The sequence below is a fragment of the Ambystoma mexicanum genome, chromosome 6p, assembly GCF_040938575.1.
Source record: "Ambystoma mexicanum isolate Mex_15411 chromosome 6p, UKY_AmexF1_1, whole genome shotgun sequence".
In the NCBI taxonomy this organism is placed as follows: Eukaryota; Metazoa; Chordata; class Amphibia; order Caudata; family Ambystomatidae; genus Ambystoma; species Ambystoma mexicanum.
In genome coordinates, this window is record NC_090935.1 from 98,518,387 (window position 1) to 98,662,565 (window position 144,179).

Here is a 144,179-nt window from a genome sequence, read left to right on the forward strand (position 1 = left end):
ACCACTAGACGTCCTGGAAGGGAAGAAAAAGCAAGGGACTGGTTGTTCCCACCAGTCAAAGGGAAGAAGTCTCTCCAGCAGGGAGATCTCCTCTGTCGTTGGGAAGTGGTGAGTCGGTTTAGCAGGGCTCCACCGGAGGTGTCGTCGTTGCAGGTCAGCTCAGCTTCTCCCTCGTCGGATTCTTAGGTCCTGTGGCGACTTCTGAAGTTCCAGTCCCCAAAGCTCTGCTTTTATGCAGAAAACCCCCATTCATTCAGCCTAGCTGTCAATCAAACATGCTAAGTGGTGAGCGGGGCGGCTCACCACTTGGGCCAATCACACCAGAGTGCGACTTGAGTTGGCAAGGCAACTCAGTCCAGGGTGCCTAAACCCCCTCCCACACCCTCTGTGGTACCCAGACAGAATGGCACCACTCTGGAGGGCTTCTGTGCAGAAGCCCGCCAAAAGTGGAACAAAGGGCTCAACCTTTGGTTTGGAGTTACAGAGGCGAACACATACGCCATTTTAAAAACCGAGTTCTGGCAGAAAATACCAACCGGTGAATTTATTTTAATTTAATAAACCGGCGGTATGACCAAGGCTACAAGAAAAAGTATTAGCCCCGAACAATAGGAATATATTCGCGGTCGAATATAAAAAGTAGTATCCACTTCCACCAGCCAAAACTCGACGAGGGGGGATGGGACAGTGCCCCCTCGAACAACAGACCCAGGGGTAATCGAATTACCCCTACCAGTACGTCCACAATAGGATGGTTTGTACTGGTTCTGTTAGGAAATTTAGGTCTAGTAAAGCCAATGGTGACTTTACATGCCCTGGGAGATAGTAGTCAGTCCCAAGGTATGGAGTCTATGGTGGGGGTCACCTAGGACACCCCAGTGTTACGGCACAGACGGTGCTGTGTAACACACATAGCAAAACACATGAGACCCTACGGAGTAAAAGACCCCATAGCCCATAGAACGCATTAACATTCAAAGAAATACCACAAATCATGTCCAAGAGTGGGAGAAAAAGAGTCTCACTCTTGGCAGGATGAAAAAAACAAACTCCAGAAATCCAGCAAAGCTGCTGGGGGACTAAACAGAGAATTCTCCCTAACACTCGCCCTCTCCAGACTAAGGGACAGGAGGATTTAATCCACTCCTGGATGAATCTCATACCTCTAGTCGATGACATACATCCTAGAGAGACCATGAGCATTTTGGTGGTGACACCCTGACCTGTGCTCAATGGTGAAATCAAACCCTTGCAGGCAGATTGACCATCTCAGTAGTTTTGGGTTTTCCCCTTTCATTTACATCAACCATCTCAAGGGTTGGTGGTCAGTCTGAATGACAAAAGTAGAACCATACAAGTATGGCCTAAACTTCTTCAGAGCCCACACAATAGCAAAGCACTCTCTTTCGATTGTTGCCCACCTTGTTTCAGGATCCTTCAGCTTGGGGCTGATGAAGCAAACGGGGTGCTCCCTACCATTCCCATCCAGTTGACTGAGTACTGCACCTATTCCTACATTTGAAGCATCTGTCTGCACAATGAAAGCTTGGTGGTAATCAGGAGCTCTGAGTACTGGGGCTTGGCAAAGAGCCTTTTTCAGGTTTTCAAAGGCCTGATTGCACTCCTCATTCCATCTAACCTTCTTAGGGAATTTTGGAGAGGGGATGGTATTCAGAGGAGAAGCTATGGTTCCATAGTTCTCAATGAAATTCCTGTAATACCCGGTGAGACCTAAGAAGGCTCTCACCTGGGTCTGAGTAGTAGGTGTTGTCCAATTTTGCACAGCTTCAATCTTACTGAGCAAAGGCCTTATTTCTCCACCTCCTACCTCATGTCCAAGATAGACTACCTTACTCTGTCCAATTTGGCATTTACTCGCCTTTAGGGTCAGATTGGCTCGTCCAAGAGCCTGCAAAGCATATCTTAGGTGGTCTACATGATCTTCCCAGGAATTGCTGAACACAGCTATGTCATCCAAGTATGCCATGCAGAAGTCCTCCATCCCATTCAGAACCTGGTTTACCATCCGTTGAAATGTAGCAGGTGCATTTTTCAATCCAAAAGGCATTACCTGAAACTGGTATAAGCCAAATGGGGTAGAAAATGCAGTTTTCTCCTTGGCATGGTCTGTCAGGGCTATTTGCCAATAGCCTGACGTCAAGTCAAATGTGCTGAGGAACTTGGCTGAACCAAGTCTATCCACCAACTCATCTGTTCTTGGCAAAGGGTGGGCATCAGTCTTGGTGACTGCATTAAGAGCTGTATAGTCCACACAGAATCTACGTTCTTTAGATCCTGCCTTTGGTACTAACACAACTGGGCTAGACCCTGGACTAGTAGAGGGCTCTATTACCCCGAGATCAAGCATCTTGCTGACCTCACCTTTGATGTGGGTTCTTACATTTTCTGACATTCTGTATCCTCTGCTTTTGACTGGCAGACAGTCACCAGTGAGTATGTCATGCTGGCCCCAAGGGGTCAAGCCTGGTGAAAGTGAGAACAGAGAGGCAAACTGATTCAACATAGATTTGCACTCTTCTTGTTGCTCAGGTGTCAGATTTGAAGAGAAATTTACTCCTTCAATCTTTTCGTCTAAAGGTAAGCCTCTGAGGAGATCAGGAAGAGCTTCACTCTCTTCTTCTTCCTCTGATGATGCTAGAAGCAACGCTCCTACATCAGGTCTCGAGACATACGCTTTGAGTCTGTTGGTGTGGAAGACTGTTGGAGCCTCCTTGAGATTGCCCAAGTCCACCAGATAGTTGCCCTCTCCACGTTTACCCACAACTCTGAAGGGTCCCATCCATTTGTCTTGCAAGGCTCTCGCCTTGTTGGGATCATAACGAGAACTAGCTGGTCTTGAGTGAACTCAACCATGTTAGCCTTTTGATCATGCCAGTGCTTGACCAATGCTTGTCCAGCTTTCAAGTTATCACTTGCTTCTGCCATCATGTGTGACATTCTCCTCCGGAGACCTATCACGTAGTCAGTCACTCTGACTGGCTTGGGGGAAGGAGCACTCTCCAACCCCTCCTTAATCAGGGCCAATGGACCTCTGACGGGATGACCATAGAGAAGCTCAAAGGGAGAATAACCTACTCCCTCCTGAGGGACTTCTCTAAGCAAAGAGAAGGCATGGCAGTAGAAGATCCCACTTTCGTTTAATGGGTCCTCTAAAGCACCTATCATGCTCTTCATGGTTCGGTTGACCCTTTCAACATACCCATTGGTTTGTGGGTGCTAAGCTGTTGAGAACATGTAAGTAATTCCACAGGTTTTCCACATGACTTTCATGTAGTGGGACATAAAGTTTGACCCCTGGTCAGAGATTACTTCCTTCGGAAACCCAACCCGGGTAAAAATACCAAGGAGGGCCTTAGCCACAGCCGGAGCTGTAACAGTCCTCATAGGAATGGCCTCAGGATACAAGTATAAACCTGTTGCCTGAGGAGGTTGGAGGATCAGGGGGACCAACAATGTCAATCCCTACTCTCTCAAATGGGACTCCCACAACTGGGAGAGGCACTAAAGGTGCCACATTCTTGGAGCCAACCTTACCAGAGGTCTGGCAGGTGTGGCAGCTCCTGCAGTGTTTTTCTACTTCGGCCCCCATCTTTGGCCAATAAAAGTAGAGAGAGAGCCTTTCCTTAGTCTTCTTGAAACTCAAGTGACCAGCCAAAGGAATCTCGTGGGCTAACTGCAAGAACTGTTGTCTGTTGTCTTGGGGTACTACAAGCCATTTGTAGTCTCCAGGTTCAGTCTCTGTCGGTTCACTGTAGAAGAGGCCATCTTCCCAGTGCAACCTGTATTTCCCAGGCTCTTGCCCTTCAGCCTGAGCTTCTGTCTGGTGGCGAAGACCTTCCAGCGTTGGACATTCTCTCTGTCCCTTACTGAAGTCTGCCCTGTTGGGTCCACCTTCTGCCAGTAAAGACTGCAGCTCAGGATGGTCAACAGGATCCAGATCTCCAATGAGTTCCTGGCCTTCCATTAGCTCTTCCTCAGAGTCTAATTCTACCACACAGGGTTGTACCACCCTCTCAGCCTCAGCTGGAGGGGGGAGTTACTGGTGTAACTTTGGACAACCGAGGGGAAGTCCTTGTTGGCTGCACTCAAGTGCTGGCTGCTGGTTTCTGTTTAGAAGTTTTAGGTTTCCCTTTCGCTTCTGATTTCCTTGAGACAGCAGCTGACAAATCCAGTGGAGCAGGAGTGATATCCTTCTCCATCATCTCCTTGGGAGTACCTCTCATGGTCCTCTCCCTTGCAGGTCTGGTTAGCTCCTGTAACCGTTTACTAGGAGGTCTTGGGGTATGAGACAAAACTCCAAGAGTTTTTAAATCGTTACCCAACAGAACCCGTCCTGGTACCTCACTTTGTATGCTGACAGGTATCTTCACAGTCATGTCGTTACACTGGATGAGAACTGGTAATTGGGGAAGCATCTGCACAGGCCCTCCAGCTAACTTGGTGAGGCGTTTGGGTGCCTTAGCAACATCCTCAGCCTGAAAAAAGATGTATCCACCACGGTTATGCTGGCCCCAATGTCCCTAATGGCAGGAGTCTCCTGACCATTCACCTGGACACTGTCCTTATAATACTCTTTAGTATTATCTGGGATAGAATTATAGACATCTAAATTCTGTTGTTCCCACAAACCCAGAGACACTAAAGAAACACTGGCTGAGACTCCAATGGGTTTATCAGCCAGCAGTAGAAAGTTTCCACTTGCCATTGGGACTTCCTCCTCTGGAGCGAAGGCTAGGGAGACAAGCTGAACCCCTGAAGGTTTACCCTTGCATCTGGGATCTCCTTTCACATGGTCAGTAGAGCCACAAACAAAGCATTTACGAAATGCTTTCTGGAATGGCGGCTTGTTCTGGCCTCCCTCTGGTTTGGCACCAGAAGGTACGCTATTTGCTGTGGTTTTCCTTGTGGCTTACCCTTATGGTTTTGTTCGGGGCCCTCTTTGGAATTTGAGTTATTAGAATTTTCTTTTGAGTCCTTCTTAGGCTGTTTTCCCTCATCCTTTTTCTGAGTTGCCCCAGAATCCTTTTGAGTAGCCCTGTTGGCAACCCACAAGTCAGCAGCCTTAGCTGGCTTCCTGGAATCCAATTCCCTTGAATCAGCCAAGTGCTGTCTGAGCTCAGGAGAACAGGCATCATAAATAGACTCCAACATAAAAAGATTCTTCATACCCTCATAAGTGTTCACCTTGTAACCCTTAATCCATCCCTCTAAGTTTTTCAACCCTTCACTCACCCAGGTAGCCCAAGGGGTACCATGATGCTTTTTGAGGGATCTAAACCTCTTAAGATACTGGGAAGGGGTCTTCCCAAATCTAGCTATCAGAGCTAGTTTCACACTTTCATACTCTCTCCTATCCTCCTCCCCCAACTCCATTACCGCATCAGTTGCAACAGGGGGGAGCCTAGTGAACAACCAGGTAAGTAGCTCATTACCTGTGATGTTCTGGAGCCCATGATTATACTCAAACAAACTCAGCCAATCCAACACATCCAACTTTGGTTCATACATACCAATTAATTCCTTAGGCATCCGGGGTCTTTTGGGACTGGAACTTCTAGAGGAGCCAGAGACAGAAGCAGTTTCAACAGACAATTTTGTCATTTCTAACTCATGCTTGAGCTCCATTTCTCTGAGCCTAAGAATTTGTTGCATTTCTTGGTGTTTCTGTTCAGTTTGAGCAGTAATCCTTCTGAATTCCAAGTCTATTTTCATTTTTTCTAGTTCAAGGACTTGAGGACTTAGTGTGGGACCTGCTATAGGCCCAGTAGGTACAGCTGGTAAGGCAGACAGAGGGGTAGGGGAGACAGTTTCATTAGCCTCTCCTTCCTCTTCAGCCTCTTCATCACTATCATCAGAACTTTGATTTAGATCAACACCATTACTGTTATCTACATTTGCTGGAGAAGTTGGTTCCTCTGAACCAGTACCCAGACTTTAGTTTTCCAGCAATCTTGCTATCAGTTCTATTTTCTTGCCCTTTACAGACAGATTCTCTTGTCTACAGAGAGCTCTCAAACTCTCAGTATTTTTACCTGACAAGGACTCTTGACTGTAAACTTCCATAGTAGACATGTTTTTTGAAATTTGCTTTTTAGTGCTAAGCGTTGTGGTTAGTTGTCCTAAAGTGTTGAAAAGCACTCTAAACTGTATACTCGATACAAATCCCACCGCTGTACACCAGTGTTAGGCAGAAACCTGTGCAGTTCCCTCTGGGACCACTGCAAAAAGTTTAAGACAACAGGAGTTAGCAGTAAACCCAATTGGTAGCAGTCTGCACCACCCGGATTTACCTGGTAGCTGTGGCTGAGCAGTCAGACTTCTCTCAAGACGAGTTAGGCAGTATATAGAGTATACAAGATAGGGCAATTTACACAGTAGAACAAGCAGTCACGGATCAGAGCTTGGGTGTAAAGATATATAATTATTTATTTAAAAACACATCTATGAAAAACACACTGGCACTAATATGGCAAACAACTTCAATCACAGTTACTATAAGTATATATCAATCCCATAACAATATTTCGACAAGTCTAGGTTCAAAGACACCACTTATTTGCAGACATAGGTGAGTGCTTAACCTAAATGGCACTCTAGTATTCGTTAGAAAGGGAGAGAAAAAGGAAGGGTATGAAACCAACTCAGTACCAACACTTTTACGAAGCAAATGCAAGGCAAGCAAGGCAGGGTCTACTGTAGATCACAAAGTTCAGAGGCCAGGCCCACTCGGAGAGAGGCAAGGCGGTATGTCCCAAAAGTATCACAGTGGAAATGCACTTCAAGTCTTTGTAGCAAAATGTCACAGAAAGGTTGGACCAGTTTTAGAACAAAAGTTAAGAAGGTCTGGAGGCGACCCAGTGGAAAGGTAAAGATTTAAGACACCTCACGCTAACCGTCACAAGGGAAGCCAGGCGGGCACAGTACCTTGAAAGTGGAGAGACAGCTCCGGCGGGGGCAGTTGTTCCTGGTAGTGGATGCAAGTCGGGGCTTTGCCAGAAGAAGAGATGATCTCGTCATAGAGGAAAGTTGAAGATCGTTGCACCACCAGGGAAGAGACCAGCCGCGGATTGCTCAGCCACAAGGCACCACCTTTTGGTTGCGACATAGTGGTTAGTGGCTATCCGGTTGCCGGGGTGCTCAGCACGGGCAATTCAACCACTAGACGTCCTGGAAGCGAAGAAAAAGCAAGGGACTGGTTGTTCCCACCAATCAAAGGGAAGAAGACTCTCCAGCAGGGAGATCTCCTCTGTTGTTGGGAAGTGGTGAGTCAGTTCAGCAGGGCTCCACCGGAGGTGTCGTCGTTGCAGGTCGGCTCAGCTTCTCCCTCATCGGATTCTTAGGTCCTGTGGCGACTTCTGAAGTTCCAGTCCCCAAAGCTCTGCTTTTATGCAGAAAACCCCCATTCATTCAGCCTAGCTGTCAATCAAACATGCTAAGTGGTGAGCGGGGCGGCTCACCACTTGGGCCAATCACACCAGAGTGCGACTTGAGTTGGCAAGGCAACTCAGTCCAGGGTGCCTAAACCCCCTCCCACACCCTCTGTGGTACCCAGACAGAATGGCACCACTTTGGAGGGCTTCTGTGCAGAAGCCCCCCAGAAGTGGAACAAAGAGCTCAACCTCTGGTTTGGAGTTACAGAGGCGAACACATACGCCATTTTAAAAACCGAGTTCTGGCAGAAAATACCAACCGGTGAATTTATTTTAATTTATTAAACCGGCGGTATGACCGAGGCTACATAGAAAAAGTATTAGCCTCGAACAATGGGAAAATCCCATAGGAATATATTTGCGGTCGAATATAAAAAGTAGTATCCACTGCCACCAGCCAAAACTCGACGAGGGGGGACGGGACAGTGCCCCCTCGAACAACAGACCCAGGGGTAATCAAATTACCCCTACCAGAACGTTCACAATAGGATGGTTTGTACTGGTTCTGTTAGTAAATTTAGGTCTAGTAAAGCCAATGGTGACTTTACATGCCCTGGGAGATAGTAGTCAGTCCCAAGGAATGGAGTGTATGGTGGGGGTCACCTAGGACACCCCAGTGTTACGGCACTGAGGGTGCTGTGTAACACACATAGCAAAACACATGAGACCCTACGGAGTAAAAGACCCCATTGCCCATAGAACACATTAACATTCAAAGAAATACCGCAAATCATGTCCATGAGTGGGAGGAAAAGAGTCTCACTCTTGGCAGGATGAAGAAAACAAACTCCAGAAATCCAGCAAAGCTGCTAGGGGAATCACTAGGTTAGGAAATTCAGCCTAAACAGAGAATTCTCCCTAACACGTACCCTGTTCCAATCGCGTGTGAAACATCACGCGAACACCAGTTATACACGTATCCCACTCGCACAGGCCCTTTCGCGTGTGACACTTCACGCGAACCCCAGTAATACACGTTCCCCGCTTGGCGTTTGCTGTTTGGTAGTCCTGTAAACTGGTCCAGGGTTAGCGCAGCACTTTGCGCTGGATTGGGGATTTTGATGGCTTTTCCTTGAACGAGGGCGTTCTTGGGGGCGTAACTGGTGCTGCTGCAGGGTCGCTGCGCCACTCTGTGCCATGGGTGGTTATGGATGTCGAAATCCATGAATACGCTGTGCGCCTAAATGTGATTTGGCGCATGCGGCTGGCGGAGACTGCCGCACGCGCACATTGTGCTCCAGCCGCGTGCACCACTTGTGCGCTGGTTTATATGAATCGGCCCCTATGTCTTTTGACATTATGTTTTCGAGTTATTTTCTGCCTACCTTGTATTATGTATGGACATTCAGTAAAAATTGTAATTGTTGGCATAATAGGGCAGTTATTGGTGAGAAGGATTTTTTCTTTACCCGTTAGCATTCCCCTGCTGTACTGTTTAGCAATAAGTGTGTTTGCGTTCATGGTGATCTGGCGAAATGGGTTACGGGATCATTTGAGGTAGCAGCCTGGTATATTAAGATGCTGCTTAGCCATTTTAATATAGTCTGTTTTGTTTAGAATCACATATTCATCCCTGGCTTAGCCCCTTATTTTAAAATAATGCTACTACTCTGTACTGGAGTCCGACATTGGAAATACAAGGGTGTAGTCACAAAGTCTGCTGCTAGAGGTCCCTCGAAGCGGACTCCAGCATTAGAAATTCAAAAGTGCAGTCACAGAGACTGCTGCTAGAGGTCCTTCAAAGCGGACTACAGCATTGGAAATTAAATGGTGCAGTCAGAGAGTCTGCTACTAGAGATCCCTTGAAGCGGACTCCAGCATTGGAAATTCAATGGTGCAGTCACAGAGTCTGCTACTAGAGGACTCCTGCATTGGCAATTCAAGGGTGCAGTTCCAGAGTCTGCTGCTAGAGGTCCATGTAAGAGGACTCCGGGATTGGCAATTCAAGGCTGCAGTACCAGAGGCTGCTACTAGAGGTCCCTGTAAGCAGACTCCAGCATTGGAAATTCAATGGTGCAGTCACAGAGTCTGCTACTAGAGATCCCTTGAAGCGGACTCCAGCATTGGAAATTCAATGGTGCAGTCACAGAGTCTGCTACTAGAGGACTCCTGCATTGGCAATTCAAGGGTGCAGTTCCAGAGTCTGCTGCTAGAGGTCCATGTAGGAGGACTCCGGCATTGGCAATTCAAGGCTGCAGTACCAGAGGCTGCTACTAGAGGTCCCTCGAAGCGGACACAAGCATTAGAAATTCAATGGTGAGCCACGTAGTCTGCTGCTAGAGGTCCCTGTAAGCCAGTTGTCTTCAAACTTTTTATGCCAAGGGCCCCCTGAGCAAAAAACAAATTGTTCGGGGCCCCCCCTGCCCCACCTCTTTGTGTTGGTGTTATTTCTTTTTATAGAGATGGTTGCAGAATGCTTGGTGCCATAATTTTGAAGGGATATGTTGTTGGGGAGACATTCCAAAACAGTAGGACAATCACTTCCAATCCAAACATAGAAACAGTGCAAGTAAACAGAAAATTCTCCAGTAGGGCTTTTATTTTCTCAAAATACATTCCTATTAGTATATTCAGCAGAAGGCAATTTGATTTTACAGAGCAAGTACTAATGGGAAGGGTGGGCCTGTCTCTCTGCAGAAAGTGTGTCAATGTGTGGCTTTATTTTTTAGACTGACACTCTGAGGTTGTCCTCCACTTCCAGCCTTGTGCAGTATTTCGTTTTCAGTACAGCCAATGCTGAAAAGTAGGAAGACACAAAGGCTAAGAGAGACTGTATAGCAGACCTTGCCAATGTAGCATACTCCAGGATTACCTTCAGCCAAATGTTACCCACTGAAATGTTTATAAATTAACATTGCAGAGTGGTGTCCGACTGAACCTCAATCAGCTCCTCCTGGACATCAAATGGAGGCTGCACCACCTCCTCTGCCAGAAAAGGCTGCATCACCCAGTCATTAATGCTAGCATTTTCTTCAGGAAAGTCTTAATCAAAGCTGGACCTTAATGTTGTTAGGTGACTTGATCAGCAATCAGTGAGTAAATTAACCTTTTAAAAATAAAATGCAGCTTTGTATAAAATTAAAGAGAATTTTGGGATTATCAGCACAGTGAAGGCCCCTCATATGAAATGTTTGAAATGCCCTGGTGCCTCTCATTTGAAAAGGATGAAATGCCCAGGTGCCTTCCCTGGCCACTGCTGCAGGAAAAATGAGGGCCATGGGGTCTTTGTTCTATTCACTTGCACAGAGTCCCATGTCTCCCCCGCTTAGAGTGGAACTAGTCTGCGGCACACAGCTTGTAATTCAAAGCGCACATTTCTGAGATAAATTAATTCTGACTGGCAACATCGGGGCAGTTGCCCCTCCCACCACCCTCTCCCATCTGAAAGTAGGGCAGTATGTCACTAATGAGCCATCATAGTGATTTTCCTGATCTGCATTCAGATGGGAGGGACTGGTCATCCCTGCAAAAGAAGGTGTGTGCTGTAATAAGGGCAGTTTCTAGCCAACTTGGTGCCCAGGGCGAATCATCAGAGACATCAGAATGCACCCCCCACTGACTGGCACACGTCACGCCCAAACTACAACTCTGTGTGTGACAAAACCCCTCCTCAATATGAATAAATAATTGCTATATAAATGAAGCTGGTTTCATTACATTGTAATTCAAGTACTTTACAGAAAAATGTGTATGTGAAAACACAACTGTTGCTGCCGAAGTAAATGGTTTTTCTGTCGCCATTTCTTAAGATATGCCTTGCCTGAATGCAGTTTCAAACTGTCCTTACTGGCACACTGCGGTGTGAACAGCCTATCGGGATCTGAGGGCCCACTGAGGGGGCCCTGAGTTGCAGGTGTTCTGTAAGTACCACCTCACTTGTATTTCGTAAGGGGCAATACTAGACTAACCATATGAACTATTTTCTGATAGAAGGTTATCATTCCAAGATGGACAGTCTGGTACACTCTTATTGTACTCTTTCAAAATACCTCTCTGAGAGTGGGAAAGGGAACAAATAGCACCAATGAGAATTCCTGTATACTTTGCATTAACAGAGGATTTCAGGACTATAACAGTGATCAGAGATCTCTCCATTTGATAAACAAGTCTGTGATAAAAGGATTGTATGTGTGAATCTCTAAATGCATAACTGATCCATGGCTTGGCGCTCACATCATGGTGCACAATACTCATCCTAACATTAAAATGTTTGTAACCATGAACCATCCATGCTCATTTGGACAGCTTACGTTTTTGGATGCGAGTATAAAATGGCTGCCACATCAGCCACTCAAATAAGGTACAAGGGCTCTTTTGTTTCTTGTTTCTGAAGAATTGTTGAGGAGGAAGGGCTGGGTCTCAGTGTGGGCATGCCCAACCCCAATACAGAAACATCTTTAGGGAATTATATATACAGACGGGGCAGGATACCAGCACAAGAGAGACCCAATAAACAATGCACAGAAAGGCTAAACAGAAAGGATTGTACCTCTTTCAAACGTTAGCCTGCCCAGTAATAAGCTGATAAAGCGTTTTAAACAAACCCGGCTTCTGGTGCATGGTAAAGGGCTCACAGTTCCTCAGCCACTACCTCCTCACCATTGCGCAGGCCTCAGTGGTTAATTCGGCAAAAAAGAGCAGGCCCATGCTTTATCTAACTAGCTGGCATTAGCATCTCTTGTTAGTGCTGGCCTGCAGCTAGTGAAAATCATAGTGTGGCAGTGTAGACAGGGTGTTTGGCCGCGTGGATTTACAATTTGAGGCAACTTCTTTGATTGCTTTATGTGTTTAAGTGTGGGCACAGTATGGCATGCTCGTCAGAGTCACATACACAATATAGTCCAGTGTGCTATTGTATGGATATTGGGCACATCAGACAAAAACAGGTATATGTGCTGTTACATAAGGGAGCACCACATAGACACCATTAACCAACAGGGTGGTGACTTGTGCAGCGCACAAATCATTGCTGCACACTTCACTGCATTGATTGGCCATGGACTACTGTCTGTATGGTGACACACAAGGCACTCCACTTTCCTAATCAAGGTGCAAAGTGGCATTGAGTTGCCTTCTGGTGTGCTCGCTAGGCAGTGGCTTGATTCTGAGAGGATGCATTTAGTCCATGAGCCAAAGCAGCCACTAGAAAACTTAAGCAAGTAAATGACAGTTAACCTTTCCAGGGATGCGCCATATGTAACTAAAAAGTAATATAAAAAAAAAAGTTTTGGTATGTCAAATAAAGAGACACGAAAATAAAGAAAAAAGTTTTAAACTTTTCTGTGTGCCACGCTAATTCGCATAGGTTTCATCAGCTCACTGATACTTGTGCTGGCCTGGTGAATACAAATGACCCATGTTTAGTTCTTAACACTGAAATGTTAAGCATATACTGTATAAAAACAATAGCTTGTAAGCCATCACTTATAAATTGCCCCACTTGAAAGGCTGTCAACACAAATAATGAGGGGCGCAGGTTGGTTGGCTCCAGAGCATCTCACACGCTGTGTTTGGAATATGCATTGCTTTGTTTGCATATTCTGAACGCTTTGCAGTGGGCAGAGAGCAGCAACCACACATGACACAGGAGCACTCACCGGCACAGCAGGATGCTTAATCTGTTGTCCAGAAGCTTTTCAGGCTGTGGATGCACGTCCCTCTGGGCATGAGGCTGTGGACCACCAGAGGGGCGCGCCACACATTTTGAATACAGCTGCTGTAAGCAGAATCAGTCCCTCAAAGCAGACTCGAGCATTGGACATTCAATGCTGCAGTCCCAGAACTGCTGCTAGAGGTCGCTGGAAGCAGACTCCAGCATTGGAAATGCAATGGTTCAGTCCCAGAGTCTGCTGCTGGAGGTCCCTGTAAGAAATTCAATGGTGGAGGCACAGATTCAGCAGCTAGAGGTCCCTGTAAGCGACATTGGAAATTCAAGGTTGCAGTGGCACAGTCTGCTGCTAGAGGTCCCTGTAAACTGACTGCGGCATTGGCAATTCTAGGCTGCAGTACCAGAGTCTGCTCCTAGAGGTCCCTCAGGCTCCAGCATTGGCAATTCTAGGCTGCAGTACCAGAGTCTGCTACTAGAGGACCCTGTAAGGACTCCAGCATTGGCAATTCTAGGCTGCAGTACCAGAGGCTGCTACTAGAGGTCCCTGTAAGGACTCCAGCATTGGCAATTCTAGGCTGCAGTACCAGAGTCTGCTACTAGAGGTCCCTGTAAGGACTCCAGCATTGGCAATTCTAGGCTGCAGTACCAGAGCCTGCTACTAGAGGTCCCTGTAAGGACTCCAGCATTGGCAATTCTAGGCTGCAGTACCAGAGGCTGCTACTAAAGGTCCCTGTAAGTGGACTCCAGCATTGGAAATTCTAGGCTGCAGTACCAGAGGTTGCTACTAGAGGTCCATTGAAACGGAATCCAGCAGAAAGGATAGACGGCGCTCAGGCTCACGGGTAAAGGGACTCAGGCTAATGCAGCCAATCAGCGGAACGAACATAGCGGAGACCAGGCGTAGTGGAACGGTACCGGCCGCAAAGCCCACCCCAACGATTTAGAAAAAAAGGCCGCTCAAGTGAAACCGGCCATTCTTTATCGCCGTGAAAACCAGACAAACTCTTTCGAACGGTATCCACTGAAGCCCCTCCGAGGGCTGGTAGAGGGTCACGTGTAGGTCTGTACGCACTGGTGTGACCGGAAGCCGCTCCTAGGGCTCGTGGAGGGTCACGTGGTAGGTCTGTACGCACTGGTGTGACCGGAAGCCGCTCCTAGGGCTCGTGGAGGGTCACGTGGTAGGTCTGTACGCACTGGTGTGACCGGAAGCCCCTCATAGGGCTCGTGGAGGGTCACGTGGTAGGTCTGTACGCACTGGTGTGACCGGAAGCCCCTCCTAGGGCTCGTGGAGGGTCACGTGGTAGGTTTGTACCCACTGGTGTGACCGGGAGCCCCTCCTAGGGCTCGTGGAGGGTCACGTGGTAAGCCTTCCAATTTCCCGTGAGCGGGTATAACACTTGTATTACTATACTAGATCTTTCTTTTTACCGAGTTAGTCGGCCTCAGACATGTCATCATGTGTCAGGACCTTCAAAAATTATGCTAATAACCAGCAATCACAGCCACACGAAGTGCTGTAAACTGCCGGCAATTGACAGCAGAGAATTTATCAATACACTGTTCAGTTCACTGCAAAGGTTATCTTGAGCGACTGTAACCTCTAACACATAGGACGACTTTTGTACTTTATGATTTAATTTGAAAAACTACTTCAATCGTCTTGTATGAAAAGGGAGTTCATTCATTTACTATTTAAAAAACAAAGATTCTATCTTTGAGTAACATATTGTAATTATGCAGATTTTTGCTATGGATTGTGGGTTTTAGGATATCCTGATTGGTGAGCCTCTTGGCATCCTCTCCTTAGAGGAGCCTGACTCTCTTACTCTGTATTTCCAGGATCTCACAACAGGTAACAGAGAACAGGGCTCCAGACTTTATTATTAAGATATCTGAGTAAAATCCAGTGTGCTCAGATCGTAGCCAGGGTTTGGTAAACTGCTTTATTTAAGACTAGTAATACCACCATCACCAGGGATCTAGAATCACAAACTTTGCCTCAAATAGTTGCATTTAAAGATCTACAGTAATAATGTCATATAGAGTTTTGCCTCAAATAGTTGCATTTCAAGATCTACAGTAATAATGTCATATAGAGTTTTTACTTACAAAAAAACAAATTGAATAATAAATCCACACGACAGCATGCAAATTCTTATAGCAACATGTTAAGCAAAATGAATACAAATGTGGCTTTAATTTTCAAATCCTAAATGGTAAACTATAAGTCCCAGAATGCAAGATAATGCCAACAGGAAAAATCTAATTAACCCCACTGTACTTGTGATTTAAGACTTGTAATAAAAGAAGTTGTGTAATAAACAAAGATAGATATGCAGATTCTTTGACCAAACTTTCAGCTTGTTGTTATTCATGATGACTTCATTTTTTTCAGGTCAAGATACTAGTCATCATGGATATAAATAAATCTTTAAATGGGTGCTTTGTGTTGATCACAGATTTGCAAGGTAACCGGTGCATTGTGGCGTCTTTGAGTTGGACATCTTCAACCATGCATATGAAAGGCTCTGCCACTGATAAAACAAATTTGTTTGCAACCTGCGCACCTAAATGACCTGCATAGCCCCGGATGCTGTGTGTGTGTGTCTGCATAGCTGAGACTGGGGAAACTGGCATTGCTTCAATGTCCGGCCTGAGCCGATTCAATATTTGGCTCGGGATCATCCAGGACATGTTTCTTGAGCCTTTGAAATAAAGGTACGCTCTGTAAAAATTAAAAGTACTAGTGATATGGCGTACGCATGTTTGTATTACACTTCCATCTGAGGCAGCCCTTTGTAGAGATCAACACCCTCTACCCCATGGGGGAGAGAGTGCTGATCTCTGCATCTATTACCTAAAAGGATGCCTTGCGAGGGCCAGCAGCCACATGCTTTCAGCTTTAATGGTGCGGCTGCCCCTCATCAAGCATTCCTTTTGATCGCTGCATCTCTTAGCTAAGGGGATGCCTAACAAGGGGCAGCAGCACCATTAAGGCTGAAAAGATGATGCCACTCTGAAGCTGAGGCTATTTTTCCTAAAGCTTGAAGCTCACACAAAGGAACAGGAGCTTCAGGCTTTAGAAAAACATCCTTGGCTTCCAACGGCCGCACCTTTTCTTCAATAATGGTGGAACCGGCTCATGGGCATCTCTTGAATAAAGGGATGCCTCGCAGGTGCTAGCACCATCAACGAGAAAAATAATTTTTTTCTTAAGCCTGAAGCTCTCGCACATGAGCTAGCCCTGGCCCACTCAAAGCCCACTTAAAGCCCTGGCCTCGAGCCTCTGGGGGGCTCCCAGCAACTGTAACCATGTTGCTTATCAGCAGACATATACCACAGCAATATACTCTTTATTTTCACTTTATCTGCGACTCCTCATCACCCTGCACTTCTTTGGATTCCTTTACTTTTATAACTGCGGAGAAGAAGGCATAAGCCCTCTTCTGTGCTGAGCTATAGTATATATGCAGTGGCTACACAGTTAAAAAGCCTTCTGCCGATCCTACCTGCCCGTTAAACTATTGCCGATCTCTTTCACTCCTTTCCTAGGTAAACTCCTGGAAAATCTGGATCTATGTGATCACTGCGCCGCTCATAATGTCGGCTTTCATTTTGCCGACTCCCATCATGGCGTGGCGCAGTGTTCACGTAGATCACTGTGGCTGGCATTACCCTACTGGCCCCCCTTCCCACTTAGTGTGTCTATCCCGTATCTCTGCAGCGTCAGTTCTCACCCACTAACGTGGGTCAAAACCAGCGATCCAGAGTCTGTTTTGTTTTGAAATTTTCTTTTTTTAATTGTCCCCCACTTCCATCTGATAGAAGCGGGGGACACCCTCACAACCCTTGACCACCATTACACCGACTAAGGTGAGTGGGGGACACCCCCGCAATCCCCACTCCCCCTAGTCGCATTGATGGGGGCTCAGGATTAGCACAGTTTTAGTACTGGGTGATATTTTTTAATCGCCGTAATTGTACTATCCTGAAAATCTGGCGATCTCCCATCTTAATCTCCGCACCAAATCTGTTGGATGTCTTCATTACCATCAGTCTGGATTCAGAGCAGCTAGAGGCACGCAAACTGCTCTCCTGAATATCGTGATGATCTACTTGGGTCCGCTAAAGGGATTATCCAACGTTCCATACAGCTCTTCCATATCGTTTGCCCATGCAAGGTCACTGAGCCAGACTTGCACCGAGGGGGCACCAGGCTGCTTCCAGCTGAACAAAATCAACCTCTTAGCCAATAAGAGTTCAAGATTAAGAAACCTGCGCCTCTCCTCTGCCGGCTCGTGATTCCCAACCATATAGAAACTTGAGAAAGTGGCTTGGGATGGCCTGTCACTACCAACTGTGTATTGCAAACCCTGTACCAGTAGGTTCACAGATGGGGGCAGGCATAGAACATATGAAATTGATTGACCCCCTCGTCTGTACACCTGGGTACCTGCCAGAGCTGTTGCCCCCAAACTGCTCAATCCTAGCAGGGGAGTAATGTGGGCTATTCAGGACCATGAATTGAATCAGGAGGAATTTAGAGTTATATGGCATTTTCCTAGTTAACACACATATCGCAGCCTACTGTTCGTCTGTAAATTCAGTACATAAATCCTGCTCCCATTTCTTTATCACGCCTGGGCCCCTATGTGACAGTGTACTCAGCAGTCGGTCATACAACACTGGCACCCGCTATGTGGAATCCCCGACCGTAGTGCTGTAACTGTACCATTCCCGCAGGTTTATCTCAGGTTCACATGGATACTCCGGCCACCTCAACCTAAACACAGTTCTGATCCACAAGTAGGGTAGCCTCTGTATGTGGGAATCATCTACGTAGTTTATGAATTCTTCCAAATCTATACAATTACCATGCACATACATGCATCCCATAGTGACAATGCCAGCGGCCATCCAGCTGGTACATATGGAACATTCGAATGTTGGAGTCATCCATGTATGACTCCATAAAGGAGCCCGTCTATCATAAGGATATTCCCAGCCTAACATACGCCGCAGTTTCCCCCATGCCAGACATGCAGCAGCCAGTGAATCTAGAGGTCCCTGAGATACACATACAGAACCGGACAATAAAGGGCGCAGCTTGACTGCAACTGCCACGGCCCTTTCGAGTGCTACGTGGCGGTGGGGTTTATGGTGATCTTCCCAGTAGGAGGCGAAGTGTGCTTGCGCTGCCAAATAATAAAGTTAAAAATTGTGAGAACGGAGGCCTCCTTCCTCCCAGGGCCTGGTCATGGCCTTCAAACACATGCTGACCCCTCTGTTCCCCCACACAAAAGATGTGCACATTGAATACAGCTCTCGAGAAAAAGCCTGGTCAGTCAAATCAGAATATTATTAAACAAGTATAAAAGCTTTGCAAGCATCAGCATTTTAACTATCATGCGGCACTCCAACAAGGACATCGGCACCTTGCTCCAGCGTTCCATTTTAGGCTCCAGATGTTGCATGTACGCCATATAATTTAAGGCTATTGTCTTCTTTGCTGATGTATGAACCTTAATGCCTAGGTATCTACAGGAATCTGTCACCACAGTAGCCCATGTCCTTCTCACTGCCTCTGTCCAAACCTAGCCAATGGAAAAATCTCATATTTATCCCTGCTAAGGCATAGCCCGAGTATCTACCAAAATCCTCCACCGTGTGGAGGATCACACCTGCTTCTTTCGCTGGGTCTTTCATGTAGAGGCGAATCGTTCCCCACTCTTAGCATGCCGAGTCCGGACTAAGTCAGCAAGGGGTTCTATAACAAGTGCCTACAAAAGAGGTGATAACGGACAGCATTTGCGGGTGCCGCGCACAATTCTATGGGCAGAGATACCGTCCCATTAGTGAGAACTCTCGCTATTGGGTCCCTATACAACAGACGGACCCATGATATGAAACAGGCCCCAAACCCAGCATTTCCCAGAACTGCAAATAGATAAGGCCAATGCACCGTATCAAATGCCTTCTGCATATCTAAGGAAATGGCTACCGCATCAAAGTCTGGGGGCACCCGTGCCATCACATTGCAGAATCGACATTTAATGCCATGGCCGTGCTGGGGATAAACTCTGACTGGTCGTTAGGAATCAGGTAAGGCCTCAGAGGTTGCAGGCGATTTGCTATCAGTTTAGTGAATATCTTGGCATCAACGTTGATTAGCGACAGGCTACACGTGACATACACGTGCCAGCGTCTTTGCCTGGCTTCAACATAACCGTGATCATGGCTTCACACACTATTTCTGGGAGGATTCCTCCATCCAAGGCCTCTGCTCACATCCGAAGTAAATGCGGGACCAGGATATCCTGGAACTCCTTGTAGAACTCTGCAAACAGCCCATTGAGGCCAGGTGTTTTGTCGAGGGGAGTTTCTTGATTGCTTGTTCTACTTCCTCAGCAGTCAGGGGAACTTCAAGGGCCACTGAAGCCTCTGCAGATAACAAAAAAGTGGGAATCGTGCTAAGGTAGACCCTAATTTCGGTGTCAGATGCCTCACCTTTGGGGCAGTACAGAGTTTCATAGAAGGAACAAAATGCCTTGTTTATACCCCTTTCCAATCATACCCTGATTTTATCATCAGTGTGTATATAAGTAATCAGTCCTCTTGCCGCCTCCCTTTGGATTAACTGGGCCAGGAAACGTCCAGGTCTATCCACTTCCCTGTATCGACGCGCAATCCTGGGCCTATCCAAGAATCTTAGCTCCCTTTGAGAAAGGTCTCGAAATGTTTCTAACTCAGCATTACACTCAGAACACAGCAGAAGTGCGATTGTCCGTGTAACTAATTGGGATTGTGGGATCGCTCTATTGTGTGTACGCTAGTTTCACTCTTAAATGGTTAAATGAAAAGGTTGGCAGCGAGTGATACCATTCCCTCAAACTTCCCACAAAGTTTGAAAATAATCAACAGAGAGATTATGGTTCGGGAAGATATCTCCTGCTCAAACCACAAAAAATCAGTAGAATTTCCTGATACAAGTCCAATGTCACTCAATATTGGTAAAAAGAAATTCGGTATCACTCCAAAAGATCAATTTCAGTGATGATTCACAAAAAATAATTTTAATTTCTCAATTTATGAACAGCCGACAAGTGTTTCGACCACCGGTCGTTTTCAAGGCTGTACAAAATAAAAGTGCCACAAAATCCAGGTAATGCACAGATAAATGCATATACGTCCATTAAGATTAAGAAAACAACATCATAAATGATTACATATTCAAAAACCATACCGTGTTGTGTCACATGTCAGGTCAGGACGGAGGGATAAATTCACGCAATAGTCAATTGATAGAGAAAATGATTGGATGAAAAATATAATGCAAAGCCACGTATTAGAGATTTAGTCAATATTGCTGAATTATTGTGCTCATGTATTAAAACCCTGTTAAAAGGTCAATATTTGTGTTAAATAAAGTTGTCTTCATGCATATCCTGGTCAATGAGGACCCCTGGTGCATATAACCCTCTACTGATCATTACACACACATCTACATCAAAAGACACCTTGTGAAACCATCGTAGCCAGTCCAAAATGTTAGTATTCCAAAGAAATATAGATATAAATCCCTACTTCCATATCAGTGTTGTCATCAGTAGCATGCAATGCCAATAGAATGGGCTTACCCCATACGTAGTTCTCTATTCCCTCTCAATTTGAGATTGGGTTGTGCAAAGTTGTCACACGATTTCTCACCACTCTGAGTCACCATATATTAGGGCTCAATCCCTTCTGAGAAGGAAGGGATTGAGCCCTAATATATGGCCATGTAACATATGCACTATGAGCTTTGGGGGGTTGATTGATTTCTATCCTGTTTAGAAGGGAGGGGGGCTGTGTTTTCAGTTTCAGTGAGATAGCAGTGTGTTACAGTTTGAAAACGTTATTTGTAAACAAAGGTGATAAATATTAAAATATGATTTATGGGATGGGGGAATCATTTTCTATTGTGCTTTTTTGATTAGTTAGGCCATTCTTGGAAACGATTAGTCTCTCAGATAAGTGCTTTTTTTATATCAAGAGTGCTTTTCTACATATCTCAGAGTAAGGGTATCTTATTATTGTATGGGTTACGCTTGACATTTGGAGCTTGAATCTCAATTTATCAAGACTTTGGGTCATTCAACAAATCTTATTCTCAAACAAAGACTGTAATATCAGAATACTCCTTACAGGTGGGTTATATGCCCGATCATGACTTAATTTGGGCTTTTTAGTTTTTTTAAGAGATTGTAGACTATTATGGGGTTTTTCCATTTAGGAGTGGACACAGTAGTATTTAGTGACTCAGAGTGGTGAGAAATCGTGTGACAACTTTGCACAACCCAATCTCAAATTGAGAGGGTATAGAGAACTACGTATGGGGTAAGCCCATTCTATTGGCATTGCATGCTACTGATGACAACACTGATATGGAAGTAGGGATTTATATCTATATTTCTTTGGAATACTAACATTTTGGACTGGCTACGATGGTTTCACAAGGTGTCTTTTGATGTAGATGTGTGTGTAATGATCAGTAGAGGGTTATATGCACCAGGGGTCCTCATTGACCAGGATATGCATGAAGACTACTTTATTTAACACAAATATTGACCTTTTAACAGGGTTTTAATACATGAGCACAATAATTCAGCAATATTTACTAAATCTCTAATACGTGGCTTTGCATTATATTTTTCCTCCAATCATTTTCTCTATCAATTGACTATGGCGTGAATTTATCCCTCCGTCCTGACCTGACATGTGACACAACACGGTATGGTTTTTGAATATGTAATCATTTATGATGTTGTTTTCTTTTTTTTTTTTTTTTTTTACTTTATTTTTAGATTTCTGCATAACAACAAACAATCATGCACCAATTGGGTGCATCAATACCCCTTGCGCCATTCGGCCCGCCCTCTCCTTCCTCCCTCCCTTGTGTCGCTGTTGAGTCCTCGTATTCTATGGTCATTGGCTCCCCTTTTTGGATAGTTCGTAAATAGCAGCGTTGTGGGATAGTTTCTGTTTTGCCCATTATTTCATTCGGTTTGTTCTTCTGAATCAAAGTCTTTTGCTGCTGTAAGCAGGTACGTGACATATGGTCCCCATATGTCTGGTGGGCGTGCATGTAATGAGAGTGTTCGTAGATATTCAGGGGTCGATTCATGGAGCAAACGTGCACTGAAAATCCAAGCGCAAGCAGGCGCAAGTTGGCGCAAGCGTGATAAACCCAGCGCACGCGCACACGTGCGATTCAAGGAAGATGCTGCGCGTGTTTCCCGCTGTCCGTGCGCCCAATCCTGCCATGGCGCACGCGGGCACACACGGCGTGCGCTAAGTGCACAGCAAAAGCGCACATAGCGCGGCGCACACAACCAAAGTGTGCGGAACAGTGGGCGTAACACGCGGAATGGGGAATAACGCATGCAAAAGAAGGCGTAACTGGGGAAGTACTGCAGGGAACTACACGGAACGCCCACACGCACGCGAACAACCCGTATTCATGGATTCGAATACGGGAAACCCGCGCACGGCAAAAGACGCACACAGGCGTCAACGCGTCCGCCACACAAAGGCAGGCGGAAGCGTCCCTGCGCACAGTATAAAAGTGCGCGCAAACAGCAAACACGTATATACAGCTACGATGAATGCCTCATTTGTCACAGCACTGATCGCGGGACACCGCAGGAGGAGGAGAATAGCCAGGGCATGCATTTTCGCACCACAGACAAGCCTTTTTGGGATGCCTGACGACCAGGTCTACGGCAGGTATAGGTTTCCACCCCATATCATCCTAGACCTGGTCAGGGAGTGGGAAGATGACCTTACATCCCCCACCCTTTGCTCCCAAGCATTGAGCCCCTTGGAGAAGGTGCTCAATGTCCTGCATTTTTTGGCCACTGGGTCATTTCAGCGGACTACTGCCATAGTGGGGGGGGTCTCACAGGCCACGCAGTCACACTGCCTACACCAGGTCCTGGCAATCATGACAGCGCGCCCCTCAGTCCGCAGGCACATATACATGCCCAGAACGCCCGCAGAAAGGCAGGCCGTTGTCCTGGATTTATTCAGGGTGGCACACTTCCCCAAAGTGCTCGGTGCCATAGATTGCACCCATGTGGCCCTACGTCCACCTAGGGCCACTGAGCACATCTACCGAAACCGCAAGCACTGGCATTCCATCAATGTACAGGTGGTATGCGATGCAAAGGGAATCATCACCTCTGTCTATGCAAACTACCCTGGCTCCACCCATGACAGTTTCATATACAGAATGTCCGCCCTGAGCCGGGCCCTGGAAGCTGGCCAGCATGGCGACACCTGGCAACTAGGTGAGTACAAATGCCCTTGCACATGCATGCATGTCACACACACACAAACAAATAAACAAACCCCAATAATCACAACCATTTACACCTCCCCAGGGGACAGTGCCTACCCTCTGAGCAACCACATGATGACGCCAATCCGGAACCCCACCACACCACCCCAGGTAAGATACAACGCCGCCCATATTGCAACCAGGGCCATAGTGGAGCGCACATTCGGAGTGCTCAAGTCACGTTTTCGCTCCCTTGAACGCTCTGGCGGGCAGCTACTCTATGCACCCCCAGTAGTGTGCAGGATCATTGTGGCAGCATGTGTCCTGCACAATATTGCAACACGGCAGGGCGTACCGGTGGACATGGTGGTGCCCCCACACCCCCAACCACAGGCACAGGCGCTGCCCATGGGAGGGGACAGGGCACGTGGCGAGGAAGCCCGGACCCAGCTTGCACCCTGCAGAGTGCACACAGGCCTGGCACATACCAGGTGACAATCGATGATGACAAAGAGACAGTCAACTGTCACAACCCTACCACCCTGAGATAGTTGCCATGGAAGTGCCACATTGTCTGCATCCCTAGCTACTTAAACACAAGCTATCCTGTGTGACCAAAAGGCACACATATGACATGATATGGCCTATACACAAGTATTTCAAGGTGCGATGAGGCAGGGAGGGGGGAACAAGGGAAGACAGACAACGATACTACTAGGCCAGGTGTCATTTAGATTGTGCAAGTGCAGGGGTAGGGGTAAGGGAAAACTGCAAGGGGAAGGGGAGGGGGGAGTGCAGTACAGGGTAAGTAGACTAAAAAACAAATAAATAGGCCAGCTGGTGGCAACTGCAAAGGTAAGTGCAGACAAGTGCTGGGAAGGGGGGGCTGTAGGGATAGAGAGACAGTCCCGCAGTGCAGGGGTTGCCAGGGAGGCAGTGCAAGTGGAGAGTGGCTGGGCCAGGGACTGAGGTCGGGGAGAGTGGCCCAGTTGCAGATCCAGTGCAGTTCCAGTGAAGAATTTTGCAAGGGAGAGGCAGAGAGAAAGCAGAAGCAAAGAGGAAGGTCTTGAGGTGCTTCCGGATCCAGAGATGGTTCTCCTCAAGTTCCAGTGAGGCAGGAAGGCTGTTCCAGAGGGAGGCCCCTGCCGCGGAGAGAGATCTACCCCCAGCTAGTTGCTTTGAGAAGCGGATGACCCTGACATGCAAGGTGTGAATCACACACACCTGCAAAACAGGCCATGGCCATCACTGTTATGTCACTCAAACCCTCCCAAACAACAACATGACATGGCAAACAATACCCATACACCAACACAGTAACAATAAGGAACACATTGCCATGTCAAAAATGTACAGTGGCATCAGACAATGATACCTGACATGGAATCAGATGAAATGACAGACCAACAACCTCCCACCCAAAATAAGTCATTTCCAAATGCATCACAAGAGTTGTAGACGTAACATAACAATGAATGCCTGTCTACATGCACATTGTGCATTGCAAAATCAACACTGCAGCTTCTGTGTGCTGTGTCCAACTCCTGCAACACACTGCTCAGCGCACAGCACAGTGAACAGCCATTTTGTGTGATGCACACCCTGAGCATCACATCTAAGCGACAGACCACATCAAAAAGCAAATTAGGCATGTACAGGATCCATAATTTGTCACAGAACATGTGCTGCAGGGACACAGTGGGCACCAGAAGGCAAACAGTGTACACGTGGATATGCAAGGGTGGTTGTACATGTAGTGGATCATAGTGCAAGTGTGTGGGTCAGTAAGGACATGCACTGAACATATGCATGTGCAATCAAGTGACCATCTGTGTCCTCTACACATCACATGTGAACATTCACCATGTGTACACCCCAGCATGTCAAACCACAACTATCCCCTCACACCTGAAAGGTAAACACAACACATGAACAGGCATTGATCAGCAGAACACAACATGTACATAGAATACCACCATTACAATGTCAGGGTTCCCATCACACTGCAGGGCAAGGCAACTATCAACAACAACCCCCCGCTCACAAATGACCATGACCCACTGAACAACTGCACCTGGGCCCTGGAGCCTTCAACCCTCAATTTCACCTGGCCACAGGATCACCTTTCCCCTTCGTCACCATCTCCCACCTTGTGTGTAAAAAGGTGCCTGCACCCTCAGAGTCCACCCTCATTTGCAAAATCACAAAATCCAAGGCAGAACAATGAACCAGAACAGCCTCCAGTAGATGACTTGACGTAGCAGTACCTCACAAAGGCCAAGTACTACCACAATGATGTAACAACCAAGGTAGCACAGTAAAACAATGTCACAACAGGATGTGAACCATGTGTGGTACATAACATAGAATGATGCACCATGAACGGATGTGTACTGTCACAGGTCCCGTGTACAGGCGCGGGAGTGGCACGAACCAACCACCCCCACCGTGTCCTGGGTGCCTGCAAGGTCAAACTCACACAAGCCTCTGAGACCCTGGTGGGGAAGGAGGGTCAGGGATATGCAGTCGGGACAGGTGTTGGCACACTGGATAACTGGAATGAGTGGCAGGAGAGGGGAGGAGGAATGACACATGAAAGTAGGGAATGCATGAAAATGTACTACCTGCATGAACACATACACAATCCAAACAAACTTGGACATCATTGTCATGGCCTTCTGTAGTCCAGGCTTCGGAGTGGCACGAACCAACCATCCCCTCTAGGGTTTTGGCGCCTGCAAGTTTGGGGCTTACACAGGCATACGCAACCCCAGTGGGGAAAGAGGGTTAGGGAACGTTGCTTGGATAGGTACGGGAAGCAGGAACACCGGGTAGAGGGTACAGGGTTTAAAATTGGATAGGACTCCGGGTGATTAGGGGAAAAAAAACATACCAAATTGAATTACACATTCATCCATGCATTAGTGCACCCCCCAGCAAGCCTATGCAGAGCAGTTTGAAAGAAAAACAACAAGACACTTAGCTCTGGTTTTGAGTGCTGGCCTCCTGCCTGCACACTCTCAGGTCCGGTTACAGGAGCACTGCAATGCTGCAAAGAGAGCCACAGTCAATAATCTGTACGTGCCCATTACACAAAAACATACCACCAAACATGCCCCATAGCAACAAACTACTCTACAAACAGACAATCTGGTGTAGATGCTTCGTACCCATATATAACATTACCCCTGTGATGGGTCATACACAGTCAATGCAGTAAGTCAGCCGCCGGTGGGTGCGTGGCAAATGCAACACCAATGTGTCACAATTCACACAACATGCAATGTTCCCTGGGTAAGCAGACAGACCGATATAGCAAGGCGTGACTTCAGAACAAGTCGTGTTCCACCATGACCAAAACAAAGTTGGCAGTGCATGTATCAAAATGTACATGGAAATGAAATGCACTGCACCCGAGTATGTCCCTTGCTGTATGTCCCTGTGAGCTGCCCCTTTCCATGTCTCGGAAAGCTACATGGTTGAAGCAAGTGCCTCAATGGACCTTGGTGTACCGGAGGGTATGTGCCACTGCCCCTGCAGGTGTCCCAGACAACCTTACAATCAACAGCCATCAGTCCACCAACACATCTGAGCTGCATTGTGTGCTTCAACACCAATATTCGTCCAAGCTCACCCTCAGTGCTGTGACTAAGCCTGCATGTGCAACTCGCCTGGTGCAAGCTTTGCTGTGTTGTGGCCCCCCTGTGCTGCTCACCTTGCCTGGAGTTCCTTGGAACACGTCAGCAGTTCTAGGATGTAGGTCTGCAATCGCTGTGCCTCTGCTTGTGCACACATGTGCATGTGGGAACCAACAAACGTGTCCAGAATTCAGACGTCCAATGGGCCATGTCTGCTGGCAAAGGTGCTCTGGAGGCTCATCCCCCTGCAGAAAGGGCATGAAACACATGATTAATGCTTTAAAGCCATCTGTGTGTGTCTCTTCAGGCATCTCATTACTTGACCATGTCAGAGATTTACATCAGAAATCACACCATGAGTCCGTCTTTCACATCCAAAGTGTGGAACACACTATCTACGGCATGAATTGCAACAAGCACGTGTACAGTAAAGATAAGAAACATACTACACAAGTCATAGCAATGAATGTACACATTAATTATGAAACACCCCATCTAGCAAAGCTGAACAGTGGACAATAACACCGCAATCATCCCCACTAGGGGTGTCAACACAAGTCACACAGCACCAGACATGCCACAGATATGACAGTCCAAAGCCCTTGTGTAATAGGTTGTCACACCGAACCATCCTTGCGAGCCCATGGATAAGGGAGGCAGGAGTGGCATATGTGAGTCAAGGACCCCAAGCAGCAAACACATACACAAGACAAGCCTGAAGGGCCCAGCTGGAACAGACAGCGGATGCCTTCAAAAGCCACAAAGCACCGCAATGTCACATGAAAGCACAATAGACAAGCAATTTTAAACTATATTAACTAATTACACTAACTCTGGAAAACCTACAATACCTAATTAAACTAACTATCAAACAGAAACTTAACTAACTAAACTAAAATAAAAATCAAAAATGGCCACATACGACTCGGGGGGGGAGGGGAGGCACCCAGGAGGGGGGAGGTACAGGGTGCTGCTCAACACCCACATGCGATGATGCTGAGCCAAAAAAAAAAACCTCCATGGGCTCAACGCCTGCACAGCCCGACCTATGTGGGAGATAGATGGTCATCCGAGTCTGGCTCATCCTGGAAAGGAGGACGTGGCACAGTAGCCTGGCCATGCCTAGCTGCAGCTTGCCCCTCATCGGTAGCAAGTCTGCCGGACGGGTGAGCCTGGTTCTGTGTGGCGATGTGACGTAGGTCTGCATGCAGAACCTCACGTGATACACGTGCTTCCTCTTGCAAGGTAGCACGTGTAACACAGAGTTCCTCCTGCAAGGCCAGTCTGGACAACCGCTGCACCTCCCGGCAAGCCTGTAGCCCAGCCGAGATGGTACGCTCAAGCTGTGCAAACCTCTTCTCTGCCCGCTGCCTCTGGGACATCATAAGGACACCCAGAGTGGATTTGAGGGAAGCATACCTCCTCCTTCAGGGCATCCATGTGCGCCTCTGCGTGAGCAGCAATTGCTTGACGCAGAGACGACATTTCAGCCTGGCGTGCCCTGTCTGAGGCCGCCATGCCCAGCCTGAGCGAGCGGGCTGTGGACAGTGCCGCCTGCTGCTGGAGAAGCACCTGCCTAGCAGGGGGGAGCACAGATCGGGCCACATGCTCCATGCTCTCAGCGATGTTCTCCATTGCTGCCCACTGCCGTTCTGAATTGACAGTCATGTCTTGCTCCCACTCAGTATACTGTGGTTGCACGCGGCGACCGCGTTGCTGGGCTTGGCCCCTGCGGGACCCAAGGACCGGTGGTCCTCGCTGTGTTGGCACCACCCGCGGCTGCACGACTACATGCCCCCGTCGACATGATGTCCCAGGCACATCAGTGACTGGTGTGGAGGGTGACCCTGCGTCCCGATTCACCACGGGCGGAGGAACCAAGACTGTCTGATCCCTCAGTGCAGGTGTCGCAGACAGAGGAGTGTCCACATCAGAATCACTCACCCCTGACACATGGACTTAGACAAGATGGACTGTAGCACTTGGGGGGTTTTGTGGCCTACCACCCCACGATCCCCACCTGTGCCGGGTTGATGTAGTGGTAACAACCCTGTGTCTGGCATGACAACACCATCCTCTGCCTCCATTGCGTCATCATCTGAAAAATAGAGAGAAAAAAGGTCACTACACATGTCAGAAGCACACAACACACATACACACCGACAACAAACGCATCAGGCAGACATGTGACACACAACATATAACTTGGCATGCATGCTGGGTCAACTTTGAATTGCTTCTGTGATCAGACCTGTTGTAAGGTGGCAGTTTCCATGGAAGTGGGTCTATGCAGTGCAGAAAATGTGTACGCCACTCACTACCTACATGTACAAGGACTCCATGGTGTGTGCCAGGAAATGTGAAGGCAGTGCAAGGTCAAATTCAGGCATCACATGCATTGTGCATTCAATGTGTACCATATCTAGAAGCCAAGCACCCCTCCACCCCAGTACCAAAGCAGGGATGCCTAGCATGGTATCAAAAGGCTGACCATACACCTGTGTATTGACAGGCAGTGTTGACTGGCATCAACAGCTTAATGTGATTCAAGTGACAACACTGCAAATGATGATGGGACAGTAAGCAGGACACATGATGAAAACTCTGGAGGCCGCCCACGTGTGAATAAGACACAACAACAGTTGGACAGAGTCATTGGCCATTGAACAGGCTGAGGCCTGTGAGCCACACAGATTGTCAGACCCTAAACATGTGTGCAACGCAGTACTGAGCCACAGTTGACATGGGAAGGCTGATGAGATGCCATGCAATGTATGTCACCCAGGACTTGTATTACAGTGATCATCCAGTCAAGGACACATAGGGGCATGCGTGCAATGCACATGGAGCATGAATGGGCACTCAAGTCCCTGCGGGACATCTGACCTATGCACAGTACAAGTGAGATACCCTGCATCAAGTACTAAGGCTGTACCACACCTCATATGTCTGGCAGATTCTACGCTGGAAGTTAGCATCTACACAGGACGCATGAACAGGAAAGTACACATTGGTAAGATTGAAGCAGACCAGTGCAAAGGTGGAACTGGGGTGCAGAGTGGCGAAGGAGGGGCAAGGGAGCATGCCTACATGGAGTCCCCGCATGCAGGCAGAGGAGACATGCATCACGGAAGCATTGCATTACTTACACATGAGAACCATGTACACGTCACATGTAGTGCCAATCATGCACAACACATCCCACAAGTGAAACACACACGTCCTCATCCTCAACCAACACACATCAACACTCACTGGACTGGGCATCAAAGTCCAGCATCTCTCCCACTCCTTCGACCAATTCAGGTGGTATGAACTCCGCAACGAGTGCCTCATGCGGAGTGAGCTCTTCCTCCTCTGGTGCAGGCCCACCGCCAGTCACCAGAGTCAAGTTGTAATTAGAGGCATGCTTAGCCTTAGTGCTGCGTTTGATGTAATTCCAACGCTTTTTGGACTCTTGCGCCATGCGCACCTCATGGCCGAATGAACTGACATGTTCTGCAACATGCTTCCAGTGGGTGTCACGTTGGGCAGCCGTAGTCTGACTATTGGCACCCACTAGCATGTCACGGCTGTGGCCCCGCATGTAGCCCACGAGGAAGTCCAGTTCCTGCTTGCAGAAAGGCTTCTTCCTCGACGTGCAGGAGGTCGTGGCTGTGTGTGGGGTCCCAGCCTGTGCTGCAGGTGCAACCTTCCTCCTCTTGGACTGTGGCGCAGACCCTGGCTGGCTAATGCCGCCCTGACTAGTATTGCAAGTGGGTTCGGTGGATTGAGCCAAGGGAGTGGCAGGTGGAGGGACGACCAAAGGCCTGACTTGTGTCAGTGGCAGCTGGGTGCCCTCTACTGGACCCTGCGCAGCAACCTCAGCTGTGGCAGGGACATTGACCGCAACGTTCCTGGTTGGCAGACTCACAACTGGATGTTGTTGGGTGCATCTGCCCCTGCACTTGCCAACACCCGGCTGTTCGGGGCAGCAGATGACATAACTGCCCCAGGGACACGTGTCTTGGTCTGAGCAGCCTGGCCTGCCCCTATGGTTTCCCTCCTGGCCTGTTGGAAATCTACCAAGGGCTCCTCAAGTGCCAACGCAGCCTGCGCTGGCAGACCCTGAGCCTGGGTGGCGGTGTCCACAGCTGCACCTGCAGCTACCACTACCCTTGGGCCCATGGCAGTCGATGGAACGGACTGCCGGGTCACACGGGCGCCAGTGCCAGATGCAGAAGCTGCATCCCCCGCTACCACAGGGGGTGGTGGCATGACTGCACCGACACATGGCACAACATTGTGCTCAAGTGGCGCACCCCTGCCTCTTCCCCCTCTGTGGCTGCCCTGGACACCCTGGAGTCCCCCTACTCCCTGGTCACCACGGCCACGTCCCTGACCACGCCCACCACGAGGAGGATGCCCAGCTGAGGCGCCCCTCACCTTTGGTGTCCTCCCAACCATGGCACAGATGTAGTAGTGCCGGCACAGATGGAGTAGTGCCAATGGGAGGTGTACACCACAATGCCTAGGCAATTGGGGTTAACAGCCCCCCTGCACCTGCAAGCCTGTATGTGATCCCGGTGATGTAGTGACGGGTCACGCAATGCTCAGGTACCCCAAAACTGCAGTAAACCCGTGCACGCAACCCTGCAGCCTACGTGCGTGGATTCAACCTCCCGCAGTACACGGTGGCACCCAGTAACACGAATAACGCATACGCGTGGGACACGCAGGCTACTATGACATTGAAAATGGGTGCGATACACAGGGGCACCCGCAGTGGGAAAAAGAGCGTGTGCGACTCACCGTCTGACTAGCACGATGCAGAAAAACACGCGTAGCCAATACCCCCACCAAAAGAAGAGATACGTCCTTGATAGCTGTGAAGTTGTGATGGCGCGCGAAACAACAGGAAGCAGCAACACACGTCGGTCTCCACGAAAGGCACGTACAGCGAACTGCTGGCCCCGCTCACATTTAACCCGTGCTGAGGGAAACTCCCGCGCGCGTCACGTCACTTACGCGCATGGGCCCTTTCCTCGGAGTACACGCAGACGTGCAGTTTTTTACGTGTGCTGAAACGCCCATGCAAGCCTGCGCGCGTCACGTCACAGAGGCGCTTGCCCTTGAAGGGCCTTCTGTCCAATGAAATTGCGTATGCGTGCAGACGCGCTTACACGCTAAGGGCCTTTCCTCGAATTACACGCTGACGTGCAGAATTTTCATGTGCCAAATCACTCTGTATCAAGCTGGCCACGCGTAAGCACACGGAAGACCACGCTCCTGCCCAGAATGCCGAATTACTGCCCCCCAGAGCCCCGAGCACGCTCCCACCTGCCATCTGCTGCTGCCTGACTGCCTGCTGCCCACGTGCCCTGCCATTTGCTGCCTGCACATCAGCCAGGGGTGCTGTTGCTGTGACCAGCCCTGCTGGAACCGAAGACTCCCGACTGGGATTCCATCGCTCCACAGCCCAGCCCCAGGACCCAGTTGTCCACCCACTCCTGCCTCTGGGGTTGTCATGTCGGGCACTGCAACATCTGGCACCACTGACAACCCCCGGCCAGAGAGGCAGAGGGGCACCAGCTTCAGTGCCAGGGAAGTTGGTGTCCTGGTGGAGTAAGTCCTGGGGCAGTATGATGCCCTCTTCGGAAGTGTGCGCGCCGACATGGAAGGACGGACTCGGATCTGGACGGACATCGTGACTGCCATCAACGCGGAGGGGGTGGCAGTCCGCGACTTCCAACATGTCAAGAAGCGCTGGGAGGACTTCAGGTCCAGGACCCTCAACAAGGCCCGGTGTCTCTTGAAGGCAGCGGATGATAAGAGGCGCCGGGGCCACTTGTCGGAAGATCAGATGAGGGTCCTGGAACACATATCCCCAGCGCTCCACATCCAAGTCCTTGAGAGGCAGACCCGTCTGGAGTCGAGCAGTAAGTGTACATGCATCCTGATTGTAAGCTGTGCGTGTGGTGATGTTTCAGTATTGTGCAGGTTGCACATCTGTTTGTATGGGGCCGAGTATGGGTGGGGGTGTACAGGGCCGTAAGGCTAACACATGCGAGGGCTGTCATGTGTGAGACATGGATGGTGCTTGTGTGTGTAGGCTTGCATGCCAAATGCAGTTGTGTGGGTACACATGTTTGGGTGAATGTGTAAGTAAGTAGGCATGTTTGTGATGTCACACATGTATGTTGTTTTCAGCTGCATGTATCAGCACTGTGTACATGTGCATGTGTGTGTATTTGACAAGGGTGCAACAGTGATGCAACATGGATGCATGTGACAGCGGGATGTGGAAGCCTGATTGGCAGATGTGACATGGATGCCCATCTGAACACTGCGACAGTTGGCAGAGCTGTACACATGCATGCAAGTGTGGTGGTGTGTGTACATGTGTAGTGCACTCCCTGTGTTGCATGTGATGTCTGGCTCACCTTTGCCTGCTCATGCTGTTGTATGTGTATGGATGGTGCTGGCAGTTGCGATATGGCTGTGGTATGGCTCATGTGTGCAAGTTGAAATGACATGTGTGTTGGGGATTGTGATGGCATGTCTGAGGTTTGCCAATGCCACTCATGTACAACTGTCATGTGTGTATGTGTCCATTGTACAGTGCCCTGATGCCTGTGTTTTATTTCTCCCTGTCTGCAGCGTCAACTGATGAAGAGGGCGGAGAAGGTGCTGTGGAGCACAGCGGCGGGGATCCCACCGCCAGCCGGAGACGCAAGGCCCGGCTCCCCTCCCAGGTTGTGATCTCGTCGGGGAGTGAGGAGGCCGGTGCCGCGTCCCAGGCCGCAGCTGCCGGGGGGAGGTCCAAGAGGCGGAGGTTGGAGTTGGACTCCTCGGCAGCAGAAGGGGCAGCTGGGACCCCACAGGGCCCAACGGGGGAAGATGGCACGGAGTCATCCAGGTTGGTGGGGGGTTTGGTGGAGGAGGAGGCCGTGCAAGCAACAGAGACGGGGTCTGGAGGTGGGGATTCCACTGGTGCTGGTGGTGCAGTGCAGGACCAGGGACAGGAGGCAGCACAGGTCGCCGGGGAGGTGCCTGTGTGCAATCCTGTCCCTGATCCTGTCACTGCATCATCTTGCACCAGCAGGGATGCCTACGTCCAGACCCATTTTCAGGCAGGGGCTGAGCTCACGACAACTGGCCTTCCTCTGCCTGCGGACGTGGCTATCCGGGTCCGGGTTGAGCCTGTCCTGAATGGTGTGGCGTTGCGTCAACGGGCCATGCGAGGTGACCTGCAGTCTTTTCATGAGGAGACTGCACGTCATCTCGAATGGCTCGTTGACCGCGTCGGCCTACTGGGACAGGTCACCCAGGCCGGATTCCTCCGTTTGATGGGGCTTGCTACGACCCCCTCCTCAACTGAACCCCCTATGCGCCAGTCGTCCTCCGTGCCATCTTCCCACCCATCAGTCAACTGGGTGCCCTGTGGAGCTGCCTCTGACGGTGCGGCCAGGCTGGTGGTGGAGGCATCCCTGCCACAGTCAGGAGTCGGACGTCCAGCAGGGGTGGCCACATCAACGACTGCACCCCAGCCAGCGGAGGATGTGCAGGCAGCAGGAGGCAGTGCACGGGCAGAGGCGCAGCAGCATCAGCAACGTGGTGGGAGCCATGATGGCTCGGGGCCTTCGACATCGGAGGGGCAGGCATCGGCCAGAGGGCAGGAGGACCCAGGACGGGAAGTGTCTTCCGTGTGGCAGCGGTTGGGCCACGCCATAGATGCGGAGCGGCAGCGGGCGGAAGAGGCACGGCTCTCGATGGTCAGGGCGGAGAACTCCATGCGGAGGGCCCTGAGGCGGGCTGAGGCATCGAGGCAATCCGCAGGGGGTTGGGGGTGGACACGGCGACGGCCCTGCGGACCCTCGGGGCCATGGAGGAGGACCGCCTCCGGGACATTGAGCAGGAGTTCGATGATGCCCTGGCCCGGGACATCCAAAAGTGAGCCGTCGGACTAGCCCGCTGCCCTTGATAATAGTTCTGTACTTAGTGTTAGGTTTCCTTTGGTTTTGCATTTTTTTTGGACCTTTTGGACAATGGGCCACATTTTTGTATATAGTTTTTTTTATTAGGTAGTGTTATTAGATTTCATTTCTTCTGTTGGGATCATGGACCCTGGATTGTTTATCTGTATATAGTTGACTGTTGGATTTTCATTTTTTTTTACAATTTACCCATGGAGCATTTTCCATTGGATTTACTTTTGTGGACTGTGACTTTGGACACCTTTCCTTTGGATTATGATTTGTGGTTTTGCATTATTTCACAGACATGCTGGTTTTTATTATTTTTGAATTCCCATTTTTGTTTGTTAATTTTTGGTTCAATTTATGTTTCTTTTAATACATATTTTTCGTTCAAACTTCAATGTGTAGTATCATCTCATTGGTTTCATGCATATCATGATATGGGTTTTGAGATTCAGTGACACCCATTGGGTGTATGGTATGTGAGGAACATGTGTTCATTTCCAAACTTGCAATTGGGGTTCTATCATGTTATTGCCATTTCTAAGTCGGTGGATTCAATACTCGGGTGGGTGTTTGGCATTTGGAGGCTGAACATAAGGGCCAGGGATCTAGATTGTGATGACATGTTGGCTGGGGGACATGTGTGGGGGCCTGGTGGAGGGTGCCCCACAGTGCTGGGGGGGTGGTGGTGCAGGGGGACATGAGTTGGACATGAGTGGGGGCCTGCTGGCAGGTGCCCCACAGTGCTGGGGGGTGGGGGTGCAGGGGGACATGAGTTGGGGGCCTGGTGGAGGGTGCCCCACAGTGCACGGGGGTGGGGGTGCAGGGGGACATGAGTTGGGGGCCTGGTGGAGGGTGCCCCACAGTGCTGGGGGGTGGGGGTGCAGGGGGACATGAGTTGGACATGAGTGGGGGCCTGCTGGCAGGTGCCCCACAGTGCTGGGGGGTGGGGGTGCAGGGGGACATGAGTTGGGGGCCTGGTGCAGGGTGCCCCACAGTGCAGGGGGGTGAGGGTGCAGGGGGACATGAGTTTGAGGCCTGGTGGAGGGTGCCCCACAGTGCTGGGGGGTGGGGGTGCAGGGGGACATGAGTTGGACATGAGTGGGGGCCTGCTGGCAGGTGCCCCACAGTGCTGGGGGTGGGGGTGCAGGGGGACATGAGTTGGGGGCCTGGTGGAGGGTGCCCCACAATGCAGGGGGTGAGGGTGCAGGGGGACGTGAGTTGGGGGCCTGGTGGAGGGTGCCCCGCAGTGGTGGGGGGTGGGGGTTCAGGGGGACATGAGTTGGACATGAGTGGGGGCCTGCTGGCAGGTGCCCCACAATGCTGGGGGGTGGGGGTGCAGGGGGACATGAGTTGGGGGCCTGCTGGCAGGTGCCCCACAGTGCTGGGGTGTGGGTGTGCAGGGGGACATGAGTTGGGGGCCTGGTGGAGGGTGCCCCACAGTGCAGGGGGGTGGGGGTGCAGGGGGACATGAGTTGGACATGAGTGGGGGCCTGCTGGCAGGTGCCCCACAGTGCTGGGGGTGGGGGTGCAGGGGGACATGAGTTGGGGGCCTGGTGGAGGGTGCCCCACAATGCAGGGGGTGAGGGTGCAGGGGGACGTGAGTTGGGGGCCTGGTGGAGGGTGCCCCGCAGTGCTGGGGGGTGGGGGTTCAGGGGGACATGAGTTGGACATGAGTGGGGGCCTGCTGGCAGGTGCCCCACAATGCTGGGGGGTGGGGGTGCAGGGGGACATGAGTTGGGGGCCTGCTGGCAGGTGCCCCACAGTGCTGGGGTGTGGGTGTGCAGGGGGACATGAGTTGGGGGCCTGGTGGAGGGTGCCCCACAGTGCAGGGGGGTGGGGATGCAGGGGGACATGATTTGGGGGCCTGGTGGAGGGTGCCCCACAGTGCTGGGGGGTGGGGGTGCAGGGGGACATGAGTTGGACATGAGTGGGGGCCTGCTGGCAGGTGCCCCACAGTGCTGGGGGGTGGGGGTGTAGGGGGACATGAGTTGGACATGAGTGGGGGCCTGCTGACAGGTGCCCCACAGTGCTGGGGGGTGGGGGTGCAGGGGGACATGAGTTGGGGGCCTGGTGGAGGGTTCCCCACAGTGCTGGGGGGTGGGGGTGCAGGGGGACATGAGTTGGGGGCCTGGTGTAGGGTGCCCCACAGTGCAGGGGGGTGGGTGTGCAGGGGGACATGAGTTGGGGGCCTGGTGGAGGGTTCCCCACAGTGCTGGGGGGTGGGGGTGCTGGGGGACATGAGTGGGGGTGCAGGGTAGTCCCCCGTGGTGTGGGCTGCCTGCAGGGGCCGTGGAGGTTGTGGAGCGAACACCTAGGAGGACCCACACGGCCAATTCACGTGTAGTACTCCATGGAACCCCTGAAATACACGTACCCTGCTGATATCGCGTGTGAAACTTCCCGCGCACCCCAAAATACACGTACCCAGGACATTCGCGTGTGGGACTTCCAGCACACCCCTGGAATACACGTACCCAGCTGAAATCGCGTGTGAAACTTCCCGTGCACCCCAGTAATACACATACCACGCTCGCACAGGGCCAATCGCGTGTGAAACTTCCCGCGCACCCATGAAATACACGTACCCTATTGAATTCACGTGTGTAACTTTCCGCGCACCCTGAAATACACGTACCCAGGACATTCGCGTGTGGAACTTCCAGCGCACCCCTGATATACACATATCCTGATGGAATCGAGTGTAGAACTTTCCGCGCACCCCTGAAATACACGTACCCTGCTGAATTCACGTGTGTAACCTCCCGCGCACCCCAAAATACACGTACCCAGGATATTCGCGTGTGGAACTTCGAACGCACACCTGGAATACACATACCCAGCTGAAATCGCATGTGAAACTTCCCGCGCCTCCCAGTAATACACGTACCCAGCAGAAATTGCGTGTGAAACTTCCCGCGCACCCCAGTAATACATGTACCACGCTCGCACAGCGCCAATCGCATGTGAAACATCCCACGCACCCCTGAAATACACGTACCCTGCTGAATTCACGTGTGTAACTTCCCGCGCACCCCAAAATACACGTACCCAGGACATTCGCATGTGGAACTTCCAGCGCACCCCTGATATACACGTACCCAGCTGAAATCGCGTGTGAAACTTCCCGCGCACGCCTGAAATAAACGTACCCTGCAGAATTCACGTGTGAAACTTCCTGCGCACCCCTGATGTACACGTACCCTGATGGAATCGCGTGTGGAACTTCCTGCGCACCCCTGAAATACACGTACCCAGCTGAAATAACGTGAGGAACTTCCCGCGCACCCCAGTGATACACGTACCCCGCTTGCCGTGCTGGTACAGGGTTAGCGCAGCCCTTTGCGCTGGATTGGGGATTTTGATGGCTTTTCCCTGCGCAAGCGGCGTTCTTGGGGGCGTAACTGGCGCTGCTGCAGGGTCGCTGCGCCACTGTGCGCCACGGCTGGTTTTGGTGGCTGGAATCCATGAATACGCTGTGCGCGGAAATGTATTTTGGCGAACGCGGCTGGCGCAGGGATTCGCACGCGCACACTGTGCGCCAGCCGCGTGCGCCACTTGTGCGCTGAATTCTATGAATTACCCCCTCAGTGTCTATATCCCGGCAATATAGGATATCTTTTTTCCACGACTCTATTGAAGGGGTTGGGCCTCGGCCCCATGCCATGGCTATTCTCCTGCGTGCCAACACCAGGAGAAGGGCTGTCAGTTTCCTTATTGAGGGGTGTAAGTATTTGGTTAGACTGAGGAGGGACACCATGGCGAGTGGTGTCAGATCCTCGCCTATTATTGCTGCCACTGTTTGTAGCACTTGAGACCAGAACTGGGAGACCACGGGGCAGCCCCAGGCTAGGTGGAAAAAGTCAGCCGACTGGGCGTTGCAATGCTCACACTGTGCCGAGGAATCTTGGTGTTGTCTGTGCTTTTTGGCCGTTGTGAAGTAAGTTTGGTGTATAAAGTTGAATTGAATTTGTATGAGGCGTGTGTTTATTGCCACTTTCTGTGTTTGCCGCAGGATGTACGTCCAGTCCTCATCTGGTATCCTGTTTTGAGTGTCTTTTTCCCAGCGTTCCTTCGTTCGGGCGTCTATGGCTACTGTGTCCGTCAGTAGGGATTTATATATTAGTGAGGTTAGCCTCCCTTTGCCTTGCGCCTGGATCGTGTTGTGTAAGAGATTCCATGTATCTGGTTGTTTGAGAAATGAAGGGAATATTGACTGCAGGGTGTACCGTAGCCTGAAGTACATTAATATGTCAAGTGACAAGTCACCCCTTCTCTCCCTGGCCAGCTGGGGGGTAATAAACATGCCTTCAGGGAATAGATCGCCAAGTGACTGAACATTGACTCTACGGAGCCACTGGTGGAACGTCTTCTCGGCTGTCAGGGGGATGGCTGGGATGTGTTTAATCAGAAGCAGGGGGGAGAATCTGACTTGTACTTCGTGCTAGTTTCTTCCAGATTGCGTATGTTGAAAGGACTTATAACAACTGCCCTCAGTAGGTTGGGTGAAGCTAGGGCTCTTTCATTCTGTACGTGGGGACGGATGAAATGTGTAGTATACCAGTGGCTCAAGAATTGTGCTTGGGCTGCCCAGAAGTATCTCTCCATGTCGGGGAGTGCGAGACCGCCTTGGGATGTTGGTAAAATTAGGGTTGTGTAGGCCACTCTTGCTGGTTTTCCTGCCCATAGTAGCTCTAGAATAAGGCTCTTAATTCTCTTAAAAAAGGTGTGTGGAAGGAGTAGCGGTATGTTCGTGATTAGATAAAGAAGCTTGGGGAGAATCATCATTTTGATTAGGGAGGCTCAACCCCAGAGTGTTAGTGGGAGTGATTTCCATCTCTGTATGCGTTCTTGAAGTGTTCTCAGTGTCGGTTCATAGTTGTCGTTATCGATATCTTTGTGATTGAGGGACATATAGATGCCTAGGTACCGGACCCGGGAGTCTTCCCATTTGAACCCGTGGTCGTCCTCAAATTTTGTGGTTTGTTGTGTTAGGGGGAAAATCACTGATTTGGAGTGGTTGGTTTTGAGGCCTGAGACATTACTGAATTTAATCACTTCGTGCATAATTGGGTTGAGGTTGGCTTCGGGGTCTTGCACGAATAGAACTACGTCATCCGCATATAGTGAGACGACTAGTTTGTGGGGTCCAAAGGTTATCCATCTGTGTAGTTGTTGTGTGCGCAGTTGCGAGGCTAAGGGTTCCATTATTAAGGCGAAAATAAGTGCTGATAGAGGGCAGCCTTGTCTGGTACCGCGTTCTAGTTTTATGCTGGCTGACGTGTTGCCCAGAGAGATGAAGGAGCGGGAGTCAGTATGAAGTAGTGAGACTAGCTTGATGAAGAAATTGCCAAGTCCCATACGTGTCAAAACCGCAAACATGAATGGCCATTCGACGGAGTCGAACGCTTTTTCGGCATCGAGAAGGAGTGCTATTGCTTGTTGCGATGGATCTAGTGCTTCTATGACACCGAACAGCCTTCTGATACCGTATGTTGTGCTGCGACCTGGGATGAACCCTTAGAATGTAAACATTTTTTATCTCCTGAAGAAGACGTCACTATAATAAAGTATACACGTCGAAACCGGTAGAAAGAAACTTGTGATGAGGTTGTGGTTGAAGATTCTTGGGACCCATCTCAACCTTTTGGCCACCTTTATTATCTATTGTGGCCATGTATATTGATTTCACATTCTTTCTATAAACAATCTATTTGATGAATTATATGTCATGATTTTTATAGATTTTACATTTTATACTCATTGGTGTTTTGGATGAGTGAATTGATGATTGACAGATGCTTGTGGATGAATGGATGCACGTTTGAATAGTATGAATTTTATTTTATAGATGTGTTCTTAAAGGTTTTTTCCTGCTATGTAAATTTTCGCAGTAAGTGCAGATTAAATCATGATTCAAGTCATATTAAAAATGTATCAGGTCTAATAAACTCCTTTGATACTCATTTTCAAATTGTACCTTTTGGACATTTCTTCCGCAAACAATTTTTATATTAATACCCTAATTCAGAGCGTGGGGTTCCCTGTGTCTTTCCAAAACATGGCGTTTAGCCTAGAACATCCTGCTTGATCTAGGAAGTCGTTTGCTTCTTCTGGCGTCTGGAAAAAATTGACCTTTCCCTCATGTTGGATTCTGAGGCGCGCTGGGAACAGCATTGAGTACGTAATTTGGTTGTCTTTGAGTCTCTGCCTGGTGGAGGTGAATGATCTCCTTTGGGATTGGACTGTTGGCGAGAAGTCTGGATAAAAGTGGATTCTGTCCCCGTCATAGTGGATCTCTCCTTTCTCCGTGGCCAGTCGGAGGATGGTGTCACGATCTTTGTAATTTAGTAATTTGGCAATTATTGGCCTGGCAGGGCCACCTGAGATAGGTTTGGAGGAAGGGATCCTGTGTGCTCTCTCTACAATGAACAGGTTGGAAAGGGCTTCACGGCTGAAGAAGGTGGGGCATAGTGTTTCAACGAAGTCCTCCATCTTCGCTCCGGATTGTTGTTCTCTCACCGCGATGATCCTGATGTTATTCCTTCGGGAGCGACCTTCTAAATCTTCGCATCTGGCGGTGGTCGTTTTCATTTGGGATTCGAGCTGGGTGACTCTTACTCCCAAAGTTGATGCCCCGTCGTCTAGATTGGACACACTTTGTTCGACGTCATTGAGGCGTTCAGTATGTGTGTCCATTCGATGTTGGAGAAGATCCACTTTCGATGCAAGGCCATCCATTTTATTATTTAAACTCCCTATGCCCGCTTTCAAGTCTAGTAGGAGCCCTTTGATGTCTGGGGAGGAGGTTCCTTCCTCCATTTGGGCTCCGCTGACACTGGGGGTCTCACGCTCCTCTTGTATTCTAGGGGTTTTACGGACTGTTCCGGTTTCAAAGTTTAGATTTTTTTGTGACTTATCCGTCTTCCCCATTGAACCTGCGCTGTTTGGGGTTGATTCGTATTAGTCTTGAAACTTGTATGCAATTTTGGGACGTAGGTTGTCCCCTTTCAATGAGTTATGATGTGCGTTTTGCGGCGGGGGTTAAGGGTAGCAGCGTGTTCCGATGGGTCTGTGGAGCACGGGCACAGCGCTTAGTTCAGTTTCCAAGTACTGATTTTTTAAAAATCTCAGCAGGGCTTGGTGGTCCAATATTGGATGAATAGGGAGCTTTGTTGCCTGCACGGTAAGGTTTTACACGCAATCTATTCCTCGGGGTATTACGGGGGGGGTGGTAGTTAGTTCCCCTTGTTGTTTTTGATGGAATAGAAGGTCTTGGTGTGCAGTTCCCTTAGGCCACGTAATGAGGACTGGAGGGGGTCGCGCTGGCCCAGCGGGGTTGGCAGCTTGAAGGCAAAGGCAGCCTGAGCGTGCAGGGAGGGGCTCGGACGGGACTTAGAGTATTTTAATCAGTGTTTCCCCCTGCATGCTCCGTACCTGAGAGTGGTGCCCGCAGCTCGACGTCTGCTCCAGGTCCTCTGGTTGCTCAGCTGGACCCGCGAGGGCCGTTCTCACTCAGGCGGGGAGGGAGGAGAGAGTTGGCGTCTGCGTTCCGGATTCTCCGTCCCGCATCCGAATTCAGGAGGATTGGGCAGGATTAATCACGGGCCGTGTGGGAGCTCACTAGAAAGCGGCCATCTTGTTTGGCCCTCTAGCGCCCTCTTGTTGTTGTTGTTTTCTTGATCTTAATGGAATGTATATGCATTTATCTGTGCATTACCTGTATTTTGTGGCACTTTTATTTTGTACAGCCTTGAAAACGACCGGTGGTCGAAACACATGTCGGCTGATCATAAATTGAGAAATTAAAATTATTTTTTGTGAATCATCACTGAAATGGATCTTTTGGAGTGACACCGAATTTGTTTTTACCAATATTGAGTGAAATTGGACTTGTATCAGGAAATGCTACTGATTTTTTGTGGTTTGTGGTAGATATCTTCCCTAACCATAATCTCTCTGTCCATGTAACTATCTTGGAGGTCTTTCAATCCCTTCTCGACCACAGCCATATCGTGCCTGAGCTGCCTCAGGACCCCAAGTTCATTCGACATTACCACCTTCACACATATGATATGATATGATATTTTATTTGTATCACGCTTATACACACCTGTTTCAGAGCGTGACGAGGCAAGAGAGGGAAATAAGGGAGGACAAAACAACGATCTAACTAGATCCAGTGACATTGAGAACGCGCAAGTGCAGGGGAGAAGGAAGGGTAAAGTGCAAGGGAGTGGGGAAAGGTGGAAAGTGCTGAGCAAGGGATAAGGACAACAACTGGTAGTGCCGCCAGCAGGATGGCAAGTGCAAGGTTTAAAGCGCAGACAAGGGGTGTCTGATAAGTGCAGGTAAGGGGACTGTAGGGTTACAGATACAGACCCAAGTGCAAGGGTTGCCAAGAGGCAGTACGGGTGTGTGGCTGGGTGGACAGGGACCTGGGTCCAAAGACAGAGGGTTGCCAGGTGCACAGAGCCGAAGCAGACAGATCAGCAGGGAAAAGGAAGAGCGAAGGCAAAAGCAAGGAGGAGGTGCTTCCAGAACTGGAGATGGTTCTCCTCAAGTTACAGAGTGGCAGGGAGGCTGTTCCAGAAGGAGGCCCCAGCCGAGGAAAGAGATCTACCCCCAACTCGTTGCTTGGAGAAGCGACTGACCCTGAGGGAGTTGGAGGTGAAGGAGCGAAGAGCTCGAGTGGGAAGGTGTTTACAGAGGGAGAGTTGAAGGTATTTTGGACCCAGGTCACAGAAGGCCTTGTGGACAATGCAGAGGGTCTTGAACTTAATCCTTGCAGCCACTGGGAGCCAATGCAGAGATTTCAGTGCTGGAGAGATATGATCCCTGGGCTTGAGGTCAATGACAAGTCTCGCAGTCCCGTTCTGGATGAGTTTCATGGGGCTGAGAGTAGAAGCAGGCAGATTTAGAAAGAGGCTGTCGCAGTAGTCCAGCCTAGAGAGAACCAGAGCTCTAGAGACAGTAAGCTTCTGGGGGAAGGAGAAGAAAATAAGAATACCTCTGAGGAGGTGCAGTTGATAGTTTGACTTCTTAAAGACGTCAGAGATGTGAGAAGAAAAGGAGAGTGTGGAGTCAAAGAACATTGAACGCCTGCCATAACACCGCCAGTGTAGTGACCGACCCCACATTTTGTGAAAAATACACATCAATACCCTTTAGTAATCCCTGCATGAAGGTAAGGTTCCTTAGTGCCTCAGGTTTAAAGCCCCATCAGAGTTTAGGGCGACTCTCAGTAGACCACGTTACAACCAAAATCAACACGCAGTGATCTGAGAATGTTCTTGGATACATTACACAGTCAGACAGCTTAGGGAGGAGATCATCAGAGAGAGACCACATTTCTATATGGGAGTGCATATTATGTACCGCAGAGTAATAAGTGAATCCACGTTCAGTTCCCTGACTGAGTCGGCAGACATCCACAATATTCAGATCCTGCACCCCAGACCAAAGAACCCGTTCTGCCTTTGTCAGGTCCCGTGGACCAGAAGTGGACTTGTCCACCGCCACATCCATAATGGTGTTAAAATCACATACCCATATGAGGCCACTCTCGAGAATCCCTGCAGGAGATTTATCACCTGTGTGTAGAAATCTGGATCATCTATGTTTGGGACATAAAAGTTTAAGAGGAACACTTCTCTCTTGCAAAGCAATCCATGTACCAACACGTACCTGCCTCTTTCCTCCACAACCAGATAATGACACATGACTGGAAGTGTTTTGTGAATTGATGTCATCACTCCCCACACCCTGGTGGAGTACAACGTGTAATACCGCTGTCCACCCCAAGACTGGCCACCCTGTTGAGTGACTGAGTCCACCACATGAGTTTCTTGTAAGAATTGTATATTGGCGCCCAATCTATTAGCCTGTGCTATGATTTTCTGAGTTTTAACACATTTAACCAGCCTGCGGACATCCCAGCACAATGATTTAATCTGGATCGAGGCCTGCATCATCCCAACTACCATCTGACATGAATTTCATGGTTACTCGAGATACAGAACACAAAACATCTCTGTGCTGTGTACTACACTGCACACATATTATACGACACCAAAACATTTGAATTTTCACCCTCCACACCCTCACTGCCTCCCCTCAACCAGCAGTGTAAACTATGCCCTCCCATTCATCACTAACCTACAACTGTGCAGCCTAACTTCCAGGCTGTTTCCCACAGAAACAACCTAAGTGCTATGTCAACAGGGGCATTCCGTCGTCACTCCGGGCACTCATTTCAGGTTTCTAACAGGATACATCCAGCACAATAGTAATAACTTGTAAACTCAATTTCCACATGCACTTAAGGAGTGCCTTTCCTTAGGGGCAACAAGTTATCATGGACTCATGTCTTACGCAATCCCTCCTGGGACTTGCCAAGCGGGCGCTGAACTGGTATTTTGGCCTCGATGAACTTTACCGCCTCTTCCGGGACTGTGAAAAAATATAGTTTGTCCTGAAATTGAAAGTCCAGTCGAACCAGAAAAATCATCGAATATTGGACATAGCGCTCCCTCAGCATCTTTTTGACTCCCAAGAATTGTCGCTGCTACTGTTGTACTGACAAAGAAAAATCAGGAAAGATCCGGCTCACCTGAGATCCCATTTGGAGCTCTTTCTTATCTCTCGCGAGCTTCAGAAGCAAGTCTCGGTCGCAGTAGCTCAATATCTTGGCTGGTAAAGGTCTTGGAAAATCACCCAGCTTTGGCTTTTGGGTCATGGCCCTTTGGCTCTTTTGACTGCAAAAAAATGCGATCGCTGTGGCTCCCCTAACAGCTCTCTAAGCAACTGCTCCACCACTTGTTCAATTTTTCCTCCGGAACTCTGACTTTTCTGACATTGTTCCTCCGGAAGCGGGATTCAAGATCATTGCATTTGGACTTCACGTACCTCATATCCTTTACCAGAGTAATCACAGTCAATTGCAAGTCGTGCACCGTATCCTCCGAGGCCCGATCGTTCTTCTGCTTCATTTATCCGTAGGACCTCCTTAGCAAGTTGCACTCTGATGGTGGTGATAATGATCGTGATATCGTCCAGCTTCTTGATCACAGCAGCAAACCCCTTTGTCATGGTTTCTAGCATTTGCTGTAATTCGGAGGGGAGGAAGCGCCCAGCTTGTTCAGGGGCATCTCCCTGTCTTCGGGGGGTAGATTTTGTGTATTTATCCATAGCTTCCTTGCCCATGGCTATACCCCTGGTCATGACTTGCAGCAGGCTGAATATACCAGCAGAAGACAATGCAGCTAGTTATTGCAGCCCCTGGGTGAGTTCCAGCTTTGGCCTTTCAAAACACACGCTTGCACTGTATTGTGGATGTGCCTCATAAAGTGTCTGCTTATAAATTGCACATCTTAGATCACTCCTTTCTCTTTATATTGTGGGAAATGTACATCTGAGAAATGGCCTATCACCAAAGGTCCGTTTCTCAGATGGGATCTAGTATCAACCCAACTCGTTTTGGCACAGCGAGTGGGGGAGAGAAGCAACTGCAACTGCTCATATCGTACATGGGTATTTGTAAAGAAATGATCGGTGATGTGCCAATCATTTACAAAGGGGGAAATATTTGTGTCTTCCTCTTGAACGAACGTACGCGTGAGAATACGAGCCCGGCAGCCGGAGTTCAAGCGCGGGGCAGTGCCACAAACAGATGCACCGTGGCGCTCCTCCTGAACTAGTGGCAAAGCCAGGCTTGCCTCTTCACCACGGTTTGCAAGCGTTGGAACTGGAATCATTAAAGGTAGTGAAGTAACTACCTGTTGTATATAGTTAAATGTGAAGCCTGCTGAATAAAGCAATAAATCAGACTGTGTGGAGTCATAGATTAAGCCACAACACAATTCGCAATGAGGAGTCAGCTACAGACTGACCACAACCACGATGCAAGGAGTGACGCCACCACCAGCATTTCTGCAGTCCCCAGGTAAGCCCGCCATACCATGGCCCCAGTGGGAACCTCTGTTCGTCACATATTTAGATGCACATGGTGGAGCGGACTATGCCCTAGCCAGTGGTCCCCCTCCATGCCACTCTCCAGCTACCCCATACTCAACCCCCCCACAATGCAAACACCATACCTTCCTTGTCTCCACTGCACCCTACACTGTTGTGTTTACAGTACTATTAAGACAGACGAGAACACAACAAAAGAAAATGCAGCATTTAAATAACCATTAGTTGGTCATTGTCCCCCACAGCATGCAGCTTAAAGCAACCTCCCTCTTCAATCCCCCGTCATTCCCATCTCTTAAGGGACACGCGTAGGACTATAGCCACACACCCCTGCCCATTACATGTATAGACACTTTGTCTGCAGCAATCCATGTTTAATTGCAGAAGACACATATCAGTACCGAGAACAGGGCCTTGTGACTACTTGACAATGAGCGTTATGTCCCAGGCAATCTATACAAAGGAACAACAGCAACCCAGCAACTGCAAGATAGCTCAGCAGGGTGTACAACTGGAGTGTGACCGAGGTTCAAATCTCCAGTAGGGAAGAAGTTACTAAAGACATAAATAAAGGTGTCCATCACTGCTGTCCTGGAACGGTGCGCCGGGTTAAATAAAGTAAGGGAACGGTCACTGATTTCCTAAAAAAGTAAGGGAACGTTGTACACTTTAGTTCCCCCCTACTTTGACCTCTGGCCCCAGAAAGGAAGAAAGCCATGTTACTCAATGCCATGGGGTGGAAGGTCAAAGGATCTACGCTGGTCTGAGAACGGAAATAGTTGAATACAAAGAGGCCATAAGGAGAATAGTCAAGCGGTTATCGAATAAAGGAAATGCAGTGCTACATAGGATAACATGTTACTGCAGGAAGCAGGACAATTCTGAATCAGTCGACGATTATGTCACCAGAATGTGGGAAATGGCTGCACTATGTGACTGGCGAAAACACAGAGAACATGATTTGCGACATGCAGAAAAGTCCAGGATAAGTTTATTTTGGCAAAGAAACCGGTCTTGGGCAAGGCGATTCAGTTTGCCAGAGCCGTCAAGGAAACCTTGTGCAGGCATAAGGAATTGGCGGGAAGAGCACAAGCTGCAGAAGTGCATACCATCCAACACAAAGGTGGCAAGGAAAAACACCGGAATGATGGCAGAGATGAAAGAGGGGGAAAAGAGAACCATTAAAGTACCATAGGCGCACCAGCACCCGCCATCTGGCAAACGACAAGGAGTGTCCCACCAGAAGCAAAATATGTTCAAACTGTAGGGGGTTTAGTCACATTGCGATTGCAAGCAGGTCATGAGGAAAGAAAGTGTCGCTGATCGAGGTAGTGGGTGACACGAGGCACCAAGTCGTCTGAAGAAGGCAGACCAACCATTATTATGGTGAATAGCTTGACTGCGAGGAAGACAAAAACCACACTGCATTATCCAGGTGGATGGAAATGAGACCAGAGTGCTGGCCGATTTGGGGTCAGATTTAACAATACTGCCCATTCGCACCTACAAAGACAGGGTGGGTAGAACCACGGTTGAGGTACAAGAAAAAAGCACAGGGCCACAGTGTTCGGTGGTTCCTCAGTTCGCCTGCTGGGCTATATCAATGGCACTGTCGAGTTTAAAGGCAGGAATACTGAAATCAGACTGTACTTTTCAGAGGAGGGTCCTGCAGTATTGGGGTGGGACGACCAAGCGAAGTTGGACATCAGGTTTGACCCCAGCACACAGGACCAATTACTATGTCAGAATAGGAGGAGTGTCAGTGTCAAGAAACAAGTTCCTGTGGTTATTTTCGGAAGAACCAGGGAAGATAAAGAACTAGGTACACAAGATCAGATTGAGACCGAATGCCATTCCCATCAAACATAAGGTGAGACCTGTCCCAGCGTTGGCAAGAAGTGCATTACAGATGGAACGAGAAAAGATGGTGAAAGAGGGCACTATAGAGACGGTAGAATCATCCGAATGGTTGAGTTCAGTGGTGCTGATATGATAAAGAAACTGTTCACAAATGACCTTAGAGTATGCATAGTCTTACGTAGCTCCAGTTTAGAAGTGATAACGGACAGTCATTCCCTTCCCAGTATAAACTAATTAATCCTCATGATGAAAGAGGCAAAGTACTTTTCCAAACTCGACATGAGGGATGCATATCATCCGATCAGTTTGCATAAAGAATCGAGACCACTGACAGCATTCATCACTCCTTTCAGGCCATTTCAGTTTGCCAGATTGCCATTTGGGTTGTCATCGGCAGCTTCGGCATTTCAGAGAATGATGGACTCCTTGTTACGTAACATTGGAATGTTTCTTACTTTTGGACGACATCTTCATATACGCTGAAGACATTGACACCCATGATGTAGTGTTGAGGAAAGTACTCAACAAGCTGCAAGAAGTAGGGGTAAGACGACGGTATGAAAAATGTGTGATTCGAGCAAATGTAGTATAATATCTTGGAATAAAGATATCGAGCAAAGGAATCAGGCACAAAGAAAACCTACTGCAGGCAATAGTGAAAGCCCCGGCCTCATCCAGTAAAGAACTAAGATCCTTTGTGAAAAAGAAATGTGTGCCTCGATTTTCAGAAACGACAGCACCATTAAGAGAATTGCTGAAGAAGGGAGCTGAATATAAATGGTACCGAGAACCAAGGGAAGTCTTTGAGGAAGTTAAGAATTGGATAATGGGTGCCCCATGGCTAAGGCCCTTCAATCCACTATGAAAAACCTTTATTACCATGGATGCCAGCGCGTATGGGTTGGGAGCAACACTGACCCAGAAGAAGGGAGACACGGAAACACATAGTGACATTCACGTCCAAAGTGCTGTCAGAAGCTGAAAACAACCACTCTACCGTTGTGAAAGAAATGCTAGCATGCGCATGGGCGGTAGAGTATTTTAGAACATGTGTGGGGCACAAATTTCCATTTGGTTACCAACCACAAACCCTTAATACACATGCTGAGCCCAGGCGGGACGAAGCGTATAGCCCCAAATTAGCAAGAAAAATGGCAGAATTGCAAGAATACACCTATGAAATATTGCACACAGCATGATGGAAGAACATGCAAGCCAATTACATGTCACGATTGCCTGAACAAAGGAAGTCAACCACCACATTCTTGAAAGATGCGTGTGATGACTTCAATATGCGACCTAAGTAGCCAAGCGTTCCTAGAAATGAGCAAAGGCCATAGGAGGGAAAAAGCAACTAAAGATGCCACAATCATGAAGTTAACTAAATGGTTTAAGAAAGGATGGCGTAGTGAGAGGGCAATATCTGAAGGATTGAGGCCATGCTGGAAAGTTGCAGAAGAAATATTCGAATCAGAGGGATTGCTAAACTGAGGCAATCAGGTCATCCCGCTTCTGGGGATGAGGAAACTAATTCTGTGCAGGGCTTACTCGGTGCACCTTGGAAGTAACATGACAAGACTTTGAGTGAGGGAGTCCTACTGGTGACCGGGCATTGAGCACGATATCAGAGTCATGATGGAGAGCTGCCATGAGTGCATCAATAGCAACAAACGTTGGACAGTGAGAGAAGCACCCCTAATACCTACTGAGATCCCGGAAAGGCGTATGGTGCAAACTGGGGTTAGAGTTCATTGGGCCCTTAGAAGCCATGTCACATGAACCCTGGTACGGCTTGGTCATGATCCATTACCTATCCAAATGGGTTGAAGCAGAGTGTGTACCCGACATCACCAGCGCAACTCTTATTGATGTGCTCACAGCGGTGTTCCAGCGAGAGGGTGTGCCGAAAGAGATTGTAATGAACAATGGGGTTCAATTGGTCTCCCGCAAAATAGAAACATTTCTGTGCGACAACAATGTCAAACAGATCAAAGTTTCTTTATAGCATCCACAGGCCAATGTGCTGGTTGAAGTAACTAACTGTTTCATCAAAGTGGCCCTGCAACAACATAAGACCGTAAAAGAAGTTGTAGCTGCTCACTGTCTCACCCCAAATGGGGCAACAAATGTGTCATCCTTACACATGCTAAGAGGATGAAGAGCAACGTCCACACTAGTACCTCCATGGTTAACAAAAGTAAGGGAGGATGATGCCGTAAACATGGAGGATGTAGTGTGGAGAAAAAGAAAGAATATGGAAGAAATAAAAAGGTGCAATGACGGGGAAGGTCAGCCCAAAGAATAGATGTGCGTGAAGGGGACTTGCCCCAGAAGGATCACATCACGGGATCCAGGTTCAGTAGACCTATCCAAGTAGTGCAAACATGTACCAATCATATATGCACTCAGGATGGCAAGCTTTGGATCCTGGACAGAGTTGCCATGTATGAAAGAAGGTCAATTGAAGTTAAAAATCCATGGCAAGACAACAGATTTCCCGCAGTGAAGGCACTGCTGAAGAGACGGAAATCCCATGTGAAGATAACTCATCTGAACACATTTGTCACATGTGAAGATAACTCATCTGAACACGTATGTCAGACTAACGATGTGAGAACCAGCATCAGAGAAGAGAAAGTTCTGCAAAGTGAAGGGGACATCTTCAAGTCAAAGAGTAGTGGGGAAGAAAAACCAGGAACAGCATCACCCAGTGGAGTGAGGGGAAGTTGTCGTCCCAAGAGCGAGTGACGTAACCCAGCAAGGTATGCAGACTTTGTGATGGAATAGGACTAAGCTGCTCAATCTCGCGAGATGCAGCAACACCGCAAGACTCCACCATGCACGTGCGAATATGAGCGTGGCAGCCGGAGGCGGAGTGCTGCAAACGGATGCACCCCAGCGCTCCTCCTGAACCAGAGGCAAAGCACGGTGAGTGTGGGAGAGAAACAACTGCTCACATGGTACATGAGCATTTGTAAAGAAATGATCTGCGATTTATTTAATTATACGTGTCATTCATTTACATGGAGTTTTGGACGAAGTCAAAAGGGGAAATGTTAGTGTTTTCCATGTGAAGGCAGCATTTTGTGGGAAAACAATAGCATTTTATCGTAGTCTTGCAGTGATTGAATCTCACTGGACGCTGACTCTGCTGCAACACCGCAAACCTCCACGGCGCACGGCAGCCAGAGTGAGAGTGCTGGCGGTGCTGCAAACGGATGCACCCTGGTGCTCCTCCTGAACTAGAGGCAAAGCCAGGCCTACCTCTCCACCACGGCACAAAGGTTACATGAACATTAAAGGTAGTGATGTAACTACCTATTGTATATAGGTCAATGTGATGCCTAGAGACTAAGGGGCCGATTCATGGAACAAACGTGTGCCGAAAATCTTCGCGCAAGCAGGCGCAAGCAGGCGCAAGCGGAAAAAAACATCCATGGAAGTCCCTGCGCGTGTTTACCTCTGGATGTGCGCCAAACCCGTGCATGGCGCACACGTCACTGCAACATCCCGAAAGACGTGCGCGACGCGCACAGTGAAAGCGCACAACCTCGGCGCATACACTAGAAAGTGGGCGGAACACGGGGCGTAACGCGCGTAATGGGGAACAACTCGCGAAAACAAGGGCGTAACTGGGGATGTACTGCAGGGAAGCAGACGGAACGCCCACACGCACCCGAACCACACGTATTCATGGAATCGAATAGGGCAAAGCCACGCACAGCGAAAGACACGCACAAGCCGATACACGTCCGCCACACGAAGGCAGGCGGTAGCGTCCCTGCGCATTACAAAAGTGGCAACATACAGCAATTGTGCGAGCGGGGCACGTGTATTTCGGGGTTGCGCGGGAAGTTACACACGCGATTGAGCGGGGTACGTGTATTCCGGGGGTTCGCGAGAAGTCACACACGCGATCTGACCTGGGGGAGCGGGCTACGTGTATTTCAGGGGTTCGCGTGGACTTCTTCACGCGATCGGGCCTGGGGGAGCGGGCTACGTGGATTTCAGGGGTTCGCGTGAACATTTCCACGCGATCGGGCCTGGGGGAGCGGGCTACGTGTATTTCAGGGGTTCGCGTGAACTTCTTCACGCGATCGGGCCTGGGGGAGCGGGCTACGTGTATTTCAGGGGTTCTTCTTCACGCGATCGGGCCTGGGGGAGCGGGCTACGTGTATTTCAGGGGTTCGCGTGAACTCCTTCACGCGATCGGGCCTGGGGGAGCGGGCTACGTGTATTTCAGGGGTTCGCGTGAACATTTACACGCGATCAGGCCTGGGGGAGCGGGGTACGTGTATTTTGGGGGCGCGCGGGAAGTGACACACGTGATTGAGTGGGGTACGTGTATTTCGGGGGTGCGCGGGAAGTTACACACGCGATTGAGCGGGGTACGTGTATTTCGGGGGTGCGCGGGAAGTTACACACGCGATTGAGCGGGGTACGTGTATATCGGGGGTGCGCGGGTAGTTACACACCCGATTGAGCGGGGTACGTGTATTACAGGTGTGCGCGGGTAGTTACACACGCGATTGAGCGGGGTACGTGTATTCCAGGGGTGCGCGGGAAGTTCCACACGCAATTCCATCAGGGTACTTGTATTACAGGTGTGCGCGATATCAACAGGGTACGTGTATTACAGGGGTGCGCGGGGAGCAGCCCACGTGAATTGCACGTGTGGGTCCTCCCAGGTGTTCCCTCTACACCCTCCACGGCCCCTGCAGGTGGCTCACACCACAGGGGCCTACCCAGCACATGTCATGCAGGCCCCCCACCCACCATGGCCATGCCCACCAGCCAACCCACATGTCAACTTGCTCTACTCCCCCCCAACGCATGTCCTCCTGCACCCGCAGCCACCAGGGGCAGCCTCCACCAGGCACCCACCCATGTCTCACACCACCCCCACCCCCCCCAGCAGTGCAGGGGCACCCACCACCAGGCCCCCACCCATGTCTCACACCACCCCCACCCCCCAGCCACCAGGGGCAGCCTCCACCAGGCCCCCACCCATGTCTCACACCACCCCCACCCCCCAGCCACCAGGGGCAGCCTCCACCAGGCCCCCCCCATGTCTCCCACCACCCCCACCCCCCAGCAGTGCAGGGGCAGCCTCCACCAGGCCCCCCCCCATGTCTCCCACCACCTCCACCCCCCAGCAGTGCAGGGGCAGCCTCCACCAGGCCCCCACCCATGTCTGACACCATCCCCACTCCCCAGCCACCAGGGGCAGCCTCCACCAGGCACCCACCCATGTCTCACACCACCCCAACCCCCCCAGCAGTGCAGGGGCACCCACCACCAGGCCCCCACCCATGTCTCCCACCACCCCCACCCCCCAGCAGTGCAGGGGCAGCCTCCACCAGGCCCCCCCATGTCTCCCACCACCCCCACCCCCCAGCAGTGCAGGGGCAGCCTCCACCAGGCCCCCACCCATGTCTCCCACCACCTACACCCCCAGCACTGTGGGGCACCTGCCAGCAGGCCCCCACCCATGTCCAACTCATGTTCCCCACCACCCCCACCCCCAGCACTGTGGGGCACCTGCCAGCAGGCCTCCACCCATGTGCAACACATGTTCCCCAGCCAACATGTCATCACAATCTAGATCCCTGGTCCCTATGGTCAGCCTCCAAATGCAAAACACCCACCCGAGTATTGCATCCACCCACTCATAATTTGCAATTACATCACAGAACACCGATTGCAAGTTCCGAAACAAACACATTTCCCTCACATACACCCAATGGGTGTCAGTGAATCTCAAAACACATATCATGAAATGCATGAAACCAATGAGATACCACACATTGAAGTTCACCAAAAATAATATGTATTAAAGGAAACATCAATAGAATAAAAAAAGAAGAAACAGAAACGTGAATGTACAAAAATGAAAAGAAGCATGTCCGTCAAAAAAAGCAAAACCAAAAATAAAAATCCAAAGTAATGTCCAAAGTCGATGTCCACAAAACAAAATCCAATGGGAAATGAAAAAGAAAGCCATTGCTCCATGGTCAAAAATAGAAAAATAAAATACAATCCAACTGTCAACTATGTGCATGGGAACAATCCAGGGTCCATTATCCCAACAAAATAAAGGAAACCTATCTGACTACACTAACTAATAAAAAAAACTATATACAAAAATGTGGCCAATGTCCGAAAGGTCCAAATAAAATAAAAACAAAAATGAAACCTAACACTACCTAGAAACTATGTACAAGGGCAGCGGGCTAGTTTCACGGCTCACTTGTGGATGTTACGGGCCAGGGCATCATCGAACTCCTCCTCAATGTCCCGGAGGCGGTCCTCCTCCATGGCCCCGAGCGTCCGCAGGGCCGTCGCCGTGTCCACCTCCAAACCCCTGCGGATTGCCTCGAGGCACTCGGCCCGCCTCAGGGCCCTCCGCATGGAGTTCTCCGCCCTGACCATTGTGAGCTGTGCCTCTTCCGCCCGCTGCCGCTCCGCATCTATGGCGTGGCCCAACAGCTGCCACACAGAAGACACTCTCTGTCCTGGGTCCTCCTGCCCTCCGGCGGATGCCTGCCCCTCCGATGTCGAAGGCCCCGAGCCTTCATGGCTCCCACCATGTTGCTGCTGCTGCTCTGCCTCTGCCCGTGCACTGCCTCCTGCTGCCTGCACATCCTTCGCCGGCTGGGGTGCAGTCGTAGATGTGGCCACCCCTGCTGGACGTCCGACTCCCGACTGTGGCAGGGATGCCTCCTCCACCAGCCTGGCCGCACCGTCAGAGGCAGCACCACAGGGCACCCAGGTGACTGATGGGTGGGAAGATGGCACAGAGGACGACTGGCGCGTAGGGGGTCCAGTTGAGGAGGGGGTCGGAGCAAGCCCCATCAGACGGAGGAATCCGGCCTGGGTGACCTGTCCCAGCAGGCTGACGTGGTCAACGAGCCATTCGAGATGACGTGCAGTCTCTCCATGAAAAGACTGCAGGTCACCTCGCATGGCCCGTTGACGCAACGCCACACCAGCCAGGACAGCTCAACCCGGACCTGGATAGCCACGTCCGCAGGCAGAGGAAGGCCAGTTGACGTGAGCTCATCCCCTGCCTGAAAACGGGTCTGGACGTAGGCATCCCTGCTGGTGCAAGATGATGCAGGGACAGGATCGGGGACAGGATTGCACACAGGCAACTCCGCGGCGGCCTGTGCTGCCTCCTGTCCCTGGTCCTGCACTGCACCACTAGCACCAGTGGGATCCCCACCTCCAGACCCTGTCTGTGGTGCTTGCACGGCCTCCTCCTCCACCAAACCCCCCACCAACCTGGATGACTCCGTGCCATCTTCCCCTGTTGGGCCCTGTGGGGTCCCAGCTGCCCCTTCTGCTGCCGAGGAGTCCAACTCCAACCTCCACCTCTTGGACCTCCCCCCGGCAGCTGCGGCCTGGGACGCGGCACCGGACTCCTCACTCCCCGACGAGATGACAACCTGGGAGGGGAGCCGGGCCTTGCGTCCCCGGCTGGCGGTCGGATCCCCGCCGCTGTGCTCCTTAGCACCTTCTCCGCCCTCTTCATCAGTTGACGCTGCAGACAGAGAGAAACAAAACACAGGCATCAGGGCACTGTACAATGGACACATACACACATGACAGTTGTACATGAGTGGCATTGGCAAACCTCAGACAAGTCATCACAATCCCCAACACACATGTCATTACAACTTGCACACATTAGCCATACCACAGCCATATCGCAACTGCCAGCACCATCCATACACATACAACAGCATGAGCAGGCAAAGGTGAGCCAGACATCACATGCAACACAGGAAGTGCACCACACATGTACACACACCACCACACCTGCATGCATGTGTACACCTCTGCCAAGTGTCGCACTGTTCAGACGGGCATCCATGTCACATCTGCCAATCAGGCTTCCACATACCGCTGTCACATGCATCCATGTTGCATCACTGTTGCACCCTTGTCAAATACACACACATGCACATGTACACAGTGCTGATACATGCCGCCGAAAACAACATACATGCGTGACATCACGGACATGTCTACTTACATACACATTCATCCAAACATGTGTGCCCACACAACTGCATTTGGCATGCAAGCCTACACACACAAGCACCATCAATGTCTCACACATCACAGCCCTCGCATGTGTCAGCCCCACGGCCCTGTACACCCCCACCCATACTCGACCCCATACAAACAGATGTGCAACCTGCACAATACTGAATAATCACCACACGCACTGCTCACAATCAGGATGCATGTACACTCACTGCTCGACTCCAGACGGGTCTGCTTCTCTAGGACCTGGACGTGGAGCGCTGGGGATATGCGTTCCAGGACCCTCATCTGTTCTTCCGACAAGTGGCCCCGGCGCCCCTTGGCATCCGCTGCCTTCAAGAGGCGCTGGGCCTTGTTCAGGGTCCTGGACCTGAAGTCCTCCCAGCGCTTCCTGACATGTTGTAAGTCGCGGACTGCCACCCCCTCCGCGTTGATGGCAGTCACGATGTCAGTCCAGATCCGAGTCCGTACTTCCTTGTCGGCGCGGGAACTTCCGAAGAGGGCATCATACTGCCCCAGGACTTGCTCCACCAGGACACCAACTTCGGTGGCACTGAAGCTGGTGCCCCTCTGCCTCTCTGGCCGGGGGTTGTCAGTGGTCACAGATGGTGTTTGCCCCGACATGACAACCCCAGAGGCAGGAGTGGGTGGGCAACTGGGTTCTGAGGCTGGGCTGTGGAGCGATGGAATCCCAGTCGGGAGTCTTCGGTTCCAGCAGGGGTGGTCACAGCAACAGCACCCCTGGCTGATGTGCAGGCAGCAAATGGCAGTGCGCGTGGGCAGCAGGCAGTCAGGCAGCAGCAGATGGCAGGTGGGAGCGTGCTCGGGGCTCTGGGGGGCAGTAGTTCAGCCTTCTGGGCAAGAGCGTGGTCTTCCGTGTGCATACGCGTGGCCAGCTTGATACGGAGTGATTTGGCACGTGAAAAATCTGCACGTCAGCGTGTAATTCGAGGAAAGGCCCTTAGCGCGTAAGCGCGTCTGCACGCATACGCATTTTCATTGGACAGAAGGCCCTTCAAGCGCAAGCGCCCCTGTGACGTGATGCGTACAGACGTGCATGCGCATTTCAGGGCGCGTGAAAAACTGCACGTCCACGTGTAATACGAGGAAAGGGCCATGCGCGTAAGCGCGCGTGGTAACTGCACGTCCGCGTGTAATACGAGGAAAGGGCCTATGCGCGTCTGTGACGTGACGCGCGCAGGTGTTTCCCTCATTGCACGTGATGACAGAACACACGTGGATTTCCACCAATCGCGTGTGAAAGTTCCCGGCACCCCGGAACACACGTACCCAGGCTAATCGCGTGTGTAACTTCCCATGCACCCTGAAATACAAGTACCCTGCTGATATCGCGTGGAACTTCACGCGCACCCCGAAATACACGTACCCTGATGGAATCGCGTGTGGAACTTCCCGCGCACCCCTGAGATACGCGTACCCTGCTCGCACGGGCCCAAACGCGTGTGGAAATTCCCGCGCACCCCTGAAATACACGAACCCTGCTGGAATCGCGTGTGTAACTTCCCCTGCACCCTGAAATACACGTACCCTGCTGATATCGCGTGTGGAACTTCACGCGCACCCCTGAAATACACGTTCCCTGCGGAAATCGCGTGTGTAACTTCCCATGCACCCTGAAATACACGTACCCTGCTGATATTGCGTGTGGAACTTCACGCGCACCCCGAAATACAGGTACCCTGATGGAATCGCGTGTGGAACTTCCCGCGCACCCCTGAGATACACGTACCCTGCTCACACGGGCCCAATCGCGTGTGGAAATTCCCGCGCACCCCTGAAATACACGTACCATGATGAAATCGCGTGTGGAATTTCCAGCGCACCCCTGAAATACGCGTACCCTGCTCGCATGGGGCCAATCGCGTGAGGTACTTCCCGCGCACCCCAGTTATACACGTAGCCCGCTTGCTTTGCTGGTACAGGGTTAGCGCAGCCCTTTGCGCTGGATTGGGTATATTGATGGCTTTTCCCTGCGCGTGAGGCGTTCTTGGGGGCGTAACTGGCGCTGCTGCAGGGTTGCTGCGCCACTGTGCACCACGGCTGGTTTTGGTGGCTGGAATCCATGAATACACTGTGCGCGGAAATGGATTTTAGCGCACGCGGCTGGCGCAGGGATTCGCACGCGCACACTGTGCACCAGCCGCGTGCGCCACTTGTGTGCTGAATTCTATGAATCACCCCCTAAAGCAGTTATCAACCAGATCGTATGGAGTCATATATTAAGCCAAAACAAGTCTGTTTTGGAACAGTTGCTCATAATATATACATGAAAGCAGTATTTGTCAAGAAATAAGCAGGATTTAATTTATTTAACTGCAGTTTTGGAAGCAGGCGAAGGAGAAACTGTTAGTGCCTTCCTTTTTTGATGCCCGTTTTCCCTACTTAAGCAGCCCTCCAGCCTCTTTACCTTTGCAGTTGGTGAGCAGGGGCAAGTGAATCTAGGTCACGTGGCCTAAGTGCCGCCCACCTGTCAATCAATCACTGCTAAACTGTTGATGTCTTCCTGTTTTGCACCCTTTTTCTCTACTTAAGCAGCCCTCCAGCCTCTTTTCCTTTGCAGTTGGTGAGCCTGTGCATGTGGATGTAGGTTACGTGGCTTATGCCCCACCCACCTTCTTAGCCCTGCCTCTTCCCTTCTGCTCTTAACAATTAGATCAAGGGCGTCCAAAGTGAAGTTCAGACATAGAAAAGGGCAGACGAAGAAAAGGATAATTCCTATTTGGACCTGTAGGGCAGAAGAAGAAATGGGCAATTCCTGTTTGGACCTCTTCGGACCGGGAAGATCCAGGGCAAAAACCCCTGGCCAGACAACAGGTAAGCATGCGCAGACATGTATTTTCTCCCTCCTTCCCCACAGGCCATCCCACCATCAGCAGTCAACATCAACGACATTGACCCACCTCTAAGGCATGGACTCCACAATGCAGGAAGCTCACCCACATCGGCCTCAAGCCCATCAGCAACCCGTCACTATCCACAACACGGAGGTAGAGTCTCACCAACGTCCGCTCAGCTGTCACCCATGCAGAAGCCATCAACAACATCATCACTACACACAACCTTGATGCCATATCCATCGCCAAGACATGACCAACACCCACCTCCACCCACGTCCTAGACGTCTTTGTGCCCGACGGCTACAGCATCCAACACAGAGACCAGCTGAACAAGACAGGCGGCGGTCTCGCAGTCATACAATACGATCTCATGGACCTGCACCAGACTTGACGTCAACAACATTGGCTCCTTTGAAGTCCGCTCCTGCCACTTCCCACTCTCCCCGATGGACACAGTCACCTTAGATCTCCTCTACACACCACCCAAACCCAACACCACCTTCATCAGAGACTTAACCGACCTGGTCACCACCATGTCCCTCAGGCACACCAACATATTCCTAGGCGTCTTCAACCTCCCAGGCAACAAGGCCACTAAACTGATGAAGAAAGCTCTGCTCGGCTTTCTCAACACCCTCAGCCTCACACAGCACATGAAATACCCAATGCATGAGAAAGGTAACATCCTTGACCTAATCATCACTGCAATGCCTTCCCTAGACTACAGCACTTTTCTCCCGCTTGACTGGTCTGACCACCTGGCCGTGCCTTTCAACATTCTGCACACGGTATGACGTCCTTTCATCACGAGATGTTTTTTCGCAGGGTTTTTTACCGCGATTTTTTAGAAAATGAGGGGTTCGGGGGGGAACCCCTCAAAAAGAATGTACAAAAAATGTGATGGGTTTTTTCGTTAAAAAAAATCACGGTAAAAAACCCCATGAAAAAACATCCCGCAATGAAATGACATGGAACCCTGAACACCACCCCAGTCAAGCACTCCCAGCAGAAACCCATCAGACAAACCTTCACGTCCGTCAAAAACTTCCCGGTGGAAGGCTTTGCCAACCTCCACCTGACATGGACCGAAAAACCCCAACCAAACTGCGGGTCTCTACTGGAAGCACTGAACACCACCATTTTAGCATCCATCGACTGACACGCACATCCGAAACAATGCACCTGCAAACCAAATCGATCAGCACCCTGGTACACGCAAGAATTCAACCTCAGCAAAAGAGTCATCTGGAAACAAGAGAAAACCTGGTGCCACTCCAGGACCGCATCCGACCTGGCGCACCTCAATGAACTCTGAGTAACCTGCTGACAATTAGTTAACACAGCCAAGGCCTCCTACTATCAGAACACCATAGCAGAAGCCGACAACAAAAGAAGAGCCCTCTTCAAAGAGGTCAAGCACTGCACCAACCCGCTACCCGATCCTGCAATACAACACTCCATCGAAAAAAAACACTGCCATCAACTCCTTTTTAATCAACAATATTCACCAGCACATAGACACCAGCTCTGCATCCACAGACCCACCTCTCATCCCTCCTCGCAAAATCTTCACACCCTGGACAACATTCAAGACACTGTCTACAGAGGACCCGATCGAAGCCCTGGTCGCCCTGAAAGCCACATTGTATACAGCATCCATCCTCAAGACCCTCCCTGCGGAAGCTATTCCTTTCCTACTTGGAGATCATCAACAGCTCCCTAACTCACGGCACCTTCCCATCAAGCCTAAAGACATGCCAAATCCTCCCTCTACTAAAGAATCCCACTCTGGATCCAACAACCTAGGTAACTATCGGCCCATCACCCATCTTCCCTTCCTAGGTAAGTACATCGAGAAAGTAGTAGCCACGCAACTGCAGCAACACATGTGTTAGGGAGAAATCTCATTCTATGGCTAATTTCCCTTACCTATAGAGTCCCCCAGCAGCTTTGCTGGATTTGAAGGGTTTGTTTTTTTTCTCCTGCTAAGAGTGAGACTCTTTTTCCCACTCTTAGGCATTTTTGCTATGTGTGTTCCTGGCTATTTTTGTGTTTAATGTCTATGGGGGTTTTCTCACCTCCATAGGAACCATCTTTATTCACATGTGTTACACAGCACCCTCCGTGCAGTGACACAGGGTTGTCTTAGCGACCCCCAAACATAGACTCCATACCCTGGGACTGACTATTGTCTCCCAGGGCATGTAAAGTCCTAATTGACTTTACTTGTCAATTTTTATGAACTAAACCAGTACAACCCATCTTACTATGGAGGTACTGGAAAGGGTTAATAGTTTTCCCCTTATGTTAATATTCGAGAGGGTACCGTACAGTCCCTCTCTCAAAGGTTTCTGGCTGGTGGCAGTGGTTACTATCGTAAATATTCAACCGCAAATATTTTCCTATGGGATTTTCCCATTGCTCGAGGCTCCCACATTTTCTGACAGCCTCTAACATACCGCCGGTGTATTTTTATATTAACTTTACTCCGGTAGGTTTTATTTGCCAGAACTTTAATATAACTTCTTTCTCGTGTCTTTCTCTAAACTCCTAACCCAGGTAGGGGATCCTTTGTTTGTCCTTTTGGCGGGCTTCTGCCAAGAAGCCCTCCTTTCGGCGCCACTGAGTCTGGGGTGGGTCCATTGTGTGGGAGGGGGAGTAGGACCTCTGGACAGGGTTGCCTCAGCAACCGATGTCGCACTCTATCCTGATAGGCTGGAGGGTCTCCCGCCAAGATGACCACTCCACTGTGTGAGTGACAGGCTGTATGAATGGGGATCTTTTTGCATAAAAGCAGGGTCCTGAGGACTGGAAGAGAAAGACGTCGCCACTGGAACTAAGAAGCCGAAGAGGAGAGAAGCCAAAGACATCTGCAACGACTGAACCACCAGTGAAGCCCTGCTGCAGCGTCTCACCACTTTTCTCCACACAACGAGAGAAGATCTTCATCTGAAAGAGCCTTCTTCCCTTGAGCTGGTGGGGCCAACCAGTTTGCCAATCGCCTTCCCGGACCTGCCTTGGTCGAATCGCCAGTACCCTGTACTCAGAGGCCGGATAGCCAGGCACCAGTCCACCCGGACCGTGATTTAAAGGAGCGTACCTTTTATTCATCGGGCAGCACGCGGCTGGTTTCATCCCTGGGTAGTGCAGTAACTCGAACCTTCCTCCACAACAAGAGCCTCTCGTCCTCTGCTGGATCCCCCAAACTGCAGGAACTACCAGGAACAACCACCACCACAGGAGCCACTTCTTCATTTTAAAGGTACATTGTTCCGCCAGGCCGCCCTTTCTTTGCGGTAGAGCTAAAGGTGTTTTATTTCCTTTACCTACCTGTTGGGTTGGCCGCTCCTCTCTCTTAACATTGTCTTTCACCTTCTGCATCCACCTTTTCAAAATCGTTACTCAAAGACTTGACTGCAGCTACGAGAACATTTTGCTCCTGGGCCCTTGCCCTGTACCACTGACTCTGGCACAGTCCTACTGACTCTGGCTAAATTTGTTAGAACTGCCTTCTCTAGATTGCTACTCAACTAGAACTGTGTTGGTGCACCTACTTCTAATAACCACCCTTTCCTCCCCACTTTTAAACCTTGTGAAATGCCATTTTGCTCAGTTTTCAATTAAGTATATTCTATACTGATGCACTGCCTTGCTTAAACTGGTTCACAAACTTATGGGAAGTGTTGTTAGGGTATGTAAAGAGATATTTCTGTACAACCTGTGCTTTACCTCCCTTGTGAGAAATTGCTAGAGTGACATTTGTGTTTGGTTTTCACTGTGCCGTTTTGCACAGTTTTCACTCTTGCGCAAACTTGTCTACCATTTAACTAGGGAGTTGTGTATACTTTCTTTGACCGAATTTAACTTGCTTTAAGAACTGTGATAGATGTGTCTAACTAGAAGTGTATAAAATAAATATATATATTCTTTTTACTACAAAGCTTTGGTCAGTGTTTCCTTGTTCCATAGTACTGAAGGCCTATTGTGTAAACCCTGAATACTGCTCATCTCCCTCTTGAGATAAGTCTGACTGCTCAGCCACAGCTACCAACTAAATCTTTGTGGTACAGACTGATAACAAAGGGGATTTATTGCTCTCACCTGTAGTCTTAATCTTCTGTAGTGCTCCCTAAGGGAACTGCACAGGATTCTGCCCAACAACATCGACACTAACAATCTCCTCCAAACCTACCAATCTGGGTTCAGACCCAGATGGAGCATGGAGACGGAAACCATGCAGGCTGCCGACGGCCTCAACATCCTTGACGACGGCCAAACCTGCTGCCTGTACAGTACTACTTAACCTCTCGGCTGCTTTCGACACAGTAAACCACCAGGTTCCCACAGACACCCTACATTGGCACATGAGGATCAGTGACATTTTCTCACGCTGGTTCAAGTCCTACCTCGCCAGCTGCCTGCAGTTTATTTAAATGGACTCCTCTAGATCGCCAATACTACCCGTCACCTGTGGAGTCCTACAGTGTTCCACCCTCTCCCCCGTGATCTTCAATCTATACATGGAGCTACAGAGAGCCCTCCTACCCAGAAACAACATGCATATCCACCAATACACTGAAGACACACAGATGTACCTCAAGATCAACTTCATCAAGGAGATCCACAGGCTCAAAACCTGCCTCTCTATGCTCCAGTGTTGTATGTCCAGTGCATACTTGCAGCTCAACCCTTCCAAGACCGATTTTCTACTCCTCATTAAACAACAAGAACACCCATATAGCCAGACCTGCCTATCAGCCATCAAACCTGAGGGCTTCACACCTGAGTCATCTCCTGCATTAAGTCCTTTGGGTTCCTCATTGACAAACACCTCTCCTTCAAAGAAAACTCAGACAGCTTAGTATCAGCTCTCCCTCATGCGGAAAATCAAGCCCTTCTTCCTTCGGAACAGCTTTAGATCCACTGTTCAAGCATTGGCCCTATACCACCTGGTTGGGAGCAATTCCCTCCTCGAAGGCTTCCTGTGGTCTTCCGTCATGCCCCTGAGCAGCGTCCTACACACGGCCATCCACCTCATCAAGGGCCTACGTAGATACACCACATCCCGGCCCTCATCAACCTTCACTGGCTCCCACTGCATGGAAGAATCACCTTCTTGCTGCATAATATAACGCAGTTGCTCACAAGTCACTCAGCTACTTCGCAGAGAAACTCAGCATCTCTGGCGCACCACCAGAAGCCAGGACACGTGCAGACTTGAAATCCACTGCTGTAAAAAGGTAAGGACCGTAAAACTAGCCTTCTCTGCCTACACCCCAAGACTATGGAACCTCCTCCCGTCAGCACCAGACTCAACACCATGCTCCTACAATTCAGAAAAGAACTCAATCCCCACCTCTTCCAGCAGTCTCTCCTCGACAGGTAGGCCATCACTTCGCCCCCCGCGTCGCCTGACTCACTAGATGCCGTCCGCCCCTATCCCCCTGCCACCCTGTATAGCTGTACCCCTCCTCTGTGCCCCTCAGTATCGTATCCCCTGCTCTATATCTGTCCCGCTGTTAAAATCGTTCTGTTATCCATCCGTACTGTTGTATACCTATGTTAAGCACTCTGTTGTGCATCTGTATTTTTGTATACCTCTGTAAAGTGCTCAGCTGATTTCCGCATTAAAGCAGCATTATGCATGGGAACAATTGCCTTTTGTCATAGCTTGCTGGCAACCATTTAATGTGCAGTTTTCGAGAAGAAAAGTTGAATGTGTGTTCCACTGAAAACTCATTAGTTTTGTCTATCAGGTGGCGTCACAACACCTTTTTTCAGTTGAAACTAATGATATGATATGATATGGCATTCATAATGCGCCTATACACATGTGTTTCGAGGTGCAACGAGGCAAGGGAGGGGGAACAGGGGGAAGACAGACAACGATCTTACTAGGCCAGGTGTCATTCAGATCGCGCAAGTGCATGGGAAGGGGGAAAGGGAAAAATGCGTGGGGGAAGGGAGGGGGGAAAGTGCAGTACATGGGATAGTAGAACAATAAGATAATAAAATGGCCAGATGGTGGCAAGTGCAAGGTAAGAGCCGACATAAGTGCTGGTAGGGGGGCTGTAGGAACAGGGACGTCATTTCACCAAAATGCCTGGGATAGCGGAAGTGACATCACATGACCCTTGACCCCCGAGGACATCACAAGAAGTGATGTCATTTGACCCCACCCTGAAGCGATGGAACACGACCTTTCACCCATTGACAAAACAGGAAGTGGCATCACATAGCATTGTACACTATGAAAAATATGGTTACGATATCACTATAATGTGATGTACATTTCATACAAGAATGGATTGCCATATGTATCGTTACCAAATTACTGTGAATGCAAGCAGACGTCCATGACCATATGATAATGATGTGTTATTATATAGCACTTACGCTTAAGCGCTTTATATAGAAAAAATATACACCCAATATCACCCAACCTGTGTTGGTACTCATTTATCGACCTCAGAAGGATGAAAGGCTGAGTTGAGGCATTTACGAACAGACTAAATCAATGACTCACCCCCTGAAGTGTGCCTGAAATAAACCTTTAATGGGTCTTTGGTATTCCTATTCTTTCTTATTTAGGGTCAGTGCTGACTTGTGTTAGACAAGTGTTAGACTTGTGGCACTCCTGTTCTTAGTTTTCTTCTTTTTTTAAGGGGCCTGAACAAGAAAGCCAGCCACTCCAGAAGTAAAAAGCCACATGGTGCTGGCCTCAGCCCAGGAGCTTGCATTAAAAAAACAAAAAAAAAATGAAAACAAAAGTTTCTTTTTTTTTTTTAGAGGTCGCAAGTGTAACGCTCACCTGAATCCCTCGGAGGCGCAGGTCTGGGCTGGGGGTTCTCGGAGTCTTCTAGGGTCACACGCAGGCCTCGAATGCCACCCTGGAAAGGCCCTTTCCTCACTGAGATCTTGATCTGAAGGGTGAGGTGTCTGCAATTATGAGAGCAAGGGGTTAATAAGGATATATAAGCCTGACTGGGCAAGCTGACTCCCCTTCCTGGTACTCCCCAAGTAGTTCGTAGGCTAAATGTGCTCACCTTATGTAGGTGAAAGCGGAGCTCTCCATCCTGCGTCTGTGCAGGGGCGCCGAAGCCAGTTACTTCACTGGTTAATTGTCCAGCCTCTTGGTTGCAGAGGATGACGATTTGGAGCTAGGCCGTCGTTAGCAGCATGAACGGCGGTTGCTTGAATATGGAGGTCCGGAGAGCGATGGAATGGCGAAGGTATCGCAGGCAAGTAAGTAGAAAATGTCAATTCGAAGTTTAAAAGCACTTCTTAATGTCTCTTTTCCTTTTTCAGGTTGCAGAAGCAGCTGGGTAGAAAAATAGATGTCGAGGAATGCGCCGAGGAGTGAGAAAGATGAGAGCTGCCCAAAACACGTGCGTATAGATGGAGTTTTGTATTTCTTAATGATGTCCTTTTGTTTTGCAGATGCGAGTAGCAGCGTCGGCGGAGGCGAGAAGAATGCAGCGCAGGTAAGGAAAGTTTCACGGAGGTTTACTAACCAATGTCCTTGCTTCCACAGGGTGCCTAAAAATGGAAAGCTGCAGCCCGTGGCTTGAGATGCACCGATGGACTGGGTAAGTGCTGCGCTGGTTTTTTATCTCGTGCTAACCTGGTGTTCTTTTCCCTTCCCAGATGCTGCAGAAGACGAAGATGGTATTTCAGAAGGTAAGATTACAGATTTCTCTTCCCTAGATGCAGAAGTTGAAGATTCTCTGGAGCTGACACGGTGAGCGTCCTGCTGCTATTGCAGAATAACGCGAAGCACGTTGCTCTGATCGGGCGTGGTTTAAATAGCCTACTGGAGTGCTTAGGTGTCTCCTTCCACAGCAGCCTCGCCCAGGTAAGAAGTCCCAGCTTCCAGAATAGTTCCAGTATCCAGTCCCAGGGAGTGGTGCTGGCCACACCAAGAAGGTAAAGTAGTTCCAGCCATGGATGGATGAGGATTTCATCCTGCAGGTGAGTGAGCAGCATGGTCTGCAGCAGGTAGGTCCACCCAAGCACCATTCCCTACATCATGAGCTCGGCACGTCCTGTGCCGGGACTGGGTCCCCTTATGAGCCTGGCGCCACTGGCGCCAGGACAAGGTCCATAAGGCCCCTATGGGAGCCGATGGGTGCCTGGAAATGAGGTTGTGACCCAGCTTCCGAGGCAGTTGGGCTAAACCTGACTCCTTGGAGGCTGCGGTCATGACAGCACCCCCCCTCAAGGCCCCTCCCAAGCTTGTCTTTTCCGGAGGTTTTGGCTTGCTGGGAAAAGCCCGATGAAATTTTCGGACTAGACGCGGTGCATGTACATATTTTGAGGGTTCCCAAGATCTCTCCTAGGGTCCATATCCCTTCCAATCAATCAGGTAGTATAGTTTTGATTTGGAAATTTTGGAGTCCAAGATGTCTCGAATTTCAAATTCGGATTCTCCGTCAACTTGGATTGGCTCAGGAGGTTTAGTCAAACGGGTTCCGGGTTGCACAGGTTTCAGGAGAGAAACATGGAAGACAGGATGTATCTTCATTCGAGTAGGTAATTCTAGTTTGACAGCCACTGGGTTAATCACGGCCGTGATCGAGTAGGGTCCTAAATATCTTGGGTTGAAGGTGCGTGGCCCTTTTAAAGATAAATGTTTAGTGGACAGCCAGACTTGATCTCCTTTTTGATATTGAGGAGCCTCTTTTCGATGTTGGTCTGCTCCTTTTTTGTATGATTCTTTAGCTCGTTGAAGATGAGCTGTGGCTTCTTTAAATGCTTGAGTTATCTTCGAATGCAGATGGTCAACAGCAGGTGTTCCGAGAGCTTGAGGTGGGTCCAGATTTGAGGTTCGAGGATGACTTCCATACAGCAGGAAAAAAGGGGTTTTTCCCGTCCCAGAATGGATTGAATTATTGTAAGCGTATTCAGCAATCCAAAGGACATCCTTCCAAGTACCCTCGGATTGATGCAACATGCAGCGCAGATATTGTTCTAGAGTTTGGTTAGTTCTCTCAGTCTGCCCATCGGTTTGAGGATGATGGCTGGTGGAAAGTCGTACATCAATTTGTGCTAAACGACAACAACTTTGCCAAAAATGGGAAATAAATTGGCTCCCTCGGTCAGAGATTAGTACTGAAGGGAAACCGTGCAACCGGACAATGTTTTCAAGAAATTCTCGGGCTAGAATGGAAGCTGTAGGTAAACCCTTCAGTGGGATAAAATGAGCCATTTTTGAAAAAAGGTCCACGATCACTAGAATTGTGTTGTATCCGGAGCAAGGGGGTAAATCCGTGATAAAATCCATCGAGAGCGTGTGCCAAGGGCCTGGTGGAATGTCTATTGGACGTAATAATCCTGCTGGTTTTTCCTTCTGACTCTTGTTTTGTGCGCAGATACCACAAGAAGCCACACACTCCTTAACATCTTTCCTCCAAAATGGCCACCAAAATGCCTTTTAATTTTCTCTGAGGTTTTGGCAACTCCAGGATGTCCTTCCATTAGAGAATCATGGTAGCAGGTGATGACCTGTTTTTGTAAGTCAGCGCATGGTAAGAATAGTCTTCCTTGGAAATACAATAGGTTCTGATCTATTGTAAAATCCTTTCCTTTCAATTGCCAATTCGATGAATCTTTGGGAGTTATGAGTTGATTGACCCTTGCTTTAATCTCTTCGAGGGATAATGTGTTGATTACTCCTAGTATCTTTTGTTCAGGAATTATTGGCACCGGCTCCGGATTAGCTGTAAGTTCGTCTACCCCTATCCGGGAAAGGGCGTCTGCTTTTCCGTTCCTAACGCCTGGTCGAAATGTGATTACAAAATCGAATTCTGCGAAGAATAAAGCCCAGCGTAGTTGCCTCGAAGATTGAGCTTTAGCTGACTTCAGGTACTGGAGGTTACGGTGATCCGTGATTACAGTTGCTGTGTGCCGGGCTCCCAAAAGATAATGCCGCCAGGCCTTAAAGGCGGACTTAATTGCCAAGAGTTCTTTGTCCGTAATAGTGTAGTTGATCTCAGGAGCCGAAAATCTGCAAGACCAAAAGGCTACAGGGTGTAACTGGTGCGTTTCGGGGTCTCTTTGTGACAGCACCGCCCCCATTGCAAGACTGGAAGCGTCTGTCTCGACGATGTAGGGAAGTTCTGGACGGGGATGCCTTAAGACTGGAGCAGAGATAAATTTGGCTTTTAATTCTTGGAAGGCTTGTTCAGCTTCTGGAGTCCACTCGAATTTTTTATTCTTTTTCAGAAGAGCCGTGATAGGTTGGACTACCCGAGAGAATTCAGGAATGAACCTTCGGTAAAAATTAGCGAAGCCCAGCCTGCTCTGCACACCTTTCACGGAAGTTGGGGAAGGTCATTTGGTGATAGCATCCACTTTTCTTGAGTCCATGTGAACTCCGTTGGGTGATAAGATGAACCCTAAAAATTCCACTTCCTTTGCGTGAAAGGTGCACTTCTCCAGTTTAGCAAACAAGCGGTGTTGGCGAAGTCTCTGTAAAACCGCTGTGACGTGTCTACAATGATCAGTTTCTGAGGCTGAGTATACCAGGATGTCGTCAATATAAACGACTACGCACACATCAATAAGTTCTCTGAGGACATCATTCATGAAAAACTGGAAAGCGGCCGGTGCGTTACATAGTCCGAAGGGCATTACTTGATACTCAAATAATCCATATTTAGTGCGAAAGGCCGTCTTCCATTCGTCGCCCTCCTTAATGCGTACCAAATGGTAAGCTCCTCTGAGGTCTAACTTTGTGTATATGCAGGCGCCTTTTACCTGGTCCAATAATTCAGGAATCAAGGGCAACGGGTATCGGTTTTTGACTGTAATCTGGTTCAGGGCGCGATAATCGATACACGTTCTTAGGTCACCTTCCTTTTTCGGGACGAAGAACAAAGCTGAGGAAGCCGGGGATTTCGAGGGGCGGATGAATCCGTTAGCCAAGTACTGGTCCAAGTATTGCCTGAGATGGAGGTTTTCTGGTTCAGTAAGGGCATATATTCTACTGCACGGAGGGGTGGACCCAGGTATCAGGTCTATCTGGCAGTCGTATGACCGATGCGGAGGCAGGGTGTTGGCTTGATCTTTCTGAAAGACGTTGCTGAACTCTTGGTATTCCAGAGGTAATCGGGGGTCCTCGGAAGTGATGGCTGCTAGCTTGATTTCGGGCTGAGGATAACAGGTTGAAGCGCATTCTGGAAACCGAATTACCTTGGCTCGCCAGTTTATCTGAGGATTGTGCTTTTCCAACCAAGGCATTCCCAGAATCACCTGAAACTGCGGGGCCTTGATTACATCAAACACGATCTTCTCCCGATGTCCGCCTTGACATAACACGTTACCTCCATGGTGGTATGAGAAACTGGTCCGGAAGCTATTTCAGTACCATCCACTGTAGTGATTACGTCCTTTACCATCTTGGGACGTAGGGGAAGATCCATCCTGGTAGCCATGTCGTGGTCCACATAATTACCGATTGCTCCGCTATCAATGTATACTTTGATAGCATGCATGCGATCTGGTCTATTGGGACTTATGAGGACCATAGGCATTACCAAATGCGAGGTCAAGGAACTGGTTTTAACGTTCGGCAAGCGGACCTCTACGCTTGTCGGGCGAGGTCGTTTCCCGATTCCAGTTTCTCAGCATTTTTATCAGAAGCTCCTACGGTCTTCTTGACCGGTTTCACTGAGCAATCACGAAGGAAATGTCCAGAATTCCCACAGTATAGGCACAGCTGTAATTGCCTTCTTCTTTCCCGTTCTTTCTGAGTTAATGGTCCTTTTACTACTCCTATTTGCATTGGTTCCACGGAGTCATTCCCTTTAGCGGAGCTCTGAGGTCTTGAAAGTACCCGGGTTTCAAATCTGGATCGATCGGTCTTCCTGTTCTGTAGCCGATGATCTAATTGGACCACTAGGTCGATATAATCTGAACAGTCTTGCGGTGGATTAACCACCTGTGCTAAAACGTCTTTAAGTTCCCCACGTAGACCTCTGTAGAAGAGCGTGATTCTCTTATCTTCAGGCCACCTGGTCTCAACCACCAGTCTATTAAAGGACGCTATGTAAGCCAGGAGATCCTGATTACCTTGTCTGAGTGACAGGAGTTCATTGTCCAAGGCCTGCCCCTGTGAATGTCTTGCGAACAACTTTTCCATACTGGTCTGAAAGTCTTGAAAGTTATAGAGGAGCGGGTCATCCTGTGTCACAAGAGGAATTGACCAATCTGCAGCACTACCGCTAAGATAGGAAAGTACAAACGCTACCTTGGCTTGGTCCGTTGGGAATGCAGCGGGTCTACACAGAAAGTGCAAGCGGCATTGATTGATGAATACTGCATATCGCTTTGGATCACCGGAAAAACGTTCGGGCGGGGCCAAAGGCACATTCCCTGGCAGATTAATTTGCACCGGATTACTTGAGGTTGTAGGAGTGCCGCCCCCTCCATAGGGAGGCAGTGGCGTCTGTCCCGCTTGGGCGTGTAGCAACTGTCTGGCCAGATCATCCGTCCGTTCCTTGGCAATGATCAACTCCCTTCGTAAAGCGTTTGTTTCTTGGCGAGATGCGTGTACTTCTGCCCTTAGTTCCCCAAGCAATTGAGCCAGTTGATCTGTGTCCGAGGTTTCCATTGTGCCTGGGTGGGAATATTGCGGTAGGCTTCGCGTTCTGTAACGCTCACCTGAATCCCTCGGAGGCGCAGGTCTGGGCTGGGGGTTCTCGGAGTCTTCTAGGGTCACGGGCAGGCCTCGAATGCCACCCTGGAAAGGCCCTTTCCTCACTGAGATCTTGATCTGAAGGGTGAGGTGTCTGCAATTATGAGAGCAAGGGGTTAATAAGGATATATAAGCCTGACTGGGCAAGCTGACTCTCCTTCCTGGTACTCCCCAAGTAGTTCGTAGGCTAAATGTGCTCACCTTATGTAGGTGAAAGCGGAGCTCTCCATCCTGCGTCTGTGCAGGGGCGCCGAAGCCAGTTACTTCACTGGTTAATTGTCCAGCCTCTTGGATGCAGAGGATGAAGATTTGGAGCTAGGCCGTCGTTAGCAGCACAAACGGCGGTTGCTTGAATATGGAGGTCCGGAGAGCGATGGAATGGCGAAGGTATCGCAGGCAAGTAAGTAGAAAATGTCAATTCGAAGTTTAAAAGCACTTCTTAATGTCTCTTTTCCTTTTTCAGGTTGCAGAAGCAGCTGGGTAGAAAAATAGATGTCAAGGAGTGAGAAAGATGAGAGCTGCCCAAAACACGTGCGTATAGATGGAGTTTTGTATTTCTTAATGATGTCCTTTTGTTTTGCAGATGCGAGTAGCAGCGTCGGCGGAGGCGAGAAGAATGCAGCCTGGGTAAGGAAAGTTACACGGAGGTTTACTAACCAATGTCCTTGCTTCCACAGGGTGCCGAAAAAAGGAAAGCTGCAGCCCGTGGCTTGAGATGCACCGATGGACTGGGTAAGTGCTGCGCTGGTTTTTTATCTCGTGCTAACCTGGTGTTCTTTTCCCTTCCCAGATGCTGCAGAAGACGAAGATGGTATTTCAGAAGGTAAGATTACAGATTTCACTTCCCTAGATGCAGAAGTTGAAGATTCTCTGGAGCTGACACGGTGAGCATCCTGCTGCTATTGCAGAATAACGCGAAGCACGTTGCTCTGATCGGGCGTGGTTTAAATAGCCTACTGGAGTGCTTAGGTGTCTCCTTCCACAGCAGCCTCGCCCAGGTAAGAAGTCCCAGCTTCCAGAATAGTTCCAGTATCCAGTCCCAGGGAGTGGTGCTGGCCACACCCAGAAGGTAAAGTAGTTCCAGCCATGGATGGATGAGGATTTCATCCTGCAGGTGAGTGAGCAGCATGGTCTGCAGCAGGTAGGTCCACCCAAGCACCATTCCTTACATCATGAGCCCGGCACGTCCTGTGCCGGGACTGGGTCCCCTTATGAGCCTGGCGCCACTGGCGCCAGGACAAGGTCCATTAGGCCCCTATGGGAGCCGATGGGTGCCTGGAAATGAGGTTGTGACCCAGCTTCCGAGGCAGTTGGGCTAAACCTGACTCCTTGGAGGCTGCGGTCATGACAGCAAGGGAGACCACTGAGGTCGCAAGGGAGACTTCAGAGGTCGCAGTTGCAACCTCTGGTGACCCCTAAATGACGTCCCTTTGTAGGGATACAGAATAACAGTATCCCTTGCCAGGGAGGCAGTGCAGGTGTGCAATTGGCTGGGCCTGGGCCTGAGATCAGAAAGGGTGGCCAGGTAACCAGTGCAGTTTCAGCCAGGAATTCAAGAGGGCAGAGGGGGAGAGAAGGTAGAAGCAAAGAGGAAGGTTTTGAGGTGCTGGCGGAACTGGAGATGGTTCTCCTCAAGTTTCAGGGAGGCTGGAAAGCTGTTCCAGAAGGAGGCCCCTGCTGAAGAGAGAGATCTACCACCAACTCGTTGCTTGGAGAAGCGACTGACCCTGAGGGAGTTGGAGGAGGATGAACAAAGAGCTTGAGAAGGAAGATATTTGGGAAGAGAGGGTTGAAGGTAATGAGGTCCCAGGCCCCAGAAGGCCTTGTGGACAATGCAGAGGGTTTTGAACTTAATCCTCGCAGCCACTGGGAGCCAGTGCAGAGATTTTAGTAATGGAGAGATACGATCCCTGCGCTTGAGGCCAAGGACAAGTCTCACAGTCCTGTTCTGGATAAGTGGAAGAGGGTGGAGCGTAGAGGCAGGTAGATTTAGATAGAGGCTGTTACAATAGTCCAGCCTAGAGAGAACCAGGGCTCTGGAGACGGTGAGCTTCTGAGGGAAGGAGAGGAAAGGAAGAATACCTCTGGGGAGGTGAAGCTGGTAGTGTGACTTCTTAGAGACATCGAAGATGTGAGGAGAGAAGGGGAGTTTGGAGGTCGAAGGTGACCCCGAGGTTTTTAGCCTTGCAGGTGAGAGCAGGAAGAGGGCCAAGGGAGGCTGGCCAGAGAGCTGCAGGGAAGGAGGGAGTGGGTGTGCCAATGAGTAAAATCTCAGTCTTACTGGCATTAAGGCAGAGGTCATTGGCGGCACACCACTCCTGGACCACTCCTGGATAGCTGGATAGCAGACAGACAGTCAGAGATGAAGGAAGGCGAGGAGAAGGCTGAGGGTAGCCTGAAAATAAGCTGGGTATCATCCGCATAGCACTGAAAATTGGGGCAGAGAGCGGCAATGCGGTGGGCAAGGAGTGCCAGGTATTGGTTGAACAGCCAGGGAGAGAGGTTAGATCCCTGGGGGACACCACAGATAGAGAAAAAGATATCAGATAGGAAGGACCCAAGTTGGACCTGGGAGGGTCGGTCAGAGAGGAAAGAGGTCACCCATGCCAGAGCCTGACCAGTGATACCCAGGTTCTCACGGAGACGGTTGAACAGGATGGCATGGTGGACAGTATCAAAGGCAGAAGGGAAATCAAGCAAGATGAGGACACAAGGGGTGTTGGAGTCAAGGTTGAAGAGCAGGTCTTCGCGGATGTTCAGGAGAGCAGTTTCCGTGCTTCTGGCAGCTCTGAAGCCAGACTGATGGTCATGAAGACAACCAACAGATTCAGTGTGGAGATTGAGCTGGGAGATGGCCAGTTTCTCCAGGAGCTTGCCCAGGAAGGAAGTGATGGAGATTGGGCGATAGTTGGCCGGGCAGGAGGGGTCGGCAGAGGGTTTCTTAAGAAGAGGGTGCACAAGGGTTTGCTTCAGGGGGGATGGGAAGACTCCAGTGGCGAAGGAGTGATTACAGAAATTAGCCAGGACAGGAGCCAGGGAGTCGATGTGGTCCTTGATAGTTTTGGAGGAAGAGGGGTGAACCTGTTTCGACAAGACTTTCATAGATCGGACTTGTCTAGAAACCTCGGCAGCAGAGAAAAGGGGAAAGGCAGAGAAGGAGGGAGGGGGGGTGACTGCAGAAGGACCACAGGAAGAGCAGGGAATGGAGGGAGGGAGGCAATAGGAGGAGAGTGAGGACAGGATGTCCTGGGTTTTTGAGATGAAGTGAGAAGCCAGTGCCATGCAAAGGGCCTGGGAAGGTACAGGAGATGTAGAGACTGTGGCAGGATTGGCTAGTCCTTGCAGATTTTAAAGAGTTCAGCCGAGTTGTTAGATGCCGCAGAGATGCGGGCTTGGATATAAGCTCTCTTCTTGGTGAGGACGGAGAGCCGGTATTGCCTTTGAAGCAGGCGGCAGGCCAGTTTGTCAGAGGATGAACATGAAGCACGCCATTTCCTCTCGGCCACCCTGCACTTGCGTTTAAGGGTGACGAGTTCTGAGTCATACCAGGAGTTGCACTTGGCTTTGGGCTTCAGGCGGATTCTCATGACAGGGGCAAGGATAACAAGAGTATCAGATTTAGAGGAGTGGAGGATGGAGAGGGCTGTCTCAGGGTGAGAGTCAGCCAAAGGGGGAGGAGGGGGTGAGAAGGTGGTGGCAAAAGCTTCAACTGACACGGGCTTCATTGGTCGGATGACCGAGAAGGTGGGTGGCAGTGATGGAGGTGGCTTGGCCTGAGGGGTAGGGAGGGTGAGGTGGGAGGATAGGAGAAAGTGATCACTCCAGGAGAGAGGAGTGGAGAGGGGAAGATCAGAGGAGATCAGAACATCGAGAGTGTGCCCTGCAGAATGAGTCGGGCCAGAGGGGAGAATGGTGAGTGAGAGAGAGTCGCAGAGGTCGCGAAAGAGACCAGAGGGGGGACAGGAGGCATCCAGGTGGATGTTGAAGTCTCCACGAAGGAGGAGTTGAGTGGTTGAGGCCAGGAGTGAAGAGGAGAGGTCCGCCTAACTTAGAGAGGAAGGAAGAAATCTGACCAGGTGGCCGATAAATAGTAGGCACAGTAAGGGAATGGCTAGGGAGGAGAGAGAGCCGGCAGATGAGGCATTCAAAAGAGGAGTAAGTCTGCGTAGGAATGACAGAGGCAGGAATCCACTCAGGGAAGATAAGGGCTACACCCCCACCGGGTCGGTTGGGCCTGGGCGCAGACAGAGCTGGCCGTGAACCATGTCTCAGTGAGACTGAGGACATCAAGGTCAAGTTCTTCAAGAAGGCGTCAGATATCAGAGGAATGTTTGACAGCAGAGCGAGAGTTAAGAGTGGCAATGTGGAGAAGGTTGCCATGCTTGAAAGACTTCCGGGGAGGGTACAGATCAGAGGTACATCCTGCAGAGGTGTAGAAGGAGCCCTGGAGGGGCAGAGAGGGAGGGGGAGGGCAAGGTAGCTCAGGAAAGGGGAGGGGGGACAGCAGGAGAAGAAAGGAAGTTGATTAGGCGCGGGAAGCATCTATCAAAGAGGTTAAGGTTGGCCTGAGGGACTTGGACCAAGATGGTCCCATTAGAGTAGACATTAATGATGACCTTATAGGAGTCGAAGGAGGCCAGGAGGACGTTCCAACGGGTTCCACCATTAATGGGAGAGGAGGAGAAAGGAGAGAGCACAGAGACCATATGAAGGGTACATAGGTCAGGTAAAGGCACGACAAAGAGTATGTCAGTGAGAGTTTCCTTGGAGGAGGCACTGGTGTAGGTGTCAGCGATAGGGAGGCCTGGGTTGGAGGTCAGGATGTCCTTTTTAAACTTCTTCCTACCAGATGTAGTGAGGAGAGCAGGATAGTCGATAGAGAAGCAGTTAGAAAAGATAGGAGAGATAGAGAGCACCATAGAGTAGGTGGGAGAGGGGGAGAACTGGCGAGAGTAGGCAGGGAAGATAGCGCGCAGCTAATCAAGTTGCACAATAGGACAGAGTGTCAGGGTTTAAAAGCTCAAAATGCTAACTTTAGAACCAGTGAGAAGCCACCTAAGTTTGAGAATCCTGAAAGGGGAGAAAGGCCTAGTTTTTCCCAGCACAAAAATTATTTAAATATAAAGACAGTGCGTATTAGAGCAACATGTGGAGAAGCCACCTAAGTTTGAGAATCCTGAAAGGGAGAAAAGGCCTAGTGTTTCACAGCGCAAAAATTATTTAAATACAAAGACAGTGTGTATTAGAGCAACATGTGGAGAAGCCACCTAAGTTTCAGAATCCTGAAAGGGGAGAAAAGGCCTAGTTTGTCACAGCACAAAACTTATTTAAATACAGAGACAGTGCGTATTAGAGCATCATGTGGAGAAGCCACCTAAGTTTGAGAATCCTGAAAGGGGAGGAAAGGCCTAGTGTTTCACAGCACATAAAATTATTTAAATACAGAGATAGTGCGTATTACAGCAACACAGGGGTCCGCACAGCCGTGTTTCAGAATCTGAAGGTGGGGAGGCTACTGGGACTGACCAGGGAGACTGACTGGCAACTGGCGTACCCTGCGGACACCTGCAGACACCACAGCAGCCGCAACCGTGGGAGCTGCCCTTTGCCTAAGGGGCCCTTAGCCGTGGGGCTGCCGGGCAGGGGCTGCCCTGGTAGCACCTGTAAAAGGAGGGGGAGGGGAGGTCTGTGGAGGAGGGGATGTGAAGCAACCAATCAGGGAGAGCAGGGAGGGGTGGGAGGTGGGAGGGAGGGGACAACCTGCGAACACCACGGTAGGGGAGAGGAGCCAGGGGGGCACACAATTGAGGCTAAAAGGAACAAGACAAGCCTTCACAAAATAAAAAGGCCCACGGAGGGGCTGAATACCTTAGTATGGAGCCTGCAGTTCACCCGCTCAGCCCAGGATGTAAGTGGCGAGCGCGGTGAACTGCTAGGCTACCTAGCTTGACCTGGCACGGCAAACAACCAATCAGGGAGGGCTGGGAGGGGTGGGAGGGGGGATGGAGGGAGGGGACAACCTGCAAACACCACGGAAGGGGAGAGTGGCCAGGGGGGCACACAATCGAGGAGAAAAGGAACAAGACAAGCCTTTACAAAATACAACGGCCCACGGGGGGGCTGAATACCTTAGTATGGAGCCTGTAGTTCACCCGCTCAGCCAAGGATGTAAGTGGCGAGCGCGGTGAAATGCTAGACTACCTAGCTTGGCCCGGCACAGCAAACAACCAATCAGGGAGGGCTGGGAGGGCTAGGGAGGGAGGGGACAACCTGCAAACACCACGGAAGGGTGCATTGGAGTACAGATAAAACTAATGCATTGGAGTACAGATAGGGAGAGATGGCATATGAAGAGCACAATACTCGCAGGTGGTGTTTACTTACTCACCTATTAACTGCCTCTGGCAACCCTAATCCCTATGGCCAAACCCACACACTTCTTGACCATCCACTCACAAAAAAACACTCTCCTTAAATATCTTTGAGCTTGCTTTATTAAGCCTTCAAATCAAACGTAGCACTCAAAGTGCCTGCCAGGGTTTCTTTCAAAGCCGTCTTCTGAAAGCTAATGGTTTAATTGCTGCTGTAAACATGCTACGGCTGTAATAAAAATGTCTCAACCAGGGCTGCCTTCAGCCACTTGATTTATAAGCACTATGTGTGTCCTTCACTGAAGTCCCGTTAAAAGAAGCATTGGTAAAGTCAACTGTTTTGGCAAGTAGATAGGTTTTAGAAAGGCATTTGACAGGCAGTGCTATCAAATGTCCTGGTGCATCCACCATGTCCCACCTGCTACCATTAATAGCCAGTTAGTACCATTACAGAAATGCCCATGTATACACATGTAGCCAGAGAGGGCCTGTCTTCTGGTTCTTTCCTTCCTGCACCAGCAGATTTCAAGTCTATGCATGCCTTTACTGGTGGTGTATTGCAGGCCTCCTGGGATGTTGAGTTTTTAGATAACGCAACAGGATTTGAAGATGATACAGGCTTGCATTGGCAGCAAGTCCATTTCAATAAGGGTCAGTATGATGTGGTTGAATTTGTGGAGTCCTGATGAGTCGAACTGCTGCATGCAGAACACATCCCCGGGGTGCCAGAGTAGTCACTGGCAGGCTTTCCAAAAGGGCATTGCCACCATCCAGGTGAGGGAGGACCAAGGCTTGGACAGTGAATCTGAAGTTGTTTTCTGGGATGAAGGGCTTGATTTTCCACAGGTGAGAAAGTTGGTACCAAGCACTTTGTGTCTTCCTTGCTATCTGCTGTTTGAAGATGAGATGTCTGTCGAGCCCAAGGGACTTGACGCAGGTTGCCAGCTGGGGTGTGAAGCCCTCGAGGTTCATAGCAGAGAGCGAAGACTAGATGTGGGGGTGTTCAGTGTTGTTGGTCAGCAGTAGGAATTCAGTCTTGGAGGGTATAGCTTCAGGTAAGCACTGGACATCCAGGACTGAATCAATGTGAGGCATATGTAGCAACACTACAGACTAACCTATGATTTAGACTTTCTTGAATAGCGCACTATGTGTTAGGAACTCCCAAATTCATAATGTAAGGCACAGCGAGATTAAAAATAAAAAAGTCCATTATTTCACACAATTAGGTTTGCCGTTGCCGATAGCACATGGAACTGAAACAGCGAGACCCTCCATAATCAGTGCCGGAAACAAAGCAGCATTACAACAGCTGTTTCCCCGGAAACACTGGCAAAAAAAGCCGGTGCCACCGGGAAAATCGTGCCGGAAACACTGGCACCGCGGAACAGACAGTAACAAGGCCCAGGTCACAGGAGCACTTAATTGACCCAGGTGCACACAATGAGCACAGGGACTGCTGAAAAGGACAACAACCACACCACACACACCCTCCCCACAGCCATGCTGCCTCTGACCACGGACCTGGCGGGGCTCCATGCAGGAGTGCAGCTCTATGAGCAGGAGGTGCAACAGGCCTACCGACGGTGGAGCAGGATAATGCAGTTGAACAATGGGCAGCAAGCTGTGCCCCGGAGGAGTGCACCTATACCCCGCAAAAGTTGTGGATATCCAGAGCATCATCGGCAGGCCTCCAGATTAGGTGCGTATTGGGCCTTTTTATGCATGACAATCTTGTAAATACGACAGCTTTATTATTTTCCTGTGTACATTTACACACAAGTTTAGAGCAGAGGACAGTGTAAAGGTCAGGTTACATGACAGAAACCAGAACGCATCGTTTGGTTTTTATCTACATGGATATAATTGCATTCCATGGACAAAAGCCTCTGAAACAGAATATACTTCTCTGAAGCCTTTCAAAAAAAGAAACTGCACACTGTGATAAAGGGAATGGTTTCTTGCCATTCCGCTTCTGCTGTGTTCTGTGTAGATGCTCATGGAGCAAACAGAAGCACTGTGCACATTTATTTTCCTAACATTTTAGGATTGTATAATTAATAAGATGGAAAACTAAGTTGCAACTGAGAATGAATCTTTTGTAACAAATTATGCTTTTTTCCCAGTGAAAGCAAACCAGTATTGCACAATTGTATTTTTCAGAGTTCCACCGCTGTGTGCAAAATCATGCAGAGGCAGATAATTTGTACACTGATAATTTGATTTACACTTTAATTATAAAGACAGTGTGTAAAATTATGAGTATGCATGGTCTAGTTTACATCCATTCAACCTTGCAGACAATAAGGGGAATATTACTATAAATGGACAGCGGCAGCAGAGTCTTTACCCAAGGGTGAGTGATCCGTTACACCAATCACATGTGTTCTAGCCTCTCAAATCTTCAAGAATACAATTAAAACATCCCAAACCTGACTCTCCAGGAAGTGCAAGCGCTGTACAAAAACAAAAAAATTAAAGTTACATTTGTAAATGAAGTATAAACTCAGCAGTGTCTGGCAGCGAGTCCAGTCTGCCTACAGTACCTGCTGCTTACTCTGCTTTGCTTCCTTGGATCTTGCTGGATTGTGTTTGGTGCTCGTGTTTGGTGCTCCTGTTGCTTTAACATCTTAGGACTGCCTACATAACCTGAAAGCTGCAGGCAGCGCCGGCGTGCAGAGTCCGGCAGCGAGTCCAGTCTGCCGCAGGCGGAAGTGGCTGACGTTGTTATTTGTTGGCTATAAAAGGTAAGCCACGCTTTCAAAGTGACAATATCACAAGCGCTTGTTTGTTCGACCTACTTCTCTTCATGTTGCGAAGCAGTGTTAAAACAAACGTTATGAAGGTCTTACCAGCTAATGTCCCCTTAACATGGCAGGTGCTGCGTGGCCATACCCAGTCAGACTCCACCTCGAACTCATGTAGTTTGGACAAATGTATCATGAATTCACAAATGATTATCGAGCAAAGGGTTGTGTTGCTGGGTGGGGCGAAGGAGGGTGAGACAATCCTAGCTCCTGAGAAGATGGCCTCTGGCTGCTCTGACAGCAGACTGGTGGTCGTGGAGACAACCAACAGATTCAATGTGGGGGATTAGTTGGGAGATGGCTAGCTTCTAAAAGAGCTTTCCCAGGAAGGGGGTAATAGAGTTAGGGCAGTAGTTAGCAGGGCAGGAAGGGTGGGCAGAAGGCTTTTGAAAGAACAGGTGCACAATGGAGTGGTAATGGGGTAATGGGAGGGAGCCAGTGAAAAAGGAGTGATTGCAGAAATCAGCCAAGGCTGGAGCAAGGGAGGCCATGTTGTTCTTGATGATTCTGGAGGAGCATGGGAGCACCTGTTTGGGGGACACCTTCATAGAGAGGATTTGTTTAGTGACCTCCTGAGATGCAGTAGGCGAGAAGGAGGTGAGAAGGAGGGAAGGGGAGAGGGGAGCCATGGGAGGCCACAGGGCGGGTGAGGGAGGAGGAAGGGGAGTAGAAGAGAGTGAGGACAGGATGTCCGGAGTTTGTGATGTGAAGTGGGAGGCCAGTTCAGTAGAGAAGGCCTGGGAAGCCAGAGGAGGAGCAGAGACTGCAGTAGGATTGACACGTTCCTGTCGTGTCTCCCAACGTACGCCACCATCAAGACTCACGTGGCCTACGTGTCCCTGCAGGCGAGCGGCGAGGGTCTCCTGCCAAACAGAGGAGACCCGCACATCACGGCCCGAGGGATCTTCGCCCTTTCCTTCACTGGCACCTCCCATGGAGGCTTTCACACAACTGGCGCTGCCGATTGGGCACACATAGAACCGCACGTCACGTGACTAGGCATCCACAACAGCCTTCGTCATCATCACGGGTCACGTGACTCAGACTACTCACGTTCCCCTCCCGTGATGTGATCACGTGACCTTCCACACAAGCTAAAGGGAGCAGAGAAACACGGAAGCACCGCTTCACAGCTGCTTCCTTCACGGATTGCTTTGGCGTTTCTTTGGGTATTGTTACCACGAATACTTGACCACGGAACTCTTAACGGATTGCCTCGTTCTTAATCCCGGATATCACGCTGTTTGCTTGCTACTGGTTTCTTGACTCGGAATTGCTCACTGGACTGCCTACGGATATTCCCTTGAACACTGAACTTTGGTTATCGACCCCGGAACTGCCTATTGGACTGCTCACGGATTATCCCACGTATCTGCCTCGGAGTTCTACATCACGAGTCCTGTCAGAGACACAATCGACCAGTGCTCGCTGTACCCCCACTACTCCACCACACATTCCAGGCCACCCTCTCCTTCACTTTCGGGTAAGCCCTTTTTCTGCTATTCTATCGTAAGGCTTGTTGTCCATTCCCTGTATTGACTAACCCTCTATTGCCTTACAGTGGTCAGAGGGTCTTTGGCGTTTCTGGTTCCTGATAAGACGAAATTCTCCACCTGTGGTTTCAAGCGCTGCACGGGCTGTTGTCATCTCCTGCCTGGGTGGTGCTTGGGGTCGGAGGTGGTAGGACTAATCTGCACGACCACCAAGAGCAAAACAGAACAGACTGTGAAGCCTTTTTTTGGTCGTCCGGATTATGAACGTCTCGGCCGAGGACCCTGTGACCGCTCTAATGCAGGCAGTCACGGCCCTTCGGTCAGACATGGCCGCAGCAACGACTGCCATTCACCATCGCCTTGACGCCCTACAGAGTGCCCGTCACCCCTTGCCCGAGGACGCTGACTTTGGGGACGTCCCAGCTCCTAATCCTCCATCATCCATTCCACCCCCCCTTCCTACACCCATGGTTCTCCCAACCCCGTTCACGCTTGCAGCCCCGGAAAGATACCAGGGTGACCCAAGGAAGTACCGAACTTTCCTCAATCAATGCAAGCTCCATTTCCTATGTCGGCCCCAGGCATTTCCGGACTCTATTACTAAGGCGGCTTTTCTCCTCTCTCATTTGTCGGGGGTAGCGGCCACCTGGGCGAATCCCTTATTGGAAAGCGACCACCCTGCTCTTTACGATTTTGACCTCCTGGTTAGCGAGATGGCCAAAGTGTTCGACACTAGATACAAGGCACATTCCCGGGATCTGGAATTACTCAATCTCACACAGGGCAAACAAACACTCATCGAGTACATCGCTCGCTTCAACCAACTCTCTGCAGAGACCTCATGGCCGGAGAACAAAAAAGCCATCGTGTTCTACAGGGGCCTCTGCAGTGCAATGAAAGATGCTCTTTCTGTGGTTCCCTCTCTCCCGGCCGCTTTTTCGGATCTGGTGGACCTAGCCCTGCAGGTGGACGCCCGACGCTCAGAGCGGAGGGCAGAAGCCGGGTTTTCCGCGCAAACACCATCTTTGGGGGACACAAAACCCGAACCCATGCAGATAGGGGGAATACGTAGTCCGATAACCCAGGCCGAGCGAGAGCGCAGAAGGACTGACAATGCCTGTTTCTACTGCGGCATAAATGGGCACTACGTCAAGGAATGCCCCCGTCGCCCAAGAAACAAGAATCCGGGTTTTCCGAAAGCTCGCCCCTGAGACCGGGGGGACGGGCGAGCGATTCTTTGACCCCCACTGAGCCCTCATTCGGTCCCATTAGACCCGTCATTGTCCAGGCTCTCTTGAAACCCACCGGGAACTGCATTCACCCAGTACAAATAGTCATCGATTCAGGAGCCACGGGTTGTTTCATAGATATCACGCTAGCCCATCGCCTCAACCTGCCTTTGATAACCAAGGAGTACCCAGAACCCGTGCAAGCGGTGGACGGGACCTCCCTTGCTTCGGGCCCGATCAAGCATCAAACCGCTCCTTTAGAGGTGGTGATCCAGGACACTCACAAGGAAACCATGTCCTTTGATCTCATCGCTACACCACAATTTGGGATCATTCTAGGTATACCATGGCTTAGGCAACACAACCCGTTTATTAACTGGGGTACTGGACAGGTCTCCTTCGAGTCTGAGGTCTGCCAACATTACTGCTTAACGGAACCCGACACTATCTCCAACCCTGCTAGAGTTCTTGGGGCCTTGACTGCTTTACACACGAACGATGGGGACCGTCCGGTTGCAACGCCACATTCCGTTGGAGCCGTTCAGGCCGGGATTCCCAGCGAATACCATGACTACCTAACTGTTTTTGACAAGGCCTCTGCAGAGGGCCTGCCACCCCATAGGCCATATGATTGCCCTATTGATTTGTTCCCTGATGCCCCGATACCGAGAGGTAGGATATATTCTCTATCACAGTCGGAGGAACAGGCCCTAAAAGAGTACATACAACAAGCCTTGCGGTTAGGACATATCCGACCCTCCAATTCACCGGCTGCCAGTCCAATATTTTTCGTCCCTAAGAAGGAGGGTGACCTACGACCCTGTGTGGACTATAGACGTTTAAATGCCATCACTGTGAAGAACCGTTATCCCATTCCCCTCATCTCCACATTACTAGACAGGTTAACACATGCATCCATCTACACCAAACTGGACCTCCGGGGGGCATATAATCTGGTTCGCATGCGTCAGGGGGATGAGTGGAAGACTGCGTTTTGCACCCGACAGGGTCTTTTCGAATACACGGTAATGCCTTTTGGCTTATGTAATGCCCCAGCCACCTTCCAGCGCTTCGTTAACAAAGTATTCAGTGACATCTTAGACGTGTACGTCGTGGTCTATCTGGATGACATTTTGATATTCTCCCCTTCTCTGGAAGACCACATCGTCCACGTTAGGGAGGTTCTGGCCCGTCTACACAGAAACGCCTTGTTTGCTAAGCCTGAAAAGTGCCTGTTTCACACTAAGGAGGTCGACTTCCTGGGGTTCCACCTAACGCCTGGGGGTCTATCAATGAACCAGTCAAAGGTTCGTGCCATCACGGATTGGCCTGCTCCAAAGACCCTCAAGCAGTTACAATCTTTTCTGGGTTTCGCTAATTTCTATCGGAGGTTCATTGCTGGCTTCTCCTCCATAGTGGCTCCCCTTACCGCTCTTACCAGTCCACTGGTTCCGTTCTCTTGGACCCTGAAACATCAGCAGGCGTTTGAGGAGCTGAAAACCAGATTCGTGACTGCTCCCGTGCTTCAGCACCCGGACCCTGTACTCCCATACATCGTGGAGGCGGACGCTTCCTCTTTTGCTTTGGGTGCAGTCCTTTCCCAACCCTGTCCGGCCACTGGTCGTTTGCATCCCGTGGCTTTTCACTCACGGAAACTCACCCCAGCCGAGTTACATTATACTGTCACTGAGAAGGAATTGTTGGCCATCAAGGACGCACTGCAAACCTGGCGTCACCACCTCCTTGGGGCCCGGCACCAGACCACGATTTATTCCAACCATAAGAACCTGCAGGACCTGGCTACCCTTAAATGCATTAATAGTCGGCAGGTGCGTTGGCACCTGTTTTTTGCTGCATATGATTTTGTAATCAGGCACATACCGGGTGCTGTCCATGGGAAGGCCGATGCTCTGTCACGTTCACCGGGGGGGGAGTCTCTTCCGTCTTTTCCTGCCACGTTGCTCGAGGGGGGTCATGTCATTTGTGTCTGCACACCGTCCTCGTCCATGCAGTCCACCATCCGTCATTGGGTCTCCCAACATCCACACGCACTGGCGGAATGGGATCTGGTTCTTCAGGAGGGGTTACCGTTCATCCAAGACAAGCTCTTTCTTCCCACTACGACACACGCAACCAAGCACTAGAATGGTCACACGATGCCGCCATTAATGGCCACCCGGGGCAGCGTCGCACACTAGAACTGCTAAAACGCTGGTGTTGGTGGCCATCAATGAAACGTGACGTGGAGAACTACGTAAACATGTGCTCAGTGTGTGCACAGGGTAAATCACGCAGGGGTCGCCCGTTGGGGTTACTCCAGCCATTACCGATTCCCCCCAGACCCTGGCACACTATCTCGATGGACCTCATCACGGACCTGCCACGCAGGCAAGGATTCGACACCATCTGGGTAGTGGTAGACTCCTATACCAAAATGGCACGCTTTGTACCTTGTACTGGGATACCCTCCGCTCCTACCCTGGCCCAGTTGTTTTTCAAGTCTGTGTTTTGTCTCTTCGGTCTGCCACAGATCATTATATCAGATCGTGGGACTCAGTTTACTTCCCGTTTCTGGACATCCTTGACCAAGCTACTTGGCATTGATGCCCGCTTTTCCTCAGCCTATCACCCGCAAACAGATGGGCAAACAGAGAGGGTGAACCAAGCCCTCGAGCAGTACCTGCGTTGTTTAACTCTCCAGTACCAAGACACGTGGCTTAACTTACTACACCTGGCGGAATTTGCCTATAACAACTCCCTGCACTCCTCCACTGGCTTTTCTCCCTTTTATTCCATGTACGGTCAGCATCCCCGCACCCTTCCATTTCCTGACTTCACTTCATCCACTACTCCTGCTGCCATTACCTGCGCCCGTGATCTAGTCTCGGTCCATGCGCAAACCCTAGTCCACTTGCGCGAGGCCCAGGTCTCCATGAAGTCCGCAGCTGACAAAAAACGGTGGCGGCTCCCGAATATCGGGTGGGGGATCGAGTGTGGTTGTCCTCCCGCCACCTACACATCCCTGGCTGCCGCAAGTTGCTTCCCCGGTTTGTGGGTCCCTACCGTATAGTCAAAGTCCTGAACCCTGTGGCTCTACGGTTGTCTGTTCCTACCACCTGGCGTATCCATCCGGTTTTTCATACCTCCTTGCTCAAGCCCTGTCTAGGTCCTACCCGTCTCACTGCCCCTCCTGCCCCTGTCGCCTTGTCCTCTCCTGACATCTATGAGGTCAGTGCTATCTTGGGTTCCCGCCATGTCCGGGGTCGCTTGCACTATCTCGTGGACTGGTTAGGTTACGGCCCTGAGGAGCGTTCCTGGGTGCCCTCCAGGGATGTCCGGGCCCCCCGGTTGGTTGGCCAGTTCCATCGTGATCATCCATCTAGCCCACGGGGTCGTGGGCCGTTAGGGGGGGGCTCTGTCGTGTCTCCCAACGTACGCCACCATCAAGACTCACGTGGCCTACGTGTCCCTGCAGGCGAGCGGCGAGGGTCTCCTGCCAAACAGAGGAGACCCGCACATCACGGCCCGAGGGATCTTCGCCCTTTCCTTCACTGGCACCTCCCATGGAGGCTTTCACACAACTGGCGCTGCCGATTGGGCACACATAGAACCGCACGTCACGTGACTAGGCATCCACAACAGCCTTCGTCATCATCACGGGTCACGTGACTCAGACTACTCACGTTCCCCTCCCGTGATGTGATCACGTGACCTTCCACACAAGCTAAAGGGAGCAGAGAAACACGGAAGCACCGCTTCACAGCTGCTTCCTTCACGGATTGCTTTGGCGTTTCTTTGGGTATTGTTACCACGAATACTTGACCACGGAACTCTTAACGGATTGCCTCGTTCTTAATCCCGGATTCCGAGTTTCTTGACTCGGAATTGCTCACTGGACTGCCTACGGATATTCCCTTGAACACTGAACTTTGGTTATCGACCCCGGAACTGCCTATTGGACTGCTCACGGATTATCCCACGTATCTGCCTCGGAGTTCTACATCACGAGTCCTGTCAGAGACACAATCGACCAGTGCTCGCTGTACCCCCACTACTCCACCACACATTCCAGGCCACCCTCTCCTTCACTTTCGGGTAAGCCCTTTTTCTGCTATTCTATCGTAAGGCTTGTTGTCCATTCCCTGTATTGACTAACCCTCTATTGCCTTACAGTGGTCAGAGGGTCTTTGGCGTTTCTGGTTCCTGATAAGACGAAATTCTCCACCTGTGGTTTCAAGCGCTGCACGGGCTGTTGTCATCTCCTGCCTGGGTGGTGCTTGGGGTCGGAGGTGGTAGGACTAATCTGCACGACCACCAAGAGCAAAACAGAACAGTTCCTTGCAGATTCCGAACAGTTCCGCTGTGTTTCTGGTGGCACCAAAGATGCAGGCTTGGATATGGGCCCTCTTCCCAGAGTGGATGGAGAGTCTGTATTGCCTTTGGAGCAGGTGGCAGGCCAGTCTGTCAGTGGAAGTGATTGAAGCCCGCCACTTCCATTCAGCAACTCTGCACTTGCGTTTCAGAGAGGCAAGGTCGGAGTCATACCAGGTGTCGTACTTGGAGGCAGGCTTCATACAGATCCTCAAGACAGGGGCAAGGATGTCCAGGGTGTTGGAGATAGAGAGGTGAAGGTTAGCAAGGGTTGTGTCCGCATGAGAGTCAGTGGCTGGAGTGGGAGCGGGAATGAAAGTGGTGGCGAAAGCAGCAACTGACACTTGGGTTCATCGGTCGAATGATGGAGAAGGAGCCTAGTAATGCAGGCAGAGGCTTTGCCGGGTGACCCAAGAGCTCCAGATGAGAGAACAGGAGAGCATGCTCAGACCAGGAGAGTGGTGTAGTGAGAGGGTTGGAGATGGGGATCTGCTGAGATGAGAGCATCCAAGGTGTGTCCGGCTGAGTAGATGCTCATCTTTACCCACAGATAGGGCAGGAGCCCCTCGTCGCCTGCAGGATCACCTGCCTGCACTGGGAGTGCACCCGTGCTTCGCCTGAACGAGACCAGGCACATGGAGTCCCTCGCACTACCACACTGGTAATGCAGCCTGCACTCCTCCATACAACCGAAGGTGTAGTTTATATACTCCGATCTGCGTGTGCTCATAGCTAAACGAGCGCAGCCTCCAGATTCGCCTCAGCACCACCCTGCTTCAAGATGGCCGCCCTCCCGATCGCCTAAGGCAGCCGATTGGCCGCAGACCACATTTACCCACGATCCCCCGACTGGAGGCGGAAGCCAGCCGCTCGATCAAGGGCCGTAAGCTTAAGGGCCTGTCTGCAGCTGTCCGCGGCATGGCCGCAAGGGAGCCGTAGCTACCTCCTTACAGCTGAACAGACTATAGGCTCTATTCTACCGCTGCTTCCAGTGAGTCTTTGCCATGAACTGTAAGTAAACGCACACTGCCAATCACGATGAACGTTGCTTAACCGCACTACGTGCCTCATATGCACCTGCTGTTTACTAACATAGAGGTGAATAGACAAAGTGTTACCCCTGTAAGTCACACTATACTCGCCTTGATAACTACACTAGTGTAGTCCGCGATTTACTGCTAAGCAATTGGAGTACACTCTGAAGAACAATGTTTGATAACAGTGCCATACTATCTCTGTACTCAATGTAATGTTTGTAATGCATCACCTAAATTACTATCAGGGCACTAATGTATTAACACAGCACATCTAACAATGTACTCGTACTTAGATTTGTGTAGGCCAACCCCTATTCTTCAGCCACAATTGTAGTTCACCTCCGCTAAATCTCAAAACAAACTTGCGGTGACTAATATACTATATGTGACTAAAGTGCACCTTTCAAGTCTATAGCCAAGCACTCTAGCTTACCCTACGGTGCCTTAAAAGTGCCTATCACGTCTAGCACCAATTGTAGCTAGTAGACTGCCGCTAACATAGTCTCAGGCCACTGCAAACAAATAACTATGCAAGGTTGGTTAATCTTCACCATGTTCCCTTTCTGCATCCTACCAGAGATCTGCCATGTACAGGAACCCACTACCAATCCATCCAAATGGTCTTAGTAAACTAGCTTGCCCCAGGCACTTCCCCATCCCCTGTCCCACCCCATTCCTTCCCAATACAAGCCCATTCCAGCCTCTCCACAACCAAAACAACCTCTCTACCGTCCAAAGTAGTAACCAAAGCCCCATATGCACCCCTACACCTAGCATTCCCACCATAAACACTAAGCCTACAAGGAAGTCCTACCCGAGCCTAGGTATAGTGAGATGTTACCGTCCCAGATCACGGACACATACCTCCCCACCCAAGCACACCAATAGTATGCTCACTAAATTGAACTCACTGCAGTCAAATGCCAGAAATAACCGGCTCAGAGCACGGACAATGAAGTGCAGCTCTACAGATGCTCCAACCGTAACAAAGCCCACCCCTTCCAGTCCTATAAGCGACTGCCCACCTTATACTCCCAAAAGGACAGTCCTAAATACCACTAAGTACCAAGCCACCTCACACAACCCCAGAAAGGCTCAGCCACCACCTACTCTTCAAACTCAACCTTATACTAAACTCAGAGTAGCGCTCATCAATGCACGATCCATAGCTGCCCACGCCCCAGAAATACATGATTATATAATTGAACAGGAACTTGACATGCTCATAGTGACAGAAACCTGGCTTCACCAAGCCTCACGCCCGATACTTACTATCGCCATCCCACCAAATTACACCATACTTAGGTCAGACAGAATCAACTCAGTTGGAGGAGGAGTAGCCATCATTGCTAAAAACCACCTTCAACTTAGAGTCTGCCCTTTTGACAATCTAGACAGATACGAAATCCTGCTCACTAAACTTGCCACCAACAACAAAACCACTATCAATATATTAGCTATATACAGAGCTCCGAATAATAACTCTCAACCAGATCTAGATATACCACTGCTACTAACGCCTCTAATCAAACCCAAGACTAAATGTATCATCCTTGGAGACCTGAACCTCGGATTCAATGACATTCTAGATCATAAAGCAGATGCCCTCCACAACGCCCTTAAAGATATGCTATTTGTACAACTAGTGAATGTACCCACCCACACCAAAGGAAGAACAATGGACTGGGCATTATCTCTTAATACTGCAGTCTCCATAGAAACAATAACGCCTCTACTATGGACAGACCACCATGCCATCAACTTTACCATCGAGTGTAACGAACTCGAATCACCCAAGACCACCACATTGGACACCTATGCAACTAGGAACATTCGCAAACTATCAGCTGGAGTCCTGAACCCAATTTTTAAAAATTTGCTCACAGATAAATTGATCACTAATGACAACCCATGCTCTTTAGCAGACACCTACCATAATTGTCTCACTAATACAATAGATGCCTTAGCTCCCTGCATCACCAAAACCAAAAATCCTCCTTCTGGTTTAATGAGGAACTGGTAGCACTTAGGCGAACTAAACGTGCGCTTGAACACCGCCACAACAAATCCCATACCACTGAAACAGCCAATGCTTTCAACTCAGCAAACACAATTTACAAAGCAGCCATCATTGCACATAAAGCAAATGCCCTCAACAACAGGATTACTAAAGCAGCATCTGACGCAAAAGAACTATTTTCCATCCTCAAAGAACTGGAAAACCCCATTCCTATCATCAACCCTGTTAAACCTAGCAAAGAGTGGTGCACTACCATCCAAGACGCACTGCCCGCAAAAATTAAACTATTACAAAACAAAATCGTCACTAAAAGAACAATACTTGCAGAAAGCCTATCAAGAAAGACTTAACCACCAGCCTCATAGAACGTAAGACCCCAGCCTTCCATTTCTCGCCAGTCTCCCAAGAAACAGTGCTCAATACAATAGGAAAATTGAAAGCATCTAGTTTCAAAGGGGACAACTTCCCAGCACCTCTAGTCAAACTATGTGCCCCGACCCACACCCCCATCATTACCAATTTCGTTAATGCATCCTTCAACGCGAATGTGGTCCCAGCCAGCATCAAAGAAGCCTGGGTCACACCCTTATTAAAAAAAACAACACTGGACCCTCTTATTCAAATGAATTATAGGCCCATAACCACAGTCCCATTCGTTCTCAAAATTATCGACAAAATAGCGTATAACCAAATACAAACCCATCTCGAACAGAACAAACTCCTAGGAGATAGACAATCCTGCTTTAGACCTAACCACAGTACTAAAACTGCTCTCACCGACCTAAAAATCCAAATAGACACCATCAGAGATTCAGGATAAATTGCTATATTGCTGCTGCTGGATCTGTCAGCAGCGATTGACCTAGTAGATCATGATAAACTTTGTGAAACATTAGCTAAAGACTTCAGCTTCTCCAACAACGCCACCCTTTGGGTCAAATCGTTCCTATCTGAACGTACATCCAGAGTCGCCATTGGCAGAGAGGCGGCAGACCCCATAACTGTCCCTATCGGAGTACCCCAGGGTTCATGCCTCTCCCCGACCCTCTACAATGCCTACACCAAACTCCTATTCTCAGCACCTGACGATATGGGTGTCATCTACACTCATTTTGCAGATGACACCCAGATCCTTATTCCCATTTCTGGGGAGTATACCCAAGACACCCAAAATTATTAACAAAATCTACGCCATCATTCAAAACTGGATGGCACTAAATAGTCTTTGGGCCTCATCACATGGAAGGCGGTAATGGTTAATGGTCACCGTTAAGGGTACCGGTGACCGTTAACTCTTACCGCCTTACTACGAGGTCCCTTTGCGGGACCCGACATTAACGGCTGGTCTAGACCAGCCGTTAAAGTTGGTACCCGCAAAGGGACCATGGTGCTAATTACGGTACCTCAATTTGCGGTACCTTGATTAGCGCCTTCCTCATTCCCATTATGCCCTATGGGGCAAAAATGGGAATGGGGAAGTGCCATGGTGGAAGGGAGAATTACTGCCCCGCCATCCTTGGAATGGGGTGGTTATTCCCCTTTCCGCCATGGCGGAGTCGGTAAATTACCGGCATGAACCATGGTGCTAATAGCACCACGGTTTAGCACCTACCGTGTAATGAGGCACTTTGTCTCAATGATGAGAAGACAGAGATCCTCATCGTAGGATCCCAAGCTAGAATAAGTTCTCTTCATACAGACTACACTGACATCAATATCAATGGCACCCGGATACCAGTACTTAAGCAAGTCAAAACTCTCGGTGTATATCTAGATGCTAACCTCACTATGAGCAAGCACATCTCAGCCCCCTCTTCCTCCACAGCATACACAGCCAAACTCATTGCCCTCAGCCGCCAATTCCTGACTCCTACCAATTGCATAACCCTAGCCAGAGCCTTGATATTAACTAAGCTCGATTACTGCAATGTACTTCTACTAGGAACTTCCAATGCCAACACAAGCAAACTACAACTGCTGCAGAATAAATCATTAAGAGCAGCGTTAGGCATCAAGAAATCAGAGCACATCTCTAACATCAGGAGAGAAAACCATTGGCTACCTGTCAAAGCCAGAATCATTTTCAAAACTCTATGGGCCTCATTACGACCCTGGCGGTAAGGGATTACTGGTACCGGTAAGGGCACCGGTACCGGTAATCCCTTACCGGCCTATTCTGAGTTCCTTTTGCGGGTCCTCCCTTAACGGCTGGTTTTTCCAGCCATTGAGGACGGGACCCGCAAAGGAACTTTGGAGCTAACCTTCCCCATTCCCATTGAGCCCTATGGGGGCTGAAATGGGAATGGGGAAGGGCCTTGGTGAATGGGGAATTACCGCCACCACCAACCTTGGAATGGGGCGGTAATAGCTCCATTCACCAAGGCGGAGTCGGTTAGGGTTTGGAGGCAGCCATGGCGCTAATAGCGCCATGGCTGCCTCCAACCTCGTAATGAGGCCCTATGTGTTGTATATAAATGCCTGACCAGCAAGATGATATGCTTCCATGGATAGAAGCAATTTCAGGACCTAGATGCCTACAGGTCACATAAACCTTCTTCACTCTTACATGCACTATATATGGAGCATGTTCTAAATCCAGAACCATTTGGTTGTCTAGACTATTGATATTTGTTTTTACACATATTGCCTTCAAATGTTTTTTGATATTCTCAAGTATCCAACTAAGTTATTCACTGTCTAGATTATTGAAATCTGTCTTATACATATTGTTTTTCAAATGTATTTCCTTGATGTTCTTTTGCTTTAATACAAACCTTTTATGTTTACAACCTTTAGAAATGTGTCTCATACATATTGTTTCCAAATGTATTTCCATGATGTTTCTTTGTTTCAATACAAACCTTTTATGTTCACAACTCTAGACATGTGTGAATTTCCTTATTCGATCTTTTTTCTTTCTGGACAATCCTTTGGGTTACTAACCTAGGAATTCATTCCATTAGTACAATCAAACCAGGCTCCCCGATTTCCATTTTGTTTCATTCATTGACAAAAATTGGGTAGGAGCCTTGATGGTAGCAGTTCTACTTCTTTTTTGTCTATAAATGCCTGACCAACAAAGCCCCCAGTTACCTCAACAAACAAGGCCATTAAGAAAAAAATACCTAACAGAGTACTGAGATCAAACAACAAGGCTCTATTGGAAATTCTGCAGCATAAAAGTACCAAAGCAGGAGGGAACAGCTTCAGAATCCTCGCTCCCACCCTATGGAACTCCCTACCCCTCAGAATTAAAAATGCGGAAACAATGGCAAGTTTCAAAAAAGCGCTCAAAACCTGGCTATTTAATCAATACTGAGGAACCAAGACACCCCACCTGTATCCTGCCCACACAGGTCCACTCTCAGTCCTATGAAGTATACAGGGCCTACCAATAACAAAACTGTCCTAACAAATTGTAACTAAACCACTGCTTAGAGCATATTCAAAGTGTTGGTTGGGCTTGATCTAGTATCGATGTTGAAAGTGATAAGGTGGTGGTCAGACCAGGGATAGGGAGAGTTAGATAAAATGGTGGAGGTGCAGTTGATATCTGCAAGCCAGTCAAGCATGCGACCTTTCACATGAGTGGGGTTCTGGATCTTGTGTGAAAAGCCGAGTGCTGTCATGGTGTTAAGCAAGCATTGTTGTCGAGTAGGTCGTTCACCCAGTAGGATGGATTGTGATTTGGGCTTAGTATTGGAGGAGATGATTTGCGTGACCTCATTCTCAAAGGAGAGTGTGGGCCCAGGAGGTTGGTATATGAGGTGGATGTTTAGTGAAGCTATAGCTGAGAGGGACAATTTCACTGAAAGGAGTTTGCAGGATGAAATGGGAGTTGGGGGTACCTCTCTCATGTTTAAGGATGATTTGGCTATGATAGCCACTCCTCCCCGTTTGGCATTAGGTCTGTCCCTCTTGCATATGGAATCCTAGTTGGGTACAGCCAGAGATAGTGCTGGGCCAAAGGCATCATTGAGCCATGATTCCGGTATAGCCAGGAAGTCCAGGTTGTGTAGTGTGATAATGTCTGTGATCTCAAGTGCATGGGCCGGAAGAGATCTGGCGTTGATGAATTCTCCCAGAATGGTAAGGTTAGGTGCGTTGGGAGGGTTGCAGGGGGGAAGGTCGAAGGTTGTGAGAGCGTGCGCCTGTGCGCTGTTGGAGGAATGAGTTTCTGGTTCGGATGGTGTTAGGCAGAATTATATGCAGTACCCTTTGGGAACACCACACACAATTAAGACTACAAGTGACAGTACAAATTCATCTTTGGTACAAGCCTGTACTACACAGTTAAAGTGGCAGCAGTAGCAGAGCAGCCAGACTTATCTCAAGAGTAAGTGAGCAGTATCAGATAGTTACACAACGGACAGCAATTACTATGATTCAGGCAAACACTGACTCAAGGTTTTCAAGTAAAGGAATATACATTTATTTCACTCTTCAGTTGTGTAACATTACACTATTATAAGCAGTTCAAAAATCACTCTCTTAATACACCACACCACTTCCCTTAAATTCCAGACAAATTAAGCTCACAAAATGAAGTGGGAGCAAAATGGCATTCCAGCAATTTAAAAAGGAGGAAAAGACAAAGTTATTAGAAATTAAATCAAACCAACAGGTAGGTACTCAGGGCAATTGAACAAGAGGAACTACAGTGATATAATAAGGTAGAAACGGCTTAAGGCCAAGGTCAATGGGGCCGATTCATGGAACAAATGTACGCCGAAATAAGTGGCGTTAGCTGGCGCAAGCGTGAAAAAGCAAGATTCATGGAAGGTGCTGCGCGTGTTTTCCCCGGGATGTGCGCAAAATCCATGGGTAGTGCACACGGGCGCACACGTCACTGCAACATCCCGAACGTCGTGCGCAACGCGCACAGCAAAAGTGCACAATGTGTATCGCACACACCAAAAAGTGGGCAGAACACTCAGAATGGGGAAGAACGTGTGAAAAAGAAGGCGTAACTGGGAAAGTACTGCTGGGAAATGCACGGAACGCCCACACGCACGCGTACAACACGCATTCATGGAATTGAATACGGGGAAACCCGTGCACGCCAAAAGACACGCACATGCGTAAACACGTCCGCCACACGTAGGCAGGTGGAAGTGTCCCCACGCAGAATAAAAGTACGAGTAAACAACAAACACGTATATACAGCTATGATGAATGTCCCATTTCTCGCAGCACTGATCGTGGGACACCGCAGGAGGATGAGAATAGCCAGGCCCCGCATTTTTTTGCAAAGGACCAGCCTTTCTGGGATGCCTGATGATGAGGTCTATGGAAGGTATAGGTTTCCACCTCGTATCATCCTAGACCTGGTCACTGAGTGGTAGGATGACCTCACATCACCCACCCTGTGCTTCCAAGCACTAAGCCCCTTGGAAAAGGTGCTCAATGTCCTGCATTTTTTGGCCACTGGGTCATTTCAGCGGACAACTGCCATAGTTGGGGGTGTCTCACAGGCCATGCAGTCACGCTGCCTACACCAGGTGTTGGCAATCATGACTGTGCGCCCCTTAGTCCGCAGGCACATACACATGCCCAGAACACCCGCAGAAAGGCAGGCGTGGTCCAGGACTTTTACAGGGTGGCACACTTCCCCAAAGTGCTCCGTGCCCTAGATTGCACCCATGTGGCCCTATGTCCACCTAGGGCCACAGAGAATATACACCACAACCTCAAGCACTGCCATACCATCAACATGCAGGTTGAATGCAATGCACAGGGGATTATCACCTCTGTCTATGCTAACCATCCTTGGTCCACCCATGACAGTTTCATATACAGAATGTCCGCCCTGAGCCGGGACCTGGAAGCTGTGAAGCATGGCGACATATGGCTCATAGGTTAGTACAAATGCCTGTGCACATGCATGCATGTCACACACAGACGAATACACAAACCAAACTAATGACAACCATTATCACCTCCCCCAGGGGACGGTGCCTATCCTCTGAGCACCTACATGATGACGCAAATACAGAACCGCACCACACCACCCCAGGTAAGAAACAACATAGCCCATATTGCAACCCGGGGCATAGTGGAGCGCACATTCGGAGTGCTCAAGTCACTTTTTCGCTCCCTTGACTGCTCTGGTGGGCAGCTGCTATATGCGGCCCCAGTAGTGTGCAGGATCATAGTGGCAGCATGTGTCCTGCCCTACGTTGCAACCGGGCAGGGCGTGCCGGTGGACATGGTGGTGCCCCCATATCCCCAACCACATATACAGGCTCTGCACATGGGAGGGGAAAGGGCATGTGGAGGCCGCTCAACTGAGGCACCCCTCACCTTTTGTGGCCTCCCAACCATGGCACAGATGTACTAGTAGCAATGGGAGGTGCACACAACAATTGTCCTGGGCATCTTGGGTGAGGGGGCAAGGTACGTGATGCAAACAGCACCCCTGTGCTCCTGCAAGGCTGCCTGTGGCCCCTTAGGAAAAATGACGGGTCACGCAACACACAGGCATCCCAAAAAAACAAGAAAAAGAGGTACAGTAAAAAAAAACATGCAGTGTGCTGTGGCGCCCAGGAACCCAAAAAATGCGTACGTGATCAACACGTGGGCTATTATGACTGAAAAAAGGGGTACGCAACAAACAGGGACACCCGCAGTGGGAAAAATAGCGTGCGCAACTCACCGTCTGCCATGAGTGTAGAAGAAGAACGCATAGGTAACACCCCCGCCAAAAGAAGAAGTACACACTGTAGTCGCTGTGAAGTAATCACATGTGAACCCCAACGTCTGGAAAACACACGCACCGCTCTCCACGAAAAGCACATACAGAGCGATCGAAACCCACGCAGGACTTTTAACCTTTGCCGAATGAAACGACCGTGCGCATGTTACGTAACCTACGTGCTTACGTGCTAAGGGCCTTTCTTCGGAATTCACGCAAACGTGCTGTTTTTCACGTGCCAAATCACTCCCTATCAAGCGGGCCACACGACAACACACGGAAGACCACGCTCCTGCCCAGAAGGCGAAATTACTACCCCCCAGAGCCCCGAGCAGCCTCCTCCAAGCCATCTCCTGCTGCCTGCCTACCTGCCTGCCTGCTTGCTGCCAACAGTGCCCTGCCATTTGGTGCCTGCACATCAGCCATCTGCAGGGTTCCAGTTGCTGTGACTACCCCTGCTAGAACAGAAGACTCCCGACTGCTGTTCCATCGCTCCGCAGCCCAGCCGCAGGACCCAGTTGCCCACCCACACCTGCCTCGGGGGTTGCTATGTCCGATGCAACACCATCCGGCACTAGTGGCAACCCCCCAGCAGAGTGGCAGAGGGCTACCAGCTTCAGTGAAAAGGAAGTTGGTATCCTGGTGGAGCAAGTTCTGGGGCATTATGATGCCCTCTTCACACCATCGCGCGCCGACAAGGAAGGACAGAAGAGGACCTGGAAGGACATAGTGGGTGCCATCAACGCGGATGGGGTGGCACCCCGCGACATCAAACACATCCAGAAGCGCTGGGAAAACTACAAGTCCAGGACCCTCAAGAAGGCCCAGCGCCTCTTGGGCGCAGCGAATGCAGTGGGGTGCCGGGTCTAGCTTATCACCCACCAGATGAGGGTCCTGGAGCACATTCGCCCAGTGCTTCACCACCAGATCCTCAGGATGCAGGCCCATCTGGAGTCAAGCGGTAAATGCCCATGCATTCACATTTAAAACAGTGCATGCTGTAGTGTGGTGGTAGTTAGCTACTTGGCTGTATGGTTCACATGGATCATGTATGGATGTGTGTGTGCAGGGACATGATGGTGCTGCATGTGAGTCCAGTCAGGCGTGACCGACATGGATGGTGTATGTGTTACAATGCATCATGCGGGCAGCTTGCGGAATGCACACATGTATGCATGCCTGTGTCTGTACTTGGACATGTTCGGGGTGTGAGAGTCGTGTGCTGCTGTCATGGACATGCATGGTGTACATGTCTGTGTGTCTGAGTAGTGTGTGCGTCATGGATGCATGACACATGTCCGTGACGATGTGTTGATTCACTGATACAGCCTAGTCATCCTTGTATCCACTGTGTCTGTGGGTATACGGGGCCAGATGCATGACCCAGCGGTGATGCGTGTGCATGTGATCAGCAAGTCCCATGATGCATGTGACTGTCAGCCCACCATTGGATGTTTCTACGGTGCCTTGGACATGGATGCAAATGTTTGTTGCATGTGCCATGCCTGTTCCTGCATGTGTGTTGCCTGCATTGACCCATGTGTTGTGGAGGGACATGATGGAAGTGACGTTTGACAGTGGCACTCATGTGCAATTGCTTTCTCTTTAGGGGACTTTCGTACAGTACCCTGATGCTTGTGTTCAATGTGTCCCTTTACACAGCGGCGAGTGAAGAAGAGGGCGAAGACGGCGCTGTGGAGGAAAGCGGCAGGGATGCCTCCACTGGCCGGCGACGCAAGGCCCAGTCACGCTCCTATGAAATTCCATCATCCGGGAGCGAGGGGACTGGTGCCACGTCCACCACTACGGCTGCAGAGGAAGGGGCGGGTGAGCCCCCACAGGGGCTTGCGACGGCGGAAGACGGTACAGAGCCATCCAGGTTGGTGGTGTGTACGGAGGAGGAGTTGGCCGCTACTGAGCCGCACATGGGGCCTGGTGGGGGTGGTACCAATGCAGGGGCGGGGCAGGAGGCAGCACAGGTCGCTGCGGAGGGGCCTGTGCATGTCACTGTCCCTGACACTGTGACTGCATCCCCATGCACCAGCAGGGATGCGCCGACCCAGGCCGGTCCAGAGGTAAGGGGGAGGTCCACGTCATTTGCCACTCCTCTACCTGCAGACGTGGGGACCCGTGACAGAATTGAGTCAGTCCTGGTTGGTGTCGCATTGCGCACACTTGACATTCGTGATGACATGTGTGGTTCCTGGGGGGACCACGCACGTCATCACAAAGAGCTGTGTGGCAACGTGGCCCAGTTGGGAGGGATCATTGTTTGGGGGTTTCCTCCATGTGTCGGCCAGTCTTGCGGCCCTCTCCTCCTCTGTGCACACTATACGCCAGTCGTTCTCCGTGCCGTCTTCTGGCCCAGATACCACCAGGGCCCCCTGTGGACCTGCCCCAACCAACGCAGCCAGCCTGGTGGAGATCCCATACCTGCCACAGTCGGGAGTCGGAGGTCCAGCAGGGGTTGCCACCCCACCAACTGGACCCCAGCAGATGGAGGATGTGCCGGCATCATCGGACAGGGGACATGCACGACGGCGCCGGGGGATTCCATCAGCCCGAGGCCATTGTGGTGGCAGAGGCAGTTGCGTCGGATGCAGCAGCAGGCTCAGTGTGGGAGGCATCATGGCTCAGGGCCATCAACACCCCGGGGGCAGGCATCGGCCGAGGGCCAGGAGGACCCCTGACTGGGGGTGTCTTCTGTGTCGCCGCGGTTGGGCCGGCAAATAGATGCAGAGAGGCGGCAGGCGGAGAGGGCATGGCTCAGGATGGTCAGGGTGGAGAACTCCATGCTCCGGGCTTTGAGGCGGGAGGAGGGCCTCGAGGAAACTCGCAGGGAGTTGATGGATTCCATGGCCGCATTCCTGCGAGACCTCGAGGCCAGGGAAGAGGCCCGCCTCCGGAACATCGACGTGGAGTTCGATGATGCCCTGGCCCGGAACATCAAAAAGTGAGCCGTCGGACTAGCCCGCAGCCTTTGTATATAGCTATTTAGGCTTAGGTTTCATTTGGTTTATATTTTTATTTGGAGTTCACAGACTTTGCCCCACTTTTTGTACATAATTCTATATTTTATAGGTTTTTTGGTAGGTTTCCTTTTGTTTTGGGATCATGGACCCTTCTGACTTTCAGTGTAAATAGTACCAGACTTGTACATACTTTCGTTATTTCATCATTCCATGGAGCAATGGTTTTTTGTACTTTATTTTTTTATTGACTTTATATGGACTTTGGCGATGGACCACTTTTCAGTTTTCATGTCATCGATTTTTCTTTTTCAGTGGATTTTACTTTATTTTTGGTATTGCTTTAATTAGTTCATCATTTGAATGTGTGATTTTCATTCAGTCATTTTTTATGTTTTTTAATACATTCCATATATCTTCATTATTGGTGTTGTGTACTCTCATTGGTTTTGTGCATGTCTCTAGAGCATTGCCTCAGTCATGTGTTGCCACTGTGTGGCTCTGTTGTACATTTATTCATGGCCATGCAGGTTCTTTTCAGACTTTTATGGCATGGGTAATTTTGGAGTGGGTGCAGTGTATGGTTGTGTGCTTGTACTGGGGGCCGGGGGGGATTTGGGTTGGCATTAGGGCCATGGGTCTGTTTTGTTATGGCATGGTGTTTGGTGGGCCATGTGCCGGGGCCTGCTGGCAGGTTGCCGTCAATGGAGGTGGGGTGGGGGACATGTGTCGGGGCCTGCTGTCAGGTTGCTGTCAATGGGGGTGGGGCACATGTGTTATGGCCTGCTGGCAGGTTGCCGTCAATGGGGGTGGGGACATGTGTCTGGGATCCCAAGTACATGGTGCTCTTTGGGCTGCCTGCGGGTCAGGGTCTGGGGTCATGGGCTGCCTGCGGGGTATGCCCATGGTGGATGGGCTGCATGCGGGTCATGCCCAGGGCAGATGGGCTGCCTGCGGGGCATGATCTGGGGTCATGGGTTGCCTGCGGGGCATGCCAAGGGGTGTAGGGTAGTCCCCTGTGGTGTGGGCTGCCTGTGTGGCATGGGGGGGCACACCCAGGAGGGCCCACCCTGCCAAATCACATGTAAAAGTCCACACGCACCCCTGGAATACACGTACCCCACTCGTGCCAGGCCTATCGTGTGTAAAACTCCCTGCGCACCCCGGGAATACACATACCCCACTCGCACCAGGCCTATCGCATGTAAAACTCACCAGGGGGGACTTTTTCCACACATTTTACCTGACGCGAGCGGGGTACACGTATTAGGAGGGGTGCGCAGGGAGTTTTACATGCGATTTCGCTAGTGCGAGCGGCGTACACGTATTCGGAGGGGTGCGTGGGGAGTTTTACATGTGATTTTGCTGGTGCGAGCGGGGTACGTGTATTCTGAGAGGTGCGCAGGGAGATTTACACGTGATTTTGCTGGCGCAAGCGGGGTACCCGTATTCTGAGGGGTGCGTGGGGAGTTTTACACGCAATTTCGCTGGCTCGAGCAGGGTACGCATATTCCGAGGGGTGCACGGGGAGATTTACACGCGCTTTCGCTGGCGCGAGCTGGCTACGCATATTCCGAGGGGTGCGCTGGGAGTTTTACACACGATTTCGCTGGCTCGAGCAGGGTATGCGTATTCTGAGGGGTGTGCAGGGAGTTTTACACATGATTTCGCTGGTGCGAGCGAGGTAGGGGATTTGTGCGATGTTTTTGGCGCATGGGGCAGGGTTGGGGGCGTAACTGGCGCTGCTGCAGGGTCGCTGTGCCACACTGCGCCACAGCTGGTTATGGATGTAAAAATCCATGAATACGCTGTACGTCAAAATGGGTTTTGGCACAGGCGGCTGGTGTAAGCTGAAGCATGTGCACTCTATGCGCCAGCCGCGTGTGCCACTTCTGTGCTTGATTCCATGAGTTACCCCCAATGGGTCAAAAGTCTTTTGCTCAAGATCGCCCAGTTCAGGGTAGTTTGCGGTAAAGTTCGTGGCACGGTTTCCGGACGCGGTTGGTTGATAGAAAAGTTAGTTCAAAGAGAAGAGAAGGACAAGCCCTCGGATTGGAGAAAGATTTCAAACACTTTCACCGCGGTTGAACGAAACGGACAACCGGATTTGCAGAGTACCTTGAAGCAGAGAGAAAGCTGTAGCTGAGGCGGATGTTCCTGGTAGTTCCTGCAGGCTCACGGTTCCTGAAACAACTGTTGGACTGACACGAACTAGGAAGACTGGAGGGTCCTGGACTACCCAGGGAAGAAACCAGCAGCAGAGCAAAACAACGAATAAATGGTGCCCTCCTTAAAACCCAAGCAGGGTCCGACCTTCCTGGCTATCTGGCCTACTGTAGCTCTGTACAGCGAATTCAACCAGAGGAGGGGTCCTGGCTTGTAGTTTGGGCGAACTGGTTGGTCCCACCAGCTCAAGGGAAGAAGTTTCCTGGAGGATCGTCTCTGTCGTCGGATTCTGAAGATTCGGACCTGCAGCAGGGCTTTTTCAGGCGGTTCAATTGTTGTAGGGATGCTCTTTCATCAGCTCCTCGTAGGTTCTTTCGTTCCAGTGGCGACTCTGCCTTTCCAGTCCCAGAGACCTGCTTTTTATGCAGTTTTCCCCCATTCATAAAGCCTGGCTGTCAATCACACAGCAGGGTGACTGTCCTGGCAAGGACAGTCCGCTTAGCCAATAAAACAGGAGTGCGACTTGGGTTACCAAGGGAACCCATGGCAGGGGTCCGAAGATCCCTCCCTCACATCCTACCTACCCAGACTTTCAGGCACCTTAAGGAGGGCTTCTGTGCAGAAGCCCGCAAAAAGACGGCAAACAAAGCATTCATCCCCGGTTTGGCGTGCAGAGAAAAACACGAAAAATACTTCAACAAAAAGAAATGGTGAATAAACCCAGCCGGAGCCAAAATAAAATGTATTTGGTCAAGCGGGTTTAAGTTCAAGGCTAATATAATAGCCTAAAACAATACCACATTTATATAAGATAACCGCGGTAGAAAAGTTAGGGTAGTTACCACTGCCACCAGCCAAGTCTTGATGTAAAGGGAGCGAACATTGCTCCAAGAGACACAGACAAAAAGGGATGAGAATTTACCTTTTCCAATACTCCATGTAAGATGGGGTGCACATGATCTGTGGTTTAAAGTGACTAAAATAAAGTTAATGGAAACTTTACGTTTTCTGAGGGACAGTAGTCAGCCCCAGAAAATGGAGTCAGTGGGCAGTCTCAAAGACAACCCTGTGTCACTGCACAGAAGGTGCTGTGTAAAACACATGAAAAATATGAGGCCATGGAGAAGGTGAGGCTCCAGTGCTCAAGACGACACACAAAGTGAAAACACACACTGTTAGGGAGAATTCTCTTCTAAGGCTAATTTCCCTTACTTATAGAGTCCCTCAGCAGCTTTGCTGGATTTGAGGGGTTTATTTCTCGTGCTAAGAGTGAGACTCTTTTTTTCCCATTCTTAGACAGATTTCTAGTGTTTGTTTTAGGCTATCTTGTGTGCTTATGGTCTATGGGATTATTCTCACCCTCATAGGATTCATCTTTTTAACATGTGTGGTACACAGCACCCTCCGTGCAGTGACACAGGGGTGTTAGCGACCCCCAAACATAGACTCCATACCCTGGGACTGACTACTGTCTCCCAGGACATGTAAAGTCCCCATTGACTTTACTAGTCAATAGCTATGAACTAAACCAGTACAACCCATCTTACTATGGAAGTACTGGAAGGGGTTAATAGTTTTTCCCTGGTGTTCATTTTTGAGGGGGTACCGTACAGTCCCTCTCTCAAAAGGTTCTGGCTGGTGGCAGTGGTTACTATCGTAAATATTCAACCGCAAATATTTTCCTATGGGATTTTAACATTGTTCGAGGCTACCACTTTTACTGACAGCCTCTAACATACCGCCGCTTTATTTTAATATTAACTTTAATCCGGTAGGGTCTTTTTGCCAAAACTTTAATAATATTTCTTTCTCGTGTGTTTCTCTGAAATCCTAAACCGGTTCGGGGATCCTTTGTTCGTCCTTTTGGTGGGCTTCTGCACAGAAGCCCTCCTCTAGGCACCAGTGAGTCTGGGGTAGACAGGATGTGTGGGAGGGGGAATAGACACCTTGGACAGGGTTGCCTACGCAACCCAAGTAGCACTCTGCCCTGATAGGCTGGGGGGTTCTCCCGCCAGGAGAGCCACCCCACTGTGTGAGTGACAGCTAGGCTACATGAATGGGGGTATTGCTGCATAAAAGCAGGGTTCTGAGGACTGGAGGACAAGACCTCACCACTGGAACTAAGAAACCAAAGAGGAGAGAAGCTTAAGACATCTGCAACAACTGAACCACCAGTGAAGACCTGCTGCAGATCCTCACCACTTTTCTCCAACGACTTGAGAAGATCTTCCGCTGCAAGAGTCTTCTTTCCTTGAGCTGGTGGGGCCAACCAGTTCGTCAATCGCCTTCCAGGACCTGCCTTAGTCGAATCGCCAGTGCCAAGCACGAGGAAACCGGATAGCCAGGCACCCATCTACCCAGACCGCGATTTAAAGGAGCGTACCTTTTTTTCGTTTTGGCAGCACCGCGGCTGGTTTCATCCATGGGCAGTACAGTAACTCAAACCTTCCTCCCCGATGAGAGCCTCTCTTCCTCTGCTGGATCTCCCAAACTGCAGGAACAACCGCCACCGCAGGAGTCTTTTCCACTTTTAAGGTACATTGTTCCGCCAGGCCTCCCATTTCGTTGGGTACTGCTAAAGGTGTTTTAAATCCTTTACTTATTGACTAGGTTGGCCGCCCCTATCATCTAACTTTGTCTTTCACGATCTACAACCGCCTTTTCGAATCGTTAAACAAAGACTTGACTGCAGCGACTAGAACATTTTGCTCCTGGGCACTTTGCCTTGTACCACTGACCCTGGCACAAGCCAATTGACTCTGGCTAAATCTGTTACAACTGCCTTCTCTAGATTGCTTCTCACCTAGAAATGTGTTGGTGCACCTAACTCGTATAACCACCTTTTCCTTCCCTCTTTTTAAACTTGTGAAGTGCCATTTTGCTTGGTTTTCACCTAAGTACTGCACATGCTAAAGTACTGCCTTGCCTAACTTGTTCACAATCTTCTTGGGAAGTGTTGCTGGTGTGTTTAAGAGTATAACCGTGAATAACTTGATCTTTCCCTCCCTTTTGAGAAATTGTTAGAGTGTCATTCTGCTTGGTTTTCACTGTGCCGTCTTGTTCAGTTTTCACTCTTGCTCAAACTTGTCTACAATTTAAATAGGGAGTCGTGTATACTTTTCTTGACTGATTTAACTTGTTTTTATAATAGTGAACATCAGAGTGTGTAAAATAAATATATATATTCTTTTTGATACAAAGCTTTGGTCAGTGTTTCCTTGTTCCATAGTATTGTAGTCCTAATGTGTAAACCCTGAATACTGCTCATTTCCCTCTTGAGATAAGTCTGACTGCTTAGCCATAGCTACCAATTAAATCGTTGTGGTACAGACTGATACCAAAGGGGATTTATTGCATACACCTGTAGTCTTAATCTTCTGTAGTGCTCCCTAAGGGAACTGCACAGGATTCTGCCTAACATAGTGTTATTGACTTTCCAAGACAATGGGCCTCATAACAGCTATAGCGGTAACCCTGTGGGTGCGGCCGGCTGGTTGCTGCTGGACCTGTATTCATTTACTGGTGCCTGAGTTCCCGGTGCCACCAGCTCATCATGAGTATGGCGGCCAGGAAGTCAGGCGCCGGTTCATTTGTTAATCCCCATTCCCATTGAGTCCTCTGGGATTCTATGGGAGTGGGGACACGGGAGCACCTGCACCGTTAGCAATGGTACTGGTTCTCCTGTGAAGAGTCTGCCTACTGTGGCCGCTGAGCTCGGCAGTGTCAGACCTGTGGGGTACAACGGTTACGGCAGGCAAATTCGTTATTTGCCAGTCTGGAAAAAAAGGGGGATGATGAGCTTACCGGCACCCATGTTTCCAGACCGGCAAACTTATAATGAGGCTCAATGTCTATCGTTTATTCGTACTTGATGTTCTTTCGATTGGAAGCCATGACCAGTCACAGTCCACCTTTGATTACATTTGTTCAGTCTCTGCCAGTTGGACCCTGTGTTTTGAGTAGTCTTTTCCAATACATGAAGTCTTTAAGTCTGTTCCATATTTAAAGTCATTGAGCTTCACCTTATCCTTTTCCATCGCCACTCCTATCATTCCTCTCGGTTCATTGCATGGCACAAGGTCATACCCCATTTGTCTAGGTGCCTCCAATTCTGAAATTAACATGGCATATACAGCTTTTGACAGTCTTTTAATTGTGTCTATATCAGTTTGCATCTAGACAAAAAAGTCTACTTGTTCAATATAATTAGTTGAATTAAGTCTTAGACATGGCATCTCTCTAAATAGTGCTATGATATTTGAACGATTTAAAACACTTTGTTTTTCCTTTCTACAAAAAAACTCTAGTATTAAGTACTGGTATATATTCTGAGTCTTATTTATTTGGGATACTCTAGCGACATTTGAGTTTTGTTGTACCTCAAATCTAACTGATTCTTTGCCGTGTAAATGAATTGCTGAATTCCACACTGATTTTGAGTATGAAACAGGAGTGAAGTTATTTTGAGTAGAGATGATGCATCTGTTAATAGCCGCAGAACAGTGGTCTCTTTCTCTACTGGTTACATGTCCAACTTCTCAACAACTCCGATTTCATCCTGATGCATGTCTGTGGATTTATCTAATTTTCACTTTCTTATAATTTCCGTCATTTGATCAATGCCCAGAGGGGTAGTTTGTATCTTCCCTTTTACCCCTGAAGTCTGCTTTTGTTGATTGACATGATGGTGTTTTAATCTTATCAAAGGAGAGTTGATATCTGTTGGATTTCCATTGGCCTCTACGGCTGCTTCATCTGTGAGATGCAGAGATCTTAATAACGTTCCTGATTTTTTTTATTTGCTCTCTTCATTTATTTGTTTTTAGGCTGTTCTCCTTTACTGTTCTGTTTCTCCTGCTTTCCATTTTTTGCTCTGTTTTATTCCCACATGTCCATTTTCAATATCCATAATGTCATTTGCTTTGTCTATTTTCAAACTATTCATTGCATTCATTGGTCCTCATTACAATTTTGGTGTTCCGGAAATAAAGGTGCTGGTAGCAACGTACATGCACCCTTTACAGACCAACAAACTACAAGTCTGCCAGCAGGGGCACGGTATTCCCGGCAGGCCTGACCTGTCGGGAGTTCCGATCCCTACCAGCAGTATTTTCACTGAAGTACCAGCCCCGTTAACAACAGTGCCAGTGCTTCAGTGTCCCCATTCCTGTTAATGATCGAGTTGCGATAACGCAAATTGCATTGGGTGGTACCCCGGTGCAATTAGCACTGGGATACCACCCATGTCTTGATGGGGCCCTTAGTTTATCCCCTCAATAATTTAGAAACTCAACTTGGTTGCCAGTAGTACTGCCAACATGTGTTTCACCCAATCAGGGCTTTTTCAAGGCTGCAACTATTGCACTCTTAATTAATAACTGGAATCAATGACCAAATTCATAACAACGCAATGAAAAGTGGTTAATTTGCATATTAAGTTTACATATGGATGATGAACAAACTCAAGATTCTCCAAACAAGTCCAATAATAGATAAGATGATTGTGCACCGAATCTGCAACTGGGCCACTCACCGATCTCGGTCCTTGGCCCAGCCACTCTCCCCTTGCACTGCCTCCCTGGCAACCCCTGCAATGCGGGACTGTCTCTGTATCCCTACAGCCCCCCTTCCCAGCACTTGTCTGCACTTACCTTGCCACCAGATGGCCCTTATTATTTATCTTGTATTCTACTAACCCTGTACTGCACTTTCCCCTCTCCCTTTCCCCTTGCACTTTTCCCTTCCCCTCTACCCATGCACTTGCGCGTGCCTTGACACACTTGTGCATAGGCGCATTACAAATGCCATATCATATCATATCAAATTAAAATGTATGTAGATATCGATTTACTCTATGTGCATGAGCACGCTTTGTTGTTATTATTCTCAAACCATTGTCTAATTTACCTGGAAATTCCAAGGTATCTGTGAGACAGCTTGGTTTCGACTGGTGCTAGTATTTGTAATATTCTTTAACTAAAGACCAAAATAATTGTACACTTTATTATTAGTGCAGTGGAATCACAATGAGGAATAGGTAAACATAGAAAACGACTATGAGGAATTGGCATGTGCTAGTCAAAGACACAGGCAGACATTTTGGAATGTCCAGCATTCAAACAAATGCAATGCAGTAAAATAAAACATGCGTGTTTAGGTAAAACCAGATGCTACATATATAAAATATATAATATATGCAATAAGCGTGCAGAGAACGTAGCTGAATATAGATGGTAATATAATCTTCCTCATAAACCTAAACATTCTCTAAAATGCACTCCGCACAGTGTCTAGAAACACATATGCCTGAAAGCATACTGCTGCATGAAGTCATGTAAATATGATGTCTGATTGACAGATTCAGGTAGCATTGACATAAAAACAATCCTTTATGTACAGAATAGAATCAAAAGAATATATGATGAGCTGCCAAAGTGCAAAGTTATAAAATAAAGTGCTATGTGCAGGTACCTGCAAGAATGCCCTCTATAATGAAAAATGTTCACAATAACGAGATCTGTTTTACAGTCGTAGTAACAGGAAATATGACCCAACTCAGTATACCATATCTATACAGAAACACACCTGAATCAGAGTCAATAAAGAGCATAGTGCTGATCTAATTGTTTTTGTGTTCTATCATGACTGCATAATACTGCATAAGCTGGACCCTAAATTGAGCCAGCAAGTATAGAGAAGCCATATTCATAAACTATAGCTGTGTCTAAAAGAGACCGGTAGGAAAAATAGAGGACAAGGGAGGTTGTGCAAAAAATGCAAGGAAACAACACTGCATGAAAATGCATGTGCACAAAATGCAATACGGTACACACAGATAAAGTGCATAGTGCTTCACAGTAGTAACAAGCATTGAAATAGGGCTAATTAGATCATAAAAGCTACCATAAAAATGCATACTCATAGACGTAAAAAATGTTTCCCAACCAGTAACAAGTAATACACAAGGCGATAATAGCCTAACACCCATGTTGAATTCACTATGTATAGAGTACATTTGTTATTGAAATAAAAGTGTGCGTTGGCAACTACTCAACCACTTGTTAATAGGTGATATTTTGTTTGATCTGTCTAGTCCCACTACTTTTGTTAATAAGCATTCTGTATGTCCATATTGGTGATTATTAAGCTGATCAACACAAGAGCTTGAGACATTTCATTGTAAGTTAATATGGTACTCAGAGTGAGATTCCATATCGGAATATTAGGCGCTATATTCTCCCTGGTTACATCCTGTAATGCACCCGTGTGTAATGGCATGTGCACTGACTTCAATATTTACGTCATTACAAGTGATGTCATCACTTATGACATCATCGCTTAAGTGTATGACATCATAGTCCAATGGTAATGGTAGAAGGATGCAGTGAAAGGGGTGAGGAGAAGGGGACAAAGGGATGCAGGCCACAGGGCAGCACTTACCTGAAATTCCAGCAGGGGAAAGATGGCGGCCTGCCTCGGATAGGAGATGGCGGGATTACCATGTGATAAAGGCCCTGTATTGAGCCTCCTCATTGGCTGGCAAGCCGTCACACCCCCCTCGCAGGTGACATTGATGATGTCATTTGTGATGTCTTCTTTGATGTGCAGGGTTTTAGTGTTAGCAGTGAATCATGGTGGCACGCGTTATGGTTGCATAGCTTACCATAACTGGCTAATTTCTTGGGTTTTTCAATTTTACCAGTTACCATAATTCCCTTTAACAACGTTTTTTCTCTGAATTTCATAGGTTTCTATTAGTGAATCTCAACCATGTCACTTTAACAATGTTTTTTCAGTGAATTTCATAGGTTTTTATGAGTAAAAATGTTTCCTGATGTTACATCACTGTATATAAGTTATTAATAATTCCTCTTGTAACATATATGATAGAATTATAAACCTCCTTTAACAAACATATTTTTTGCAATGCATACTGATGTGTGTCGTTATCAGCAGCGCATGCTGGGGATGCAAGTCATGGGTGAATTGTCTAGGGCATGAGGCTCGACCAAGACCCCACCCCACCAAACCACCCCTGTTACCCACTGCACCTACCCTGCATCCTAGTTCAGTGTCCACTATACCCTCATAATATGACAAATGGCCAGTGCTCATGGCTTGCAGCTATGGCCAGTCTCCACAATCCATGCTGCATGGGCTTTGGCCATGCGCATTTCCCAATGAGCAAATCAGAGTAGACATGTGTCCTTGCCGAGGGCCCGGCTCCCTGCCCAGGCAGCAAAGTTATATCACTATTTTTTGTACTTAGGTTTTGACACTTTCAAAAAAGTAAAACAAAGGACAGATTTGTAAAGCCATGCTTTCAGGTCCTAGCTGATGCTCCTCGGGCAACAGTGCTGCAATCCCGTTCAGCACTTCGGGCTGCAAGCGCAAGCAGAATTTGTTTTCCCATTCAAATCTAGGGCTTCAGCCATGCCACATGCCCCAATAAGTAAATCACAGTAGGCATTCGTCCTTGCCGAGGGCCAGACCCACTGTCCAGGCACCAAAGTTATATAACTATGTTTTTTACTTCCATTTTGGCACTTTGGGAAAAATAAAACACTGGCCACATCCCAAAAACATGCTTTCAGGTCCTTGCTGTTGCTCCTCATGCAGGTTTGCTGCAATTCAATCAGCACTTTAGGCTGCAGCCACAGCCAGATTTTGTTTCCCAGTCAAAACAAATGCTTCAGCCATGCCGCAATAAGCATATCAGAGTAGTCATTTCCCCTTGCCAAGGGACAGGCCCACTGCCCAGACACCAAAGTTATATCACTAGTTTTTGTACTTACATTCTGACACTTTGGAAAAAACAAAACACAATGCAGATTTGCAAAAGCATGCTTTCAGGTCCTTGCTTATCGCTCCTCCCGCATGTTTGTTGCAATCTTGTCCAGCACCTCGGGTTGCAACCACGAGCAGAATTTCTTTGGGCATTCAAACCTATCCCGATTTCTTTATAAACGCTACCACATAACGCCCCTGGTGTCCATGTCCACTTTAACCCCATTGCCGGTTCCTCATGGTCATGGCCAGTAGCCATTGGCCACAGGCTACACCTAAGTCACCAAAGGTACATTGCTATTTTTTGAACCTACATTATGACCATGCTTTTGGGTGCTTGCCAATGCTCCTTGCACGAGTTTGCAGCTAAGCCGTCCATGTTTGATTTGTTGAAAAGTGCCAAAATGTACGTGCAAAGAATAGTCATATAAAACAGCCCCCACTTGACAAAATCCATTCAAACTTTGCACACACATTCAAGGTTAGGTCTATAATCTATCTGCGGATATCTGTGCATATTCGTCAAACGGCACCAAAGTTTGACGAATAAGCCATCTAAAAATGTTGAGAATCCCTTTTTATTTTCCCCCTCGTGACAAAATCACAGCAAACTTTCCACAAACATTCAAAATTGCGTCTAAAATCTATTTGCAAGCTCTTTTGCAGATTCGTGAAATGGCACTAATTGAGATGTTCGTAGACATTGGTGATGTAAAAACGCCCTATTTTTGGCTTTTTACAGCCATATCCCATCCCATCCTCATCACCCCTCACCTCCCCAGACATTTTTTTATTAGTATGACAAGAGTAATGTTGTGTTTTGCAATATGTTTTTATCGCAATGTTCGCAGGCTACAGGCGCAGTCTGCGAATCAAACATGGTGACCATTTCAAAAGTTTTGACACAGCTCATGTTTTTAATTGACCAATCAGCAAGCACGTACGATGTCCGCGAATGTCACACTGCTCTCTAATTGGTCCAGAGGTGTCCGCGAACAACAAATCAGGAAGGGAGTACGCAGAATGGTCCCAGATACCACTAATGTTTTTTTACCTCCTTTTCAGCCATTTTAAAAAAATTCAACTGGATGGATTTACACCAAATTTGGAAAAGCATGCTTTCGGGACCAAGCAGCCCCTCCTCGCGCATTTTTGGTGTAAATCTGTCCAGCGGTTTCGGCTGAAGGAACACATTTAGTTCCCATTTTTTCTATGGGGATTCTAAAAGTTCGGGGTCCGCCCCTATAACTTTGACACCCCCGCCCCCCGCCATGACAAAACTGCACCAAACTTTGCATAATCCTTCAGAGGTTAGGTGAGGATTCATCAAACGGCACCAAAGTTATAAGCCGTCCAAAAAGTGTTATTCCTATGAGTTGAGTAGCTTAACCATAACTACACAGAGGTTACCGCAGGCCGTGTGATCATTCTTGGCATATTTGCACATGCACTCTCCACCAACCAGAAACCATCACCTGCTCCATATACAAGTAACCTGACCTATGTAATTTAAACAATGTTTCCACTCATTATGTTAAAGTGTAACTGGATGATTCATGCATGTACTTTGAATGTTGTCAAAATATAACTAAGATATCTGTAACTACGCCGTTGTGATGCTGGAAATGCATCTGAGGGACAGGGCCTCTGAATCCTTGTCCTTTTTCTGTTTTTACCGTGTGTTCTGTTATGTTTTCTGCCCCGGAGTCCATGTGGGACTCCTGGCAGTGCAGCTCTCTCTTTTGGTTTGGTGCACAGACCCATGGGATACCCTTATGGCGCCCATGGGTAGGGGTGCAACCCTGTGCCCCTAGTGTATATTTTTGGGCACCTGTGGGTGGCCCCAGAGCAGGGTATGGACTGGTGGCAGCTCCGCGCTGAATATGACAGGTGCTCCGGGTGTCCTCCATTTTGGGATACCCAGGCCCTGCCATTGGGATCTGTTGATTCCTGATAGGAAACAAGATGGCCCCTGTGGCCTCTTGCTTTCTATAGCCTGTTATCTTGTTTTCCCAAAGTCCTGGGAAGCCCTGTCTCTGTCCCTTCCCCCTGACTGGCTGTTGGGTGGAAGTTCCATGTATGGTATTGTTGTGAAGGCCCAGCTAGACTGACTGGAGCCTTCCCAGTGACTGTATGTTGTGGGTACCTCCTGTGGGTGGGTCCTGGGTGAATGGAGTGTGTGACTGGTTGTCTGGTTTCTGGCATGAGAGACAAAGACCGAGACAACCCTGCCCGAAACTGGCCTGAATGCAGTGTGTAGTGTTGAATGGCTGGGTACTTGTCCCAATCCACATTTCTTGTTGTGAGTGTCTGGAAGGGAGGAGTGTGGCCTGAATGCACTGTGTACCTGATTGGCTGACTGACTGCATGAATGCCCTGCAGTATGATTGGCTGCTGAGTGTGTGCCAGCAGCCTGGATGAGAGAGAGGATAGTATATCTGGGGACCTCTCACCACTGGAAAAGTGTTCAGAAGGGACCTTTGGTTGAGAAGCGACCATTGTGCTCCTACAGCAGCCAGGGAGCTGAGTCTCCACTCTACGAGTTACTGGAACTGCTGATCCTCGACGTCCAGCTGGAAGAAGAAGACTTGCTGTGGCATTTGCTTCGACCGATCTGAAGGCTGACGAGATCGTCGAGGGCTGACCCGAGAGAGGACCTGGTAAGGCGCCCTCTTCCCGTGCTCCGAGGGACCATCGAGCACCGCTCCATCTTCGCCGAAGCGCCCTGGAAGACAGACCCTCGAAAGGCTGTCGACCCGAGACGGGACCGCTGAGGAGATTGAAGTAAAGCACCCGGACACCGACGCCGTCGAAGTCCATTGCCGTCGACCAGGGTTCGCAGGTTTGTGTAACCGCTGGAGGCCCGTCGAAGTTGTGTTGCCCAGCCGTGGGAACCACTTGACGCCGTGCCACCGACGACCGGAGCCGTCCGCTCCTTTGCCTAAGAACATTCAATCGAAGGACTCTCTCGACCGCATCGTCGACCGCTTATCCTGCCGGAGAAAGTCGAGGCCGACCAACGCGCCGAGGAGAAACCTGCCGGTGGGTTTCCCGCCACCCGACGACCTCAAAGACTCGGACGACTCGACGCCCTTGCCGAGCTCCCGTCTCTACAATCTTTGCGGTCCAGAACTATTGTCATCGAGGTGCCCCGCACACCTCCGCCTTGCAGGACGCCGACGCCCCGACGCCGACGAGCACCGCTAGGACGAAGCTGCCGCCTCTTCGACATCGTTCTACCTCGTTTGTCGACGGACGTTCGACGCCCCGTGCCTCCCGCCTGAAAGGGAAGGCATTCAAGAAGGGCCGTCGATTCCCCGTCGCCGAACAGCGAGTCCCTCGACGTTTGTCGACGCCTTCGAGAAGCTCGACTCCACCAGGTACATTGGGGGGGTAAAAACATTATAGGAGAGAATAAGACTTGCAGAGCAATATACGGACTGGGCTTGTGCTATATCTTTCTTTACAGGTTGCCCAGGTGGGGGGATCTCCACACAGAACTGTGCCCAGTGGTAGGGGCCAGTATCTTGCCTATTGCTCAACCATCTTATTTTCTCTCCTCTCTCTATTGCTGGTTTCACTCTATTGGTCTGTGTGGCATCGTACAGTATTGTTCATGCACTTCAATGAGATCTAGGGTGGTACCACTTTAGGATTGTAAATATTTGTCATTGTAGATTTTGCCGGAGTACAAAGTGAGTTATCATGATGAATGTACATAACCTTAACTTTTGATTATATAAAGACTGTGTTTCTAACCAATACAGAGTGTGGATATTCCTTTGTGGGGGCTTGGGGATACACTGTACTTAAGAACCAGCCTGCATCACCTCCTGAGAAGCTAGGCCTTGATTGCTCGACCATTGCTACCGTATAGAGAATCTTGGCTGGGGTCTCCTGTGCCTCTCCTCCACCATATAGGGAGCGGAAGTACAGACACCCCCCACCGGTCGTAGAGGCCCGTCTCTCACACTGGTGGCAAGCGGTGGGATGCTTATGGTTTTAAGAATCAGTGTATAACCGTGCCACTTACCAAGGATATTTGCCCTTTATTGAATTAAGGTTTAGTTGTGTACAAGGTAACTGCATTACAAACAATGGAGTCTATTGCGAATGGCAAATTAACTCAGATGAGCTTGGAGGCTCTCCAGAGTGCTTGTGAAGCTAGGGAGTTAGACTTTGTGGATAAGTCTAGGGCTGAGCTGATAGCTGCCCTGGTGGACTACCAGACTGATAGTGAAACTCTTGATGAGGGGGGGAATGCAACCAATGAGGACTCTGCCCCTGGGGTTTCAGCTGAATCTGTTTCTGGGAATGCCGCCATTCCTGCTGCCTCTGTTCCAAACTCCAGCAATTCCTTAGAACTTGAGTTATTAAGGATGAAATTGGCCTTTGAATACCGCAAGTTGGAAATAGATGCTGAGCTTAAGAAAGAGGAATTGGCTCAACAAGTGGAGCTCAAGAATAGGGATCTTGAACTCAAAAATAAGGACCTTGAACTCAAGAGCCAGGACACTGAATGTCAGAGGATCCAGCTAGAGAAAGCTAGAGTGGAGACTTCAGCTAGATCCAGTGAGAGTGTCAGGTCCCCAGCCACCAAGTTTATGAAAGATTTGGTTGGTGTATTTGTGGAGGGTTCGGATATCCTCCAATGGATTGAAGCGTTTGAAATGGCTTGTGAGATTCATGATGTGGATAAAAGAGATTGGGCGAAGTGTTTGTTAAGCAGAGTGCCTCAAACCGGGTATGACTGTATTCTGAAGCTGAGTGTGGAAGAAAGGGGTCAGTACGAGTGTATGAAGTCTGCTTTGATTGCCAAGTTCGGCAAGACACCTACCCAATACCTTAGAAGGTTCAGGGATTTTAAGAAAAAGGAGAATATGTCTTGGGTTGACTGGGTGAGTGCTGCGCACATGAACATGATGGGGTGGATCGATGGATACAAGGTTAAAACTTTTGTTGAATTGTCCCACCTTTTGTTTTTTTAGCATTTCTCTGAAGCCTGTTCACCAGAGCTGCGTCAGTATGTGGCTGACCAGAACATTTTGGACCCCTTTAAGCTGGCTAGGTTGGCTGACAAGTGGGTCTCCCACCGGGTGTCCCCTAAGGACTCCAGTGGGAAGGACAGGGATAAGGAGAAGGGGGCCTCTCAGAAAGCTGAGGAGTCCCCCAAGCAGTCACAGTCGGGTAAACCAAAACCTTCCTCTCCTAAGACCCAAAAATCTAGTGGGGATAAGTCCTCTGGGGGTGGGAATAAGAGTAGTGGTCCACCTGCTGCAAAGCAGGCTCCCAGTGGTTCCAGTACCGTACCCGCACTCCTGGCGCTTGTTGGGACTGTGGGGCTCTGGATCACAAAAGGGGTGACCCCAAGTGTAAAGGTAAGGCACTTGGAGTACAGGCTGTCAGCCTGACCTACCCTTACCCCGTGTCTGAGGTGGAGGCCACTGTCCTCCCCTCCTCTGCCGGTATCACATTTGGTGCTCCGGTGGAGATTTCCTTAGTGTCCCTTGGGGCCTGGGACCAGTATGCAGAAGTACTGGCGACTATCCCACAGAACACCCGTAGATTTTTGAGAAGTGTCCTCTTGAATTGCCAGCCTTCTACTGGTTTGAGAGACACTGGGGCAAGCATGACAGTGGTGGACAGGACCCTGCTCAGGCCAGAGGACTATGAAGGTGCTCCTCTGCAAACCACCAGGTTAGCTGGTGGGCCTCCCAAATTATCACCTGTAGCCTTAGTCACACTCATGATTGGCGACAAGACAGCGAAGCTTCCTGTCCTGGTTCAGGACAATGTCCCTGCTAACATTTTGTTAGGGAATGATCTAGTAGAGTTGGGGTTGATCTCGGATGGTCTTCCCATGGCTGCTGCTGCCGTCACTAGATCACAGGTGACATCGGGTCTGGCTGTGGGTCAGATACCCGAGCCAAAGGCGAGGCCTAAGGCAAGAAGGAGGAAGACCAAGAAGGCCACCTCTGTGGAGGGAGCACCTTCTCTTCCTGCCGCACCCATTGGGATCCAGGCTCCGGGCGGGCTGGGTCCAGTGGAAAACCCAAACTCAACTCCTTTGGGAGAAGAGGCAGAAGACTCTCCTGTGGGAGAGGTTCTTAACCCGGAGGATCATCCCGACCTTCAATGCTTGTTAGCTGAAGGGGGACCCTCCCGGGCGGACTTCTGTAAGGGACAGAGAGAGTGCCACTCTCTCGAGGGACTGAGGAAACAGGCCCTGGCCCAGGCACAAGGAGAGGTGCCTAGGAATTTCCGGATTTATTGGGAGCGTGAGCTCCTTGTTAGTGAGCCCACTAAGCCTGAACCTGGTGCCCGCAAGAGGTTGGTGGTACCCCAGGTTTACAGGCCCTTCCTACTGCAGTTGGCGCATGAGGTGCCCTTGGCTGGTCATCTTGGGACCAAGAAGACTAAGCAGAGGCTCTCTGCCCATTTCTACTGGCCCCGGATGGGAGTAGAAGTGGAGTCCCACTGCAGGACCTGCCCAACTTGTCAGTTGTCTGGCAAGACTGGAGGCAGTGTCATTGCCCCACTGCAGCCGTTGCCAGTGGTTGGCACCCTATTTGAGAGGGTGGGCATCGACATCGTCGGTCCCCTTGACCCTCCCACTTCAGGTGGACATCGGTTCATCCTGGTCTTGGTAGATCATGCCACCAGGTACCCTGAGGCGATACCCCTTCGGACGGTTACGGCCAAGGTGGTTGCCCGGGCTCTCCTGGGCATTTTCACCCGTGTTGGATTCCCCAAGGAGGTTGTCTCTGACAGAGGATCCAACTTCATGTCGAGTTACATGAAAACCATGTGGAAAGAGTGCGGGGTAACCTACAAGTTCTCCACCTCTTACCACCCCCAGACCAATGGTCTGGTTGAGAGATTTAATAAAACTCTCAAGGGCATGCTAGGGGCTTTGGAAGAACCCCTAAGGAGGAAATGGGATCTCCTCCTGCCATGCCTGCTGTTTGCTTACAGGGAGGTACCTCAAGAGGGTGTTGGTTTCAGCCCCTTTGAGTTACTCTTTGGACATCCCGTGAGGGGGCCCCTCGCCTTGATCAGGGAAGGCTTGGAAGCCACCCCTCCGGGTCCCGCCAAACAAGTGGGGGACTATGTGTTAGGCCTCAGACGGAGGATGACACAGATGATGGGTCAGGCAACAGCAAATCTCAAGGCCAGCCAGGAATTGAATAAGTACTGGCATGACCTTAAAGCCTCGCAAGTGGATTGGACTCCGGGACAGGAAATCCTTGTGATGGAGCCTACCAAGCCTAGGGCTTTGGCAGACAAGTGGACTGGACCTTTCAGGATCATCTCCAAGATGGGCGAAGTCAATTATCTGGTTGATATGGGAGCCCCTGAGGTAGCCCCTCAGCTATTCCATGTCAACAGGCTCAAGCCTTTCCACAGGCGAGCGGAAGTCTCATGTCTCTTGCTAGCTTCTGGGCAAGAAGAGGATGAGAGTGAGCCCCTTCCTGATTTGCTGCATAGCAACCCTCAGGATGGCTCAGTGGAGGGAGTACATCTCTCTCCAGATTTGACAACAGAGCAACAGAGGGCCTGTAGGGCTTTGCTCCAACAGTATGCCTCTCTGTTTTCACTGAAGCCAGGCCTTACACCGTGGTGTAAGCATGAAATTGACACTGGTGACAGTGTGCCTGTCAAAAGCAGGTGCTACCGTATGTCAGATACCGTCAAGAACCACATCCAGGCTGAGGTCGCCAAGATGTTGGAGCTGGGTGTTATTGAACCCTCAACCAGTCCCTGGTCCAGTCCAGTGGTCCTTGTCCCCAAGGCAAGTTCACAGGCGGGTACCAAGGATTGGAGGTTCTGTGTGGACTACCGAGGAGTCAATGCCGTCACCAAGACTGACGCGCACCCATTGCCCAGGGCTGATGAGCTCGTGGACACCATCGGTGCTGCCAAGTTTGTGAGCACCTTTGACCTTACTTCAGGCTATTGGCAAATAGCTCTGACGGACCATGCCAAGGAAAAGACGGCCTTCTCAACACCTGAGGGTCTCTACCAGTTTAGGGTCATGCCATTGGGATCTGTTGATTCCTGATAGGAAACAAGATGGCCCCTGTGGCCTCTTGCTTTCTATAGCCTGTTATCTTGTTTTGCCAAAGTCCTGGGAAGCCCTGTCTCTGTCCCTTCCCCCTGACTGGCTGTTGGGTGGAAGTTCCATGTATGGTATTGTTGTGAAGGCCCAGCTAGACTGACTGGAGCCTTCCCAGTGACTGTATGTTGTGGGTACCTCCTGTGGGTGGGACCTGGGTGAATGGAGTGTGTGACCAATATACACTTCTTGTTGTGGTTGTCTGGTTTCTGGCATGAGAGACAAAGACCGAGACAACCCTGCCCGAAACTGGCCTGAATGCAGTGTGTAGTGTTGAATGGCTGGGTACTTGTCCCAATCCACATTTCTTGTTGTGAGTGTCTGAAAGGGAGGAGTGTGGCCTGAATGCACTGTGTACCTGATTGGCTGACTGACTGCATGAATGCCCTGCAGTATGATTGGCTGCTGAGTGTGTGCCAGCAGCGTGGATGAGAGAGAGGTTAGTATATCTGGGGACCTCTCACCACTGGAAAAGTGTTCAGAAGGGACCTTTGGTTGAGAAGCGACCATTGTGCTCCTACAGCAGCCAGGGAGCTGAGTCTCCACTCTACGAGTAACTGGAACTGCTGATCCTCGACGTCCAGCTGGAAGAAGAAGACTTGCTGTGGCATTTGCTTCAACCGATCTGAAGGCTGACGAGATCGTCGAGGGCTGACCCGAGAGAGGACCTGGTAAGGCGCCCTCTTCCCGTGCTCCGAGGGACCATCGAGCACCGCTCCATCTTCGCCGAAGCGCCCTGGAAGACAGACCCTCGAAAGGCTGTCGACCAGAGACGGGACCGCTGAGGAGATCGAAGTAAAGCACCCGGACACCGACGCCGTCAAAGTCCATTGCCGTCGACCAGGGTTCGCAGGTTTGTGTAACCGCTGGAGGCCCGTCGAAGTTGTGTTGCCCAGCCGTGGGAACCACTTGACGCCGTGCCACCGACGACCGGAGCCGTCCGCTCCTTTGCCTAAGAACATTCAATCGAAGGACTCTCTCGACCGCATCGTCGACCGCTTATCCTGCCGGAGAAAGTCGAGGCCGACCAACGCGCCGAGGAGAAACCTGCCGGTGGGTTTCCCGCCACCCGACGACCTCAAAGACTCGGACGACTCGACGCCCTTGCCGGGCTCCCGTCTCTACAATCTTTGCGGTTCAGAACTATTGTCATCGAGGTGCCCCGCGCACCTCCGCCTTGCAGGACGCCGACGCCCCGACGTCGACGAGCACCGCTAGGACGAAGCTGCCGCCTCTTCGACATCGTTCTACCTCATTTGTCGACGGACGTTCGACGCCCCGTGCCTCCCGCCTGAAAGGGAAGGCATTCAAGAAGGGCCGTCGATTCCCCGTTGCCGAACAGCGAGTCCCTCGACGTTTGTCGACGCCTTCGAGGAGCTCGACTCCACCAGGTACATTGGGGGGGTAAAAACATTATAGGAGAGAATAAGACTTGCAGAGCAATATACGGACTGGGCTTGTGCTATATCTTTCTTTACAGGTTGCCCTGGTGGGGGGATCTCCACACAGAACTGTGCCCAGTGGTAGGGGCCAGTATCTTGCCTATTGCTCAACCATCTTATTTTCTCTCCTCTCTCTATTGCTGGTTTCACTCTATTGGTCTGTGTGGCATCGTACAGTATTGTTCATGCACTTCAATGAGATCTAGGGTGGTACCACTTTAGGATTGTAAATATTTGTCATTGTAGATTTTGCCGGAGTACAAAGTGAGTTATCATGATGAATGTACATAACCGTAACTATTGATTATATAAAGACTGTGTTCTAACCAATACAGAGTGTGGATATTCCTTTGTGGGGGCTTGGGGATACACTGTACTTAAGAACCAGCCTGCATCACCTCCTGAGAAGCTAGGCCTTGATTGCTCGACCATTGCTACCGAATAGAGAATCTTGGCTGGGGTCTCCTGTGCCTCTCCTCCACCATATAGGGAGGGAAGTACAGACACCCCCCACCGGTCGTAGAGGCCCGTCTCTCAGCCGTGATACCTCAGGGCTTGGGTGTAAACTAAATGTATAAATAAATAAGATAAATAAATAAATGCTGCAGTGGCCACACTTATAAAATGTGGTTCTGTCGAGTAGGTAAAGAGGGCGCTTTGGTACAGATTAGGCTGTGTTTTTCTCTAGGTCATTTGCAACATCTTTGTCTAATAAGAGTATATGGAAATATTTGGAAAGTATTTGATCAATGGATTTGGTATTTTCAATTCATGGGGTTATAATCCTATATCTTTGGGGATTTGTCTTGGATTCATCGCTCTGTTTTGGTGTCATTAGTTTACTGCTTGTTTTATTAAGCGATCTGCTTTAGGTTGTCCGATTAGTGTAACTTCCAGCATTTAATTTATCAGCAATTTGTTGAAATTCTTTATCTCTCTCCATTACTTCACTACAGTTTCTCTGTAATGTAATTTAATGTAATGTAATAACATGTATACAGTGTGAACTATGGCCCATGGGTATCTAGGCGCTAGAAACAGCATGTGGGAGGAAGCCCCTCTAAGACCAAGAAAAACGCAAACAAAACTAATAAGGATATGCCTTCAAGACTTTCCAAAAGTCCAAATGAGCATTCACATCCCAAAGATGGTTTGGGGGAGAATTGCACATAGCAGGTGACAGAGTAGAAAAGGCTCTGCCTTCCGCACATGCCCTCCAAAATCCGGGAACAGCCAGACATTTCTGAGAAGCCAAAGGGAGGGACCTTGAGGGGGCATGCGGAATTAGCGTAGCCTGCAGACACTGAGCACCAAGGTGGTAGGGTATCCCTACATATTAACCCCACCAAAAATATCACCCTATAAATGGTCGTCTGGAACGCCATAGGCAATATTTTTGGGGGGGATAATTTGTGGGAGAGGGGGATGCGGAGGTGTCCCCCGCACATTTAAAAATAATGCGGGTGTTGCAGGGATGTCCCCCGCAGGGTCCATGCCTCAATATCGCTGCAAAAATATTGTGATATTTTTGTATCGCAATATTTTTGCGGGGATATTAACACATGGAACCGGTGGTAGAAAGCCCGGTGAGGGATGCAGAGGATCTAAATCTCAATTCAGCTGTTCACCGGGAGCCAGTGTAGTTTGTTTTTGTTTGTTTTGTTTTATTCGCATTTATATAGCGCACAGCAGTCCGAAGACATTGTGGCACTTGTTACAGTACAGAGCTTAGTTACAGGTCAGGAGTCATACATATGTGACATAGTGAGCATTAATGTTACAAAAGATAGCAGTATATATATGCAGGTTTATGATATAGTTACATTACATTTGAGTTAATGTTACAATATACAAGACATGGTAGGGTAGGAGGTTGCGTTATGCGTAGAGGAGAGTGGTCTTGAGGTTGTTCCGGAAAACGGAGATGGAGGTTTCAGCTCTGAGGGTGGCAGGGAGTGAGTTCCATAGTTTAGGTGCAATGTAAGAGAAGCCTAGCCCTCCAGCTGTGACTCTCTTGATGCGAGGTATGTGTAGCTGGTTGGTGTACTGAGCTCTGGTGGGGCGAGTGGAAGTGGTTCTTGATATAACTTCGGCTAAGTAGGAGGGAGCGGTGTTGTTGATGCATCTATGTGTGATGGTAAGAATTTTCAGTGTGACGCGGTCTTTGACCTGAAGCCACCGTGCATCACGTCTGGCATGAGATATATGGTCTCTTCTGGGGATGCTCAGTGCGGCTCTTAGGGCATTGTTTTGCGTAGTTTGCAGTCTATGAATGTTCTTGGCGGAGGTGCCAGCTAGGAGAGTGTTGCAATAGTCGAGTTTGGCGCCTATGTTTGCTCTCGCTATGGCTAGGCGGTCGGAAGTGGGTAAGTAGGGTTTGATGGCGTTGATGAGTTTGATGCTGAGCGCTGATTCAGAGGTTATGGCACTGGTTTGTCTGTTCATAGATAGATTTGCGTCAATGTGAACCCCTAGTGTCTTGACGGAAGATGATACTGGAATGGTTGAGTTGTCTATGATGAAGCTGGCGTACTGGGGGTTAAGCTTTGTTATTGTGTTTTTCTGGCCGAGGATGAGAATTTCAGTCTTCTCCCCATTTAGGCAGAGACCATTGAGTGCCATCCACGCTTGGATGGTGGCATAGATGTTGTGGAGGTCCTTGGCGTCTTGGTGGTAGAGTCCAGATAGGGGTATAAGTACTTGAGTATCATCTGCATAGTTGGTATATGCAACACCCATGGAATCAAGTAGGTCGAAGAGGGGTTTCATGAAGAGTTTATAGAGGGTTGGGGCAGTACACGAGCCTTGGCGGACACCACAGTTTATAGTGGTGGGGTCTGCGTTTGCAGTTTCTGAGTGGACCTTCATGGCTCTACCTTCGAGGAAGGATGTGATCCAGGTTGCTGCTTGGATAGAGAAGTGTGCTGCGTGAGTAAGGTGGGTGGTGAGTGTTTGATGATCTACCAGGTCGAAAGCTGCCGATAGGTCAAGAAGAAGGAGCAGGGCGGGTTTGCCTTTGTCCATGATGTGTGAAATTTGGTTTTTAAGATCTAGTAAGGCTGATTCTGTTCCGTGCCGATGCAGAAGCCAGATTGCCTTTTGCCTAGTATGGAGTTTGCTTCTATGTAAGACTGAATATGGTTGTGGGCTGCTTTGTCCAGGATTTTCAAGAGGAATGGGACAGTTGTTATCGGTCTGTAGTTGTTGGGTTGTTCTGGGTCAAGTGTGGCCTTTTTTAGTAGAGGCCGCACCCATGCTTTCTTAGGACTGTTTGGGACAATACCTGTTTGGAATGATGCGTTAATGAAGGCAGTAATAAGGGGTGCTAGGTCATTGGCACATTCCTTGATGATTTTTGGAGGGCAGATGTCGGCTTTACAGAGAGATGGTTTGAGGTTTTTGATAAAATGAAGGGACTCTGGCAACGTGATGTTTCTGAATGCGAATTGGGCGTGGCTGAAAACAATATCCTTATCAGGTGTGTGGCTGTTAGTTTTAGGTTCGGGAGGACTTTGCAATTTGAATTTTATTTTGGAGGAGTTTTATTTTGTTAAGCATGGTGGACTGGATGTTCGCGCACCAGGCTTTTTCTTTATTTATTTCGTCAGCGGTGGCTGGGGGTGTGACGAGTTTGTTGAAGATTGCGAATAATTCTTTCGCTCGGAAGTTGGCCTTTGAGATCCTGTCGTTGAAAGAGTTAGATTTAGCTATTAAAATGGCTTTTTTATATTGGAGGGCTATTTGTTTGAAGAGGGTCTTATTTAGGTCCGTGGGATCTGCTTGCCATGTTTTTAGTGACTGTCGCTTTTTCGCTTGGAGGGTTTGGAGTTCATCGGAGAACCAATCTTTGCAGTGAAATTATTTTTTTTCATTTTTGCTTTTTAATGGGGCAATGGCATTTATGGCATTAGTGAGAGTATCATTAAAGATTGCTGATAGTATGTTGGGTCTTGAGAGAATGGTGGAGCTAAACTGGGGTTTTTGAGGTAGGGTCGCAGATATTTGGAGCTTCTTGTTATGGCAGGTGGAGCATGGGTAGTGATCTTAGGGGTGGGGTGTGTGGGGATAGTGAATTCTATGCACGTGTGGTCCGTCCAGGGGAGAGCGGTGTTTGCGGTAATGATGGAGGCACAGTTGTGATCCATGACCCAGTCAAGGATGCAGCCTTTGGAGTGACTTGGGGTGGTGACTCTTTGGGAGAATCCTATGTCAGCAAGTTCTTTGGCTAAGAGTGTGGTGGGTTTGTCCTTGGCATCATTAAATCCTAGATTTAGGTCTCCTAATAGGAGGATTTTGGAGGATTTTCTGATGTTGTTGCTGAGCCTATGGGAGAGGTGCTCTTGGAAGTCTGCTGGGAGAGCTTGGCTGATAAGATGTCGGCATTTCCAGCCCATGTGCTATATTCTGCTAGTCTCAAGGATAATGTGTCTTTGTGGATGAGGGTGACTCCCCCTCCAGTCTTGTCAAGTCTATCTTGCCTAAGGATGGTATATCCTGGGAGTAGGGTTAGTGCGATGGCTGGCAGGAGGCATCAAAGAAGGAGCTGATTAGATCACAGTGCACTTGTTCAGCGTAGAGGATCAATAGGAGGGGTTACCAATGGGAGCTCCTTTGCTTTGAGCAGGAGACTGATAGAATCCGCTCAGCAAACTGCTGTGATTGAGCTGTCCAAATCGCCTCCTGACACCGAAGAACTGACTGCTTATGAATAGGTTTGGAAGCTATACCATACTCACCTCTCCATTTATGCTCCAGTTGGCGGCACACTTGCTTAAGAGACCTTAGCTCAGCATTAAACCAGGGTGCATAGTGCATTGCCCAGGTTTAACTAGCCTTAACTGGTGCAAAAGCATTTGCTGCTTCCACCATGGCCTTCAGAAGGGCACTACAGGGGTCTTGCTTCCCATTGAAAATAAAGTGATTAGTGCTGCTTACAAGGCATTTAGCTGCGGCAACCGGGGAAAACTTACCCCAGTGCCGCCGTTGACAGATAGGGCCTCATTACAAGATTTGCGGAATGGGTTAATGGGCTCCGCTAATGGAGACAGACCCGTTAAACCCATTCTGCAAAATTATGAGGTCCCCTCGTGGGACCCGGTAAGGACGCCTGGTAAAACCAGGCGTCCTTACCGGGTCCCGCGGGAGGACCAGGGAGCTAACAACAGGCTGGTCGTAATCGGCCTGTTTTAAGCTCCCTGCACCCATTCCCATTGAGCCCTATGGGGGCTCAAATAGGAATGGGGAAGGTCCAGGCCTGGGTTCCCTGTAGGGGGAATTACCAGGCCCTCCTAACTCGGAATGGCCCGGTAATTCCCCATTCAGGGAACCCGGACCCGGTTTTGGTGGCAGCCATGCCGCCAATAGCGGCTTGGCTACCGCCAAAGCCGTAATGAGGCCCATAGTGTTAGACAAACAGCCGGAAGGCGCCAAAAACGGTATAGTATAAGGGAGAACAAAATGATTGGACTAAAGAACAGCAGTGGGTTTAATAATGCTACGTAAACCAAGCACATTTCCCCTTGTGTGCGTAGGAAGATGATGACACAGCTCAAGACCCATGTCGCCCAATGTACTAATCGTATTTTTTGCATGCGTATCAGTAGGATTATTTGTCTTAACATTAAAATCTCCCACGATAAATAGATTAGGGTAAAATAAAGCCAGATCAGCAACACATTGTGCAAAACTTTAAGCAAGATTAAGCAGTGATAAAGAAGGGAGCCTATAAACCAGCAAAATGTAAACAGCTGTATTAGGAGATCATTGAAGCGGAGTTAGCAAACGTTCACAAGAAAGATTGTGATGCAAAGCAAGTGAATACAGGTTAGAGATGATCGATGAATCAAAGTTAATCCCCTGTCTACCCATGGGAGCTGGGGGATCTATCAGAGAATTTAATTTTAAATGGAGCATCTGATCAATGTCAGGTCCAGAGGAAGGGGTGAACCAAGTCTCGGTTATGCCAAATAGATCAGGAAAGAACTAATCTAAAAGTGAAAATATGTAATCCACGTGGGCAACTGCTGACCTGGCATTAATTGAAAAGCCCATAAGGGCAGATGTTTGAGTATTCCAGGTAAAGCCTAAGTAGGAATCATTTTATTGTTTATTTGTTCACCAGCTGTTGTTGCACTCTCTGTTGAACCCATTCCTACAGGCACAAATGTCTCAAACCTAGTCTCATTAGGGACCAGTACCAACAATACTGCCCGTGCTCAGTACAGTTTGTATTAATATTTGGGTCTTCCCTTTGAAGCGAAATATAATGTTTCCCTTCGAGATCCATCAGAGCCCAGGGCCCATCCACGGCCCGGACGGGTACGGACAGGCTTGCCTTAAGCACAGCTTCGAAAAGCTGTAGGAGTGCCCGTTACACGTCAGGTCTGCCGGCATATAAATGATGTCTAATAAATTCCCCAGTTGGGATGTTTACAATATTTGATCTGATGGCAGCTAGTAGCATCTAGAGTAGAGTTGAGGTTAGTTCCCTTGCAAAAGGCCTTAGTATTGAATTTGTTGTCTTTTATATAGATCTCTAGCTCCAGAAATGGAATGTGAGTGCTATCATGATGCCCTGTGAGTTTTATTCCGAAGATGTTACCATTTATATACTGTGAAAATCCCTCCAACTCCTTCTCTATGTCATTCCATATGGCCAAAATATCATGGATATATCTGATCAACTGTACAATATTTCTAAAGAATGTATCCAATGATAATACACATGTGATTTGAAAGAATCGCATAACAAGATTTGCCAGGGATGGTAAAAAGCACACGTCCGTGGCAACAGCTGCATTTTATTGACAATACTCCTTATCAAAAATACAGATGTTTATTTTTCAGAGTGAAATTGAGCACCTCTCTTATAAACACGTAGTGGTTGATGTTTGTAGCTGATTTGTTCTTGAAGAAATAGTTATGGTCTTCAGCTGCTGGGTGTTAGGCAGAATCCTGTGCAGTGCCTTAGGGACCCCTACACACAATTAAGGCTACAGATGGTAATAAAAGTTTTACCTTTGGTACAAGCCTGTACTACTATGTCAGAGTGGTAGCAGTGGCGGAGCAGCCAGGTTTATCTCAAGAGTATATGAGCAGTAGCAGAGATTACACAAAGGTATCACAATTACTGTGACTCAAGCAAACACTGACTCAAGGTTTCAGGTAGAAAAATATAAGTACATTTATTTTTAAACCATTCGTTATAAATACAACACTTCTATTAAACTTCAATAAAAACCACACGTTAAATGTACTACAACTAACCAATTCACTTTGTCTCAAGGTAAGTACCCTGTGTTTGAATGAACCGGTGTTATGAACAAAACACGTTACTGTGAATACGATTGCGATCACTTTTTGACAGTTCAGTCTACTAAACAAATGCGTATCCGTGACATGAATTGCTACCGTGGCAAAAACACACTTAGCACCTGAGATACCCAGAGGGAGTTGGAGGCAAAAATCACAGGAAATATTTTGGTTAGGCAGGCAGAATCAAGAAACACTCAGAGACAGGAGTTCAAAAGTCAAAGGGCCGGAGCCAGGGTCGAAAGACACCGTAGCCAAAAGTACTTCGATATTGTCAATGTTCGGAAGCAAAAGTTATAAGAAGGAGGGAAGACAAGGGCAAGCCTTGGAAATGAAGAAAAAGGGATTCATCCAGTTTCCTTAAGCAGAACACAGTACCTTATTCCAATGGTGCAGCTGGTGCCCTGGCAGTTATTCCTGTTGGTTTCCCACAGACCCACGATTCCTGGAGCTTCGTCATGAAGGAGGATGTCTGAAGGGGGTCTGCACCACACAGGGATGAAGCCGGCAGCAGTGATAAGAAATAAAAGGTGCGCTCCTTAAAAACAGGAGAGGCTCTTCAGGTGGCTATGCGGACCACTACAGCAGTGTGCAGCGATTTCGACCACGGAAGAGGATCCTCTGGCTGTAGAAGTTGAGCTGGTTATCCCCACCAAGCTCAAGGGAAGAAGACTCCGGACTGGATCTTCTCTGAGTCGTTGAAGGGCAGATAGCTCGGGACTGCAGCAGGGCTCACCGGAACGGGGTAGTTGCAGCAGCCGTTGTTCTCTCCGCTTCTCTTCGGTTCCTTGTAGTTCCAGTGGTGACTCTCTGACTTCTAGCCCAGAGACCTGCCTTTTATGCGAAAAACCCCCATTCACGTAGCCTGGCTGTCAATCACCCAGCAGGGGGGCTGTCCAGCCTGGACAACTACCCTGGCCAATCATGACAAAGTGCGACTTGGGTTTCCTAGGATACCCTGTGCAGGGGGGGACTACCCCCCTCCCTCACATTCAGCCCACCTAGACACCCAGGTGCCTTGAGGAGGGCTTCTGGGCAGAAGCCCACCAAAAGACAGTGAACAAAGAAGGCGAACCTAGTTTGCCGCGCAAAGTAAAATACAAGAAGGACTTTAACAAAAAGAAATGGTGAATAAACCCAACCGGAGCTGAGAAAAAGATGATTTGTTCAAGCGGGTTTATGTTCAAGGCTAATATAATAGCCAAGAACAGTACCACGTTTATCTGATATAATCGCGGTAGAAAGGTTAGGGTAGATACCACTGCCACCAGCCAAGTCTAAATGTTAAAAGAGCGAAACAATGCTCTAGGAGGTACAGATGCAAAGGGATACGAGATAACCCTTTCCATTACTCCATGGAAGATGGGGTGTACTGGATCTGTGGTAGATTGACTAAGTAAAGTTAATGGTAACTTTACCCTTTTCTGGGGGACAGTAGTCGCCTCAGAAATGGAGTCGAGGGAAGTCTCAAAGACAACCCTGTGCCACGGCACTGAAGGTGCTGTGTGACACACAAAAAGAAGGGGGCTACTGAAGTGGTGTACTTCAGAGTCCACAATCACAAAAACAGATAGAAACACATAGCAAAACCCAGGTAAGAGTGGGGGAAAAGCTCTCACTCTTACCAAGTGGAAAATAATTATTCCAGAAGTCCAGCAAAGCTGCTGGGGGACTCACTAGGTGAGGGAAATTAGCCATAAATGAGAATTCTCCCTAACACTGGGTCATGTCCTATTGATGTCCAATGTTGTTAGATCGAAAGTAAGAAGAATGTATGTAACACACCATGTCAATTGTTCTAGGTGGTGCAAAATAGACCTGGCTTCTCATGTAAGATTTCAGTTTGATTACTTCTGGGTGTATGAATTCATCAATAAATGTAGAGAAATTCTGTCATCCATCATGATACTAACAATAGCTCTGAATGGCAGAAGAGCATTGTATTATGTATTGGCATTCAGTAAAAATTTAATTGTTGGCAAAATAGAGCAGTTATTGGTGAGAAAGATGCTTTCTTTACCCGTTAGCATTCCCCTGCTGTACCGTTTAGCAGTAAGTGTGTTTGCTTCCATGGTGATCTGGCGAAATGGGTTACTGGATAATTTGAGGTAGCAGCCTGGTGTATTAAGATGCTGCTTAGCCATTTTAATATAGTCTGTTTTGTTTAGAATCACATATTCATCCCTGGCTTATCCCCTTATTATTTTAAAATAATGTGAATACTCTGTACTGGACTCCGGCATTGGAAATACAAGGGTGCAGTACCAGAGTCTACTACTAGAGGTACCTTGAAGCGGATTCCAGCCTTGGAAATTCAAGGATGCAGCCCATAGCTAGATGTCCCTCGTAGTGGACTCCAGCATTGGAAATTCAAGGATGCAGTCATAGAGTCTGGTGCTTGAGGTCCCTGTAAGCGGACTCCAACATTGGCAATTCAAGGGTGCAGTCCCATAGTCTGCTACTAGAGGTCCCTCGAAGCGGATTCAAGCATTGGAAATTCAAAGGTGCAGTCACAGATTCTGCTGCTAGAGGTCCAATGAAGCAGACGCCAGCATTGGAAATTCAAGGCTGCAATCAGAGAGTCTACTGCTAGAGGTCCATCAAAGCAGACTCCTGCATTGGAAATTCAAGGCTGCAGTCACAAAGTCTGCTACTAGAGGTCCCTCGAAGCAGACACCAGCATTGGAAATTCAATGGTGAGTCACATAGTCTGCTGCTAGAGGTCCCTGTAAGCGAGTGGTCTTCAAACTTTTTATGCCATGGCCCCCTGAGCAAAACATTAATTGTTTGAGACAACCCTGCCCCACCCCTTTGTGTTGGTGTTATTTCTTTTTATAGAGATGGTTGCAGAATGCGTGGTGGCATCATTTTGAAGAGATATGTTGTTGGGGAGACATTCCAAGACAGTAGGACAATCACTTCCAATCCAAACATAGAAACCGTGCAGGTAAACTCAAAATTCTCCAGATGGGCTGTTATTTTCTCAAAATACATTCCTATTAGTATATTCAGCAGAAGGCAATTTGATTTTACAGAGGAAGTACTAATGGAAAGTGTGGGCCTGTCTCTCTGCAGAAAGTATGTCCATGTGTGGCTTTATTTTTGAGACCGCCACTCTGAGGTTGTCCTCCTCTTACAGCCTTGTGCAGTATTTCATTTTCAGAACAACCAATGCTGAAAACCCTATTTCGCACATGTAGGAAGACCCAAAGGGTAAGAGAGACTGTATAGCAGACCATGCCAATGTAGGGTACTCCAGGATTACCTTCAGCCAAAGGTTAACCACTGCAATGTTCCTAAATTCAGATTGCAGACTAGTGTCCAACTGATTCTCAATCAGCTCCTCCTGGACATCAAATGGAAGATGCATCACCTCCTCTGCCAGAAAAGGCTGCATCACCCAGTCATTAATGCCAGCATTTTCTTCAGGGAAGTATTAATCAAAGCTGGACCTTAATGCTGTTAGGTGACTTGATCAGCATTCAGTGAGTAAAATAACCTTGTAAAAATAAAATGCTGTTGTGCATAAAATTAAAGAGAATTTTGGGTTTATCAGCAGAGTGAAGACCCCTCATATGAAAAAGTTGAAATGCCCTGGTGCCTCTGATTTGAAAAGGGTGAAATGCCCTGGCGCCTTCCGTGACCACTGCTGCTGCAGGAGAAATGAGGACCATGGGGTGTTTGTTCTATTCACTTGTACAGAGTCCCCACAGTCCTCATTTCTCCCCCGCTTAGAGTAGAACCAGTCTGTGGCACACAGCTTGTAATGCAAAGCACACATTTTAAGCACCAGGCGAAAAAACTGAGAACTGAATACATTTCTGAGCTAAATTAATTCTTACTGGCAACATGGGAGCAGTTGACCAACCGCCATCTCTCCCGTCTGAAAGTATGGCAGTATGTCACTAATGAGCTATCATTAGTGATTTCCTGCTCTGCAGTCAGATGGGAGGGGCTGGTCATCCCTGCAAAAGAAGGTGTGTGCTGTAATCAGGGCAGTTTCTAGCCAACTTGGTACCCAGGGCAAAACATCAAAAACATCAGAATCCATCCCTCACCCCCACTGACTGGCACACGGCACTCCCAAACTACACCTCTGTCGTGTGACAAAACCACTCCTCAATATGAATAAATAATTGCTATATAAATGAAGCTGGTTTCATTACATTGGGCCTCATTCCGAGGCTGGCGCTATCCATGGAGTAAATAGCACCACGGTAAGCAACCATGGAGCTATTTACTCCATGGAAATCCGGCATGGTGAATGGAGTAATTACCGGTCCATTCCAAGGTTGGAGGGACCGGTAAGTCCCCATTCACCATACCGGTTCCCCATCCCCATTCCTGCCCCCATAGGGCTCAATGGGAATGGGGAAGGAGTAAATTACGGCACAGTAAATTACGGTGCCGTGATTTACTCCAAGGTCCCTTTGCGGGTTGGATTTTTAACGCCTGCTAAAAGCAGGCGTTAAATGCCAACCCGCAAAAGGGAACTCGGAATATGGTGGTAAGTGTTAACGGTCACCGTTGCCATTAACGGTGACCGTTAACCCTTACCTCCAGCCTCGGAATGAGGCCCATTGTAATTTAAGTACTTTACAGAAGAACTCTAATGTGAAAAAAACAGCTGTTGCTGCTCAAGTAAATGGTTTTTCTGTCGCCTGCTCTTAGGATAGGCCTTGCCTGAATGCAGTTTCAGACTGTCCTTACTGGCACACTGCAGTGTGAACAGCCTATCGGGGTCTGAGGGCCCACTGACCTGGCCCTGTGTTGCAGGTGTTCTGTTCGCACCACCACACTTGTATTTCGTAAGGGGGACTACTAGACTAACCATATGAATTATTTTCTGATAGAAGGTTATCATTCCAAGGTGGACAGTCTGGTACACTCTTATTGTACTCTTTCAAAATACCTCTCTGAGAATGGTAAACGGGGCAAATAGCACGAATGAGAATTCCTGTATACTTTGCATTAAATCACAGAGCATTTCAGGACTATAACAGTAATCAGAGATCTCTACATTTCATAAACAAGTCTGTGATAAAAGGATTGTATATGTGAATCTCTAAATTCATAACTGATCCATGGCTTGGCCCTCACATCATGGTTCACAATACTCACCCTATCATTAGAATGTTTGTAACCATGAACCATGCATGCTCATTTGGACAGCTTACGTTTTTGTATGTGAGTATAAAATGGCTGCAACATCAGCCACTCAAATGGGGGTACAAGGTTTCTTTTGTTTCTTGTTTCTGAAGAGTTTTGGAGGAGGAAGGGCTGGGTCTCAGTGTGGGCATGCCCAACCCCAATACAGAAACATCTTTAGGGAATGATATCTACAGACAGGGCAGGATACCAGCACAAGAGAGACCCAATAAACAATGCACAGAAATGCTACACGGAAAGGATTGTACCTCTTTCAAACGTTAGCCTGACCAGTAATAAGCTGATAAAGCATTTCAAACAAAACCGGCTTCTGGTGCATGGTAAAGGGCCCACAGTTCCTCAGCCACTACCTCCTCACCATTGCGCCGGCCTCAGGGGTTATTTTGGCAAAAAAGAGCAGGCCCGTGGTTTATCTAACCGAGCTGGCATTAGCATCTCTTATTAGTGCTGACCTGCAGCTAGTGAAAATCATAGTGTGGCAGTGTAGACAGGGTGTTTGGCCGTGTGGATTTACAATTGGAGGCAACTTCTTTGATTGCTTTATGTGTTTAAGTGTGGGCATAGTATGGCATGCTCGTCAGAGTCACATACACAAAACAGTCCAGTGTGCTCTTGTATGGGCATTGGGCACATCAGACAAAACAGGTATATGTGCTGTTACATAAGGGAGCACCACATAGACACCATTAACCAACAGAGTGGCTACTTGTGCAGCGCACAAATCATTGCTGCACACGTCACTGCATTGATTTGCCATGGAGCACTGTCTGCATGGTCACACACAAGGAACTCCACTTTCCTAATCAAGGTGCCGAGTGACATTGGGCCTCATTACACGGAAGGCGGTAATCCAGGGTGCTATTAGCACCCTGGACCATGCCGGTAAATTACCGGCACCGCCTTGGCGGAAAGGGGATTTACCGCCCCATTCCAAGGTTGGAGGGGCGGTAAATCCCCCTTCCGCCATTGCCCTTCCCCATTCCCATTTCTGCCCCATAGGGCTCTATGGGAATGGGGAAGGCGCTAATTACGGCACCGCAATTTTGCGGTGCCGTAATTAGCTCCGAGGTCCCTTAGCGGGTTGGTACTTAACGCCTGCAAGAAGCAGGCGTTAATTCCTCCAACCCGCAAAGGGACCTCGTAGTACGGCGGTAAGGGTTAACGGTCACCGTTGCCATTAACGGTGACCGTTAACCCTTACCGCCGTCCGTGTAATGAGGCCCATTGAGTTGCCATCTGGTGTGCTCGCTAGGCAGTGGCTGGCTTGTTTAGACAATTAAAAGACCTTTGATGATGAGAGGATGCATTTAGTCCATGATCCAAAGCAGCCACTAGAATACTTAAGAAAGAAAATTATAGTTAACCTTTCCAGGGATGCGCCATATGTAACTGTTAGGCAGAATTATATGCAGTACCCTTTGGGAACACCACACACAATTAAGACTACAAGCGATAATTAAGACAATTAATTCACCTTTGGTACAAGCCTGTACTACACAGATACAGTGGTAGCAGTGACTGAGCCGCCAGACTTACCTCAAGAGTAAGTGAGCAGGATCAAATAGTTACACAAAGGCCAGCAATTGCTATGATTCAGGCAAACACTGACTCAGGGTTTTCAAGTAAAAGAATATACATTTATTTTACTCTTCAGTTGTCTAACATCACACTATTATAAGCAGTTTAAAAATCACACTCTTAATACACCACACCACTTCCATTAAATCCCAGACAAGTTAAACTCACAAAATGAAGTGGGAGCAAAATGGCACTACAGTAATTTAAAAGGGAGGGAAAAACAAAGTTATTAGAAATTAAATCAAACCAACAGGTACGTACTCAGGGCAATTGAACAAGTGGAACTACAGTGATAGAATCAGGTAGAAAAGACTTAAGGCCAAAGTCAATGAGTCAAAAGTCTTTTGCTCAAGATCACACAGTACAGGGTAGTTTGCTGTAAAGTTCGTGGCACGGATTCCGGACGAGGTTGGTTGATAGAAAAGGTAGTTCAAAGAGAAGAGATGGACAAGCCCTCGGTTTGGAGAAAGGTTTCAAACACTTTCACCGCGGGTGAACGAAACGGACATCCGGATTTGCACAGTACCTTAAAACGGAGAGGGGGCTGTAGCTAAGGCAGACGTTCCTGACGGTTCCTGCAGGCTCATGGTTCCTGAAGCGACTGTCGGACTGACACGAAGTAGGAAGCTGGAGGGTCCTGTGCCACCCAGGGAAGAAGCCAGCAGCACAGCAAAACAACAAACAAAAGGTGCGCTCCTTAAAACCCCTTCCTGGCTATCCGGCCCACTGTAGCTCTTTACAGCGACTTCGACCAGAGGAGGGGTCTTGGCATGCGGTTTGGGTGAACTGGTTGGTCCCACCAGCTCAAGGGAAGAAGGTTCCTGGAGGATCTTGTCTATCGTCGGAACCTGAAGATTCGGACCTGCAGCAGGGCTTCACAGGTTGTTTCAGTCATTGTAGGGGTCCTCCTCTGTCACCTCCTCGTTGGTTCTTTCATTCCAGTGGTGACTCTGCCTTTTCCAGTCCCAGAGACTTGCTTTTTATGCAGTTTTTCCCCATTCATACAGCCTGGCTGTCAATCACACAGCAGGGTGGCTGTCCTGGCAAGGACAGTCCCCTCAGCCAATCAAACAGGAGTGTGACTTGGGTTGCAAAGGTAACCCATGGTGGGGGACCTAAGACCCCTCCCTCATATCCTGCCTACCCAGACTTTCAGGTGCCTTAAGGAGGGCTTCTGCGCAGAAGCCCGCGAAAAGACACCGAACAAAGGAATCAACCCCAGTTTGGCGCGCAGAGTAAAACACGAGAAAGACTTTAACAAAAACAAATGTCGAAAAAACCCAGCCGGAGCCAAAATAAAATGTATTTGGGCAAACTGATTTATGTTCGAGGCTAATATAATAGCCTAAAACAATACTATGGTTATATAAGATAACCGGAGTAGAAACGTTAGGGTAGTTACGACTGCCACCTGCCAATTCTTGATGTAAAGTGAGCGAAACAAGGCGCCAAGAGACAGCGACAAAAAGGGATAAGAATTAACCCTTTCGAATACTCCATGTAAGATGGGGTGTATTGGGTCTGTGGTTTAAAGTGACTACATAAAGTTTTTGGCAACTTTACCTTTTCTAGGGGACAATAGTCAGCCCCAGAAAAATGGAGTCAGTGGGAAGTTTCAAAGACGACCCTGTGTCACTGCACTGAAGGTGCTGTGTAACACCCATGAAAAATATGAGGCCATGGAATAGGTGAGGCTCCGGTGCCCAAGATCACACAAAAAGTGAAAACACACACAGCAAAACACATGTAAGAGTGGGAAAGAAGGCTCACACTCCTACCAGGTGAGAAAAATAAATCCTAGAAATCCAGCAAAGCTGCTGAGGGACTCATTAGGTAAGGGAAATCAGCCTTTTATGAGAGCTCTCCCTAACAGTAACTAAACAGTTATATAAAAAAAAAAAAAGTTTTGGTGTGTCAACTAAAGAGACATGAAAATAAAGAAAATAGTTTTAAACTTTTCTGTGTGGCACGCTAATTCTCTTTTTCATAGGTTTGGTCAGCTAACTGATACTTGTGCTGACCTGGTGAATAAAAATTAACCACGTTTAGTTCTTGTCACTGAAATATTAAGCATATACTGTATAAAAAGTCCTAATTCCGAGTATGGTGGTAAAGCAACAACGGCACCGGTATCGCTACCGGCACCGTTGCTACCGTACTGTCATACTAGGGGTTCTGCTCGCGGGTGCCCTTGCAGCCACCAGGTCTGACATAGTGTCCATACCGGCTCCCACGAGCAGAACTTGATGGTAGCAACGGTACCATTATTAATTGTACCGCTGCTACCATCTTCCCCCCTATTGGGGCTCAAATGGGAATGTGGACGTACCGGCTCCGGCACCTACGCTAGGGGAATTACCGGGTACACCGAGGTCGGCATGACCCAGTAATTCCCCTTTCGCGGGTGCCAGAGCCGGATGCGTACTAAGGCCCAATGGCTTGTTAAATGAGGAATCATATATAAATTGCCCCACTTGAAAGGCTGTTAACACAAAGACTAAGGGCGCAGTTTTTGTAACTCCAGAGCATCTCACACGCTGTGTTTGGAATATGCATTCCTTAGTTTGCATATTTCCAACGCATCGCAGTCGGCAGAGATCAGCAGCCACAAATGCTCACAGGCTGCTTAATCTGCTGTCCGGCAGCTTTTCAGGCTGTGGATGCGCGCCCCCCTGGGCCTGAGGCTGCAGCATACCAGAGGGGCGCGCCCCACAGTTTGAATACAGCTGCTGTAAGCGGAATCAGTCCCTCAAAGCGGACTCCATCATTGGACATTCAAGGCTGCAGTCACAGAGTCTGCTGCTAGTTGTCCCTCTGAGCGGACTTTGGCACTGGCAATTCAATGGTTCAGTCACAGAGTCTGCTTTTAGAGGTCCCTTTAAGTGGACTCCAGCATTGGAAATTCAAGTGTGCAGTCCCAGCGTCTGCTGCTAGAGGTCCCTGTAAGCAGACTCCAGAATTGTTTTATTCAATGGTGCAGTCATAGATTCTGCTGCTAGAGGTCCCTGTAAGAAATTCAATGGTGCAGTCCCAGAGTCTACTGCTAGAGGTCCCTGTAAGCAGACTCCAGAATTGTTTTATTCAATGGTGCAGTCATAGATTCTGCTGCTAGAGGTCCCTGTAAGAAATCCAATGGTGCAGTCCCAGAGTCTGCTACTAGAGGTCCCTGTAAGAAATTCAATGGTGCAGTCCCAGCGTCTGCTGCTAGAGGTCCCTGTAAGCAGACTCCAGAATTGTTTTATTCAATGGTGCAGTCATAGATTCTGCTGCTAGAGGTCCCTGTAAGAAATTCAATGGTGCAGTCCCAGAGTCTACTGCTAGAGGTCCCTGTAAGCAGACTCCAGAATTGTTTTATTCAATGGTGCAGTCATAGATTCTGCTGCTAGAGGTCCCTGTAAGAAATTCAATGGTGCAGTCCCAGAGTTTGCTGCTAGAGGTCCCTGTAAGCAGACTCCAGCATTGGAAATTCAATGGTGCAGTCATAGATTCTGCTGCTAGATGTCCCTGTAAGAAATTAAATGGTGCAGTCATAGATTCTGCTGCTAGAGGTCCCTGTAAGAAATTCAATGGTGCAGTCCCAGAGTTTGCTGCTAGAGGTCCCTGTAAGCAGACTCCAGAATTGTTTTATTCAATGGTGCAGTCATAGATTCTGCTGCTAGATGTCCCTGTAAGAAATTAAATGGTGCAGGCACAGATTCTGCTGCTAGAGGTCCCTCTAAGCAGCATTGGCAATTCAAAGATGCAGTCCCAGAGTCTGTTACTAGAGGTCCGTGTAAGTGGACTCCAGCATTGGAAAATCAAGAGTGCCGTCCCAAGAGTCTGCTTCTAGAAGTCTCTGGAAGCGGATTCCGTAATTGGAAATTCAAGAGTGCAGTACCAGAGTCTGATGCTAGCGGTCCCTCAAAGCAGACACCAGAATTGGAAATTCTAAGCTGCAGTCCCAGAGACTGCTGCTAGAGAACCCTCGAAGCGGAAGCCAGCATTGGATATTCAAGGGTGCAGTACCAAAGTCTGCTACTAGCGGTTTTGGAAATTAAAGGCTGCAGTCCCAGACTCTGCTGCTAGGGGTCCCTGGTCATGGACGCCAACATTGGCAATTCTAGGCTGCAGTACTAGAGTCTGCTGCTAGAGGTCGCTGTAAGGGGACTAGCAATGGAAATTCAAGGCTGCAGTACCAGATTCTGCCGCTAGAGGTCCCTGTAAGTGGACTCCAGCATTGGAAATTCTAGACTGCAGTACCAGGGCCGCTACTAGAGGTCCCTGTAAGTAGAATCCAGCAGAAAGGATAGACGGCGCTCAGGCTCACGGGTAAAGGGGCTGAGGCTAATGCAGCCAATCAGCGGAACGAACATAGCGAAGTCCAAGGATAGCGGAACAGTACGGGATTCCCGATTTACACAACACCGGCCGCAAAGCCCTCCCCGACGATTTAGAAACAAAGGTCCGCGCAAGTGAAACCGGCCATTCTTCATTGTCACGTGGTAGGTCGGTCGCACTGTTGTGATCTGAAGTCTCCACGGGGTAGGTCCACAATCTCTCCGCACATCTATTGAGCGTGTTACATTATCAGATATTTTCTTTTACTGAGCATGTTGGCCTCAGACATGTTACCATGCATAGAGACCTTAAAAATTGAGTTTATTGCCTGCTATCACAGCCCCACAAAGTGCTTTTTTTTGTAAAAATATCTTTATTAAGTGCTTAAAGATGATACAAGGGTAATAAATTCAATTCAATCAGAAGACTTTTGTGGCAATTACATTCCCCCCTCAAAGCAGAAGGGGTGGTTTCAATTTTACTTTGGGCATTTGTGTGGGTACATATATATTTTCTGTTCAGAGTCTGTGGTTTACAAAGTGTTCGTGTTTTGCCTGAGTAGGCAAAGAGTTCTCTTTTTCTTTATTTTATTTTTGGATGATTGCCTGGGCTGGGGGTTTTACTCAGGGCCCCCATCTTCCAGGCTGTCCTTGATTTCATAGTCTCTTAGCAGGCCGTGGACCATCCTGCGGCAGGCTTCGGTTGTCAGCAGCTCATCATTGAGGACCAGGCGTTTCCTTGCGTAGAGGAGAATGTCCTTCAGGCAGCAGAGGATCCTCCAGCAGTTCTGGATTGCCTCTACTGTGTGGGTCTGTGCAAAGAGTCCATACAGCACAGACTGGTGTATAATGTCTTGGGGCGGGATGTGAGCACTCAACTCAGTGTTCAGGGCCCTGCGCAGTTTCCTTGCAAAGGGGCATGCCCAGAAGAGGTGGTACGCTGTTTCCTCTGCCGGGCACCCCCTTGGGCAGCTCCTGTGTGGGCAGAGGCCCCGTCTGTTCATGAATGCTCGCACAGATAGTGCCCCCCTCACCGTCAGCCAGGCGATGTCCTTGTGAATATTCAGGAGTTTGTTTGATGCCACATTTTCCCACACCTGGGTAACTGTGGCCGCTGGCAGGTCCTCAATGGGATCTGTGGTGTCTTGGGACCGGATCAGGTTGTGGATTGTCCTTGGGTTCCACAATGCAGGCACCACCCCCTGAAGGCCAAAATCTGCGATGAACTTTTCCATCTCCCTGTAGTACCAAGGGAGCGTCCAGTTGTACGGGGCCCTGTTTTCCCACTTGTCCCAGCCTAGCCTCCTCCATGTTGGTGTGAGGAAGAAGCGGAAAAGGAGGTAGGCTGAGTGGGTCTTGTTGGCGTTGCCCAGGGAAATCCTGACGCAGGTGCAGGCGAAGCAGGCCCGCAGTCTTGTAGGGAGGTCCGGGATTCCTTTCCCTCCTTTGCGCGGTTCCTTGTACATGGATGATCTCTTTACTCTGTCCATCTTTGAGCCCCAGACAAAGTGGAAGACCATGGCGTTGATGGCCCGCGCCTCTCTGGCTTGGAGGGGCCACGCTTGGGCCACATACTGCAGGACAGGCAGCGCATCATTTCTCAGCACCAGAGCCTTCCCTTCCATGCTCAGTTTGCTTAGACTCCAGAGACCCAGTTTCTGTTTGACCTTGGCCAGGCGTTCCTTCCAGCTTTTCAGCGCTGCCCCCTCCTTCCCATACCAGACCCCAAGGATCTTGATGAAATCCTTCTCGATTGGGAAGGGAAGGGGCTCCTGGTTGCTATCCCAGTGTCCAAACAGCATGGTTTGGGATTTTGCTGCATTTATCTTTGCGCCGGATGCGCATCTATAGCGCGTGTAACATTATCAGATCTTTTCTTTTACTGAGCATGTTGGCCTGAGACATGTTACCATGCATAAAGACCTTCAAAAATTGAGTTTATTGCCTGCTATCACAGCCCCGCGAAGTGCTGTAAACCGCCGGCAGTGAAGTATTTCCAAGATAGGGTACCGAAATCTCGCTTGCAAAGGTTACCTATAGCATTTACAACCTCTGAAACATAGAACGACTTACATACGTTATGATTTCAAACGAGTTGGACCGTGTTGATATGAAAGTGGAATTCCTTCATTTACTGCTCTGAACATGAAACTTCTTTTTTTAAGTAGCAGATTATAATTATGCAACGTTTCGCTATGGATTGTGGGTTGGAGGATATCCTGACTGGAAAGACTGTACGTTAGTTCCAGTGATTGGTCAGTTTTCGGGCATCCTCCTCTTAGAGGAGCCTGACTCCCTTACTCTGTATTTCCGGGATCCAGGGCTCCAAACTGTATTATTAATATGTCTGAGGTGAGCTGCTCCTCCTTGATTGTCACAATGCACAGTACGTGCTGCAAAAGAGGCCTCATTCCCTGTTAGGGAGAATTCTCATTCTATGGCTAATTTACCTTACCTTACCTATAGAGTCCCGAATCAGCTTTGCTGGATTTGAAGGGTTTGTTTCTTTTTCCTGCTAAGAGTGAGACTCTTTTTCCCACTCTTGGTCATGTTTGCTATGTGTGTTCTAGGCTATTTTTGTTTAATGCCTATGGGATTCTATCACTCCCATAGCATAGCTCTCAACCTTTTTTGTCACCAAGGCCGATGAAAACACCCGATTTTCTTTTTGAGGAACCATCTTTATTCACAGTTGTTACACAGCACCCTCCGTGCAGTGACACAGGGGTGTTAGCGACCCCCCAGACATAGACTCCATACCCTGCGAATGACTACTGTCTCCCAGGACATGTAAAGTCCCCATTGACTTTACTAGTCAATTCTTATGAACTAAACCAGTACAACCCATCTTACTAAGGAGGTACTGGAAAGGGTTAGTAGTTGTTCCCTTATGTTCATTTTCAAGAGGGTACCGTACAGTCCCTCTCTCTAAAGTTTCTGGCTGGTGGCAGTGGTTACTACCATAAACATTTGACCTCAAATATTTTCCTATGGGATTTTCCCATTGTTCGAGGCTACCACATTTTCTGACAGCCTCTAACATACCGCCAGTGCATTTTAATATTTACTTTGCCCTGGTAGGTTTTATTTGCCAGAACTTTAATGTAACTTCTTTCTTTGTCTTTCTCTAGACTCCTAACCCAGGTCGGGGATCCTTTGTTCGTTCGTTTGGCGGGCTTCTGCTGAGAAGCCCTCCTTTCGGCACCACTGAGTCTGGGGTGGGTCCATTGTGTGGGATGGGGAGTAGGACCCCTGGACAGGGTTGCCTCAGTAACCCATGTCGTATTCTATCCTGATAGGCTGGAGGGTCTCCCGCCAAGATGACCACTCCACTGTGTGAGTGACAGCTAGGCTGTATGAATGGGGATCTTTTTGCATAAAAGCAGGGTGCTGAGGACTGGAAGAGCAAGACGTCGCCACTGGAACTAAGAAGCCGAAGAGGAGATAAGCCAAAGACATCTGCAACGACTGAACCACCGGTGAAGCCCTGCTGCAGCGTCTCACCACTTTTCTCCACACGACGAGAGAAGATCTTCATCTGCAAGAGCCTTCTTCCCTTGAGCTGGTGGGGCCAACCAGTTTGCCAATCACCTTCCCGGACCTGCCTTGGTCGAATCTCCCGTACCCTGTACTCGGAGGCTGGATAGCCAGACACCAGTCCACCCGGACCGCGATTTAAAGGAGCATAAGGAGCATACCTTTTTTTTGTCGGGCAGCACCGCGGCTGGTTTCATCCCTGGTTAGTGCAGTAACTCGAACCTTCCTCCACGACGAGAGCCTCTCTTCCTCTTCTGGATCCCCCGAACTGCAGGAACTACCCAACCCAACAGGTAGGTAAAAGATTTAAAACACCTTTAGTGCTACCGCGAAGAAACAACCGCCACCGC